Below are 144,179 nucleotides of genomic sequence, written 5' to 3'. Positions count from 1 at the left end.
GGACCCTGAGATCATGACCTGAGCCGAAGGCAGACGCTTAACGACTGAGCCACCCAGGCACCCTTGCATGTGTTTGTTTAATACACAGACTGAAGAGAGACTTAGTTAAAATAAGGACATGAACTTTGTCCCATGGAGTGACAAGCTGATATGACTGTGCCAAGCACCTGGGAAGGACAAGCACTGAAAGTACAAACGGTAAGTTCTTACTTCATTGAACAAATCATCACTCACCAGACACCTCTCAAAACTGTTATTTTCTAACTGAAATCTCTGAAATGAATCTATCTCTTACGATAGAAGTCTCCAAATTCTCCACTGCTGTTTATTATAATGATTATCTTGAAATGGAGTCAGCCCCAAGGTTCTTTTTTTTTTTTTAAAGATTTTATTTATTTATTTGACAGAGATAGACACAGCGAGAGAGGGAACACAAGCAGGGGGAGTGGGAGAGGGAGAAGCAGGCTCCCCACTGAGCGGGGAGCCCGATGCGGGGCTCGATCCCAGGACCCTGGGATCATGACCTGAGCCAAAGGCAGACGCTTAACGACTGAGCCACCCAGGCGCCCCAACCCCAAGGTTCTTAATAAGGGCTCCTAAAAATGAGTTTTAAAATGTGAACTGATTTACTTAACTCAGGCATTGTGATTCCCATTTTCCAAATAAGGATATTGATGCCCAGCACATTTAAATAATTGGTCCTTGGTCACCCCACCAGAGTGGCTGAGTCCAAACCAGGAGCCTGTTTCCTCTACACTCCAAGCAATCCCTGCCTTTCGGTTCAGAGCCATTCCAGAGACTGCAGTTGCAAAATTTGGATGATTACTTTGTGCTAGGCTCCAAGGGGGATAGAGGGCCAGAAGACAGGGGTTTTGTTCTTGAGCAGCTCATGATCTTAAAGCCTCAAGTGCTACTATTTAAACACTCGTTGAATTCTTAACTGCTCACATTATCTTGTTGTCTTCACCTATTCATGCCCCAGCAGAGGAGGTAACAGTGAAAAGATGGATTGTCTTTCGAAGGTGTTGATGAATGACTTGGTGTAATGTAACGTGAAGTGAAGAAACTGTCTATAACCCACACTAGATTAATAAGAAATGGCAGGTTGTTTTAAATAACTAATCCTTCTAGGTCACTTAAAATATCATTTGATCTACAAAGTTAAATGTACCACAGGTTTGGGGGGAAAAGGTACATTCAGTTTTCAAGATCCTTTTAACCCTCTGCATCCAATGGCCAAGTTTAAGGAAGAACAGTCCTGCCAAGGCTGTGAGAAACCCCTTGGGTCACTGCTTACCTTACTTTTTCAACAGGTGTTTTGCTTGGCATATGATCCCCCACTGTGGAAAACATCTGGTCCTACAGGTCCTTACATAACACTTCCCCTCAATGCAAATCCCATCCCCACCATTTTATGACTTGGCTCTTGCAGCCCAGAGTTTATTTAAATCTTTCAACTCCTTTGAGAGTCAGAGCCAGGGCTACAGCTGCCATGAAGACCTCCTATCCCAATCCAGCCTGGGTGGATTTCCTCACCCTCAGTACAGAATTTAGCTACCTGTACCTCTCACTCAAAAACAGAGGAAGAGCAGAGCATAATGGTTAAGACTTCACGCTCTTTACTTAGGCATCTGGATTCAAATTCACCACTTACTGGGGAAGTTCTTTATCTGAGCCTCAGTTTCTTCATCTGAAAATGGGCATAAAACTTCATAGGCTAAGTAAATTCTTATGAAAAGATGAATGGACAAACAAAATGTCATAGATACATACAATGGAATATTATTCAGCCTTTAAAAAGAACAAAATTGTGTCACATGCTACAACATGGATGAACCTTGAGACATTATGCTAAGTGAAAGAAACCAGACACAAAAAGACAAATGCTGTGGGATTCCACTTATATGAGGTAGTTAGAATAGTTCAATACATAGAGACAGAATGTAGAATAGTAGTTACCAGGAGCTGGAGGAAGGAGAGAAAGGGGAGTTATTGTTTATTGGATACAGAGTTTCAGTTTGGGATGTCTGAGAAAGTTCTAGAGATGGATAGTGGTGATGGCTGCACAGCAAGTAAATATACTTTATGCCACTGAACCGTACACTTAAAAATGATTAAAATGGCAAGTTTTAACAAAAAAAAAAAGTCAAAAAGGGGGGCGCCTGGGTGGCTCGCTTGATTAAGCTCCTGTCTTCAGCTCAGGTCATGATCCCAGGGTCCTGGGCTCCCTGCTCAGAGGGGAGTCTGCTTCTCCCCGTCCCTCTGCCCCTCTGCCCTTCCTCCCCCTGCTCGTGCTCTCTCACTCTCTCTCTCTCAAATAAATAAAATCTAAAAAAAAAGTCAAAAAGTATATTATACAACAATTTAAAATTTTTTAATTAAGAAATAGGGTCTGCTAGAGAAAGCCGGCTGGCTGGCTTGCAAGTACTCACCTTCACTTCACACGCAACAAAAGAGCAATTTAAAAATGGGTGATGTCCAGCAGAAAAAGACAATTATCATACAGTTTCACTCATATGTGGAATATAAGGAATAGCACAGAGGATCATCGGGGAAGAGAAAACTGAATGGGAAGAAATCAGAGAGGGAGATAACCCATGAAAGACTCTTGATTCTGGGAAACAAACTGAGGATTGCAGAAAGGGAGGTGGGAGGGGGGATGGGGCAACTGGGTGATGGGCATTAAGGAGGACACATGGTGTGATGAGCACGGGGTGTTATACGCAACTAATGAATCACTGAACACTATATCAAAAACTAATGATGTACTATATGTTGGCTAATTGAATTTAAATTAAAAAAATAAAAATAAATAAAAATAAAAATAAAAATGGGTGATGTTGAGAAGGTTTTGTTTAGAAGTGTGCCCAGTGCCATATCATGGAAAAGAAAGGCAAGCATAAGACTGGGCCAAATCTCCATAGTTTATTTGAGTGAAAGACAGATCAGGTCCCCCTAAAAATTATTTTTTAAATGAAAAACTTCTTCAGAAAAATTTAGAATATATCCATGGAGCATCTGGGTGGCTCAGTTGGTGAAGCATCGGATTCTTGGTTTTGGCTCAGCTTATGATCTCAGGTCCTGGGATCAAGCCCCATGTTAGGCTTCGTGCTCAGCAGGGAGTCTGGGGATTCTCTCTTTCTCTCCCCCTGCCCCTCCCCCACCTCTCTCTCTCTCAAATAAATAAATCTTAGAAGAAGAAGGGAGAAGAAGAAAGAAGAAGAAGAAGAAGAAGAAAGAAGAAGAGAAGAAGAAGAAGAAGAAGAAGAAGAAGAAGAAGAAGAAGAAGAAGAAGAAGAAGAAGAAGAAGAGGAAGAAGAAAAGAAGAAGAAGAAGAAGGGGAAGGGGAAGGAGAAGGAGGAGGAGAAGGAGGAGGAGAAGGAGGAGGAGAGGAGGAGGAGGAGGAAGAAGAAGAAGAAGGAGGAGGAGGAGGAGGAGGAGGAGGAGGAATCCTAAGGAGCAGGACTGAGGGTCTGGAGAAATAAAACAAGGAAAGGAAAAAAAGAAACAAATTCCATGATGCATTATTCATTTGGCAACCAGTATGGGTAACTGGTGCTCTATCCTGCCAGCATGTATTATTACTTTGACATGTTCACTTCGCCGAAGGAAGAAACAGTTTCAAGTTTCTTACCGTAGTGGCTCTTCACAGGTTGGGGAACCAATGTGAATGTACGGTCAGCTACTGCCTATATGTGTCCCAACTATGCGCTCAGATACCAGAGAAATAACCACAGGGTAGATCCAACAGATCTATCGTACCGATAGTGAGACACATTTGAACTAGAACTCCTTTTATCATATGGCCTCCGTATGACCCCATTTTAACTGGAGAATAAGGAAAAATACTTCAGGTCCCTTGATTTGGTATCAACAGAGAGCCATGGTCCCTATATTCAACTGTTCTTGAAAAGTCTGACAACTCCCCTTTTGCCAGTTCATCTTTACCCTGATAAACAGTCTTAGATCCCTTTGGGGAAGCATCACAGGAATGTTTACTATAAATACTTGTAGTAGCATTGCATTGTCCTTCTTCAAAGGGATCTATCTCTCCTTCAGTGAGTAGGCTTTGGGTCTCTGGAATGACATGTTTAGAAACTGGGTGAAGGAATCTTTTTCTCTGAAAGAAACGCTGGTGAAGGTTTCTGTTCACCAGCTCTCGATTTTTCTGTTTTATTATATAGGTCAAGTAACATTCTGGTTGGCTTTCCATCTGTCTCACCCCTAGGAACACCATGACTTATTAGCTGATTCCCGAGGGTCGAAGCATACTGAACACTACTACAGCCTTGCTGCCCAGTATGGCATATGCCCCCTTTATTCTAACAGTTAAGTGCTGCCATTGGTCTCTGCCATTCCAGAATCCTACCATTGCCTTGATATTAGGAATCTCAATCGCAACATCTTCTGTCAATCCCAGCCTGTACAAGACAGTTATCACAGAGCTTGTCAAATTAACTGGTGCTCCTTAGCAATGCTTCCCTCCCTGCTTTAGTGAAAGAAGTGTCCTTTGGGTCCTCCTGGGGAACACTGCCAAGTGCCAGTGTCTCTGATCACAAATAATAAATTAATTCTAATATTTTTACCTCCTTGAATCTTTGGACCCCTTCCTCAATACCATGCCAAGGCAGTTCCAGCATCTCCACCTAGTTATCCTAGGCTATCGTGGTGAGCAAGCTTCCAAGAGCCATCCCAGCAGCATGTTGGGCAGGATCCTGGTGTCCTTGCCAGAATACTGAGCTCTAAGTCATGGAGTGCTCCCAATAATAATAAGCTATAGTCCACCCAGTTTCCCATCCCCACCTCCCACCACCATCCCCAATCCAGTATCCTCAAGATCCCTACACATATGTGTCCCCCAGATTCTTGAAATATTCCTGTTAACTAGGTCCTGCCATTTTTTTTGGCACATAAGCCACTTCCTCCCAGAACAAGAATTGTATTTCTGCTCTGTGGCTATGTTGTAGTCTCACCGTAGCTGTCAGCCTGAGGAAGAAAAGTATAATCTTGAGAAAAACCTGTCTCAGGTATGACCTTTCAAATGTCTCCAGACAAGGGGAAGTTGCTCTCTTCTAGAAAGGTCAAGAGCTAGTGAATAGAGAGCTGGTACCAGTTGCCAATATGGAAACAGGCAGTCCACTTCATTTACTGTAGATCTGTGAGAAGCTGATTCTGCTCTAATGGACTGACATTGGGGGGGACACCCTACTCCTTCTAGTAAGGTTTGCGCCATGTGGGAAGTTACTAAAAGGATGTAAAATCCTGGGGTGCCTGGCTGGCTCAGTCAGTGGAGCGTGCGACTATTGATCTTGGGGTTGTGAGTTTGAGCCCCATGTTGGGTGTAAAGATTACTTAAAAAATAAAGTCTTAGGGGAAAAAAAGGATATAAAATCCTAACATAAGAACAAAGTAAATATATATAATCAAGCTTATTAAATACTCCACAAAGAAGAGGATATGAATTGATAGGACTAAGTATACCTTGGAGCAGAGTTAACACGGGTCACACTTTATTCAGATTTGGTGTAGCCTAGAGTCAGGACATGATACAGGGAGACAAGGAGGAGGCCTTGACTAAGCAGAAGAGCCTAGATGCATTTTTTAGATTTTGGTTAAAGAAAAACAAAACAAAACAAAACTTGGAAATGGATGTTCAGTGCTTTTCACTGAAATTATAGTCAAAGTTGCCTTGTCTCCACTGTAGCTCTACTAGAGGAGATTCCCCTGAATAAGCCCTCCAACCTGTGATCATTTCCAACCACGTGCAGACATTGTGATTGAAGATGTCTATGCATGTAAACAGGTGAGCAGCTGTGAATAAAATTTAGCGAATTTAGAATTCTGTGTCTATGGTGATTTTTTGAAATTTTCTTATTTGAAATCTAGCTTAAGGAAGAAAAACACCATTCGGGACTGAGGAATTTGCGGAATTTGCCCCAAAACATTCTTTTCAATAATTTAGTTGTGCTGCAAGCAGTTTAAGCAAAGCTATTTGGACTTACTGTTTTAGGAACAGTTATGCCCTCTACAGAGAAGAATCGGTAATTGTGATGCCATCTTAGCCATTTTCCTGATGAGAGGGAATCAATTACTTACTGCTTGACACTGGGGGAGAACTTACCCACGTCCTTAAATTCTTGGCTTGGAGTAGGAATGGGGTGAAATAACCTTTAAGTTAAGAACTTTGGAACAAAGAGGGGAGCTGATGCAGTATCTGGGACAAAGGTGGGCCTAAGATTCAAAGGCGAGACCTAAATGTTAATACATACTCAGGAAGCAGTCTTGCCCTATGGGAAAGGAGGGAGCTCCTAAGGGCACCAGCCTGATGCAACAGAAGTATCAAAAATGTTTACCCTGGTTTTTTTTTTTCATTTTTTAAATTTTATTATGTTAATCACCAAACCCTGGTTTTTAATACAAAGTAAATATTGTCTTTTCCAGAAACAAAGGCAGAGCTTGAGAACAGCATTTCCTCCACACTTTCTGCCCTATTCTTGACTGGAATAGCATTTTATTACTGCCCACAACTTATTTATTTTACATTTAAAAATAAAAAAAGGGGGGCTTGGCTGGTTCAGTTGGAGGAGCATGTGACTCTTGATCTCAGGTTTGCAAGTTCAAGCCCTGCATTGGGTGGAGAGATTACTTAAATAAATAAACTTAGAAATAAATAAATATTAAAAAGCTGTGGAGTTTTAAAATTCATTAAAATACAGCCAGTCGTACACTTTATTTCTTTTGTCCCTGACCACAGATGTATTTATCAACACTGATGCAATTTTAAGTGTTAATCTTTTTACTAAAAAATCATAAGCATCTTCTCTAAGTTATTACAGTCTTGTAAGTATACTTTACACAATTAAGTTTACTGGTGGTTTCCATTATAAAAGATGCTACTTTGTCACTCTAGGAAATTTACAATTCAGAAAAAAAATTAGAAGAAAAAAAGCACCTATAGTTTCACCACATATAAAATTCACCCACTATCTGTATTTTGGGATCATTATTATAATATTTAATCATTGAGTAATTTTTTATCTTTTTTTTCAGTGTTTACAATCAATTTTATTTTAATATAATCTAAACACATACCATTTAGAAAATACCAAGAAGAATTTATGTATAAGAGTCGATGCTGGGGCGTCTGGGCGGCTCAGATGGTTAAGCATCTGCCTTCGGCTCGGGTCATGGTCCCAGGGTCCTGGAATCAAGCCCCACGTCCGGCTCCTGGCTCAGCGGGGAGCCTGCTTCTCCCTCTGCCTCTCCCTCTGCTTGTGCTCTCTCTCTCTGTATCTCGAATGAATAAATAAAAATCTTAAAAAAAAAAAAAGAGTTGATGCTATTGCATTTGAGTAAGACTGGCAAGTTCTTGCTACTGGCATAATCCAGGAAACACCTGCGAGGAAACCATATATATAGGAATAGATGTTGTGGCATTTGGCCCCCAGTTTGATAGCTCTTTGAGACAACTGAAGTTTTCAATGTTTGGTACTAGATGTAAAGTTTCATTTGTTACCCTGCAACCGTTAAGACTTTTTATGCATCTTGTATCTAAATTCTTAAGCAGGCTGTCGTCTCATAAACTCAAGTCTTCTGGAAGAGTCTGCGGTGCTAAACTTGCAAAGAAAATATCAATCTCTATCTCGTCCAAACGCAGTTGGATGCCTCTTCAACAGCCTTTTATATGTACCCCTAATCTATACGATCCAAACGTTAAAAATTTTCCTCCAACAGTTTCAATTAGATTGTGGAAGATTTTTGCTTTCACTGATTTCTCGGATCCACTCTTTTACCAAGTTATTTAATTTTCCCCAAATTAAAATCCTGCGCTGCAGTTCCTCTTCCTCTTCCAAAGCCCCAAAGGGCTTCAGAGTCTCATTTGGCTTCTGTGTAAGGAGGCAGTCAGTTTCCTTGGGGGCTGCTAAGCTGATAGGAGAGGTAAGGTCACAGCGCTTCTGCGGCTGCTGTTTGCTGTCATCCCGGCACTGTAACTGGAAAGGGCAAGGTGTTCTCAGCGGACACGGCCCAGTCGCTTCCCCGTCCCGACCGCCCCCCCCGCATCCCGACCCTCCCAACGCCGTCCTGCGCATGATCCACTGAGGCGGCGTGGGGCGGGGCGCTACAGCCCTGAGTCCAACCCCCTTTCCCCGCACCGCCCCCGCCACTTTCGGCCTTTCTCCTCCTTCCGCTTCGTCCTAACGTGGCCCCGCGAGTAATTTTTTTTTTGTCTTGACAGAAATAAATGTTTCATTATAATAGGTGATTGTGTTGAGATTCCTGGAGGGAAGTAGGGGCTGAAGGAGGTGGTAGAATTGGTTTGTGATGGTGTGTAGTGCTGTTCTACAATCTTTCTCCTTCAAAGCGTAGGGTAGAATTCTAGTTCTCCACCCTCTTGAGGTCAACCATAGCTTTAACTGATGGGATAGGAGTGGGAATGGCATGTGTCTGTTGCAAGTGGGAGCCTTTAAAAGGCAGCGCACAGGTTGCTGTGCTTCTTTCCTCCTGCCTGACGTGCAAAGTACTAGAGGGTGGAAGTTGCTTAAGCCTGAGTCTTTGTGTAAGGAGGCTGCAGAACAGAAAGAGAGGGAACCTCGAAAAGGTGATTAAAGAAAGCTCAATGAAATTACTACTTACAATGGTGTGACAAGATATAGGGAAACTATAGAAGCTGGAGGAATACCACAGGTCTAGCGACAGCAGGAAACCTAAAGTCTCTATACGGGAGGGGCAAGAAGAGGGAGGGATGGCTGAAACCAGTGAGAGTGCAGTAGCAGGAGAGAGCCAGCGGGGAACTGTGGCCTTTGGCGTAGGAATGCATAACCTGTCACCTCACCTAGAGGCAAAGAGGCGATCGAGGGCATCAACCCAGCAGTCTTTCTCTGCCCTCCCATATTCCAGTCTCCTGCCAATCCTTCCCACTGGCCACACCCAGCTGGAAACCTGATTAATGCTGTGGATAAAAGTCAGGATCTTGGGGCACAGAGCAGAGTGTGAAAAGATGGCGAATGGATCTGAAAGAGCAAATAAAGGCTCTGTCCCCAGTCAACCCTCCCTCCTTCCCCCCATCAGTGTCCATTATGATTCTTTTTTCTCCCAGGTGGAAAATTCTTTTCCCACCAAACAGCTTACACCCAGAGTCCCATCAGCTAGTATAGCCTCCCCAGGTGTTATCAATTTAGTCTCACCTGAAACCTAAGATATTAGCCACCACCAGTGCTCTTCATATAAAACTGTGGATCTCTTAAAAAGAAGAAAGAGAGATAATCAATCAGCATAAAACGCTGCTGCCGCTGTCTAACGTGGACAATACCCAGCACAGTATGGTCCTCTGGCCCCTTAACATCTATGTGACTCATAACTTGTGTGCTTTATGAGGGCAATTGGCGCTCCCTGGAAGAAAATGGTTCGCAGGTGAAAATGGGGCCAAGAAAGAATTGGATACCAGGGTAGTAAGGGCAGAATGACAAACCAGGAGCTTCTGAGCTGAGTTGTCTTCATCATCAGGATCCGATTATAGAGGCCACAGTCTAGATCAGCATGCTGTAACCCATCTTTAGAGGGACATAGGATCCAGGCCCAGAGAAGGGACTTAGTAAAAAGTAAGTGAGGTGGTGGTTAACAGGCTAACAGGCTGGCCTTCAGGGTTGGATACTAATTCTATTTGGTAACAGCACAGAAGTTCAGGGGGCAAGCCTCTTCCATCAGGATTAGATAGACAGGAAGCAGCCAAGGCTCACTGTCAATCCATAAATATTGAGCATTATTTTGGGTCGAGTATCATCTTGAAAACTGGAGATATGATGTTTAAAAAGGGGGGGCTGGAAATCCTTGTCTTTATGGAGCTTGGGTAGAAGTGAGGAAGGCAGAAGTCAGATACATTCATTCAAACGGTTCATTAATTAATAATACAGTAAAATGTGCCATGGAGAACTCTGTGGCAATATCCAAGCACACATCAGGGCCCTACCCAGTCCGGAGACTCTGGAAAGACCTCTCAGGGAGATGAATGTATCAGAATGTATCTCGGGATCATTAGTGGGCAGGTGTGAGAGCAGCGGACCATTTCCGGACACCACCCCATCATGGTGAAAGGGCTCCCAATCACTAGCCCACCAGCCTTGACTCTGCCGAGCTGCAGGCCTGCACAGGACAGAGCCAGATGGAAAACTGGCCCTGGAAGAGTCCAGAAGAGACATAGCTGGATACACGTGGTGGCTCCAATTCCATTTCCTCCATGAGTCTAATATTTCTGTGTGTGTGTGTGTGTGTGTGTGTGTGTGAGAGAGAGAGAGAGAGAGAGAGGACACTTTTATGTCTCTGTCTCCGCTGTTACTTCCTTGTTTGCTCCAATGTTGGGTCTGGAAACCAACACCAGCAACCATTAACAGTGAATCTCAGTTACTTGAGTCGCCCGCTGTGAGACCTGGGACAAGTTCCTTACTGTCTCTTAGGTTCAGTTTCCCCGGTTATAAATGGAGGCTAATAACAACACCTCCCTCACAGGGCAAGTGTGGGAACAGAATGGGATATGCCACTGTAAATGGAAACTCTAGTTGTTATTCAGTTTTTCCTTTTTCTAGGAAAAAGACCTAACAGCAAAATCTAGATCCCAAACTTTGACACTCATCCTCCGCTAGGACACTCACTGCAGTTACTCTCAGGGCTGCTTTCCATAAACACCTTATCCAGCCTCTCGCTGTAGGATTCCATGACAGGTTTGGCCATGAAGTCAGGGCCCCTGGGGATATCAGGCAGCTCCTCCTCATCGTCCTTCTTCTCTCCATTCCTTCTCATTCCTTAAACCGTTCCTAACGTGAATATGTTTTTGTGGGGGCTCTCCCCATATTTATGGAACAATTTTACGTAAACTCTTCTTTATTTGAAAGTCACACAAATATAATGTCATGCATTTCTATATCTGAAAAAAAACCCTAACAACTGAAATGGCATTAAGTTGCTTTGTACTAATGTTTATGTTTTCTATGGGTCTATGGGCCTGGATGGGAATGAAACAGTTCCCCAGCCTGGGACTAGATGATCTCCTGAGGTTCTTTTAGAGATATGAAAAGCAAACTAATGACAAAATAATGAGTTTTAGGCTACATGATGCGCGGGGTATGTGCCCAGGCTTTGTTGGTAGGGTCGAGTTGTTCTTGGCCTGTATTTCAAGAAAAAAGAGTGTAATCATCTTTAATTCTTTAATTCTTTTTAGGATTTATTTATTTATGCTAGTTTCTTGCTTGATCTCTGGATGTAACAATAGAGCTCCTGATTAGGCACACATATTTTTAATTGCAACACTGAATGCAATTTATCCTAACATTTTTCTAAACTTTTGGGGGGAAGCAATTTAGATTTATGGATGTTTCAAAGATAGTACAAAGATAAATTACAAAGATAGCACAGAGATAAGTTACAAAGATAGTACAGAGAATCCTTGTACAGATATTTCTTGGAGATCCTGCTGGTTTGGTTCTAGATCCACCACAATAAAGCAAATATCACAGTAAAGCAAGTCAAATGAATGTTTTGGTTTTCCAGTGCATATAAAAGTTATGTTTACACTATACTGCAGTCTATTAAGTGTGCAATACCATTATGTCCAAAAAAAGAATGTACATACCTTAATTAAAAAATACTCTATTGCTAAAAAAATCCCAACCAGTCATCTGAGCCACCAGAGAGCTGTAATCTTTTTGCTGGTGGAGATGTTTGCCTCCATGTTGATGGCCGCTGACTGATGAGTGTGGTAGTTGCTGAATGGTAGGTTGGCTGTGGCAATTTCTTAAAATAAGACAGCAATGATGTTTACTGCACCATTTGACTCTTCCTTTCACAGATAATTTCTCTGTAGCGTGTGATGCTGTTTGATAGCATTTTACCCACAGTAGAACTTCTTTCACACTTGGAGTCGGTCTTCTCAAACCCTGCTGCTTTATCAACTAAGTGTATGTCATATTATAAATCCTCTGTTATCATTTCAACATCTTCACAGCATCTTTACCAGATTCCAGCTCAAGAAACCACTGTCTTTGCTCATCCATGAGAAGAAGCTCCTCAGCCGTGAAAGTTTGATCATGAGATTGCAGCTGTCCAGTCACATGTTCAGGCTCCCTGCTGCTTCTAGTCCTCTCGCTGTTTCCACCGCATCTGCAGTTCCTGCCTCCGCTGGAGTCCTGAGCCCTCCAAGTCACCCATGAGGGCTGCAATCAACTTCTTCCAGACTCCTGTTCATGTTGATATTGTCACCTCTTCCCATGAATACAAGTGTTCCTAACGGCATGTAGAATGGTAAATCCTTTCCAGAAGGTTTTCGATGGACTTTGCCCAGATCCATCAGAGGAATCACTATCTATGGCAGCTATTGCCTTATGAAATGTGTTTCTTACATAGTAAGACTTGAAAGTCGAAGTTACTCCTTGATCCATAGGCTATAGAATGAATGTTGTATTAGCAGACATTAATGACATTAATCTTGTTGTCCATCTCCATCAGACCTCTCGGGTGACAAGTGCATTGTAAATATTTTATTGAGCAGCAATATTTTAAAAGGAATATTTTTTTCTGAGCAGTAGTTCTCAACAGTGGGCTTAAAATATTGGGTAAACCATGTTGTAAACAGATGTGCCATCATTCAAGCTTTGTTGTTCCATTTCTAGAGCACAGGCAGAGTGAATTTAGCATAATTCTTAAGGGCCCTGGGTTTTCAGAATGGTCAGTGAGCGGTGGCTTCAACTTCAAGTCAGCAGCTGCATCAGCCCCTAACAAGAGAGTCACCTGTCCTTTGAAGCTTTGAAGCCGGGCTGTGGCATCTCCTCTCTAGTGATGAAAGTCCTACATGGCATCTTCTTCCAATAGTTTCATGTACATTGAAAATTTGTGTTTTAGTTTAGCCACCTTCACGAATTATCTGAGCTACATCTTCTGGACGCCTTGCTGCAGCTTGCACTTTTATTTTATGGAGATGGCTTCTTTCCTTAAACCTCACAAACCAATCTCTCTTAGCTTCAAACTTCTCTCCTGCAGCTTCCTCACCTCTCTCAGCCTTCACAGAATTGAAGAGTTAGGGCTTTCTCTGGATTAGGCTTTGGATTAAGGGAATATTGTGGCTGGTTTGATTTTCTACACAGACTACTGAAACTCTTTCCATATCAGTAATAAGGCTGTTTTGCTTTCTTAGCATTCACTGGAGTAACACTTGCAATTTCCTTCAAGAACTTTTCCTTGGCATCCACAACTTGGCTAACTGGTGCAAGAGGCCTAGCTTTCAGCCTATCTCAGCTTCTGACATGCCTTCCTCACTAAGCTTAGTCATTTCTGGCTTTTGATTTAAAGTGAGAGACGTGGGACTTTTCCCTTCACTTGAACACTTAGAGGCCATTGTAGGGTCTAAAAACTGGCCTAATTTCAATACCATTGTGTCTCAGGGAACAGGGAGGCCCGAGGGGAGGGAGAGAGATGGGGGACTGGCCCATCAGTGGAGTGGTCAGAATACACACATTTATCAGTTAGGTTTGCTATCTTATATGGGCGCAGTTTGTGGTGCCCCCAAAATGAGCACAAGAGAAACATCAAAGGTCATTGATCACAGATCGCCATGACAAATAGAATAATAATGAAAAGTTAGAAATATTGTGAGAATCACCAAAATGTGACACAGAGACACAGAGTGAACAAAACTGTTGGGAAAATGGTGCCAGTAGATTTGCTCGACACAGAGTTGCCACACGCCTTCAATCTGTAAAGAACGCAGTCTCTGTGAAGTGTAATTAAGCGAGATACACCTCAATAGCTTTCACGCAGCTTCCCTTAACGTTATTACACTGCATGTAAGTAGGTCCCTTTATCAAACCTAAGAAATTAACATTGGTACAGCACTATTAACTACACTGCAGACTTCATGGGAATTGCAGCCATTTCCCACGCGTGCTTTTTTCTGCTCCAGGCTTCTGTAGGGTGCCACATTGCATTTAGTCACCATATCTCTTTTGTTTCCACCAAACTGTGACAATTTCTCAGTCTTTCCTTGTTTTTCATGAACTTGACACTTTCAAGGAGCACTAGCTGGATATTTTGTATAATGTCCCTCAATTTGGTTTTGTCTGATGTTTTCTAATGAACAGACTGGGGTTACGGGTGTTTCAGAATGTCATAGAGATGAGATGCCTTTCTTACTGTATCATATCAGGGATAACATGATATCAACATGTACTAATCATCTTACTACTGGAGCTGTAACTTTGATCACTTGGTTAAGGTGATATCGGTCTGCCAGATTTCTCCACTGTAATATTACTAGGTTGTTTTTTTCCCCCTTTCCATACTCTATCCATTAGAAATCATTTACTAAATCCAGTTAACACTCGAGAGCTGGGAAAATAAATGACTCCTTTTAGAGGTAGGATTATCAAAACATTTGTGAATATATATTAGAACCACGAAAACATTTAATAAATATTTTGGGGGAGATACTTCGAGGCTATGCAACTATTCTGTTCCTCCTTAAAGTTTCATCCCAAAATCTTGCATACAGTAATTATTACTGTGGTGTTCAAATGGTAATTTTTCTCTTGCCCTCATTCCTTCTACATTTATTATTTGGAATTTTGGAATTTTTCTGTAAGGCAGGGCTTCCCTTCTCCCCCCATTCATTTATCCAATCATTTATTTATATCAGTATGGACTAATAGATACTTACTTTTTTCTTGGGTTATAGTTGAATACTATTGCGATTACTTTCGTTGTTCAAATTGTTCCAAGTTTGGCCAGTGATAGCTCTTTATATTTCTCTACCATCTATCTATTTCCATGGGTTCATACCGATATCTTTGACTCATCCAACTCCACAGGGTTCATTCTAGCCTTCCCATCTTTGCTTATTTGTGATTTTCTTTCTCTGACAGCAAGAAACATGACTTCCTTTATCTATAATTTATTTACCTATTTGTTCAACTCTAGTATCCTTTGTAAAACAGTATCAGAATTGCTAACCTGTCCTCTCATGTGAATTGTAGTTACCAAGTAGACCACAGTGTTTTTGTCAGTTCTTTTTGTCTTCAGTCTTACAGTTTCCAATAAAAATTCCTTAGGTCAGTACAGTTATGTCATACTTTCCCATACACTTAGATTCATTCATCATAGTTGGTCTTCATTCCATCTTGGGATTGCCCAACAGCCTGATTTACTTTTTCAAATTGCATACAGTAAAGTTTACTCTTTGTGTTGTATAGTTCAGTGGGTTTTACCAAATGCAGAGTCATGTGTTCATTACCACAGTACCATATAGAACAGTTTTGTCACCATAAAATTCCCTTGTGCAGCCCCTTGTACGGAACTCCTTCCCCCTGCCGTAACACTTTACAATAACGTTTTCAATAATAAGCATTTTTAAGCAATCAAGGATATTAGCAATCAACTTGTCCTAAACTTTTCTAGTTATAATTTTTGGTATTTAAAATGTTTATAAAAGTAATATATAACCATTTTTGTTTGCTGGTACAGAAAGGCATACTATGGAAAACAATTCTCCCTCGGTAGTTAGCATGTGGGAAGATGTACGAGCTTGTCTACTTCTGTGGTTCTTTTTATCTCTATCGGTATGTCTTTGGTGCAGTCTTGGACCTTTAAATCTGGAAGTGTCTCCCAGTAGTTAATAGTTCCCAGCCCCATTCTCAGAAGTAACCAGTATGAAACCCTTTATTTCACATATGAGAAAGTGGAGAATCAGAGATTAAGGTCACTCAGTTATTTATGACAAAACTTAAGGGGGAACTCAAGACTCAGGATTCCCAGCCCGTTGTTCTTTCCACATCCGGGTGTTTTTTCAAAGGCATGTGCTCAGATCCACCTGCCACCCAAATATGGGTGAGTGTGAACTGGATAACTTGTAAAACACCCATGACATAGTAAGTAAGCGGCTTTGACCTCCGCTGCTGCTGCAGTAGATAAAGGGGCACTTGTGTGTTGGGGGAAGGTCTTAATCCAGATGATTTTTATTTTCTAGGGTATGCCATGGAGGACTATTAAAACAAAAACAAAAACAAAAACAAAAACAAAACCCTTTCCGCTCTGGTCCACCGCAGGAATTTAAGAGGGATTCGTAGAGAAGCTCATGGACAGAAGGCATCCACAAAGATTTTCTTGTGGAAGTCCCTGTTTTGCAAAGATCTGAGCACTAGCAATTTGAAGTGCAAATTCTAGAACAATGAAAAAAAATCATTGATAAAATCTGTGCCCTTGAAATTGGACTTTGAGGAGCTGAAGTGAATGAGAAACTCTAGAGTATGTGTAGCCGTGAAAACAAGAAGCAATCCCCCCTCCACACACACACACACACACACACACACACACACACACACCAGACCAGCGTGGCACTCTGCAGCAAAAGGGGTCCAGCAGCAGAACTGGCCTGACCAAAGACGTACAGCTGCCACAGGAGGAACATGGGACGTGCACGGGACGTCACCCTACTGCTACCTGGCTGAAGGCTCCACCAGCAGCTAGAGCAGACGAGCTGCCCCAGCAGCCGCCCTAACATTACACTCCAACTCCAGTTCACGTGCTTGGAACATGGCACAGAGATTTAAACTTAGGTTCTTTCCATTGTGTAATTTAGTTTCTCTGAACGAACCCTTTTATTGCTTGAAGAAAGTGAACTCCTTCGGGCACTGTTAAAGATAAATGCCTGAACTGGGTGGGACCCACTAACATGGACTTGCAACCTGGTTGCTGCCCAGAGGGCGCAGACCAGGACAATGTGTCCAGTGCAGGATGGTGCCCAACCAGGCCCCAGTTCTGTGGAGAGATGCCACTCCTTGCATGTATGAAACAAAAACCCCAGGCAGCAAAATCCAGAACTCCTTCGAAGTGTAGAAATATTTGCATTTTTATGGATTACAGACTGGTTAGTTATGTTTGAAATTAACTGTATATCCCACAGAGCATTCTTAAATATTCTAACGGTTATTTGAGGGAAGGTTAAGATAAATTATTTCCCTTGCACATTTTCAAATAGGTCTTCTAGGTCTTCTTAAAATAAATTATTTCCCTTTCATATTTTTAGATACTCCAGGTCTTTCTCGGGACACAATAGTCTTAACACTGGAACAAATTCTGGTGATGTTTAAGTGGATGCAACCTCTCTTTCAACCTGAATTTACCTTTAGATATCTCCCTTAAAATAATTAGCTTGTTTGTTTGTTTATTCTTCATTCATTCATTTAATTGATGTTACAATTTATGTAACATAAAAAGCACAGGTCTTAAATGTTTGGGCATTGTAAATATCCATCAAATTACCATCCCAAACAAAATATAGAACATTTTCATCATCCAGAAAGTTCCCTCATGCTCTCTTCCAGTCAATTTTACCCCATTCCCAAATGCAACCACCTTCTGAAATCAATCATAAATTTATTTTGCCTGTTCTTGCACTTCATATTCATTGAATCAAGTAGTATGTTCTGTGCGTGCGTGAATGTTCTTTCACTCAAAGTTTCTGAGGTTCATCCATGTTGCTGTACTTACCAGCAGTGCTTCCTTTTTACTGTTGAATAGTGTCCCATCATGTGGCTACGCCACAGGCTGTTTACTCATTCTCTTGTTGATGGACACCTGAATTTTCCAGTTAAAGGCTGTTATGAAAAAAGTTGCTATAGATCTTCTTGAGTTAGTCTTTAATTTTTCTTTTTAAAAAATATCTTATTTTGAAGTAATTTCAAACTTACCAAAAGTTGCAAAACTTAAAATGACAGAAAAATACTCATATACCCTTTATCCAGATTTGTCTACTGTAAAAACTTACCTTTTGCTTTATCATTTGTGTATGTGCTCTCTATTTTGTGTGTGTGTGTTTTCTTGCACCATTTGAATGCCCTTTACCCCAAAGTGATGGCCCTTTACTCCTAAAAAGTTCAGCGTACGTTTCCTTAGGATATGGATATTCTCTAATATAATCACAGTACAGATCTTCCTTGGCTTATGACAGGGTTACATTCTGATAAACCCATCAGAAGTTGAAGATATTATAAATTGAAAATGCATTAAATACCCCTAACCTATTAAACACCATAGCTGAGCCTAGCCTACATTGAACATGCTCAGAACACTTACGTCAGCCTACAGTTGGGCAAAATCATCTAACACAAAGCCATTTTATAATAAAGTGTTGAATATCTTATGTAATTTATTGAGTACTGTACTGAAAGTGAAAAACAGAATGGGTGTATAGGTACAGAATGGTTGTCAGGGTATCAGTTGGATACCCTTGTGATCGCATGACTGCCTGGGAGCTGTGGGAGTTGCTGCCCAGTGTCCTAAGACAGGATTGTTTCACATATCGCTAGCCCAGGAGAAGATCAAAATGCAAAACTCAAAGTACAGTTTCTACTGAATGTGTTTCACTTTTACACCATCATAAAGTCGAAAAATCGTAAGTCACAAAACGCCATAAGTCAGGGACCCTTTATATAGTTATCAATTTCAGTGAATTTAACATCCATATAATACTCTAATCTACCAATCATATTCCAATTTTATCAGTTATTGGCCTAATTATTGACCCAACAATGTCCTTAAGAAAGTCCTATGCTGCTCTGCACCCTCAAAACAACAGATCCAGTTTAGGGTTAGCTATTGCTTTTAATTGTTACCTCTTTTTAGCCTCCTTTAATCTGGAATATTTCTAAAGCCCTTCTTTGTCTTTATGACACTAACATTTTTCACAAATACAGTACTCATTTCTTTTTAAAAACAATGTTCCTCATTTTGGGTTGTTCTGATATATCTTCATAAGTACATTCCCATTATGCATTCTAAACCAAATTCTGCACAGGAGATATTGTATCCTCAGGACAGCACATTTAGAGGCATGATATATTCGTCTGTCTGTCCCACAGTGGTGACATTAATTTGGATTGCCCAGTCAAGATGTTGTCCAATTTAGTCACTAAAATCACCACTTTTTTCATTGTTGTAACTAATAGGTGGTCTATGGGGAGATCATTTAGGATTATGAAAATATCTTGTCCCTTATCAAAATTTCCTCCTAGATTGAGTGTCCATTGGTGATTTTTGCCTGATTCAATCTTTACTATGGTTATTGCAGAATGATAATCTTCCAACTTGTGTACTCCTCCACATTTATCAGTTGGCCCCCAGCGTTCAACTATAATCCAGAGCCCTGTCCTCTTGTGATACTCCTTTCACATCCCTTCCACCATATTTCTTCCCACCCTTTGCATGTCACCAATTTCAGTTATTTGGTTTCTCTGTTAGTGTTTCTTTTTGTAAAGACAAGCATATGTATGTATGTATCCCATTTTCCCATCTTTTGTGCATAAAAATAGCATCCTATTTAAGCTCTTACACTTTCTTTTAACTTAATGGTAACTCCTGAAATAACTCCCTTTCAGTTTTTAGAGATCATCTCTGTTATTTTTTTTACAGTTTCATAGAATTCATTGTGTTTCTGTGTCAAAGATTTTTCAATCTATGTCCTATGCTTGAATATTTGATTAGTTTCCATTATTTTATAACTTCAAATCTTGCTTCAAGAAATAATACTGTGCATACACTTTTTTTTTAATTTCTGGAAGTGTATCTACTTCCTGTGCATCTAAATTCCTAGAAGTAAGATTGCTAGGTCAAGGTGTATATGCATGTATCATTTTGTATTTGTTTCTGTATTACCAAATTTCCCATACTTTTTTTCATTCCCACCCTGATATAGGAGGGTGTCTGTTTTCCCCATAGTCTTGCCACAGAGTAAAATTGTCAAGCTTTTCAATTTTTGCCAATATAACAGGTAAGAAATGTACTTTAGTAGAGTTTATTTTGCATTTCTCTTATGAGTGAAGTTGAACATCTTTTGATATGTTTAAAGGCCATTTTTAATATATTTTTGCAAATTGTCTGTTTTTGTCATTTGTCCATTTTTCTATAGGATTTTTCCCTCAAGTTTTATAAGTTCTTTATAAATTAGGGAATTAGCCCATTCTCTGCAAAGTAGGTTACAAATGTGTTCTTCTAGCTTGTCTTTTGTCTTTTGACTTTGTTTATACTGTTTTTTTGCCATATCAAAACTTAAAAATTTTTATTACTTATATTTTTCTTTTTTTCATTTATTGCATCTGGATTTTTAGTCATAGTTAGAAAGCCTTTTCTGATACCCAGGTTTTAGAGGAATTCACCTATATTTTCTTGTAGATACCCAATACATGTGTAGCAGGATAATTTCTTGACATGTCAGTTTTTATTTTCTTTCTCATTTCCCCTTTCCCTTCCACTCAGGGAGCAAGTTCTATGCTTCATTGACTCAACTGGGCTTAGCAAGAGGGCTGCACAACTTTTGATTGTCAAAGCTTAAACTGAGACTGGGGTTTGAGGAGAATAAAAACATGCTGCCAGAGACTGGAGAAGACAGGGGTTCGTTAGCTGCAGAGTGTACCAGGTCCAGCTGGATGCTAGGTCAGAAGATCTTAGCCTCATCCAAGAACTCCTGGGGTGGACAGAGCTGTGTAGACTGACCCAATGACACTTCAGTCACAGCTACTGCAATCAGAGGATGGATAAATGGAGGGGCCTCTATAATGCTTTTGTGATTTATTAGACTCCAGAATTTTGACACCCCCCAAAGGAAAAAAGACTAAGTTTATCTATTTGTTTTGTATTTAAATTTCATTTTAAATATATAATAGGTTCAAAATAGTTCTGGGGGTAACTGGAGATCCACACGCAAATTAGACAAATGAAATGAGAATGAAATTAGACAAATACTTCACACTGTCTGCAAAAATTGACTCAAAATGGATCAAGGATCCAAATGTAGGAGGTAAAACTAGACAACACTTAGGAGGAAACATAGGGGATAATTTTCATAACCTTGGATTTATTTGGCATTGGTTCTTAGATATGTCACCAAAAGTACAAGCAACAAAGGAAAAAATAGATAAATTTGACTTGATTAAAATTAAAAACTTTTGTGCATTAAGGGACATTATCAAGAAAGTGAAAAGACAACCTAAAGAATGGAAAATGCTATTTGCAAATCATATATCTGATAAGGATCTAGTAACCAGAATATATAAAGAACTCTTACAACTCAACAACAAAAAGACAAGCTAATTTTTAAAGGGATGAAGGTCTTGAAAAGACATTTCTCCAAAGAAGATGCACAAATGGCCAACAAGAACATGAAAAGCTACTAGTTAGGAAAATGCAAATCATTAACACAATTCACACTCACTAGGATTGCTATAATAAAAACAAACAAATAACAGGTGTGATGAGAATGGGGACAAATCAAAACCCTCATTCACTGCTGTTGGGAATATAAAATAATTCAGCTGATGTGAAAAGGAATTTGGTAGCTCTTCAAAAAATTTAACATATATAGGGCATCTGGCCTGCTCAGTCAGTAGAGCATGCGAATTGTAATCTCAGGGTCATGAGCTCAAACCCCTTGTTTGGTGAAGAGCTTACTTATAAAAAAAAATAACATAGAATTACCATATGTCCAAGTAATTCTATTCCTAGGTGTGTATCCCAAAGAATTGAAAACGGGTATTCAGTACAGGTATTCAGAAGTAATACTTCCACTTGCTTGCAAATACTTCTACATACCTGTTCATAGCAGCGCTATTCACAATGTCCAAATGTCCATTAGCTGATGAGCAGGTAAATAAATAAAATGTGGTCTTTTCATAACATAGACTATTATTTGGCCATAAAAAGATTGAAGTACTAATGAATGCTACAATGTGGATAAACCTTGAAAACAGTATGCTAGGTAAAAGAATCCAGACACAAAATGTCACATAGTGGATGATTCTATTTATGTGAAATATCTAGAATAGATAAATCCATAGCAATAGAAAACAGATTGGTAGTTGCCAGGGGCTGGGAGGCGGGGACAGTGGGGAACTACTGCTTAATGGGTATGGGTGTTCTTTTGGGATGATGAAAATTTTAGATCTAGGTAGAGGTGGTAGTTGCATAATCTTGTGAATGTTCTAAATGCCATTGAATTGTTGATTTTGGTTAATTTTGTTGTGTGAATTTCACCTCATTCGAATTTTTTCTTAAATGTGGTAGATGATGTATCTACATGGTTAAAAACTTAAAAGATAAAAATTTATTCAGTGCAAATATTTCTTTCTGCCTCCCACCCCCACTTAATTTCCCTTCCCACAGTCAGTCAATATCAGCATCTTCATGAATATCCTTCCAAAGATACTATATTGATCTATAAGCAAATAAGTATGTAATACCTCCTCTCTATTCCTTTTATGAATGGGAACATACTTAACATAGTGTTCTGCTCTTGGCTTTTTTTCCTACTTAATGTTATATTTTGAGATCATTCCATAGTATATACAGAATTACTTCATTCTTTTCATGGATGTATAATAAATATTCCATTACATTTATCTAATCAGTCCTCCACTGATGGGAATTAAAGAATGTTCCCAATTCTTTGCTTTCACAAAGATACCTTATATCTATGACATTTCACTTATGTGAGGGTACATCTAAAGAATTAATTCCCTGAAGTAAATTACTGAGTCATAGGATATATGCAGTTCTATTTTTAAGCTATTGATCAATTGTTCTATAATTTGTACTAATTTACATGCCTCTCAGAAATATTAATAAAAAATTACATAATGTGTTATCAAACTTTGGGATCTTTGCCATTCTGGTAGATGAGAGTTGTATTTTAGTGTAGTTTTCTTTTGTATCTATAATTATGCGTGATAAAAGCATCTTTTCATATTAATTTTAATCTTTTATTCCATGAATTATACTTCATATTATTTACCCGTTTTTCTATTCAGATTATGGCTTTTTTTTTTTTTTTACTGATTTGAAGGTACTTTTAGGAAAATAAACCACTAGTCTATGAAATGAAGTGCAACTTTTTCCTACAGTTTTCTTTCTGCCCTGTTTACAGTGTTTTGTTTTGTTTTTGTTTTGTCACGAATACATTATTATTTTTTAAAAATTTTTATTGTTATGTTAATCACCATACATAACATCATTAGTTTTTGATGTAGTGTTCCATGATTCATTGTTTGTGCATAACACCCAGTGCTCCATGCAGAACGTGCCCTCTTTAATACCCATCACCAGGCTAACCCATCCCCCCACCCCCCTCCCCTCTAGAACCCTGTTTGTTTTTCAGAGTCCATAGTCTCTCATGGTTCATCTCCCCCTCCGATTTCCTCCCCTTCATTCTTCAATTTTTTTCTTCTACATCTTCTGGATTTTAATACTTGTAAAGGTTTTCCCCATGCCAAGATTATAAGATAATTATTTCATGAAGAATTCTTTCCTCTTTTTTTCTAATAGTTTTATGGTTTCCTTATTTTTTTTTCTTTTTATTCATTCTTTGAGCAATTTGGATATCATTCTGTTTGCAGTATGAGGTGTGGATCCATGTCTTTTTTTTTCCAGATGATACAGAATTTAAGAAAAATAAGACTTGGTTTCTTCCCTTGTGATGGTTCCTTCCATTTAAATAAATAAACACTGTAAGAGGTATGACAGAAATCTGAACAGGGTGCACTGGGGGAACATTGAGGGAAGGAAAGGGAGTCTAGAAAAGGCTTCATAAAGAAATAGATCTCCAATACTTACTGATAATCTCAATTACCATTCCTATACCCTTCTGGACACTCTTTTGCATCTTGACTTCTCTGATCCTCATGCCTCCAGATTCCCATATTGCCTCTTTAATTATTCTCACTGTCCTGGATCCCTTTCCTTCCTCCATCCTTCAAATGTAGGTGTTTTACAGGATTATATCTCACTTCCCAACTGCCCATTCTTCTTTTTAATTCTTTTTTGGTTCCAAAGATTCATCTATTTTGTATATGAAGACCTCTAAATCCGTATTTTTTTCTGAATGTATATCTAAAATGCTTATTATACGTGGGGTTATTTATGATCATTTGATTAGTATCTGTTCTCCTACTAGGTTGTGCTGGGTGAGGACTGTTCTGTTTTTCTCACCAGTGGCCCCAGTTCCTGGCACATAGTAAGTCATTAATAAATATTTTCATATAAATAAATGTGATTTGCTTAGCATTATATTCTCTAGCTCTATTCATGTTGCAAATGGCAAGATCTCATTCTTTTTTTATAGCTGAGTAATATTCTATTGTATATCTATACTACATCTTCTTTATCCATTCATCTATCGATGGACACTTGGGCAGCTTTCATGATCTGGCTATTGTAAATAATGCAGCAATAAACATAGGGGTGCATGTATCCTGTCAAATTAATGTTTTTGGTGGGGTTTTCTGGGTAAATAGAAGTGCAATTACTGGATCATAGGGTAGTTCTATTTTTAACTTTTTGAGGTAACTCCATACTGTTTTCCACAGTGGCTGCACCAGTTTGCATTCCTACCAACAATGCAACCCACCAACAAGTGATTCTTTTTTAAGCAAAGATGAAAAAGATGAATTTTTCCTGGTGACTTGAGGTGTTTATCTTGTCAGAGAAATTAATGCTAGTTTCTCTTAAGAGACACCCTACTGTAGGGGCACCTGGGTGGCTCAGTAGGTTAAGTGTCTACCTTCAGCTCAGGTCATGATCCCAGGGTCCTGGGATTGAGCCCGGCATGGAGGCTGCATTGAGCCCTGCATGGGCTCCCTGCTTCTCCCACTCCCCCTGCTTGTGCTCTCTCTCTCTCTGTGTCAAATAAATAAATCTTAAAAAAACAAAAGTAACACCCTACTATACATTAATAGACTTATATATGAGACAGAAGCAGCACAAGGGAGGACGTGATTAACTTGGCAAGAGGTGGGGGGTGGGGAACATGATCAGAAAAGACAGTTTGGAGTAGGAGACCATCAAAATTTCAATTTTAAAGGATGACCTGAGTTGAGAGTGAGGATGTTAGGATAGGAAGGGATTGGTATTTCAGGCAGAAGGAATAGAATATTCTAGGGAAGACCACAGAGGGGAATAGCAGTGTGCATTTATCTCCTAGGGCAGAAGTGGAATACATCTATTCCAGGGGAGTAGTGTCAGGATTGGAATTCAGAGAGGTAGGCAAGGCTGATATCATAACTGGCTTTGTGTAAGATGCTAAGGATCTTGGAGTTTACCTTGGTGATGAGGATCTAGTGAGAAATTATTCATTTGCCTCTCATTGTCTTCCCTGAGAAGAATGCTCCATTTCTGTGCTCCTGCCCTCAGGTAAATAATATCATCCTCTCTGGCGCTCAGCCAGGAAATCGCAGAGTGAATTTAAATTTTCCTTCCCATTAAAGAACAATCTCACCATCCCCATCCAACTGGAATCCACAAAGTGCTTTCTTTCCTGTTTGCTCTGTGCTGCTTGACTCAGGTGTTTACAATCTCTCACCTAGATTATTTCAAGAGCATCCCGACTGGTCTCTCTGCTTGATATTTCTTCCTTCAATCCATCCTACACATTGCCACTGGCACAGTCTCTTTAAATAAAAGTTGAGGTCACTACTCTTCCTCCAAACCTGGACTCCTCCCTCTTACATGCAGAATAAAATCTCACCGGGCTAACTGGGTGTTTTAGATCTTCCAAAAATTGACCTCCATTAAATATTTCAAGCTTTTGTCTCATTTCACACCCCTTCATGAACCTCCATCCAACACCATACTTAATCATCTTGCTTTGTACCTTCTTTTTTTTTTTTTTTTTTTAAATTTTATTTATTTATTTGACAGAGAGAGACATAGTGAGAGCAGGAACACAAGCAGGGGGAGTGGGAGAGGGAGAAGCAGGCTTCCCGCGGAGCAGGGAGCCCGATGTGGGACTCGATCCCAGGACGCTGGGATCATGACCTGAGCCGAAGGCAGACGCTTAACGACTGAGCCACCCAGGCGCCCTTGCTTTGTACCTTCTTGTGTGTGTATATTTGCTCCTGTTGTATCATATTTTTCCTAAAGCCCCTTTCTTCCATCTATTTTTTGAGGCTTGACCCAAATCACATCAGTTGCATAACACATTACCCTCAAATTTAGTGGCTTAAGACAACGGTAAACATTTATTGCCTCCCACAAAGTTTTTATGAGTCAGGAATTTAGGAGAATCTTGGTGGAACGTTCTGGCTTGGGATCTTCATAAGTTTGCATTCATCCGTGGGGATGGACAATCTGCTTCCAAGGCTGGTAAGTAGATGTTGGCTCTTTCTGGGAATCCTCAATCCTTCTCGAGGACTGTTTGAGGGTACTTTGAGACAGCTGGATTCCCCAAAAGCAAGCAATCCAAGAGACCAAGGTGGAAGCCATAGTGCCTTTTATGATCTGGTCTCAGAAGTCACATACTGTCACCTTCATCACACTCTTTTGGTCACACAGACCAATCCTGACATGAGGGAGATTGCATAGGGTATGAGTACCAGAAAGTGAGGATCATTGGGGACAATGCTGGAGGCTGGCTAGCACAACATCTCTTCAAGAGGCTTTCTAGATTCCCCAACTCCATGGGCCCCTCTTCTCTCTGTCCTCTGTCCTGTGCATACCAAATTGCCTAATTATTGAATGAGATTTAAAAATAAGAGCTCTAGGATATCTTCCAATAAAAATAACATTTTCTTAATTATTAACTATTATTGTGAACCTGAAAATTTGTTTTGGTTAATTATCAAAGGGTATAGTGCTGAGGAACTTTGTTCTCTAAAATCTTAAGTTGTCAGAAACTCTTGTTTTGAACTCGTATTAGTGAGACAGAACATATCTTTCTTACCTGGGAAATGTAAACCATCCAAATAAATCACTTTAACTTGGAGAAGCAGCCTCAATTTACAGTGCAGAGGTTCAGATTGAGGGGTTTTTGGACACAATATTCTACATTAATGTTAAATTTATATTTCCAAGGGACTAGAACCCAGAGGATGCTTCTCAACTCAGATCTGATATTAACCCCTTACAGATCTGATTTGCTCTGAGCCTATTAAATACTGTTTCATTTAGATTCTACCTAAACTCCTCCCTTCTTCTAATACTATAATGACCCCCATTTCTTCCTTTTTTTTTGGAGACATGCCCATAATTCCTCTGCTGTGTGGTATCCTTTCTGTAGCAAGTTGATAAACTTAACTTTGTTGGGTTACAGTTTTGTCCTTAGTGGTCTTTACCTGATGGACTTTATGAACAGCTAAAATTATTTGAACTCACATTAACTAAGTTCATTTTTTTAGAATCACCCATGCTTTTTGAACATGGGTGCTTTTTATTTTTTTTATTTTTATTTTTTAATTTATTTAAATTCAATTAATTAACATATAGTGTATTATTAATTTCAGAGGTAAAGTTCAGTGATTTATCAGTCTTATATAACACCCAGTGCTCATTACATCACATGCCCTCCTTAATGTCCATCACTCAGTTACCCCATGCACCCCCACCCCTCCAGCAACCCTTAGTTTGTTTCCTATGAGTCTCTTATGGTTTGTCTCCCTCTCTGATTTTGTCATTTTATTTTTTCCTCTCTTCCCTTATGCCTCTGTTTTGCTTCTTAAATTCCACACATGAGTGAAATCATATGATACTTGTCTTTCTCTGATTGACTTATTTTGCTAAGCATAACACCCTCTAGTTCTATCCACGTCGTTGCAAATGGCAAGATATCATTTTTTTGATGGCTGAGTAATATTCCATTGTGTATATATACCACACCTTTATCCATCTTTATCTGTCGATGGACATCTGGGCTCTTTCCATAGTGTGGCTATTGTGGACATAGCTGCTATAAATAGTGGGGTGCAGGTGCCTTTTAGAATATCTTGCCTAATGGGTCATTCTTACTCTCCTCTGAACTGTAATCTATTTCCTAAATATATCTTTCCTCTAAACTTGCATGCTCTTGCTTCACTGTTACAAACTCCAAGATGATACACTTTCTCCTAACACTTTTACATTACTATGCAATTTATTGGTGAATTAGTAATTTTCTCTCTTGTCCTCCTACACAGCTCTTTCTCTGGTCTTTTAGGCTTTAGCTACAAAAGCATCTTCTGTCGAGCCCTAATAGAAAGTTCTAGACAGGGGCGCCTGGGTGGCTCAGTCGGTTATGCATCTGCTTTCAGCTCAGGTCATGGTCTCAGGGTCCTGGGATCCAGCCCGGCATTGGGCCCCCTGCTCAGTGGGGAGTCTGCTTCTCCTTCTGCCTCTGCCCCTCCCCCCTACTCATACTCTCTCTCTCTCTCTCATGTTCTCTCTCTCTCAAGTAAATAAATAAAATCTTAAAAAAGTTCTAGACAAAACTAAGCATTTTTGTGCTGTCATAGTACAAAAGGTGTTCATACCTCTAACGTGACACTTAACATATTTATAACTTTTTTTTTCGTATTTTTCCTCCTCTACCCACCTTTGGAGAGCAGAGATTGTGATCTGTTTTTATCTTTGTATCCTTGGTGCATACCAAATTGCCTAACTGTTGAAGGAGGTAATGAAAATATCTATGTGGTAAACGGAGAATTTAGTAGAAGCTCCACTTTAGCAAAATTTACACAGTTGAACACCTCGACACACACACACACAGCTTGTGATTCTTGTAATCTGTATTAGGCAACTCCCAGTTAATATTGAGTAAACACCTGGGAAACGACTGTTTGTGGGCTACTTTAACATGAATGTGTATTATGCAAGGTTTTATGTACTTACTTTCTGACTGATACTCTTTTCTCCAGTTTCTTCAAGTGAAGACAGGGATCACTAAATTACTGTGCATATGCCAGTCTAAAAGCTAGGGATAACGATTTCTGCAGCATAGGGCCAGCCAGAAGAATGCTCTCATCTGTAATGCCCTTCTGATTCTGGGAGTAAGGCCAGCATTCACACAATGCACGATTGTTATTTCTGAATGTCCCTTTGCAAAGAACAGTGTTTCTCAAACTTTCTGTTTGATCAGAGCCACATTAAAGAAACACACTCCATATCACTGCTCGGGACACATGGACACAAAACTGGAATAAAAATTTCTCAGAACTTGTTTACACGTGAGGCACTCTGAGTTTTCTATTGTCTTCTATTAACCGATTTCTCTCTCTCTCTCTCCCTCTCTCTCTCCCACACACACACACACACACACACACACACACACACAGTGGTGGTCTCAATCTACCAAACTCACTCCACAATCCCCTAGAGATTATAACCCATGGTTTAGAAAAACCCTGGCTTGGAAAAAGGTCTTCGATTTGTATAGTCATTCTTCACACATTTCCCTACACCTCTTCGGAGTTTCCGACAGGTATTTTCGTCTAAATAATCACTGCGCCTTCAGTTTTGTATAAATGCTCTATGATGGGGCCATTCCCCTTCTTCCTGCGCTCCTTTAAGAGGGTGGTAACGGCACTTCACGGTGCGGGGGAGGGGGTAGGCGGAGTAGCAGGTCCCACCAGGTCCCAGTGCAGGGTAGGCCTGCTCTTCCAGTTCTTGTGAGAGCTTGAGTGGGTGTGCACGCGCGAAGGTGTGAGTACGGGTGGGACAGGGGCAGCAAACGAACGAGCGCCAGAGAAAGGATCAGCGGCATCTCGGCGCGGGCAATCCGGTTGACCCTGAGGGGGTCCGCGCGTGCGCAGAGAGCATCCCAGGGCTGTTCCGGCCTTCGTGGCACCCGCGCGCGCTCCCGCCTAGCTGAAGTCCGTGGTGGGCAACCGCGCGCGGACGACGCGGCGGCGCGCGCCAGGGGGCGGTCCTGCGCTGTCTGCACCGCCCTCCCTCCGCTCCGCTCTTCTCCTCCCAGTCTCCCCCGCGCTTCCTGCACTGGGGGTTGTGGAAGCCGCCGCTGCCCCCCCTCCCGGCTCGCTCGTACTGGCGGTTCCATGGCGGCCTTCAGCAAGTACTTGACGGCGCGAAACTCCACGCTGGCCGGGGCCGCGCTTCTGTTGCTCTGCCTGCTCCACAAGAGGCGCCGCGCCCTCGGCGTGCACGGGTAAGAAGGCCCTTGGCCGCGCTGCCTTCCCGGGCCCGAGCGGGCGCGTCCCGCGCGCTCTCCCTTCTCGCCAGGCGCCCGAAGGACGGGTCCCTTGGCTCGGCTGGGTCAGGCGTAGAGAGGGTACCCGCTGCCGCCAGGCTCTACGGTCAAGGTGTCTGGTTTTCCCCGTGGCGCCGTCATCCCCATGTTCCCTGCTCCCAGCACTCTGCCCCCGGGAATGTCTCTTTCCCCCACACCCGCCAGGAAACCTGTGCCTTCTGCCCCCAGGCCTCGTCTTTAGTGCTCCCTGCGCCCTACTCTGACTCCAGGAGCGTGAATCTTTGCCCAGCGCACTAGCAATCCTGAGCCTCTGCCCCGAGGCTGTCGCCCCCAGCCCACCTCCTGTATCAACTTTCTGGGTATGTTCTAGTTTTGTCATCTCATCTCCGGAGAGACCGTGGGTTTGCTTTGTGGACGTGTATGTGTGATTTGAGGCTGAGGATTGGACTCGCCAGGATGGAGGCTGTTGCCTCAGTCGCTTGGATGGGGTTTGGCATGATTCCCTAGTAGTTGCTGTTCAAAGTCGTGAGGATTGTACATGTGAACGCTTCTGGGTCCATTTGGTAAGATTGCTTTCTAAAGTGGTGTTCCCTGGGAGGTGGTCAGTGAACTCCCTGACATTTCACCCGGAAAGGCTGAATTTGGAGATCAAGGTTCCCTCCCCTGGCTGTTCAGGTGGAAGGTTAAAGTGTGATTTAGCTGAGGATCAAGATCCTTCTTTCTCCTCGAGAGAATCTTAATGTTTAGCTTTAACTCTGGGCGATTATAAGATTAGAGGAAGGAAAAGAGAGAATTGAGTTACTGTTGTGGGATTAAGACATAATATTTTATTCTCTGGGAGACACTTGGCTTCAGCAAACGAATTAGGAAAGGTTACTTCCCTAGCATTCTTGCCAGTCACTGGATATTCCATATTAAATCTTGGCATACTGCTTCCATGTATTTTATTTAATTCATCTCTCTGGGCAGGTACTGTTGCCTCTTGTTTTTGTTTTGCTTGAAATATCTGATTAGTAGTAGACTTTGGAGTAAATCACTAACAAGCGGCCTTCCATCCGTGAAATGCTTACTAACCTTTTCCTGTCTTCTTTATCTTACTAAGGTCTGAAGTGGTGGTCTTTCTTTTCCTTTCTCAATTCGATTAACTAAGTTGAAAATGATTTGTATCTTTGTCCAGACAATACAGTACCAATTCACTTTTCTTCTATTCAGTTAGCTTTTAAAATGATTTCTTCTGGAAAATATAAACATTTTTTTTTCTGTTGTGTGCTTTCTGAGCTCCCAGTTGCAAATGGAAGTTATTTGTTATCTGGGAATATGTCAGAAAATGTTAAATGCTATAAAATAACTTTGAATTACTTTTTATTAGAGAAATGTTTCAGTGCATAGAACAGGTGTTTTAGTATGAGGTAGGGGATTTGAGGGCAGCTCTAACAGCTGTGGCTTACTTTGTTTTATCAGAGTATTACATGTGTAATATGGAATTTAGAAAAGTACATATTAAGTGTAGAGCTTGAAGAATTTTTACAGATAGAACTCACCCATGTAATCAGCACACAGATCTGCACCCATATAAGAACATTATCAGAAACTCTTCATGTCCCTTCCAGTCACAGTTTAGATAGCTAGTGATTTATAAGGCTGTAGATTATTGTAAGGAAAGTTTTAAATATCATCTCCTGAGAAATAGCATAACAGTGTAAAAGAAATTGTCTTACTAAATTTTAGGTGTTTTTTCATTTACATTTTATTGTAAAATGCTTTGGAAGTCTTTTTGAGAAATTTAGTACTTTTTGAGGGATTAAGTTATGCAACAACTAATTTACTGAACAAAAGATTGTTAACCTTGTGCATTGGCATGAATAAGGAAAATCTTTATTTTCCCCATTAAATATTTTGTGGGAGGAGAATGCAAATTAAGAGCAGATAAGCATGAGGTTTAAATTACTGAGATAAAATAATTGAATTATTTTAAAACCATCAAGAATGGTGTTGAGTCTGTTTTTGTAGATGTTGCATTTCCAGAAACTTTTGGATATCTTTCAAATGCTATCTTCGGCTGCACAGTTTGAAGATTAGGAGATTAGAAAATTCTAACTTTATATCTTACTGGCTTTTTGGGTATCGTTTTTACAGGGCTAATTTTCCTATCTGGTGCTTAATTAAGGAACCTATGGCTGCTTGGCCTTTTTTCATCTATGCTATGAACAATAGATTTTTCTTAGAAGGTATTCCTTAGAATCAACTAGGTAATAGAGCTAGTAAAACCACTTTAAAAGTTACAATGTCACATTATACCAAACATTAGGAGAATAAATAATTTAATTTTCTGAGTTATTTTTTAGTTTTGTTAATGCATTTTTTTCAAAGTAAGCAGAATAATATAATGAACCATCTATATGCTTTACTGAAGAAGTGCCATCAACATTTTGCTATTCATGTTTCATCTATAGCCCCTTGCTCCTACCCCTTATTTTTCCAGGTTTTTAGGTAAATTTATATATGTTAAACGGTATAAATCTTGGTTATACATTTTTTAAGTAAATGCAGTACAACAGTGTAACACACCCCTATCATAAATTAGAACATTTTCATCTTCTTAGAAAGTTGCCTTGTGTTCATTTCCCACTACGTATACTTTTTTCCCCTTAATTTTAAATCATGCATTTTAAAATCATACATTTTATTTTATTTGTTATTTATGGAGAGTAGTGGAATCTGTACTCATAGATAAAGGAGACCATCTATTCAGTTCAAAGGAAGTATCTGTTTCAAAATGTTGTATTACTGCCCTAGGTGCTATGGGATAGAGGGGGTGTGTGTGTGTATATTACACATACATTAAAAAAATATGACATCTTTTCATAGGGAGCTTACATTATTGTTAAGAAGAAATTTAAATGCAAATTAATTAAAATTTTAAGGTGGTGACAGAATGCAGTGTACAGACAGACATGCCTTAGAAGTTCTGAGAAAGGAAAGATTAATGTGTTTGGGAAGCGTTAAGGAGGGCTTTATGAAGAATATGAGCTAAGCCTAGAAAAGGGGTAGGAGTGGATAACTGCAGATAAATTGAATGTTAATAGCAGCCTTTATCAGATTTTTGTTGCATTTTATGGTAGGAGGAAGCTTTGTGGAACCCTTTCAATCCATCTTCCACTGCCACCAGAGCTCTTTTTAAGAAACAATTATGATCTTGTTATTCCTTCATTAAAGTCTTTTGGTTATTCTAAAACACAAAATCCTTAGCACGAGAAAATCGTGTTCATGATCTGGTCCTTTACTACTACTTCTCCTACTCATCCAGCCATATGGAGTAACAGTCTGAGTATGACAGGCTTTGCTCAGTCTTTGCAGTCTGATTACTGTCATCCCCAGCACTTCTCCCCACCTTTTGGTATTTATTTTCTTTCAAAACTCAGTCCAGTTAACACTTTCTCTTAGGTGTTTTCTGTCTTTTCCTGATTTCCAAACTGATGTTGTCCTTTGCTCTCATGATATGCTAAGCATTACTTCACTAGTTAGCACTCTGTATTGTACTAGTTTATTTTCTTGGCTTCTGCCTACATTAGAGTGAGTTTCTTGAGGGGTGTACTGCGTCATGTATAAATTACTAGTTTGCACATGTCACGGGATAGACACTAAGTGTTGTATGGGGTGGGCAAATTATGTAGGATAGTTGAAGAACTTTTTTTTGAAGAACTTTTTTTTTTAGTTGAAGAACTTTTAAGGTTAAGGGTAATTGTCTGACAGTTGGGGATGTAGGACCAGTACAAACATGAATAGAGGCATTAGGTGATAGTTGTATATCTGAGAGTATGTAACATGGGCAAGGTATTAGGATATTACAGGCCAATTTTAGAGGGCAAAAAGACCAGTCTGCACTGCCATAGTATTTTAGTCTTAAACCAAACACGAAAAACAAAAACAGAACAAAGCAGTTTCTTCCCCTTCCCATGAAGCTTGTCAAGTTCAGATTTCTTGTCCCTCACCTGGTCTCACCTTACCTGGCTAATCTTATATGCCTTTGCCTGCCAATGAGTATGCTCTGTTCCAAATAGACCAGTTTTGCACTGTTCTCTGAACAGGCCACATTCATCCCAGGCTTTGGAACGTTATTCATATTAACCAAACCTGGAATCTCTCTCCTTATATTTTCTGTTCTTCAGCTCTTATCCTTTAAGGGGTAGGTGAGAGTCATCTATTCCATGAAGTATCATGTAACAACTCTGGATGATCTAAATAATGATCCTTTTTAACTTCCTGAAGCATGAATTTAGGTACCTTATTTTTATTTTTTATTTTTTTGGATCAAACCATTTTATTGAGGGGCCTGGGCAAAAGGTCAACAGGCTGGCAAGATAGTGAGATTTGACATCCTTAGCCCGGCTGGGATCTCTCCAGCTTCACAGTTGTCAAAAGCTTACGTACCTTTCTTGTTTTATGTCTTAATTGCTTGATTGGGTGTGACCTAGCTGTCAGCTATCAGGGTGTAGCCAAGTCCCCCAGCTTATGGAGTGATCCTTTATCCTTTTCAAAGCCCACTCTGTAGATGGTGGGAACACAGTTTCCTCCCCCAAATATTTCTGAGGAGTTTCAGGAAGCTTGTAGTTTTCTTAGTTACACCTTATTTAAAATTTTGCCTCTGCTCTGTTTTATTTTATTTATTTATTTAAAAAATTTTAATATATATTTTGGTTTTTTTATTTTTTCAATTTATTTTTTTAAAAGATTTTATTTTCTAAGTAATCTCTACATCCAACGTGGGGCTTGGACTCACAACGTGGACATCAAGAGTCGCATGCTCTTCCAGCTGAGCCAGCCAGGGTCCCTAATATAAATATATATTTTAAATTGAAGTATAGTTGACGTACAGTGTTATATTAGTTGCAGGTGTACAACACAGTGCTTCTACAAGTTTATTAGTTCTGCTATACTCATCACAAGTCTAGCTACCATCTGTCACCATACAAATGTTATTACAATACCATTGACTATATTCCCTATGCTGTACCTTTTATCCCTGTGACTTATTCGTTCCGTAACTGGAAGCCTGTACTTTCCACTTCTCTTCACCCATGTTTCCCATCCCCTACTCCCACCCCTCTGGCAACCATCAGTTCTCTCTTTATGTATGAGTCTGTTCCTGCTTTTTGTTTATTTGTGTGGGGTTTTTTTTGGATTCCACATATAAGTGAAATCATATGGTTTGTCTTTCTCTGATTTATTTCACTTAGCGTACTGTTGTCTGGGTCCATCCATGTTGTTTTGAATGGCAAGATCTCTTTTTTATGGCTGAGTAATATTCCAGTGTGTGTGTGTGTGTGTGTGTGTGTGTGTGTGTGTGTGTGTGTGTAATATAAACACACCACATCTTTATCCATTCATCTATCAGTGGATGCTTAGGTTGTGTCTATATCTTGGCTATTATAAATAACGCTGTAATAAACATAGGCGTGCATATATCTTTTTGAATTAGCGTTTTTGTTTTCTTTGGGTAAACACCCAGTAATGGAATTACTGGATCGTATTGGTACTTCTATTTTTAATTTTTTGAGGAACCTCCATACTGTTTTCCACAGTGGCTGCACCAATTTACATTCCTATCAACAGTGCATGAGGGTTCCCTTTTCTCTACATCCTTGCCAACACTTATCATTTCTTGTCTTTTTGATAGTAGCCGTTCTGACGGTGTAAGATGATATCTCATGGTTTTTATTTGCATTTCCCTGATGATTAGTGATGTTGATCATCTATTCATGTGTCTGTTGGCCATCTGTATGTCTTCTTTGGAAAAATGTCTATTCAGGTCCTTTGCCCATTTTTAATTGGAGTATTTATGGGGTTTTTTGGTGTTGAGTTGTATAAGTTTTTTGTATATTTTGAATATTGGCCTCTTATTAGATATATCATTTGCAAATATCTTCTCCCATTCAGTAGGTTGCGTTTTTGTTTTGTTGATAGTTTTCCTTCCCTGTGCAAAAGCTTTTGCTCTATTTTAGATCCTACTTATATCTTGTCTCTTGAGCCTTTTTGGTATCTGCCTTGATTCCTATAAAGCATCAGCCACAAAGCAGGTAATTGTAGTAGAGTTTTATCGAAAATTTGGGGGTGATGGCAGCGATTATCTCTCAGCATGGTGAACAGTTTCAGATGGAGACATTCTTTTATTTGTAAGTTCCTTTGACATTTCCACTGTTGGCAGTTTGTTGACTATTTTTCCCTGAGCCTCAGCCCCGTGGCCTTTTGCTAGATCTTTTCTGTACCTCTTAAATGTTCTCATATCTCTAGCTTTTACTCCCTGCACTCTCTCCCCGCAACTTTACAGCTTTCCTGCATACTTGAAATTCAGCTTTCCTTCCTGAGATCTGCTCCTTTCAAATCAAGCTCTAGGAGGCGCTGGCTTCCCTTTGCTCAGTTTCACAGGCCCACTGAATGTTTTGCAAAGTACAAGCATGAGGCAGGTGAGAGGCTGGAGATTCAGGAGACCCTTGGGATGAACCACGAATGGATGTTATAGGCCTCATTTTGGATCCTCAGAATAAAAAGAGAATGCTTAAGCAAAAGCCTCAAAGAATTTGCCAGGAAAAGCGTCTGTGTACTGAAACCAACTGATGCAGGTCAGGTCCAGAAGCAGTGTTCTCAGAACTGTGTAGCTATCTATGGTCTGCTGTTTAATTAATTACACTTCTCTGTTTTTGGCACAATAGCGTCATTGGCCAGAGATTCTTTTTCAAGGTTTTTTGCACTTGCTCTTGCCTTGTCTTGTATGCTCTTTCCCCACATATCCACAATGCTAACTCCCTCCCCTTTTTCCATCTTTTTTCAGAATTTCTTCTCAGGGAGACCTTCCACTGCCATTCAGTTTAAAAAAGCATTCTCTACACACACACTGCTCACTTTCCCGGCTTTTCCTTACCACTATCAAATGCGGTATTTATTTATATACTTATCTTGCTTATTGTATGTCTCTGCTGCTAGGATGTAAGTTCCATGAGGGCAGGAATTTTTGTCTGTTTTGCTCATTGTTATAGCCCCAGTGGCTAGAACTGTGGCTGGCATATAGTCGGCTCTCAAAAAAAGTTTGTTGACTGACTCTGAGATGCTACAAGTTTATTAGTTATGCTATACTCATCACAAGTCTAGCTACCATCTGTCACCATACAAATGTTATTACAATACCATTGACTATATTCCCTATGCTGTACTATTTCCCTATTTCTTAGGGCTGTGGTTACTGTTATTTTAAATAACAAATTTTTCTTGCTACAAATGTAAATGTCTCCTTAAGTATATTATGAGCTGTTTAGGGGCTGGGCCCCTTTTATATGCATGGGTAAAACAAGTCTTAGAAATTTATGAAAATGGTATCATTACTGTTCTATAACCTTTTCACAGTTAACAATACAGTGGAAACATTAAAGATGATTTAAAAAATTAAGTTATCCATAATGTCATCACTATAACATATATTTTATTTTTGTTACCTCGTATTTCTCATTTACATGCAAGCATTCTTACATAATTATAATGTACATGTTTTGCTATTTTCATTTAATATGTAGACATCTTTCCTATGTTTCTACATGAACTTTGTAACTATACTCTTTTAAAAAAAGATTTTATTTATTTGCGAGAGAGAGAGAGAGAGAGAGAGAGAGAACGTGAGCAAGCAGGGGGGAGGAACAGAGGGAAAGGGAGAAGCAGACTCCCTGCTAAGCCAGCGCACGCACACAGGCACACACACGCACACGCACGCACTCAACGCACACAGTACTCTATCCGATCCCGGAACTCTTGAGCCACCCTGGTGCCTCCGTAACTATACTTTTAAAGAAATACGTAAATATTCCTTTGTGTGACTATATCATAATTTATTTTGGGCATCTAGATTGCTTCTGTAATTTTTCTAGATAATGCTAAATATTCTTGCAGGTGAACATTTCTGTCTCTGCTGAATTATTTCCTTGGAATAAGTTGCCAGAAATGGGATTATAGAATGAAAGTTTATGAACTTTCCTTAGTGTTTATGGAAAGGGTGTGAACATTCTGGAGCCACACAAATTACATCTATTACTTCTCAAGAGTTGTGCCACAGAATACTATGACGAGTGCAGATTTAATTCTCTAATCATCAATAAGGGGTGTTTGAATTTTTTTTTACTACTTCAAAGGTGTAAAATGACGTCACGACATTTTAACTTGCAAGAATGCGCATTTTTACATGTAGCAACTTGATCTTTATTATGGAGGCGGTTTGGCATACTATAAAACATGGTATAGTCTTTGGAGTTAGATATGGGTTCAAGTTTTTATGCAGCTATTTGCTAGATCTGTGACCTTGTACAAAGTTTACTCAGCCTCTGAGCCTCAGTATTCTCACCTGCAGAACAGGGATAATAGTATTTACTTAACTCAGTGGTTGTGAGGATTAAGTCAGAAATTGTCTTAATCAGTAGTCGCTGGAACAAAGCTCAATAGAAGATGTAGCTTTAGTTCCCTATGCTTGCTGAAAGGAAAACTAAAAGGACAGCCAAACATGCCACTATTAGATTCTCAAAAACCATTGAGCCTTCCTAAAAATTTCCTCAAATGTGCCCATGAAAATCTCCCTAAAGAAGCCTTTTTGTATTGATAGGATCATTTACTTTCAAAGTTGGAAGGTATTTACTTTTACATGACATGGTTTCAGGCCTCTGTGTTTTTTCATTTGCTGCTTCCTGAATATGATGTTCTTTATTTCTCCACCTCTTAAAGAAGAAGTCCAAAACTAAATTTATTATTTCTAAGTGTGGTCTGACTGACACAGAGTGGAATGGCCTGTTACTTGCTTTGTAGATCCTAAGATTTTGTTAAAATAGGTGAGGTTACATTTATTATTTTTGTGACAATCAATACTCTTCACTCGGATTTAGTTTACACAGTTGTTTTCCCTTCATTTGCCCTCCTCAACTTGTGTTTGATTTTTTTTTTTTTAATTAAACCTGGGTGCGCGTATTTATACTTATCTTTGGATGTATCACTTCCTCTAAATTTTTTTTTTTGGATCGTATACATTTAATTAGTATTCATTCTCTGTATTTTCCCAGTAAATTTAAGTTATTGGACAGGACCAAGTATAGAACGGTGTGTTTATACCTCTGTAACCTTTCTATTATTTCATACCCTTTGGGTGTTGTATTAGTTCTCATCTTCAACTTACCTAATACTTTTTCACACTTTTCCTTCTGGTAATGACCTGGCACTCTGACCCTAGGACTACGCATCAAATCCATATTGGGCCAGTTGGAGATGTTTCTGCTGGAGCTGGTGAGGAAGGGTCTTTCTTTCTTTCTTTCTTTCGATTACTTATTTATTTGATAGAGATAGAAAGTGCGTGCACAAGCAGGGGGAGCAGCAGAGGGAGAGGGAGAAGCAGGCCCCATGCTGAGCAGGGAGCCCAATTCGCTGCTCAATCCCAGGACCCTGGGACCATGACCTGAGCAGACGCTTAACCGACTGAGCCACCCAGGCACCCCGGGAAGGGTCTTTTCTGGTCATGGAGCAGTGAAGATGAGACCCTAGAGTGGCATCGGTTTCTTTTGCATGGAAAAGGTGGAGAACTGATTTGGTCCATCGTCAAATGCTTTGTAGCATAATAACTAAGTTTACATAATTTTCATGATCCCTTCAGAGAAGAGAATGAATTTGGTCCAACATGACTTTTTGGTGAACTTGTGCTTGTTCTTAGAATTTACCACTTCTTCCAAGTACTGGTGCCATATTGTCCATTTTCGTAAATAAGTTGTAATTTTTTCCTAGGATCAACATCAGTCTTATCCATGACCTGATGAGTATCATCACCTTCTAATCTGTTACAATAAAATACAAACTGGAATTATGAAGAATAAAGATACTCTCTTTGCAGTTTTCTTTACAATTATATTTGCCAGATTAAATTTTATAAAAATGGGTATTGTATTTCTCTATTGTTATTTCTTTTGGAATGATTTGTATGGAATGTCAGACTTGTTTAAGAATGGCATTTGTAGTTCTTTTTTTTTTTTTTTAAAGATTTTATATATTTATTTGAGAGGGAGAGTGAGCTAAAGAGAGCACTCACAAGTGGGGGGAGGAGCAGAGGGAGAGGAAGAAGCAGACTCCCCGCTGAGCAGGGAGTCAGACCTGGGGCTGGATCCCTGGACTCTGGGATCCTGACCTGAGCCAAAGGCAGATGCTTAACTGGCTGAGTCACCAGGTGCACAAGCATTTGTAGTTATTTCTACAAAAAAACTGCATCAGGCCCTTACTTAAGGACATGGCTCTCATCATGACATTCTTTTTATGAAAAAACCACTTGTTTTAGGTCTCTCTGTCAATGATACAGCCTTCTATGAATGTAAGGATAAAATACTTTGGATAGCTGATGGTTACGCCCTTCAGTGGGAGTTATTGTACATATTAAGAGGGTTTGAAGCTTTGAGTATGCTTAAAAAGTGTTTTTTTTTTTTTTTTAAAGATTTTATTTATTTATTTGAGAGAGAGAGAATGAGAGACAGAGAGCATGAAAGGGAAGAGGGTCAGAGGGAGAAGCAGACCCCCAGCTGAGCAGGGAGCCCGATGTGGGACTCGATCCCGGGACTCCAGGATCATGACCTGAGCCGAAGGCAGTTGCTTAACCAACTGAGCCACCCAGGCGCCCTTAAAAAGTGTTTTTTTAAAAACATGCCTTTGTAATCCTTTTGCTAAATTAGCAGACCTGAATGAATGCAATTAAATTAATGAGGTATAAAATTGAATATAAACTTATCAAAGCATATTCAGCTAATTTGGTATCTGTAGTTATCTGGGGAGGCTTCACGTTTTAGCCTGACTTTAAGAGGTTTGTAGTGTTTCGCTAAGGGATAGAAGGCATTTTAGGTGGGGAAAACAGCACGAGCAAAGGCATGGAGTTAATGGATTTGAGAAGGGACTCCAAGGACATGTAGCTGGAAGTATTACTGTGAACTATTTATTGAGCACTTACCGTATTTTAAGCATTGTTCTAAGTATTTTATGTTTATTCCTTACAGTCTTTTGGGATAGTTGTTTTATTATTTTCATTTTACTAGTGAGGAATCAGAAGGGTAAAAATGGTACCTGCTTATGAGAGTTTTAAGTTTGAATTAGCCATGTGGAAGGTAAAAGACAGAATAAAGCATTTTTATCGGATCTTTCAGATGGGCTTAGATTCAAAGAACAGTCACCAGTCATTCAGGGGTTAAAAAAAGTTTTATGTTAAACGCAAAGTTAATTGTTAAAATTTTGTGGTAGTATGTTGATATTAAAATGTTAGAGTCATGGTGAAATATTCTAAGATTTTTAATACCTTTTTACCACAAATGAAGGAAACTACATAAAAACATACATAACCTAATGACTTTTTAGTTTTTAAAATAAACACCCTTGTAACTACTACACAGGTCAAGAAATAAATTTTTGCCTGCCACCTCACAAGTCTTCCATGTGCCCCTTTCCAGTCAGAGCCCATCCCTCTCCCTTGCTATAACTGCTATCCTGACTGCTATAGTAATTGCATCTGTACATTTCTTTCTAATTTTATTGCCCAGATGTGCATTCCTAAGCACTATAATTTAGTTGTGTGTTTTCTTATTTGTTTCTCTTAATCTTCATGGCCTGCTCGCATTTGTTTTTCCCCTTTCTTTCTTACAGTTTGTTGAAACAATCAAGTATTTTAACCCATACAGATTCTGCCATCTAGGTTATGCTGATTGCATACTTTTTCTTCATTCTCTGTATTTCCTATAAATGAGTTGTTGGATCTAAAAGCTTGATCAAAGCTTTGATTTATTTTTTATTTTTTTGGACAAGAATACTTCTTAGGTGTTGATGTGGTATACTCTCCATGAAGACGTATGTAGTGTCTGGTTGTTTCTCTTTTTGTGATTTTTAGCAGCCACTGTTGCTTGATGCATAGATCAGTGAATTTTTGTTTCTTAGGGCTTACAAAATGGTGATATTTTAATTCTGTTATTCTTCATTTATAAGGTGGAATGCTTCCATAAAAAGAAACTTTCGGGGCTCCTGGGTGGCTCAGTCATTAAGCGTCTACCTTCGGCTCAGGTCATGATCTCGGGGTCCTGGGATCGAGCCCCGCATCGGGCTCCCTGCTCAGTGGGAAGCCTGCTTCTCCCTCTCCCACTTCCCCTACTTATGTTCCCTCTCTCGCTGTGTCTCTCTGTGTCAAATAAATAAATAAGTGAAAAAAGAAAAAAAAGAAACTTTTCTTCATCTACTATTTGGTTACCCAGTGGTACAGTTCAATTAGGAAAGGTAGGATAGATATTTGTTCTTACTTTACCAATTTTTAAAATAATCCATTAGTTCCTTGTTATTCTCTGAAGGTGACCAATGAGTTCCCTTAAGTGTCATTATGAACCTATTGATTTACTATAAGTAAATACCTATTTAATGCTCTCTCTTTTATAGATGCTTTGGAGGAACCTTATTTTATGAATGCAGTGGATCTTATAAACAAAATATAAAATGTGCCTTGGTTATCAACTCTCAACTATTCTATAAATTTTAGGATCAGCATGTTGGGATTTTGATGAGGCTTGCTTTTAATCTGTAGATTAATGTATGATTGCCTTCCTTTTTTAAATCAATCTTGCCATAAGTCTGTAAAAATGTGTGAGTTTTTTCAAAAATCCAGCTTTCAGTTTTACTTTACCTCTATTTACTGTTTGTTATTTCCTTCTTTTTTTGGTTGCCTCTGTATTCTTTTATTCTTTACACTTTCCTCGCTTAATTTTATTTTTCTAGTGTTCTGAGAGTGATATGAATTTCCAGCCTTTCTTTTCTAAAGTATGCATTTGAGGTTACAAAGTTCTCTCTAAGCACTGCTTTAGTTGCAGCACAGATTTTTTGGTATATAAACTATACCATTTTGTAAACGTATCATTTGATGTGTATATCATACATTTCAAAAATTTTTTTTCGTTGACCTATGACTTTTCACAAGTTTATCTCTTTATATATGTCAGGTATCTATTGTTGCATAACAAACTACCCTAAAATTTAGTAGCTTAAAGTAATTATTTCTCCCCTCAGTTCTGTGGGTGGCTGGGCAGTGCCTCTGCTGGTTTTGTTCTGGGTTTGCTTGAGGCTGCTTTCAGCTGGAGGACTGGCTACGCGGGGGAAGGTTTAAGATGGCTTCACTCATATCTGGCTGATGGTGCTAGCTGGTGGCTGGGGTGCCTTGGTTCTTATCTAGGTGACTTTTTATCATCTAGTAGACTATACGTTTCCTCATTTGTAGTCTCAGGTCAGCATTCCAAGAGGCAAAAGTAAAAGCAAAAAGGTTTCTGCCACATTCTTTTGGATAGAGCAAGTCACAAGCTTGGCCCAGATTGAAGGATGAGAAAATAGATTCCTCCTTTTTAGGAGAAACACAATGAATTTGTCTCATACTTAATTTACCACAATTTCCAAACATTTGGGAATTTTTCTTGTATTTTTTTTCTTCTTATTGTTGATTAAACAGCAAAATTGCTTTGTAGTTATTATTTCTTTTTTCATTATTTTATTTTTACTCCTTCTAGTAGTTTGGAAGTTATTCTTTATTTTACTTTACTTTTACTGGTTACCCTAGAAATTTTAACATGTATTAAAATTTTTAGGTCTAAACATTAATCAGTAATACTTCATCCCCCTCTTAAGCAGTAAAATGACTTTTAGAGCAGTGGCTCCACTTAGTTTCCTCCTGATTTATTTGCATTTGTTGTAGTGGGGTTTTTTTTGTTTGTTTGTTTTAAGTACTAAAAGACATTACTATTGTTTTATGTAATACTCATTTAGAGTTAACTGTATATTTACTACTTTGGTTGCTCTTCATTCATTTTTGCAACCTCTACCTTCCAACTGGAATCACCCTCCCTGCCACCACCAATATGACCTTTAGTACAAATCTGATAATGAACTTTCTCCATTTTGTCAGATAATGTCTTTATTTGCCTTCATTCATGAAAGTGTGATTTTCTTTCTGTCCATTGAATATTTGATTCTCCCATCTTCTGGTTTCCATTACTGATATTGAGAGGTCAGCTATCAGTTTGTACCTGTTGCCCCTTTGAAGGTAATGGGTCTTTTTTCTCTAGCTGCTTTTAAGGATTTATCTTTATCTTTAATTTTTCTGGAGCTCACTCTGACTTGGTGAAGTGTGGATATTTTTATCTGTCCTGCTTAAGGATTCACTAGGCCTTTTTGACTTTGTGGATTGGTGTCTCTTCCATTTTGGAATATTCTCAGCCATTATCTATGCCTTGTTCTCTTTCTTTATACTTCCTGGACACCAACTAAGATAGTCTCATTGTAACCACTGTCTCTTACTTTTTTTTTTTTTAACACTTTGGACAGATTTGTGTTTCACCCTTCTGGGGGCGGCATGCTAATCTCTGTATCATTCCAATTTTAGTACATTGCTGATGAAGTGAGCATTCTCTTACTTTTATTTCTTTGTTTTCCATCTTTTTGTTTACTTTTTGCTACACTCCGGATAGCAAATTCTGATTTAGCTCCTAGATTAGTAGTTGTCTCTTTGGCTGTGTGAAATCTACTAAAACTATTAAATATTTAATTTCACTTGTTGTATGTGTTATTTTTTAAAGTTACACTTGGCCCTGGGGCGCCTGGGTAGCTCAGTCAGTTAAATGTGGACTCTTTGATTTCGGCTCAGGTCATGATCTTAGGGTTGTGAGATAGAGCCCTGTGCTTGGCATGGAGCCTGCTTAAGATTGTCTCTCTCCCTCTCTGCCCCTACCCCTTCCACCTTCTGGCTAAAAAAAAATTCTGTTTGGTTCTCTTAGGTCTCTCTCTCTCTCTTTTAATATAATTTCCTTATTTTGGTAGATAACTTTGTTTTATTTTGTGTATTTGTTTCTTTAAATACGGTCTGCATTGTCTTATAGGATGCGTTTGGAAATTCCAACATCTGAAATCTTCTTGGGTCTCCTTCTGTTTTCTTTAATTTCTGCTGGTTCCTGTTTATGGAGTTTAGTTTGCTGTGTGCTTGGTTATTTTTGATTATGGTCAGGATATTTTATTTAAAATTAGTTCTAGGGATAATTTTGAGGCTTATAGTAAACATACTTTTAAGAGGAAAGTTTGCCTCTTACGGTGCCTGGGAGCAGTATTCAGGGAACAACTTAAACCGAGTTCCTTATGAGCACATTCTAAAATTTTTAGTACAGCATTTTAATAAACGGATGGAAAACTCACATTTCAGATGCCATGTTTTTGTTTCCCAAACGAGCTATATCATTGTATGTCCACATCATTGTCGTGTTAATGCCTTTCAAATCAACATCTCTACTCTTGTACTTCAAATCTAAACTTTTAAAAAATTGTCTTCTGTTTGATTCCATATAGTTATCTCACTGGGACTTGAAATTGAACAAGTTTACAATGAATCCAGTTATTATTTCCCTTAAATGTGTTTACTGCTATTCTTTTTGTAGTTAACGGAATCACTGTCCTCTAGTCACTCAGGGTGTATATTGTTTGTGAAACCTGAGGAAGATGATCTTTGCCTTTTATGGCATCAGTTTGGAGCTGATGGTTTCTAATACCTCCTCTTTCTTTACACAGTTCTTAAAGTTTTATGACTTTTTTGAAACATTATTGATATACAATAAACTGATATTTAAAGTACAAAACTTGGTAAGTTTTGACATGTAACACCTGTGAAACAATTACTACGATCAAGGTAACGAACATTTTATCACCCCAAAGTTCCCTTGTGGCCCCTTTCTAGTCAGTCCTCTCCCTGCCCTTAGCTTGCAGCAACCACTGATCGGCTTCCTATAGCTACAGATTGGTTTTGGTTGCTCTAGAATTTCATAAGTGGAATCATACACTATATATGTTTTTGTCTAGCTACTTACAGTCGACTTAATGCTTTCGAGATTCATCCATGTTGTGTGTATCAATTGTTTTTCAATTGTTGAATACATTTTATGGATATACCACAATTTTTTAATCCATTTGCTTGTGGGGGGACATTTGGATTGTTTCCAGGTTTTGACTATTAAAGCTGCTATGAACATTTGTGTAGAGTTTATTTATGGACATATACTTTCATGTCCCATGAGCAAATACTTAGTAGTGGAATGGCTGGATTGTATGGGAGTTGTATCTTTAACTTTTTCAGAAACTTACCAAACTGTTTTCCAAAGTGTTTGTGTCATTTTATATTCCCATTAGCAGTATGGAAGATTCCAGTTGTTCCACATCCTTGATAACTCTTGGTGTGATCAGTCTTTTTAATCTGAGCCATTCTACTGGTTGTATGCAGTGGTTTCTCACTGTGGTCTTAATTTTCATTTTCCTAAGAACTAAGGGAACAGTTGAGCATTTTTCATGTGTTTATTTTCCATCCATACGTTTTCTTTGGCACAGTGTCTATTTAAATCTTTAAATGAATTGTCTTATTCTACTGTAAGAGTTTGTTATGTATTCTGAATATAAGGTTTTTCATGGATGTATGTTTTACAGATATTTTCTTAATAGTATTTTGAAGAGCAAAATTTTGATGAAGTCCAATTTGTTGATTTATTTTTTTTTCTGGTGCAGCCTGTACTGTGTGTCCTATTTAACAAATCTTTGTTTAACTCAAGGTTACAAAGTTTTTTTCCTGTTTTCTTCTCTTTCATAGTTTTACCTCTTACATTTAGGTCTGTGTTCCACTTCAAATTAATTTTTTTTGGTATATGGTGTGCAGTAAGTGTTGTGGTTAATTTTTTTTACATATGGCTATCTAGTTGATCTGGTACCATTTGTTAAAAAGATTATTCTTTCCCCATTGAATTGCCTTAGCACCTTTGTTTTAAATCAATTGGCTATATATGTGTGGGTCTGTTTCTGGACTCTTCTGTTCCTTTGATCTATATTTGTACTCTAGTATCACACTCTCTTGTTTATTGTAGCTTTATGATAAGCCTTGAAATGAGGTACAATTCTTCTGACTTTGTTTTTTTCCAAAATTTATTGGTTATTCTAGGTCCTTTGCAATTATAAATGAATTTTTTTTTAAAGATTTTATCCATTTGTCAGAGAGGGGGGCGGGGAGCAGCAGGCAGAGGGAGCCCGATGCGGGGCTCAATACCAGGACCCTGGGATCATGACCCGAGCCGAAGGCAGACCTTAACTGACTTAGCCACCCAGGCATCCCTATAAATGAATTTTAAAATCACCTTGTTACTCCCTGCAAAAAAGCCTGATAGGATTTTGATTGGGATCGCATTGAATTTCTAAATCAATTTGGGGAGAATTGACATGTTAACAATATTGAGTCTTCTGATCCATGAACATGATACATCTCTCTATCTAGTCATCTATGATTTCTCTGCAGTGTATTGTAGTTTTCTTTCTTTCTTGACACAGCGAGAGAGGGAACACAAGCAGGGGGAATGGGAGAGGGAGAAGCAGGCTTCCCACAGAACATGGAGCCCAATGTGGGGCTCAATTCCAGGACCCTGGGATCATGGCCTGAGCTGAAGGCAGATGCTTTACGACTGAGCCACCCAGGTGCCCCATGCAGTGTATTGTAGTTTTCAGCATGTAGGTCTTGCACATCTTTTTCTTTCCAAATTTATTGTGGAATATTTAATATTTTGGGTGCTTTTGTAAATGATACGTTTAAAATTCCAATTTCCAGTTATTCTTTTCCTATATGTAGAAATACAATTGATATTTGTGTATAGATGATTTATTTTGGAACCTGGCTGAACTCACTTAGCTTTCTTATAGATTCCTTAGGATTTTCTACATAGATGTTTATAGAGTCTGCCATAAAGATAGTTTTACTTCTTCCTTTCAATTCTGTGAGTCTTTTATTTATTTTTCTTACCTTTTTGCACTGTGTTTTCCAATAGTAGTATTGCATAGAAGTGGTGAGAGTTGTGGTCTTTGCCATATTCTGGATCACAGAGACTCAGTCTTTCATTAATAAGTATGATGACAGCTGTAGGTTTTTTGTTTTTTTTTAAGATTATTTACTTGAGAGAGAGAGAGAGTGAGAGTGTGAGCACGAGTGGGGGGAGAGGCAGAGGCAGAGGGAGAGGGAGAAGCAGACTCCCCGCTGAGCAGGGAGCCAGACAGGGGCTCAATCCCAGGACCCTGAGATTATGACCTGAGCAGAAGGCAGATGCTTAACCGACTGAGCCACCCAGGCGCCCCATAGCCATAGGTTTCTGTTGATGTCCTTTATCAGATTGAAGAAGTTCCTTTTTATTCCTAGTTTGATAAGAGTTTTTATGATGAATAGGTGTTAGATTTTGTCAAAGGCCTTTTCTGTATATCTATTGATATGATCATATGGTTATTTTTTTAGACTGTTAATGTGGATGAATTATGGATTGATTTTCAGATATGACCCTGATCTTCCATTTCTTGGATAAATTCCTTCCCTCCTATATTTTTTTATAAATAGTTGGTTATTGGTCTTGTCTTTTTTTTATAATGTGTTTGCCAAACAAAAAGGAGAAGTCAGCACAAAGCACTTCTTGCAGTATACCAAAATGCAGAGGTTGTCTTGAGGGAATGCACTTGTAGTTGTTTGAATTTGAGCCAAACTAGCCACTTTTTTTTTTTTTTTTTTTGTGGAACATCATTTTTACTTGAAAGAATGACTAAATAACTGTAGTTATTTGGCCTTGAATATTGCAGACATTCTCTTGTAGTGCCTTCAAGAAAAAACAGCAGTGTTTATTGCTAATGTTACAATTTAAGCTTTCAAGTGAAAATTAGAATTTGGAAAACTTGTCTCTGCCACCATGAGCTTGATAGCTTCCCAATGGTTAAGACTTTTGTAATGAGATAGGTGGCAGTATTAACAAATGTAATTCTAAAAAATATTTCATAGTAAAATATATTACATTTGGAAAGTCTACTACACAACTTAGTGAATCATTATTTTCCTTTTTTTTTTTTAAGATTTTATTTATTTGTCAGAGAGAGAGCGCACAAGCAGGGGGAATGGCAGGCAGTGGGAGAAGCAGGCTCCCTGCTGAGAACTCTGTCCCTGCAGAACTCAATCCCAGGACCCTGGGATCATGACCTGAGCCCAATGCAGACACTTAACTGACTGAGCCACCCAGGCATCCTGAATCATTATTTTCCAGCAGACTAATGCATATTACAAAATTTTGCGTGGAAAAAAGATGCGTTGAAAGTGTAATATAGACCAATGGATTTTATTGTATAGGGTACAAAGTTCATCAATAGCGTTCAGACTGCACTGTAACATTATAGTTTCAAGATAGAATATCCACAATTATGAACCTACTCCTGTTTATTTCTATCACAATAGATAGAAAGAATGCAGACTCTCATATGAGAACCCAGTTTTCTTCTATTAATAGTCAGACGTTAATGAGATTTTCCAAAATATGAAACAGTGCTACTTTCCTTACTAAATTTTTTGTTTGGGGAAATATAGCTATTTTTATAAAAATTTTATTTAACATGTAATATGTGTATTATCTTTAAATGAATTTTGTTATACCCTGAAGTGTAACAAGGCAACTGATGATTAATGATTGTTTAGATATTACAGATAACATCTTGCCATTAATGTGCAAATCAGTAATACAGTTTGAACATGTTGAATACCTTTATTTTAATGTATTTAGCGATAAATTGATCTTTTTGGTAGCCAAAAGAAATACACAAGAGTAGAAGATGTGTCTGTTTGTTGTCTAGCCATTTTTAGTTTCATAGGATAAAAATCAAGAAAAGGAAAATACTGAATGTTTGTTAGAATTGAATCTGCCTACTAGTAGATCATGTTTTTGAAAATAAATTAATTTCTCTCCGGTCTTTAGCATGACATTTCCAGTGAAAAAATGCAACCCAATAATTAGGATTCTAGCATACTGTTCTAATTTATCCTAAATAATCTACATATATTTATATAGCTAGTGTCTTCAATATTGAGAACATCCATGAAAACATTAAAGAATTCCTTAAAAAGAGGAATTCAGAAAGCCTTATAAAAGGGGCTCATAATTAACTGCACATGCCTGAACATATGTAAAAGCATTTTCTGAAACAGTTTTACAATCTCATAAAAACTTTAAAACAGAGAAACAACCCTGTAATACATCTAAAAATAGAAAAAAATAATAGACCCAAGCACTCTTAGAATAAGAGCATCTACTGAATTGTAATTAAGTTTGGCTTTCTAGCCTTGTTCAGTGACCTGGTTGGTATCTTATTACTGAAAGTGTTCATTCTATAGATTGTTGGAGCTCAACTAAGTGTTGAACATAGAGGGTTGAATAATATATGCCCCCAAGAGTAGACATGAAGGTGTGCTACCCTGATTCCGCTTCAAAGAAGGGCCTACTGTCCAGCCGAGAGGAGTTGGATCACCAAGTAACCCCTTCTGGCCACACCTTAGGGTCTGCCTTAGTCGCAGAGCCACCTCCCCTGAGCTCATGACCTCCCTGGAGCAGCATGGATATGTAGACTGAGCAAGATGAAGGTAAAAAGACCTAGCTATTTCAACCCCTCACAGAGCACTCTGATGGACAGTACTTGCTAAGGGCTTCCTGCCTGATTGATTGAAATTTTACTGGGCCTGCATCACCGTTTCAGCTTTCCTTACCTTCCTTTCATAGGTCTTGATCCCCAGTAAACATTTTGATACAAGCACCACCTCATGTCTACTTTGGAGAGACCAACGTGCAGTAGCTCCTGATCTCATGAAACTGATTTACTGGGAGGAAATACCGATCAAACAGGAGATTTAAAATGTGATCAATGTTGTATAGAATTATAGGGTGCTGTGGTAGTGTGTTATAAAAAGAACCTAAGCCTGGTTGTTATATTGTTTAGGGAGGTAACCTGGATTAGTGGTAAGACCTGGGTACAATTGCCAAATTAATCACTTTGAGTAGCATGAACAATACCACTTACCAAGCCAATTTTTTATTTGTAATGTGGAATGACGCATGGTCTTTCCTCCTTTAGGCAACTAACCTGGGATTGCTCACATGGCTAGGAGAAGATACCCAGCAGCAAGAGAGAGGGCCCAATGCACAAACATTTTTCAAGCCCTTGCTTGCATCAGTTTGCTAATATCCCATTGACTGAAGCAGTTCACATGGCCAAGCTTTAACTCAAAGATAGAGAAATAGACTCCACCTCTCCATGGGGAAATTTGTAAAATGAGTGTGTGTATTAAAAATTACTAATTTAATGCTTGATATAGTAGTTAATATTTTTTTGAGCACTTACTGTAAATTATACTGAGTAAGGGGCAACCAGACTATTATACTTAATATATTCTATCTCCGTATGATATGAAAAAGAAGGAACTTATTTGGAGAATTTGGTATATTCTGTTGATATCTTAAAATAATTTTTATGATGGGAATAGTTTGCAAATAAAGCTCTCTTTTCTTTTCTCTACAGTAAGAAAAATGGAAAACCACCATTACAGAACAATGAGGTAAAATTTTAATTACTCGACTCTTTGGGATTTCATGTATTTATTTTATTTATTCTGTTATATAATTTTGAAGATTTATTTATTTGAGAGAGAGAGAGAGAAAGAGCCCACGCGCGAGCAAGGGGAGGGGCAGAGGGAGAGAATCTTCAAGCAGACTCCCCTACTGAGTGCGGAGCCCCACTAGGGGCTCGATCCCGGACCCATGGAATCATGACCTGAGCTGAAACCAAGAGTCAGAGGCTCAATCGACTGAGCCACCCAGGCACCCCTTGTTACATAATTTTTTTTTTTTTTTAAAGATTTTATTTATTTGACAGAGAGAGACACAGCGAGAGAGGGAACACAAGCAGGGGGAGTGGGAGAGGGAGAAGCAGGCTTTCCGCCAAGCAAGGAGCCCGATGCGGGGCTCGATCCCAGGACCCTAGGATCATGACCTGAGCCGAAGGCAGACGCTTAACGACTGAGCCACCCAGGCGCCCCTTGTTACATAATTTTGAATTAGGATAAAATCATATAATTTTACAATTAGAAGGGAATTTAACTATTATCTTTACTCCACTGTGTATTAAAGCAATTCTTTTTGAAATAGGATTCATTGATAGGTGACTTCTAGTATTTACTTGAATCTGTTCATTTGATGAGAAGTACCACCTAGCAGGCAACCATTACTGTATTAGTTCTAGCCCATGACAGGATTAATCTTCCCCTCTGCCCTCTTAGTGATTGATTCTATTTTGTCTTTTGTAGCCACACAGGACAGGCCTGCTTTATTTTCTCTAATTGACTCTCATATTGTTTGAAGATAGTTGTATCTTCTGAGTCTTTTTTTCCATGCTAAGCAACCCCTCATTCCTTCAAGTGTTTCTTAACCTGTCATGGTTTCCAGTCCTTTTTCAATTCTGTATACATTCTTCTGGACCTATACTGGTTAGTTTCTCTAGATATTATTCTTAGACTAGAACATAGTTGTCCAGATATGCTCTGACTAGCATGGAATACAGCAGCACTATTACATATCTTGTTATGAAAGCCATATTGCTGAAATTCAGCCTAAAATCGCTTTTATTTCTTTAGCCCTAACTGCTGTTTACATTGAGTTGAGTTATGGTAAATTATAACCTTCAGGTATCTTTCTTATGAACAACTCTGTTGACAGATTGCCTACATCTGTATTCATCAGTTGATTTCTTTCTTTCTTTTTCAGTAACTGCTTTATTGAGCTATAATTCAAAGACCATAAAATTTTTCCATTTAAAGATACAATTCAGTGGTTTTAGTATATTCACAGAGTTGTGTGGCTAACTAATTTTAGAAAATTTTCATCTCCCCAAAAAGAAATTCCATACCCATTAACAATCACTCCTCATTACCCTCTTTTCCTAGCCCCTAGTAACCAGTAATCTGCTTTCTGTTTCTATGATTTGCCTATTTCAGATATATTATATAAAAAGAGTCATGTACTATGTGGTCTTTTGTGACTGTCTTCTTTCACTTAGCATGACGTTTTCAAGGTTCATTTGTGTTGTTGCATGTATCAGTACTTCATTCCTTTTTATTGCCAAATAATATTCCTTTGTGTAGATTTGCCACATTTATCCATTTATCAGTTGAGGGAAATTTAGGTTGTTTTCACTTTTAGGCTATTATGAATAAGGCTGCTATGAACATTCATGTGCAAGTTTTTGTGTGAACCTGTGTTTTCATTTCTTTTGGGTATACCTAGGAATGGAATTGCTGGGTCATATGGTAACTTAGTTGATTTCTTTTGAATAAACATTAATTTATTTCTATATGTGGCAGCTTATTGGATCTGTACTATTAGTCTATACTGTAGTATGTCTGTACTGTTAGTGTAATTTTGAATGTAATTCTAACATCTAGTATGTTAGGTAGAAGGCATTATCCATAATTTAAATTGGCCTTCTCTTTTTTTCCTCACAATTGCTGATAGTATTGACTGTGTAAAGGAGCAAGGAAATTACTCTGGCATCTCTTAATCTTTGTTTGTTTGCTTATTTTTGGTATGGTTTATTTGGCTATGATTATATCCAACTATAGCAAAATCTGGTTCATATTTCTTTATTAAGGGCCACAGTAATTTTATAAGAAACATCAAATTCCTTAATTTATTAATTCATTTATTAAGTCAGCCTCTTAACAAGTATTGATTGAGCCCTTCATATATGCCTAGTTATTGGTCTTGGCTCTGGGTGTATAGCAGATATAAATATAAGTCCCTACCCCTGTGGAGCTTACAATATACATGTCAGTTAATATACTAGCATAATATCCCTAAAAAAGAAGAAAATGGGAAGAGTTAGACATAACTTATTCCTAGGAAACTCCTGCCAGCTTCTAGTGATTAGTGTCTCTTAACTCATTCCAAATCCTCCATATAATGTCTATTCTCTGAGTATCCTGGAGATTGTTACCAAAATTTCTGTTCTTTGGTTTCTGTGATCTTTCTCTCTGGCTTTAAAAAATGGGACAAGGTATGCTTTTCTTATTGTCTGTCATATCTCCATCTTCATAATCTCTCATGTCTAAATTATATCTGAGTAATCAAGCCTTAATTATCTCAGTTATATCTACTATCTATATATTAGCAAATCTTCAAGTTCTAGGACATCATTAAAACTTGTTAGTATAGCTAAATTCATTCACTGATTTTTTTATTCTTTTTTTTGTGCAACTTTTTTTAGCATATACTTATTTGCTCATTGTATAGTGTGAGCAAGATAACTTTAGGTTAGATTAAATTTTGGACAAAAAAGCATATAATACCATATGCACACTTACACCACATTTGCAAAATTTATAGGAAGTGAACACACGTTCACATATACACATATATGCTAAAATGAAATCTGGTAGGATATGTGCCAGATATTAACAGTTGGTATCTCTAAATGGTAGGTATAGGCTCCTTATTTTTTGCTTATCAGAATTTTCTAATTTTTCTGTAGTGAATGTATTATTTATGAGGGGAGGCATTTAAAAAGGGTTTTTTTTTTTTTTAAAGATTTTATTTGACAGAGAGAGCATGCACAAGTGGGAGTGGGATGGGGCAGAGGGAGAGGGAGAAGCAGACTCCCCGCTGAGCAAGGAGCCCGATGCGGGGCTCTATCCCAGGACCCTGAGATCATGACCTGAGCCGAAGGCAGACACTTAACCGGCAGAGCCACCCAGCTGCCCCAAAAGGGATTTTTTTTCATTGAAATTTTTTATAATGTTTGATGAGATGGTACACTTTTCACAAGACATGAGATTTAGGAAGGAGAGGAAGATTTAATAGAGTTAGCAGTATAAAGAAATAGTTGACTTGATTTAAAAAATACTTAATTTTGTAATGATGTATGGTGATTAACATAACATAATAAAATAAAATTAAAAAATACTTAATTTTGATGGCAGTATACATGATATAAATTTCAAAATATATAAAGGTAAACACTGCTGGGTTTCTGGGGTACTATAAACTCAGATGGGGAATTTAGCATTCCCATGCATATTTTATACTGATGGGGTTATGTGTATGTATGTATATCTTCATAAACAATATAGGTAGAATTATTTTGCATATTAAATTTTAGAAGTGGAATCATGATATGTATCATTCTACTTTTCTTTCAGCATATTTTTTAGATCCTATGTTAATGTCTATGTTGATAGCTGTAGATCTAGTTAATTTAACTGTTCTATAGGATTTTGTTGTATAAATAGGAGCTGCTTCCTTTTTTATAATTGTGTAGAATTTTCATTGCATAAATTTTATGTAGTTTATATAATCTCATTATTGATGCACATTTAGATTTTTGATTTTTATGATAATATAAACTGTGTAAATGCATATGTGTTTAAGCATATGTGCAGGAGGAATACCAGTAGGATAAGTTCCTAAAAGTAAATTTGCTGAGTTATTTTACAGTCTGTACGTTTTACATTTTGATAGGTGCTATTATAGATGCTACATAATAGTTGTGTTGATTTACACTTTCGCCAACAATACACAGGAATGCTTATCCTCTTGTCAGCGCCATATGGCCTTTTAGTTTTGTTGTTTCAAACATCTATTTCAGTCCATTCTCGTTCATCTCAACCTTTCTAAGTTGATTGACACATCAATAGGAACTTCTCTTTGCCCTTTGACCTTGTTGCTCCCTCAATGTTAGGTACATTATTTTCTGGTTGCATTATTTCTTTAACTATTTAAATGGTCTTTATCTGATGGTTTGCTTTTTCTATAGTTTACATTTTAAATTTGTATCCTCAAAGTGTCTTTTGTATTTTTTTAAGAAATACTGGAAAGTTCACAGGTGGGGGAAAGTCAGTAGTGAAATTAAAATGAATTCGTTGGAGAGACTAGTAGTGTTTATGAAATGTACTGTCTCTGTAGGTCCTCTCCTTTAGATTGGTTTCAGATATGAATTTTATTATGTGTCAAGAATGGTAGAGCATTGTGGTATTTCTTCAGCCTTTCTGAGCCAGCCCTCTAGTCCAGGTGTTTTCTTTCCAGAACATGCTGTGATGACTTTAGGAAATATATATGCAATTCCTTCATGGCTTGCAGACGGCCTATGATTTAGTAGTGATGACAATAGGAGCAGAAATAAAAGAGGAGGAAGAATTATATACCAGGTAGCAGTTAGTATTTTAAATTCCTTTGATGTGACTTTCTTATAACTTTTTTTTTAAACCTTCCTCATTGTTTTCCCTAGATCATTTCTTGAAAGCAGCTAGAAGGTAGAAATAGGTAATCCTCTGTTTAAGTCAGAAGATGGCCATTTTATTTATAATTTGTCTATTCAGGGGTGTTCATTACATGTGCAATGGGGTGAGGTAGGGAGGCAGTGATAGGAAAAACTTGAGAGTAGAAGTTTAACTTTCTTTTTTTTTAAAGGTAGTTGGTATCTATTGCCTTGTCTTTATTTTCTTCCTGTATTTTCTCAGTTTGGGGAAGTAAAAGGGGAGATTTTGGTTGAAGTTATAGGGTTTGGCTTGAGACTAGGCTAGCTGAAGTAAATAGACTGTGAGTAACGCTATTGGTCTGTTTTAGTTTCTGGTGTGTTCCCATCATTCAGAATAGTGCCTGGGATTGAGTGAATATTTATTGAATGAATGAAGGAGCACATGCATGTGTGAATGAAGTAGACTGGGCCTCTAATTCAGTAGGATGAGGTTTGCAAGCTTCATAAGGTTTCAAAGACCTGAACTTTGTTCCAAGAGTTACAGGGTAGGCTGAACCTTATCCATCTTAGTCTTCCTGATCCAACTCTACAAACCACAGTGCCTTCAGACTTCCTTTCTTGGTCCATAATTATGTAATGGACTCAGTGCCTATTAGGATTACATATATAAAAAGCACTTTGCAGGGTGTCTAACATATAGATGGTAGCTTCTTATTATTCTATTATTCTAATTTAGTAGGGTGAGGTTTGCAACCTTCATAAGGTTTGAAAGACCTGAACTCTGTTCTAACAGTTACAGGATAGGCTGATTCTTATCTATGTTAGTCTTCCTGATCTAACTCTACAAACACAGTGCCTTCAGACTTCCTTTTCTTGATCTATGATTCTGTAACGCACTCAGTGCCTGTTAGGATTATATAAATATAAAGCACTTAGCACAGTGTTTGACATATAGATGGTAGCTTATTATTAATTCTAATTCAGTAGACAAACTATTCATTTCAGGTTCCTCAACTTACATAAAACATATTTACACTAAAGTTTATCTAATTATAGAATTTACTATGTCATGGGTATTTATCAAGAGCATAGTAGTTAACAAAGAAGTGAATTGTGATTGTGGGAGTTGGGGAAGGGTCTGGGTAGGGGGATCAGATCCTTCTCATGTGTGTTGCCTGTTGCAAGAAGTTTCTCCTGTATGTTCTTCTGAACAGTTCAGGTGTAATAAAGTAAATAGCCTCTACCATACCCAATTCATCTCACTTTTTCTTGTTCCTTCAGAATGAAGAAATGTCTGAGGGTGATAAGATCAATTACTGCTCTAAAGTTTCTTCAGTGGTTTCCCACTATGCTGACTAAATAAACTCTAAATCCTTACTATGGTTTCAAGGGTCTGTCTTTTACAAGCCCTGTCAACCTCTTCAGCTTCTCTCATTTTTATTCTCTTTGTTTGAGCAATTCTGTCTTGCTCTTCAGTGTGTGCACCGGTTTTATTCTCAACACTTGGTTTTTGTGCTTGACGTTCCCTGTGTTTGACTACCCTCCTTCCCTGAGGTTATCATGTGGCTTCACTTTATTTATGTCTCAGCTTAAATATCACCTCCCCAAAGAACTCTTGCTTGTCATCCTATCTGAATTAGTCTTTTTCTCATGGCCCTGCCTAGTGTATCTGTAACAAGTTATTGGTTTATTTTTATCTGTATTTCTCCTGCTAGTATGTGAGCTGTAGAAGTAAAGACCTTGTCCGTCTTTGAGTTTATGAGGAAGAGAGTGAATTGGCAGGTTGCATATTGGAAATGCTAAATGCTAAATCTAGGAATCTAAATGTTTCCAGTAATTAATATCAGGAAAATTCCTGTTCAGAATTTTAAAAACATTCTGCTGTTAATCAGGAAGTGGATAATAAACAGTAAGTACTTGCCCATTTCTTAGCTATCTCTTTGATCTCATCTTCTGCTACTATCCCTTGCTTATAGTTTATCCAGCCAGATTGGCCATTTCGTTGCTCCTCAGGCAACTAAATGAGCTTTCACCTTGGCATTTTGCACTTGCTGTTTCTTCTGCTTGCAGTAGTCTCCCAGATATTCACATGGCCCCAGAACTTCTCATTCGTTATTTAGTTTTTGATAACATCTTATTTTCTTGAAAACATGTGCGAAGAGCAGTGCGAGTTTGCACTCTCTAAACACAGTATCCATTTTGATAGTTGTTATTATTGACTTAGATGAAATGTGATTTTTTAATATTACTTGTTATAAATATCTTAATTTTTTTTGTTTTAATGTAGAAAGAGGGGAAAAAAGAGCGAGCTGTGGTGGACAAGGTGTTTTTTTTAAGACTCACACGGATTCTGAAAATCATGGTCCCTAGAACATTTTGTAAGGAGGTAAGTCTTAAGAAATTATAATGTTAAGTGTTTAACTTTTAAGGTTACATGAGATCAGAACAATAAAATTATAAAGCTTTTGTTATACTACAGATCAAATGTTTTTTTGTGTAGGTAATGAAGACTAAATTTTTTTTTTTTTAATTATCTATTATCATTGCAAGTACCCTTGTTATTTGGTGCCAGATTTTAAAATAGTTTCCTCTTGTTTATGAAATAGTATTTCATTATATTTTATGTGAAATACTAGAGTACTTCAGTGCAGCTACCCTAAATGGTGTTGTTTTATTATAGCTAAATTCTGTTAATAAAATCAAGATTAAATTTAGAAAGACAGACCTTTTTATTACATTGGGATGTTCATAAGTCACGTTGATATGGAATACGTTTGAAGGTTGTTCTTTCATGTGTGATTAAATATGTTTTGAGATACCCAAAATGATGTATGAATTCCTCCAGTATTTTCAGGAAGTGAACTGGTTTTAGGAATAAAGTTTTATTATCCTTTCCTTTGCCCTTTTATCAAGATTACCTTTATCATTATCTGAGGAGTATTTTTAATGATTAAAAAAATAAGATAATGCTGTGTTCTCCATCTTTAATCACCTTTTGTAGAACCAGAAGTATCATCACCTTTGTCTCTTTCTCCTCCCTATACTTCATCCTTTCAGCCACTGGTATTGGGTCATTTTTCATTCTAAACATTCTTAATGTGAATATTGTAGTGTTCATTAGTCTTAGTTCAAAGAAGCTCCCCTTTTTTATCTTCTCTGCGAAATTTATTTTCTTGAAATATAATGTTTTCCATTGTTCAAATTTTAAAGACCATTAGACTTATAATCTATTAATAGCCACAAAATGATAAGATATTCCCAAAGCACTGTAATCCCCAAAGAGAACACACAGTTCCCCATTACACTGGATTTGCTCTCTTTCTCCCTCACTTCTGCATCATGGCTTGTGGTTCCACCCTTATTGACTTCTAAAACATAATTTAATAACATTTTTTTCCCTAATAAGATAGAGATAAAATGTGTTCCTTGAAGAAAAATTAGAAAATGTGGATATATATTTTTTTCTTCTTGATACCTCTTAGCCTCTCACTCAGAACTTCTATCAGTATTTTGATGTCTGTCACATATTTTAATAAAAATGAAATCACACTGAGACTTTTTAAATCTTCTCCCTTCCTTATTTTTAAATGTTTTTTCCTTGAGTTTCTCTTAAATTAGTCTCCCTTTCCATTCCTACAGTCCTCGCTATATTTTTCTTAACTGGATTATCATAATCTCTTAATTGGTCCTTTTGCCTTTTATTGTTTTCTTTTTTTTTTTTTTTTTATTTATTTATTCATGAGAGTCAGAGAGAGAGAGAGAGAGAGAGGCAGAGGCAGAGGGAGAAGCAGGCTCCCCGCCTAGCAGGGAGCCCGATGCGGGACTTGATCCCAGGACCCTGGGATCATGACCTGAGCCGAAGGCAGACGCTTAACCATCTGAGCCACCCAGGCGCCCGCCTTTTATTGTTTTCTTAATAGTCTTTTTTCTAAAACCCTAATAAAAGCATTTGTTTTCTTTTTTCTTGTAGGGTAAATCACAACCTGACTTTGACCTTTCTTTCACTATCATCTTCTTAGAAGAGTCTTTGCTATTTTGTAGTCAGGCTCTGTGCTCTTATGATTTCATGACCTCATGTCTGTGACATCCTGCCCCCTTCCCCCAACAAAAACAGATACTTATAAAAAATAGCTTAATGCTTGTTATTTTCTTGGTGAAGGTTTCTCTTTCTACAGCCCTCCTGATTGAAGAATTATTTAAAATACAAGCTTCTCTGGAAAGATTTGTGTATTCCCCTCTTAATCAGTTAACAGTTCAGTGCTCATTTGACTTTTTAGCAGGGGTTTGCTGAGTGTAAAATGAATGTGAGACATTGGATAGATCTCTGGGAGTTGGTAAGGGAGATACCAGGGCCTCACTTGGCCAACCTCCCAGCTTTCTCTAGGCCTAGCCATGCTGCAGACTCATGTTACACATGATCTTTGAGAATTATAAAAATCCAAATTTAACCCCAGTTCACTGGGGGTTTCACTTAGAAATAAACTCTCATAGAAATCACAGAAGATTGGGGGCGCCTGGGTGGCTCAGTTGGTTAAGCGACTGCCTTCGGCTCAGGTCATGATCCTGGAGTCCCTGGATCGAGTCCCGCATCGGGCTCCCTGCTCGGCAGGGAGTCTGCTTCGTCCTCTGACCCTATCCCCTCTCATGTGTTCTCTCTCTCTCATTCTCTCTCTCTCAAATAAATAAATAAAATCTTAAAAAAAAAAAAAAAAAAAAAAAAAAGAAATCACAGAAGATTGGAAGTAGGGATAGAGAGACTAACTGATTTAGGAAATAGAGAAATGATAATACTGCATATGAATATGTGGAGTTCATACATATCATGAGGTGAGGGACTACCTAAATCAGTGCAAATCTTTGGTTTCTGACATATTCCACAAACCTACTAATCATGGAGATAGTCGTGATTCTAAGGACATCCTTTGTAGAAAAAGGCGTTTCAGGATTGTCAGTAATCAAAGTTTGCCAGATTTTGCTAAAGTGAGACAAGTAAAGTTGGTACTTATTTCAAGGAAAAATTAAGCTGAGAACAGAAAATGAAGGAAAAAATAAACGATCTTTGTCTAGTGTGTTACCTTTATATGTCAGATGATTAATTTAGGATTGAGACTGTATTTAAGGTCTGAATTAAAAGTTAGCATTACAGTTAAAGTGACATCTACATATAGTGTTTATTACAATTAAAAGATTCTTTTGTTGCCAATTGCATACCTAACTTTCAGATGGTGGCTGGGGTAGGAAGATGGAATCTTTGCTTTCTGGCAGATTTTGGGGTAGCAGCTATCACTGCTCAGTTACAAAAGCTTTCTTTGATATTGTCTTTTCTTGTGGCTTCATTATTCTCTGTTTATGACTCCCTGCCTCGTCTACACCTAAAGTGCTGTATTTCCTAGTACCTTCACCTTTTTTTAAAACAGTATTTGTTTTGCAAAAATTACATAATAGTTGCAGTTGCCACTCAGCACCATAACTTTGACTTTAAATATATTATCCAACAAATGTCCCTGCTGCCACATCCCTCTTCCCTGACTTTAGCTTCTACAGTACTGTCATTCTTCCAATTTAGAAGAGTAAGTAGGGTCAGCTTTGAATGTGTGTGTGTGGTAGAGTTTGGAGGATAAGTTCTCATGTCACCGAGAGAGAATGGACTCCTGACTCAGCCTCTCATCTGTTTTCCTCGCTAATCCATCTTCCACAACAGCATTGCTTAAGTAAAATTCTCAAAATGACACTTTTTAACACTTTGTTTAATCCTGCTAAATTCTGCTGGATATGCAATACTGTTATTCATATGGTTTCAGTCTATTTCCTATTTCTCATTAAATCCTTTATCTTTTTTTTTTTTCTACTCATAATCTTCCTTCTCTCCTTTGTTTTCCTTGGTCTGTTTAATGTATTTCTAACATCATAACCCTCTTTCGTCACTGAGGCTTTCCTATCCTGCCACTTGTTACATGAAGTGATGCAAATATACTTATCTACTATGCTGTCTTCTTTTTTATGTGTAAATCTTGTCTTAATCACTAAATTGAGGGCAGGGCAGTATTAGAGATTTTTCCAACAAATTGAGCCAAATTTATTCCATTAGGCCAATTTTAGCCTTCGGTATTTGCTTAACTGTACATTAATAGTTACTGTCATTTTTCTTTATTAGACTTCTGTACTAAAAATATAAGACCATCACAGTACACTGTGACTCAGGGAATCTAAGTGATACTGCTAGCTTCTGTTAATTGTATGAAGGCAAGTCATTTGACCTGCCTGGGATTCACTTTTGAATTCTGGATGAGAAGGTTAAATTAAATGATGTATTAGGCTTTTTTCATTTATATTATATTTTTAAATTCTCTTAAAATTATATTTAAAAATTGCCTATAGGTAAAATGTCAGCCACTGTATTGAAGCTAGAATAAAGATTTGAACTTAAAAAAATCCTTACCAAGGTAATGTTTCTTTGAACTTTTAAAAATGCATTTATTTAGTTGACTATACCTGGTTTATTTTAGACAGGTTACTTGGCACTTATTGCTGTTATGCTGGTGTCTCGAACGTATTGTGATGTTTGGATGATTCAAAATGGGACACTCATTGAAAGGTACTTTTCTATTCACCTTCCTCCTATATGTACAAAATACTAATTTGTCTCATATTTAACATTATCTTAAGCAAGAAATAGATTCTCAATTAGGTGTAAGTACTTAAGTCAAATTATATATTTGTTCATTTACTTAACAGATGTTTATTGAGTATCTCCCATGTGCCAGGCACCATGCTACTCTGTGATAGGGATACACTGGTGAACAGGAGAGACTCTGTACCAAGCCCTGCAGAGCTGACAGTTTATAGAGAATTAGGGACAAGGAAACAAAATGCAGTATAATAAATGCTGTAGCAGGGGGTTAAAAAAGTCACCAAATTGGATGTCTGAAATTAATGAGATAATTTGGAGGAAAATATCAAAGCATTTCAGAGAATCATATTGAGAATGTTTATTAGAAGTAAAAAAACAGTTTGTAGACATTTCCTTCAATTTCTGAAGTTACTGCTTTATGTTTTTTTCATTATAGTCTTTGTACATATTATATTATCACTGTAACTGATAATTTTGAATTTAAAAACTTACAGTAACAGTTGGGATATTAACATTTATCTGTTAAAGATTTTATTCCTCATGATACCAATTTGAATGTCAGAGTAAAACATTTTTCTTGGAATTCTGTTTCCTGGTATGCAGTATTTTATCAGAAAATTTCTTGAAATACTTAATCTAATAACTTTTTGAATCTTGATTTGCTTCTCAGGATTTGTAGGATGAGGAAGGACGCTTTATGCACATGTTTTCGACTCTCTAGGAGAATAAAGAAAATGATTTGCATAGGATTAAAACCCTAACTATGTGCCTCAGAACATGTATAATTGTGTAGGCTCTTGTATTCAACACAGGTCTTCCTGAAACCTGTACTCAGTGCCCTGCCTTGTTCTTCTAATCAAAGTAATACATGAACACAGCTAAATGTCAAAGAGTCTTACTGGACTTAATCACAAACACATCAGTTCTGTGCCCCATTCTTCCACTTGTAACTTCCATTCCCGGAGCCAGTTGTTTTCTTTTTACTGTTCATCTCTACCTCTGCATTTCAGTGTAACTTGTGTTACTGTCCTAGATTTTTCAGTTTTAGAGAGTATGCATTTGTTTCCTACTTTGAAAGATGAGAATTAGCTCTTTTATACTCCTACCCATGCCCAGCCTCTTGTGTTTTACTTTTTGTCACATTTTTTGTTAAGTCAGAATTTATTGTTTACATGATTTTGCCTGTTTACCACTGAGCCACATTCTGTACTTTGGTAGTTTCTTTGATATACAACTTTTTGTTTTTCCTGGCACTTAAAAATTACAAGTTTTTGTTTGTGCCTTAGTTCTTTGCCTACTTCTTACTAATTCAGCTCAAGCTTATTGACAACACTGTAAAATCTCAGTATTGTAATATGGTCATACACACCAGGTGAGCTTTTGATTTTTGTCTATTACCACGCCACCCTATACCTCTTGATAGTTTCTTGTCTTTCTGTCCTAATCTGTATTGATTGCACTTTAAGCCCATTAAAGAGCAATCCAGTTTGATTTTGCTTTAATTATGATCTTGGGAATTTCTTTTATCTTTCTCTTTTGTGTTAAATAACCTGTTTTCTGAATCCTTTGTCTTCCTTTTCCTTAGTTTACTTTCTCATTTTGGCACGTACAGTGTTTTTCTGAGAAAGGGCACAATGGAAGTAAATTTTTGAGACCTGAACTCTTATACTTGATTGATAGTTTAGCTATATTTATACATTCCAACTTGGAAATCATTTTTTGTTAGAATTTTGAAAGCATCACCCTGTTGTCTTCTGTAGAGCTCAGCAGTTCTCAGCCTTGGTTGCAGGATGATTAGAATCATCTGGGGAATTTTGAGAACGATTAATACCTGGGCCCACCCCTAGAGATTCTGATTCAATTAGTCATTAGTTTTTGAAACATCCCAGTGATTCTAGTGTGCACCCATGGTTAAACACTGCTAGTCTAGCTGCCGTATTGGGTGTGGAGGCCCATTCCTGTGCCGCTTGCCCTTCCTTCACAGTGGATCTGTTTTTAACCCCCGTGGAAGCTTTTATGATCATTTTTTTTTATTGTTGATGTATTGCTAGTGTTTAGGAATTTTACTGAATGTCGCTGTGAATTGTTTTTTTCCATTGTGCTGGGCACTAGGTGGGCTCTTTTCAATTGAGAAACTCATTCTGCATTCTGAGAAATTTTCTTGTGCTTTTAAAAAATTCTTCCTCTCCATTTTTTTCTGTATTTTTTCTGGAATTCTTATTACTTGAGTGTTGGAACCCTAGGCTGATCACCTGATTATCTTATAATTTCTCTACTGTTTCATCTCTGACATTTTCTAGGAAATTTCTTTTTACTTTATTATCCAGTGATTTGTATTTGTCATCATTTTATTTCCAAGAGTTATCTGTTTGTATGGATGTCCAGTTTTAGAGCAATCATTTTTGCAAGTATGTGAACTTTTTTTTTTTTTGTAGCTTCCTGCATTGTTTATTTTTTCTTGGGCCTTTGTTCTCATTTTTCTTGTTCATGTTAGAGGCTTTCCTCAAGTTTGTCACTCTTGCCTGTCTATTCATCTTTAAAAGTGAAGGGCTGAAAAACTTGCTAGAAGCCAAGTGGAGGGCTTACGGATTGGCCTCCCTGAATGGTGTTCAGAGAGAGTGTCTCGTCATTTTTGTATGTGCCCTAGTGAGGCATCCTCTTACAAATTTTAAGAAGTTTGCCATAAACATAATTGAAGTGTTTATTCGTTGCTGCTAGCATATCAGCTTTGGAAGATCAACTTTATTGCTAAGTTCTGCTTATATGAGCTATGTGCATAAGTAATTTGAATCCTTTGTATAATGTAGAGAAGGCATATATGCCCTTTTACATGATTATAAAATTTTATATTTTTTCCTTTGATGACTTTATTATCTAAGTACCATATCTGTTAATAAAAATACAGGCTCCCCAAATATAGCATTGTTAATAGCAAAAATATGCAGGTTATATCCACCGTAAGCATCATATTAGCTATCTGTGTAGAAAGTCGCATATTACATATAAAGAACCTTGCACAGCCTTGGTATAGTATAGAAGAGTACTTTATTTTTTAAAGTTTTTTCCCTTTTATTCACATTTTGTGACTTCATGTTTTTGTAATCCGAAGAATAATATTTGCTCTTCTAAACTAGGGATTTCCAACTTTAATTGAATAGATGCTCATTTTAATTTTCTCGTAGTCTTAATGTCCTGGAGAAAATGCATTGCCAAGAGTAGGTGGTACATTAACTGGTGATGATGGACAAGAGGAAGGTTATTAGCTAGCATAAGCCAGCTTGTAATTCTACTAGACAGAGTAATCAATTTGTTGGGTACTCAGTTTTAACATTTAGATACGAGATAAAGAAAAAAATGAAAAAGACTAAGAGTTTCTAAAAAACATTATTTTGATACTATTTAAACTTACAGAAAAGTTGCAGAAACTGTACAAAGAACTTCCATATACTCTTAAAAAATTTTTTTTTTAAGATTTTATTTATTTATTAGAGAACAAAATTGGGGGAGTGGCAGAGGGAGAAGCAGGCTCCCCACTGAGCGGGGAGCCTGATGTGGGGCTCGATCCCAGGACCCTGGGATCATGACTTGAGCCGAAGGCAGACACTTAACCGACTGAGCCACCCAGGTGCCCCACTTCCATATACTTTTAACCCATATTCATCAATTGTGAAACAGTCATTTTAAAATAAATTGTTAACTTTCTCTTTGATAAATATTTTTGAGCTTCTTTGTATGAGATCTTTGATATTTGGTTAAATTTAACATTTTTAAACATATGAATTCACAATATGGAGCATTTTTATTTGAAAAATAACACATAACTCTAACGTGCTACTAAAGCTACATTATAAATTGATTTTTCTGTTTTCCCCTTGTTGCTTCTCCCAAAGAGGTTTAGATTCATCTGTTTCTGCTACAAAAAAGTCTGAAAGAAAGTCATTCTGGTCCTTAATGTACATTTTAATATCCTTTACATCTTTTAGGCTTATTTGTTAGCAGTCGCTAAAGACTGTGGAGTATGGGCAAATTTTAATAGGACAGACTCCTTCTTTAAGGTAGAACCTGGAAATTCCATGATATGGAGGAGAATCCCTCCTACCTTGTTGCTGCTATAATGTAATTATAGAGATTTATTTTATTTTCACCCATTTGACTACAGGCATTTTAAAATCACCAAATTATCTTTTATAAAGATCCTTACATGTTTTAGAAGTAATAGGATATAAACTGTAAAATTACTCTTTATTATTATTTTTCTTTTGCAGCGGAATAATAAGCAGAAATAAGGCTTTATTCGAGAAACCATTTTTTAAATTTATAGCTGCTGCCCCAGTGGTAAACCATTGCTGAGTGATAGCATGTGCTTTACCAAGTTTTCTAATCGTGTGTGTTTCACAGCGTGGGCAGCACTAAAGCACTTTGGTTTTATGTGAAGTTTGGTTCAAACAATTTTAGTCTAAACCTCTAAACTTTTTGCACTGTCTTAATTGCTCTTATTTTTTTAATATTCTTATTTCTAGAAACAACATTTTTATGTGGTTCTATTGTAGCTTTTTTCTAGTTCAACTTAGGTAAAAAAAAATTATTTAGCACTTCTTTTTTTTTTTTTTATTTTATTTATTTATTTATTTATTTTTTTAAAGATTTTATTTATTTATTTGAGAGAGAGAGAATGAGAGACAGAGAGCATGAGAGGGAGGAGGGTCAGAGGGAGAAGCAGACTCCCTGCTGAGCAGGGAGCCCGATGCGGGACTCGATCCCAGGACTCCAGGATCATGACCTGAGCCGAAGGCAGTCGCTTAACCAACTGAGCCACCCAGGTGCCCTATTTAGCACTTCTATCAAAATTGGACTGTTAATTTTCCTATCCGTCTAAAGTAGCATTTCCCAAAGTATGTTCTATGGAATGCCAGCAATGGCAGAGGAAATGATCCGTGCTACAGAGCCCTCTCAGAGAGTTTTAATGCACAAGTTTTATGTTACGTTAAGAGCTTTGAGAAGGTCTTTGATAAAGACATGTGTTAGCTTTGTTTAACCCAGGTTTTCTCAAATTTACTTGACCATGCATCTTCTTTGCTCTAAAAGACCAGTTAACATTACTTGGCATTATTCACCTACTCCCTCATAAAAATCAGATTATTTCTATATCCGATACCATATCATTTTTTTGGCATGTGGAGCCAGGTGTAAATCATTTAGTGCAGTGTTTTTCAAAATATATTTTACTTACATTTGTGAATGTTAATAAACATTCTTTGAAAAAAGATATGTGATCAGATAAGTTCTATCTTTCTCGTAGATCATAGATATATGGTACTCAGAGATCCTTTACTTAGATGATATAATGGTTTTCAAAAAGTAGTGGAATTCTTACTTAAATAAGTTCTTAATGGATATTTTTAGAACAGATAAATATGTAAAATAAGAACATAAAAGAGGACTTGGTCTAGTTGAAGTGTAATAACAGATCTGAAGCCTCTGGAGAACCATTCTGAGGCTCTAAGGAACCCCACTAGTCTACCAGAGAGGACTTAGAATTTAGTCCTCGCATCAGCAGATAAGGCTCCATGGGCCAAATCCCACTGCCATCTGTTTGGGAAAATTTTATTAGGATGCAGCCAGTCTCATTCTTGGCTGTTTTTCCTCTGCAACAGCAGAACGGAATAATTGGAACAGAGACCTTCTGGCCCACAAAAGCTTAAAATATTTACTCTTGACCTTTTACGGTGAGAGTTTGCTGATCTCTCAGGCTATCTCTGCCATTAGTTCATCCAAATGAGCATCAGGATATTAAAATATTTAAAAACAAACACTAGTTTATTTCATCCATTCTAACCCATTGCTGGCTCTCTAAAGTTGTTAAAACCCCTTTTGTGGCAGCCGCAGTTTTTTTAATTTACCATTTCTACGAAGGAAAGAACTAAGGAAATCATTGTTATTTAATTTTGCTATTTATAGAGTTGATTTTCAAGAAGCCTCTTTCAAATGATCAAATTTCAAAAGTTGGAAACATGTTTCTGCAAGAAAATGTTTTTCAGCCTCTTTTTTCTTATTGATTCTTCTGAGTCAATAAAAACTTCCAAGAGTAATTGTAGAGCTTTACAGGTTTTCTTAGTGTTAAATATTGCTTCTTTTGCAACTAATGCATTGCATGTGGTGGTTTGCAGTGGTATCATTGGTCGTAGCAGGAAAGATTTCAGGAGATACTTATTCAACTTCATCGCTGCCATGCCTCTCGTAAGTGGAATTCTTTAAAAATCTTTACATAGGGAAAAATTTGGATCTTACTAAAAAAATCTTCAGAGATTCTTTACTTCTTAAGTTGACTTTAAAGATTTATGATACTAAGTTCCTACTTCAAGTTTAGTTTTGTAACTTTTGGCAGAATTTTTCAATGTAAAACCTTTATACTAGATAGTAAGACAGGAGTTACTAGGTTGGGTTCAGTTTCATTGTATACATATGTGGATGTGTCCCTATGTGTTGTTTCGTTCTAACCTTTAGGCCAGGGTTTCTCTGATGTTTAGTAGCATCCTACTTGATGGCAGTAGTGCCCCTCCCCCAGTTTTAACAACCCAAGATGTCTCCAGGACATTGCCAAATGTCGCGAGGAGGCTGAGGTGCGGGTAGGTGTGGTGGCAAAATCACCCTGATTGAGAACCATTGCTTTAGGCCATAAACTATTACAGTAACTTGAAGCACTAACGTAGTTGAAGTGAAATTGGAATTTATTATCTGAATTTATTAAAAATAAAGGGCAGTGTTTGGTTAAATCATAAGTGATATTCTTAGCTTGGTTCTTTGTTTTACTGCCACTATAAGAATTTTAGTACTCTAAATATGGAAGTAAAAAAAAAAGCTTGATTATAAAATCCAGCTAATTAGAAAATATGTCCGAGATTTAATAAAGCTTGAGGATACATGCACATGGCTTTTAGACCTTTAGAAAAATTGAAATAAGTGTAGATGTCATTAAAAGATCGAGATTCAGCAGACAACCATTCTTTTCTTGAGAAAATGTTTATGTAAATGTGAGTTTGGAACTATGGAAGAATTAATTTCAATATAATGATGGAAAAGAGAAGTAAAGATGACTTTAGAAATAATCTGGAAATGGTATTAGTTGGTATGAAATTTATAATATTTTTTTAAACAAATGCACCTAGAATTTCATTGTCTAGGGTCGTAGTGCTTGTAGTAGGAAACAGAAGATACAAACATAAATGTCAGGACTCTTTTGCATTGGATCCAAAGGGGACAGATTTGGCTTTTTGTTTGTTTACAAAAGAAGTATCAAGATGCTTCTCCTAATTAATGATATGAACATATTGTAAAATTGAGTTTCAAGTAGAGTTTTAATATATCAGCATAATATAGCCAATTGCATTTGGTTTAGCATGTTCTCTTTTATCTTTGTACACTGAGTAAAACAGAACTGAATTACATCAATTTGGACTATCAGTTATAAAAATCATAGGATTTGGGAACAGAGCCAATGCTAGAGAAATAAATTACAATTTTACAAGTAGAAATGTAGTAAAACCAGTAATATGTGTTTGTTTGTTTCAGATCTCTGTAATTAATAACTTCTTGAAGTTTGGGTTAAATGAGCTCAAACTGTGCTTCCGAGTAAGACTAACTAAATACCTCTATGAGGAGTATCTCCAGTAAGTGATAACCTATTTTTATATTAAAAATACTTGAATTGAATAGAAATGCTTATGATATCAGATAGAAGTTTTTCTTTTGTATTGGATATATTTTTCAAGGAAGTTCTCTTAGACCCAGAAGCATGTAGGCAAAGACCTCAGCAATTTAGACTCTAATCCTGGCTCTTCCTTTAATTTGCAAGTCATCCTTCTCTGGACTTGCTTTCTTGTCTCTAAAGTAAGGACAGTCTTTAAGGCCTCTCCCAGCTCCAAACTTTTCCGTTTCTATGAATTTGCAGTATGTGCTAGAATGTGATTTTTTTGTTTTTAAAATCATTAGTTCTAATGTCATTTTCTTACATCTGTTTTAGAGCTTTCACATATTATAAAATGGGAAATCTGGACAACAGGATAGCCAATCCAGACCAGCTGCTTACACAAGATGTAGAAAAGTTTTGTAACAGTGTAGTTGATCTGTATTCAAATCTTAGTAAGGTAAGTTTCTTTATTTTCTTTTTAAAAATTATTTGTTACTTTGTTGAGTTTTGAATCTTAGCAAATTTATATAGAATTGATTTGATGGACATAACAGCATATAACTAAGTGCTTTCGTAAGAAAATTAGAGTTGTTATAATAGTTTTAACTACAGTTATTTAATTTTCTCTATTATTTTTGTGAGGTGTTTTGGCCAAGAATGAAGAATTTAGTGTCTTATAAAGATTTTGAGTGAATTTTGCAGGCTGATTTCAGTAAAAACAGAAATCTGAATTTTTGTCACTTGACATGTGGACTTGTGGCAATTGTTAGAAATTGACCGTCAGTTTATGTTTCCAGTTCCATATCTGTAACACTAGGCTGGGACTTCTTCCTGTCCATTTCTGTGCTTCAGTATCTCTAATTCTAATAGATCATTTGAGTAATGGCCAAAAAGTCTTCACAAGATGCTAGTTGGATTTCAGTTTTCTAATTTCTATTTCCCCCCACCCCCACCCCAGAATATTGTCAGAGCTCTTGGGACTGAGGATAGGCCTTACCCAGGTTTCTTCCTGCCAGTTTCCTGAGTTCTTCCTCATCTTGCTATCTTATATCTCACCACCCTTCACAGCTTTTGCTGTAGTCTTCTCATTAAGTCCTCTTCTTTGCCATTACCTCCTGCCTTGTCTGGGACATGTACGGGGCACCGGCAAGATCATCTACCCAGCATTTCCTCGCCTCTTCATCTTAGATGCCGTTTCCTACTCTAATCCACATGGCTGCTCTTGGTCTGGGGTGGGAGCTTGTCTTAGGGTGGACCAATTATAGTATCTTTGTCCCTGGCCACAATTGATCCAGATGCCCAGTCTACCCACTGCTAGACACAAGAACTCTCTACAAGGGGCTGGGTCACATTGTAAAGAATAGGAATGCTCCTGCTTTTACCATGTGGATGGAGGGAGGACAGGCAATTCTTAGAGAAGTGCCGTGTATCCATAAGAGTTTCCCCCTCATGACAGGCCCATTATTAGGGTTCCTTTTCACTTCATGGCAAACTTTTTATTCAGCTTTCCAGAAGCCTTTGCTAACTGATTCCATACTCTAGGAACTCCGACAACTCTGAATTATTGATTAACTCAGCCTTCTTTTCTGCTCCCATTGCCACATTTTGAAGTTTGTTGTCTGTGTGTGTAGGGGCGGGGGAGTGTATATACAAATTTTTGTGTAATTCTTTAGACATTGTTATGTATTCTTTACATCTTGGCACTTGAGCAACTCTACAGCTCAGGTCTTGTCACATTGGCAATAGGGAAAATATAAAATAATTGTAGTGGGCTTGTATATTTACTGTTTTTAACATACTGTTTGATCTGTGACTTAAATGATGAGTCATTTTTGTCAACTTTTAAATGTACTTACATTTTAAAAGTATGTCTAGCTTCTTGATAATTTTTAAGGCAAAAAGAACAGGTTAATCTTCATAGAAGCCAGCAGAAAGGGGTGGCTATAGACTTAAAGTGAATGAATATAATGGGGGTTTTTTGAAAAACACTTCAAAATATGTACAAACTTTTGGTATGTCATTTGAGTTGTCTCTGTGTGTAAGGAGCAGTGTATTAATGTCTTGTTTTAGTTCTAGAAGCTTGAGTTTTGTATCAGAAAATTAGAGGCTCATTCGATTATTTTAACATATGGATGTTGTGATAAAGTAATAGAATTAAACAATATTACGGGCAGGAAGAACCATTCGTTTTATAGGTGTAGATATATAGAAACCAGAAAAGCTGGTACTAGGTTTGAGGTTACATCTCAGGTCCTTTTTATTCACTGTCTTTACACTGCATTGAGAAATTACTATGTTACTAATGGTTAATTGTCATAGTAGAACTACCTGAGTTGTTGGAAAATGGTAAATGTTTTTCCCCTTGTTGGTCAGTAGACATTGGTCATGCTGTCTCTATTTTAAGTTTCTTGAGAATAAGAACCATTTTCTTTATGTATTTGTTGATCTATATACTGTTTATAGTACATTATATATGATGGGAACTCTCCATGTTGACAATTACGTGTTAAATGTTGAGTAGCATTTTATATTTTATTGTGTTTTATTAGTTATCAATCTACACAATCTACCCCTTTTTAATTCTTTATCTTCTAATATTTACAGCCATTTTTAGACATAGTTTTGTATATCTTCAAGTTAACAAGTGCAATAGGAGCGCAGGTGAGTTTAATCTATCTTTTAAATTGCTGTAGTACTGTGTTGTAAATAGCTGGATTGTTTGTAGGAATTTTTATGTATCTCAAAGAATGTGTTTTTACAACATGTACCTAATAAAGTCTAGTTATAAGATAATACTGTATTAGAGACTTCAAAAAGTACTCTAATTTGGTGTTTGAATTTTCCTTAAGTCAGATATTTGGAAAATTTTTGTGGCATTAATAACCAGAAGTGCTTAAACATTGACATCCAAGTACTTATTGTTGTAAAGTAATGTCTAAAAAGAGATTTGGATGCAGCCATTTTAATATGAAACTTGAATTTTAAAATATCAGCAATGCCTTTAGATATAATGGTTTTTTAATATAATATGTCATTTTATAATTATATAAGTGGTTGACTCTCATGAGCCTTATTACCCTCTCTTATTTGTGTTGGTAAGAATGACCCTTAAATTTTGTCTCAGTATTCTCATTGAAATATAACTTTAGTCATGTAATATGTGATGTTACTCTTACATATTTATTACACAACCATGTAATACTATGACTGTACTGTGTATATATGTACATGTGTATGCATACACATCTTGTAGTTGATTAATATATAATTTATATAGTAGTTTTTGCTACTTTCCAGAACACTGGGGAAAGTAGGTTTTTATTTGAATTTTCTTATCTACCGTCCTAACCTTCTGCTACCCTTGTTTTTACTATAAGCAAGTGAATAGGCCTAATCCCTCTTATCTTTGTGCTGCGATATTTTTATGGTACTTGCTACATTTTTATAATACCTAAATATCTCTCCATGTATTCCTGTTATCTGATTCTGCATTTCTCAAAGGTAGAAACTGTTTTAGTTCTCTCCTTTGCCCATTCTTGCATTGACTATTGAAATGATTGAATCAATCATATTTAATTAAAAAATATTGAATACAAATTATAGCCCACACATGTTGTGCTAGGTAGTGGGGATAAAAAGATGAGTAAGACACAGTTCCAGCTGAAGAAGGTTTACAATCTAGTGAAAGAATAGATATTCAGACAATTATAATGCAGAATGATAAGTCAAGTAACAGAAGTTTGAATAAAATATTTAGTGTCCGGAAGAATTGGAGGTGTTATTTGAGTTGCTCTGAGGAGGATGAGTAGGTGTCCATTAGATATGTCAGGCTTGCCAGGCATAATACCAACTTCATTGAATGGCATGTTCAGGAAATAGTTTTTTCAGTATGGCAGGACATAGGATATAGATGGGAGTGAGGGAAGTGCCTGTGATGAGCTTGGAGAGGTCAGCTTAAAGCTTCTCTCTTGGGTTGGTCAATAGGTGATGAGGTTACTCACCACGTTAGAAGGCATGGCAGCTGCAAGGAAGATGTAGGAGAGGGGAAAGGCGGGTAGAGCTTGTTGGGGGGACTTCAGCTTGAAGCCCTACAGAGTAGTGAGGTAAGGATAGATGGTACTTACTTGGAAATACTATCTTGGATTCTTAAGAGTGATGGGAGTAGAGATAAAAATTTGGGAGGAAAGATCTAAGGAAGAAACCTCAGGGAATATTAACATTCCAAGAGAAGGCAAAAAAAGAAGTCTGAGAGTGTCTGTGGAGTCTTAAGGGAATATCAGGTAGAGTTCCATCAGAAGAGTTTTAGATGCCATAGGAAGAGTGAGGACTGCAATTAGGAGTTTTTATTTTTATTTATTTTATTTTATTTTTAAAAAGATTTTATTTATTTATTTGACAGAGAGCACGAGAGAGAGGGAGCGAGCACAAGCAGGGGGAATGGCAGGCAGAGGGAGAGGGAGAAGCAGGTTCCCAGCCAAGCAGGAAGTCTGACTCGGAGCTTGATCCCACGAACCTGGGGATCATGACCTGAGCCAAAGGCAGATGCTCAACCGACTGGGCCACCCAGGTGCCCGCAATTAGGAGTTTTTAGGTCAGCAAATTCAGGAGAGTTGGGGATGAGATATAGTGTTGGAGGAGGAACAGAATAGATGAGTAGTTAAAAGTGTGAAGGCCCAGTGTGTATTTTCCCAAAAAAGAAATAATTAAGGGGGAAAAATTAGCCAAGTCACTGGAGTTATTTATAGAAATTGTGCATGTTGCATCCAGTGAATTTATTATGATATCCTTGAACTTTGTATATTCTCTTCCAATAATAATAGGGCCCAACAAGTATGATGGCCTACTTGATTGTTTCTGGGCTACTCCTAACTCGACTTAGAAGACCCATTGGTAAAATGACAATAACTGAGCAAAAGTATGAGGGAGAGTATAGATTCGTTAATTCCCGGCTCATCACAAACAGGTAAGAAGAAATGTATTAAATTTGGCTGTACTAAAAATTTGTTTTTATGGATATTGATGTCATATAAGTTAACTCCAAAAAGTCTGGAAGGCACTGTTACCAAAATTGTGTGTGTGTGTGTGTGTGTGTGTGTATTTACCTCTTTTGAATAATACATTATGAAAAATACCAGTTTTATAAAGTAGTAATCTTCAGCATTTCTCTTTTTCTTAACTGTGTAGTATCCCTGGTTCACCTCTTCATCTCTTTGATTGACTAATTTTCTGTTAATTTCACTTTAAACACACTCAAAATACAATTCAAATTCAAGTTTACTTATAATACTTTTTCAAAGAAAATTCTGTCGGGGCGCCTGGATGGCTCAGTCGTTGAGCGTCTGCCTTCGGCTCAGGTCATGATCCCAGGATCCTGGGATCGAGCCCCGCATCAGGCTCCCTGCTCGACGGGAAGCCTGCTTCTCCCTCTCCCACTCCCCCTGTTTGTGTTGCCTCTCTCTCTGTGTCTCTGTCAGATAAAATAAAAAAAGAAAATTCTGTCTCTGTTTATCCACAAATACTTTTATTTTGAGACTGTGTATGCTCAGTAATTCAGTCTCACTGCATGTGTGTCTACCTGTTTTCCAGATAGTTTCCAAAATGGGAAGAAAAAGTAGTAGGCTTTGGAGCCAGCCTGACTAGTTTCAAAATCTGCCTCCTCCACTTATCAATTATATATTATATGACTTCTGGCAAGTTATAGCTTTACTTTTCTTGTTTATAATAGAGAATATAGGACTATTGTGAGGATTAAATATGGAATACATACAAAGCTTCCAGCATAGGTTTTGATATGTAGTAGGTACTCAGTAAATTTTCTCATGTATTGATCTGTAAACTTTAAGTCATTTTGAGGGTCCTAATCTTTATTTAGTACCCTAAAGCATTTACAAAATTACTTAGAAGATTACTCTTTTAACAGTTCCTTCTTCCTTTATTTCCTTATATTGCTAAAATGGTACCAGTTTTAAATAGGGTTTTGTGCTGTAGGGAGGTGGAGGAGTAGACGGTTGAGTGGAGAGGTGATTTGCCAAGTGAATGAAAGATGGTATCAGCTAGAATGCTTTCTTTTGCAAGAAACAGGAAACCCTGACTCGGGTAGCTTAACAATAAAGACATTTACTACTTGACATAAGAACTCTTAAGATAGCCCCATTCCAGGCACAACATGATCAGGGCTCTGGCTCTTTGATGTTCTCTTGGCTCAGCCTTCCTTTGTATGTTGCCCCTTTCCTCAGCCTAATTTTTCTTATGATCACAAGATGGCAAAAGCAATTTCAGATCTCACTAGTCTTCCTCCCCTGTAAAAAGCCCAGAAATAAAAACAGGCCATCTCTTCAAGAGAGCAGGCAACTTTCCCAGAAGCCCCACCCCTGACTTTGTTTCACCTCTCATTGGCCAGAATGATCACTTGCCCATGCCTTAAGCAATCACAGGCAAGTGATTGGCTTAGACCAAATGGAACTCATTCCTCGTAGATGGGGTTGAGGCCATTCCTAAACCATTTGGGTGCATAGGAAGGGATAGATGGGTAACTAAGAAAATTGGAGTTCTCTTACGTAGGAAGAAGGATGTGGAAGAGAATCAGTGATGAATAGGCAGCTAGAGTATTCTGGGTTGTTTTTGCCCTTTCAGGTTTTAGATTGGGGCTAAAATGAGTCAGAATTAGAATGCTCATCTCATCTTCCTCCATAGGCTTAAACATGCAGAGGAGGTAGAAGGAAGTGAGAAAAGTAATTATAGGTATAGAATTGTTTCTTAAACTGGAATTGTGATACTTTGGGGCTCTGTGTTGTTGTGTCAAGGAAATGGTGAAACACAGGTCGAACATGATTCATCTTTATACAAAGTTAATTTTGTTTGAAGGGGTTGAGGCAAGAGCTACCTTGTTTTTATAATGGAAAAAAATGCAGGTACATTTTGGAGTAGAATATAAAATTCACATACATTTTTAAGGGGAAAAAAGAGGCTTTAAAGAAATACTGGGTGTTTATCGAAGGCTTTTTAACTGTACCCTCTAGACTCCTATGTAAATCTTTACTTTGCTGTTAGAGTTACTTTTCTGGGAATTTTATATCGTATTGAATAGGGAGTGGAAAGACTAGACTCTAGAATCAGATGTGAGTTACAATTTCAGCTGCTTGACTAGCTAGCTGTATGACTTTGACAGACTTGTCTTAATACACTGAACCTTTCTTCATCTGTAAGAATGCCCCCTTTCTTCTAGTCAAGATTCTTGTGGCCCTTATGGACCCATTCAGGCCAGCTCAAGAAAAGGGGAGTTGTTGTGAGGATATGGTGGGATTCCCAGCATAAGAACGACTGTACAGCCGGGGCTCCTGAAGCTGGCACTGTGAACTCGTTCAGACTTGGTTTGCTTTTGAGTCTTTCAAAGGCTGTATGGCATGGCATCACTCCGTAGCTTCTCTTAGCTGTGGTGTTCTCCTCTCCCTCCTGGGGTCTGTACTCCCATTTGTCATCTATAATGGCTGTCCCAGCCCTGCCTTCCTAATGTCATAGCAACTTCCTTCTTATTTCTTATTAAAGAAATTCAATTAATTAAATTTCTGAGAACTAGCCCAGCACATCTTTTCCAGCCAGGCTCTATATATGGCATACACAACATGTGGCTGCTGTGCAGTCTGTGATCCTGTTAGGTGTGTATTTCTGTGCCCTCTGATCAGCTGAGCTAGGAGCAGGGTCTCAAGTACAGGACTGTGGCCACACGCACCCATTAAGCTTATAGTTTTAAGTGTCCATTTAAATAAAATATTCAGTCATAAAATAACTGTATTTCAATGATTTTTCAGGCACTGATAATATTAAAATTACTTACTAAATTATTTTCTTTAATAGTGAAGAAATTGCCTTTTACAATGGGAATAAGAGAGAAAAGCAGACAATCCACTCGGTCTTCCGAAAACTGGTAAGATAGCATGCTTGAGGCTCATGTATTTATGGAAAGATTTGATTTTTTGGCCTATGCTGATCTGTATCTATATCTATCTATATAGGTATATATTTTTAATCTTTAAGATACTTATTTTTAAGTAACTATGAAGTATTTTTATACTGTATTTTCATAAAAAATAAAAGAATAAAAACTATCCTATCAATATATTAAGCTTCCCAGTTACAAATATAGGTTGATTTATTAAAATAATTGTCAGTGTATTTTTAGAGATTGCTTAGATGTTTTATTTAGTGATAAATTCTTTTGTTTCTGTAGGATTCTTGAAGATACTATGATGGTTATTATTTAAAGTAGGGGTCAGCAAACTATTTCTATAAAAGACAAGATAGTACATATGTAGTTCAGGCTTTTTCAGACCTTATGGTCTGTATTGACAAAAGTAGCCATATACTCTGTGTAAATAAGTGGGTGTAGCTATGTTCCAATAATACTTTTTTATAAAAATAAATGGCAGCCTGGGATTTGGACTGTGGGCCATAGTTTCTTGACCCTTGATTTAGAGTTAAAAACATTGTTTCTTGCCTGATGAATCACAGACCTGTACCCCTGAAACAAATAATACCTTATATGTTAATAAAAAAAAAAACAACAAAAATTGTTTCTTGTAAAAACTATACATATATCAGTTTTTATTTTCTTGCCAATTGGAAAATTTGAATTCAAGTAATTTTATTACTTCATTTAAAAGATATTGAGTGCCATCTAGATGCCTGTGCTTGTTCCAGGTGCTAGTAATAATAGTGGTGGACATGGTGTACAAAATCCTGCCTCTAAGGAGCTTACATTTTAGTGGAAGCTTGTGAAATTAATTTAAAATTAATCCTGCCTCTAAGGAGCTTACATTTTAGTGGAAGCTTGTGAAATTAAATTTAAAATTAAATATATATTGAGGTGATTTAAAAAGCTTAAAGAAATAGTCATTTTAAATGATTTCAGGGGTGCCTGGGTGGCTCAATTGAGCGTCTAACTCTTGGTTTTGGCTCAGGTCACGATCTCATGAGTTGTGGGATTGAGCAGCACATCTGGGCTCCGTGTTCAAGAGGGAGTCTGCTTGAAGATTCTCTCCCTCTGCTCCTCCCCCCACTCACATATGCTCATGTTCTCTCTGTCTCTCCCTCTTCCTCCCTAAAATAAATAAGTAAATCTTAAAAAAAAAATAATTTTAGAAATTGGATTTTTGTCTTATTTAGATTTAACATGACTGAACTTTGATTGTGCTCACTGATAAAATGCATTTAAGGTTTTTCCAGGGAACTGCTGTTCATCAAGCTTGCTGATGAACATGGCTTGCTTATTCTTATCCATTAGATTTTAGGTCCAAAGTTAACAACTTATTGTGGCCTTGCTTTCTCTGGTTAGTCTGTCTGAAATGGCCTCCACCAGTTACTTCCCAATTTAATGATCTGTTTCCTTAAAAAATGTATTGCAATTTATATTTATCTTATTTGTTTCCTAGTTTGTCTCTTTCATTAAAATGTAAATTTCATGAGCTCAGGGACCTTGTCTGTTTTATTCATTGTTGTGTCTCCAGCATTGAGCACAGCATGTAACACATGGCATTCATTGAATAAATGTTGCAGTCATTGTGCTTTTGCAAAAGATAGTAAGAGGAAGCCACCCTGTACTCAGGAAACTCACATTTTAGTGGAGGAGACAAAAAAACAACAACTGAATATTTTATATGATTCTGGGTAGTAATGAATTCTATGACCAAAAATAAAATGGGATGAAATGGTACAGTATGATGGGGAGGTTGCATAGCTATTTTAGGTAGGATGGCAAGAAGGTCTTTCTTAGGGGCGCCTGGGTGGCTCAGTCGTTAAGCGTCTGCCTTCGGCTCAGGTCATGATCCCAGGGTCCTGGGATCAAGCCCCGCATCAGGCTCCCTGCTCAGTGGGGAGCCTGCTTCTCCCTCTCCCACTCCCCCTGCCTGTGTTCCCTCTCTAGCTGTCTCTCTCTCTCTCTGTAAAATAAATAAAAAAATAAAATCTTTAAAAAAAAAAAAAAAAAAAAAAAAGAAGGTCTTTCTTGAGGAGGTGACGTTTTATCGGAAACCCACATGGAATGAGGGAGTTAGTCACAAAATAGAACTGTCTAGGACAGCAGCAATATTCCTGGCAGAGGGAACAACAAGAGGAAAACCTTAAGGCAGTTTGAGAAACCAATATTTCTGGAGCTCAGTGAGAAGGAATAACATAGAAGCAGATGAAGTTTAGGATAAAGCCCAGTACCAGATCATGCAGGGCCTTGAATAATCTGATAGATGGAAAAGTTGAGAACATTGAAAAGGCAGAATATAAAACATTTTTAGACTTGTAATTTTGAGGTAGTGCGTGCTTGATTAAAGCTGCAAACTAGGGCTGAACAGCATTGATGACATTAGCACTTGGTTCAGATCGAGTGTAGTAAGATTCTTGGGGAAAGCAGAGACCAGATGTCTCCAACTAAAGCAAAGCACTGAGTGCCAATCTAGACAGCTAGTGTTTTACCTAAATTAGCTCATCCTTCTGTTTTATTGTTGTTGTTTTGATTATTGATCAGTTTTAGTATTTATGTATCTGATAGTATTGTGAATACAGTATTATATACAAATGATACCACATTAACATTTATATGTAATTTCCATTCTGTTTGCATAAAAATGGTTTCATAAAGTATTTGGCATCTGCTCTGTGATAAGTATTGTGCATGAAATGTAATGTACAGTATAATCAGAAACCATAGGCAATATTTGTGGAATCAATAAATTATATAATTTTTTAATTTTCAGTAAGTATTTGTGGAATAAATAAATCATGCAGTTTTTTATTTTCAGGGTAGATTCATATTTTTACATACACATAAAATATAAATTTTTTTGTATTTGCTTTCTGCCAGGTGGAACATCTCCATAATTTCATTTTGTTTCGGTTTTCTATGGGCTTCATTGATAGCATAGTTGCCAAATGTAAGTATGCTTTAAAAGAGATAGTGGAATGAAATTTGCAGAGAAAGCGAAGTATTGTTAATGTTTAAATCTTAACGTTTTGTTTCAGATCTTGCCACTGTTGTTGGTTACCTAGTTGTAAGTCGTCCTTTCCTAGATTTGTCTCATCCTCGACATCTCAAGAGTACACATTCAGAACTTCTAGAGGTAAAGTATTAGTAATCAGAGTCATAATAAATTGAAATTTAAATATAAAAACAAATAAAAGCTAGTTTTTAGTCTTAGAAATGTAAGTGAAAACTAGTATTTATTTCTCTTTAAGGATTACTACCAAAGTGGAAGAATGCTTTTGCGAATGTCTCAAGCTCTGGGTCGGATAGTTTTGGCTGGCCGTGAAATGACTAGATTGGCTGGGTAAGTAAGATTAGTAATACTGAGCAATTGCAGAAAATAAGTTTTAAAAATATGTTATACTTAATGATTGTGCCCAGTTGAGGTTAAGGTAAGGGGCAACTGAAGCCCCATTTCCTATTCCTGCAAGTTGATTTTGATAGGAAAATTAAGGAAGGTTTTTCTCTGAGAGGGAGCTTTTCATGTTTCCTTAAGAGAGCTGTTTTGAGTCTTCAACCAGGTTAGTGGTTCTCAAGCTGTCCGCTCCATGGACACTAGTATTCGGTAAGTTAGAAAATGTTAAGTCAGGGCAGTCTTTTCTTAATTCATGGAAAATTAGGTTAATGAATAGAATTTTTGTATTTGAACTTTTTTGTCCTCCACTGTAAGATAAAGATGAAGTTGATTTTAATGGGGAAAGAAGTGAAAAGTCACCTTGTGGTATCTGTAGATGCAATTGCAAATATGGTCATTCTGTCTAGTAAAATTGTTCTTAGACTGTAACGTGGAATTAAGTATTTCAGTATTTTAAGCTCTAGTACAAAGGGCTTGATGTGGCATAAAAAAACACCATAATGTAAAAAGTACATCTGAAGAAATTGGATCGCTTCTGATCCTTCCCAGACCTGTGACTCTTCCGCATATTTCTTCTTTATTCCTCCTCTTCCATGGCAGTTTAGGTCTTCATGGCAAGATGGAGGAGATTGTCAACTACTATGAGGAGTCTCTTTCTCTTGAGAATGCGAACATTCTTCCTACTTGTTAATAACTTTTCTTAGGCCTTTACGGTTCGTGGTAGATGGGGTGCTTCTGTTCCTTCAGGAGGTTTCTGCTTGATTTTCACAGAAAAGTTCTCTTTTGTTTCTTTGATGTAGATTGCTTTCTCTTTGACCATCATGTTATTTTTATTTCCTCGATGTCTTGGCATTAGTTTTGATTTCTCTCTATTGCCACAGTGATTTCTTTCTAATAGTAAGAACACGTCATCTTTTCTCCCATTTCGGAGTAGGAAAGAGAAGAATCCTCCATGTTTGCAGGGAGGTAGCAGACATTTGGCATATACGTAATAAATGCCTTCCTCACACATGAAGGCTAACTTTATACTTGGCTGTCTCTCACTCCAGGAGGAACTTGGTCCACACTTCCTATGTCTGAGGAATGTACTAATACTAGTCCTTGTGTAGTATCTACTAGAAACCTTAAAATTCTAGTGGCAAACAACCTTCTTGACTCACCTGTTAATGAAGTAATTATCTGTTGAGGTGAAGATCCTATGAAACCTCTTCCTTTATCCTCATGTTCCTGCTCTCCTACTGAAACATGATAATAAAGCATGCATACACTATCACTCATACTTTATGATGATGAGACTTCTTTAGATTATTTCATTTAAATTAAATTGTAATTTTAGAAATTTCAGTTAAGTTTGAATAAAAGTTTTAAACTTACACAGGGTGCTATATGTCAGTTACATCTCAAATAAATAACAAAAATAATAGTAAAAGATATGATGGCCTTTGGAGTTTTCATTATGACTTTTTTTTTTAATTTCAGTTTTACTGCTCGGATTACAGAATTAATGCAAGTACTGAAGGATTTAAATCAAGGCAAATATGAGCGCACAATGGTCTCGCAACAGGAAAGGGGTAAATATGAATGCACTAGGTCACATAGTTTAAGTTTTGGCTGACGTAATGTGATGCTCTGATACTTATTTTCCACTTAAGGTATTGAAGAAGGAGCACAAGTTATTCCCTTGATACCTGGTGCTGGAGAAATCATCAATGCTGATAACATTATAAAGTATGTATAGGAAAAGTTCTTTAGCACCATAAACATTTGTTAAACTGTATAGTAGCGTTCTCGTTCAGCTATGTTTGCTTAGTGTTTAATATAAAATTGTAATTTTTTATCAATTTCCTCTGTAGATTTGATCATGTTCCTTTAGCAACGCCAAATGGAGATATCTTGATCCGAGACCTTAATTTTGAAGTAAGTTATTAAATGATTATATATAAGCTTAGATCAGATTTAAAATGTGAAATGAAAAACTTGTCTGAATATGTAAAATAACTGTAAGGCTTAACTTAGTCTCTGAATCCACAAAATTCTTTTAAAAAATAATAAGTCTTTGAAACACTTAGAAATCTATCTTTCTTAATTGTTAGGACTTTCAAGTTTCAGATATTTACTATCAAAAAATCTTTTGCAAATAAAGTCTGTCACAAAAAAGCCATAGAAGATATAGTTGATTGTAATCTCTGGTGGGAAATGAAAATTTAAACATGCAATGTAGTTTTAGTCTATGTTGAAAAAGATTAGGGTTAGGTATTGTTTTGACTGTGCAGGAGGATCTGTCCCTATACAAACCAAATATAGACTCTGTTCTCACTGAAAACTGTAGGAGAGCAGCACAGTAGCACTGTGGTAACATCTCATGCCAAGTGAGGAGTGATGCTGATTCAGTATAGTCTTGTAATCAAATGGGAATATGGCAGACCCAATTAAAAAAAAAAAAGCAAAAGAGGAGTATTTCTGTATGATTTGTAAGACACTCCCAGGCCTAAGGGTTACTGTTAGGATATATGTCTATTATGACTTTATAAATAGTTCCGATCAGAAAATCTTGATAATTGGTAACAGATTCCTACCACATAGGCTGTCTCCCCAAGTCTAGAACCCACTAGATACCACTTTAGAACAACACTGTCCAGAACTGTTTGCAGTGATGGAAATGTTCTCTGTTTGCTTTGTCCAATATAGTAGCCACACTTGAAATTTAATTTTAATAAATTAGATCTTAAATAGCTACACGTGACTGACTAGTGGCTACCGTATGGGATGGCACAGCTCTAGAATTCCTCCTCTCTCCATGTCTATACTACGTATGTGACCTTCTATAATTTGTGTTGTATGCAAAGATTCTTTTCAATTGCTTTCACTTTAAGAATGTTGTCTTATAATTTATAAAATAAGTATAATTATTGATTTGTTTTTAAATTTTTATAATCTTAGGCAAGCCTTCAATTTTGTTATTCTTAGTAATGTATATTTTTTAAGTACATGTCCACTTTCTTTTTAAGGCACTATAAAAATAAAAAATGTTAGTTAAGCAAAGTACTTTGAACTTATTTGACAATGAGTATTATATATTGCCATATTTATCTTCAAGCCAGGAAATACAAGAATACGTAGAGAAAATGTAAATATAGTTGGTAAATACTGAGTGACTCCAAGTATTCCAGAAGTGTTGTCTCATTTAACTCTAGGTACTCTAGTTAGTTTGGTGTGCAACCTTGGCACAGTAGGTAGCCACCCCACCAGACGATTTCAAGATAAAGCAGAGCTCAGAACCCCATCTGTGTTAGATTTTCAGTAGCTCCCTTATTGCCATTACCCCAGGGGAAAAAGGGCCTGGGATTTCTCTTGGCCTCTTGGCCCTTTCTCCCACTTTCCCTCACTCTGTCTTTATGCAGAAATAGGTTCCACTAGCAATACAGATGTATACATAGATTAAGCATAGTGAGAAGGGGTTCTTCGGGATCTGTATGTACACATACATGGAAGAGATAGAGGAGGAAAAAAGATGGCGGAGGAGGAGGGGACCCTGTTTCAACTGGTCCCCTGAATTGAGCTGGATATCTACCAGACCATTCTGAACACCCACGAAATCAGGCTGAGATGTAAGAAGATATATCTGGATCTCTACAAACAGAATATCTCCGGCGGTTGGTCTCGAGGTATGAAGCAGGGAGCAGTGATTCTGCGGGCAGATATCAGAAGATAAACAGAAGGGGCAGGGAGCCCCTGTGAACTTACACCACGAAGGCGAAAGTCTCCTGCTTTGGGGACCGGGCACAGACTCACAGATGGACTGGTAGCGGCAGGGAAAGGACTTTAGGGCAGCTCCCCAGACTGAAACCTGGAGCTATGGGTTTGTGCGTGTGAACTGGGGGTGGCTGGTGGTTTTAGAAGCACGAAGGGCAGAGACGTGCCCGGCCCTGGGAGTGGCAGCTGGGAGCGCTGCTGAGGGGTGCACAACCCACGAGGCTGCGGTTTATAGCAGCACAGACAGAAATGGAGATAGTGTGGCCTGGAGAGCTCACTGAAGAACAGACTGCGATCTCTGTGTTCTGACACAGAGATTTGGATGCAGTCACTTCTGCTCTGACTCTTGGAAGAGATGCAGAAAGCTGCCAGAGAACAGAAGCCCCCCAAAACAGTTTTCACTGAGCACCCCCCCAGGGGGCAGGGGGCAGGCAAACCCTGCCCAAACAGGGTTGCCTGAGTAACAGCATGGCAGGCCCCTCCCCCAGAAGACAGGCTGGAAGAACAAGAGGCCGACAACCCTAAGGTCCCTATAAAACAGGTGCATCTTGCTTGGGTTGTGGTCAATACTTTGGACTCTACATTCCCTCAACCACCCCTCAACAGAATGACTAAGAGGAGGAACCCCCAACAAAAGAAAGACTCAAGAGACTGTGGCTCCTGCCACAGAACTAATGGATATGGATATAACCAAGATGTTAGAAATAAACTTCAGAGTAACAATTATGAAGGTGGTATCTAGGCTTGAGAAAAATATTAACAACAATATAGAATATCTGAGGGCAGAAATGAGTTCTAATCAGGCCAAACTTAAAAATGCTATGAATGAAATGCAGTCTAAACTGGATACTTTGACTGCCAGGGTAAATGAGGCATAAGAACGAATTAATGAGCTAGAGGAAAAGATGATAGAAAAGAAGGAAACTGAGGCAGCATGGGAAGAACAAATGAAAACCCAAGGGATCAAACTGAGAGAGATTAGTGACTCAATGAAGTGTTCTGATATCAGAATTATTGGGATTCCTGAGGGGGTGGAGGGAGAGAGAGGTCTAGAAGTTATATTTGAGTAAATCGTAGCTGAGAACTTCCCTAATCTGGGGAAGGAAACAAGCTTTCATGTCCAAGAGGCAGAGAGGACCCCTCCCAAGATCAATGAGAACAGACCGACACCATGACACATAATAGTACAATTCGCAAATCTTAGATCCAAAGAAACAATCTTGAAAGCAGCAAGGGGGAAGAGATTTCTTACGTACGGAGGGAGGAACATCAGAATAACATCAGACCTGTCCACAGAGACCTGGCAAGCCAGAAAGGGATGGCAAGACATATTTTGGGTACTAAATGAGAAGAACATGCAGCCAAGGATACTTTATCCAGCAAGGCTGTCATTCAGAATGGATGGAGAGACAAGGAACTTCCAAGACTAGCAGAAACTGAAAGAATATGTGACTACCAAGCCGGCCCTGCAAGAAATATTAAGGGGGGTTCTATAAAAGGAGAAAGACCCCAAGAGTGATATAAAACAGAAATTTACAAGGACAATCTATAAAAACAAGGTCTTCACAGGCAACATGATGACAATAAATTCATATCTTTACATAATCACTGTCAACGTGAATGGCCTAAATGCTCCCATGAACCGGCACAGGGTGCAGATTGGATAAAAAGACATGACCCATCCCTATGCTGGCTACAAGGGACTCATTTTGAACCTAAAGATACATCCAGACTGAAAGTGAAGGGATGGAGAACCATTTTTCATGCCAACGGACCTCAAAAGAAAGGGGGGTAGCAATTCTCATATCAGACAAATTAGATTTTAAGCTAAAGACTGTAGTTAGAGATACAGAAGGACACTATATTATTCGTAAAGGGTCTATCCAATAAGAGGATCTAATAATTGTAAATATCTATGCCCCCAACATGGGAGCAGCCAACTACATAAGCCAACTGTTAACCAAAATAAAGAGACATATTGATAATAATACGTTAATAGTAGGAGACCTCAACACTCCACTCTCAGCAATAGACAGATCATCTAAGCAGAAAAATAAACAAAGAAACAAGAGCTTTGAATGACACACTGGACCAGATGGACCTCTACACCCTAAAACAACAGAATACTCATTCTTCTTGAACGCACATGGAACTTTCTCCAGAATAGACCACATACTGGGTCACAAATCAAGTCTCAACTGATACCAAAAGATTGAGATTATTCCCTGTATATTCTCAGACCACATGCTTTGAAAGAAAAAATTTGGAAGAAATTCAAACACTTGGAAGCTAAAGACCATCCTGCTTAAGAATGTTTGGGTCAACCAGGAAATCAAAGAAGAACTTAAACAAATGAGAACGAAAACACATTGGTCCAAAACCTATGGGATACTGCAAAGGCGGTCCTAAGGGGGAAATACATAGCCATCCAAGCCTCACTCAAAAAAATAGAAAAATCACAAATACACAAACTAACTTTACACCTTAAAGAACTGGAGAAAGAACAATAAGTAAAGCCTAAGCCACACATTAGAAGAGAAATAATTACGATTAGAGCAGAGATCAATGAATTAGAAACCAGAAGTACAGTAGAGCAGATCAACGAAACTAGAAGCTGGTTCTTTGAAAGAATTAATAAGATCGATAAACCACTGGCCAGACTTACCCAAAAGAAAAGAGAAAGGACCCAAATTAATAAAATTATGAATGAAAGGGGAGAGATCACGACTAACACCAAGGAAATAGAAACAATTATTGGAAATTATTATCAACAATTATATGCCAATAAATTAAGCAACCTGGAAGAAATGGATGCCTTCCTGGAAAGCTGTAAACTCCGAAGACTGAAACAGGAAGAAATAGACAACCTGAATAGACCAATAACCAGTAATGAGATTGAAGCAGTGATCAAAAACCTCCCCAAAAACAAGAGTCCAGGGCCTGATGGATTCCCTGGGGAATTCTACCAAACATTCAAAGAAGAAATAATACCTATTCTCCTGAAGCTGTTTCAAAAAAATAGAAGGAAAACTTCCAAACTCATTCTATGAGGCCAGCATTATCTTGATCCCAAAGCCAGGGAAAGACCCTATCAAAAAGAATTATAGACCAATATCCCTGATGAATATGGGTGCCAAAATTCTCAACAAGATTCTAGCTAATAGGATCACCAACAGTACATTAAAAGGATTATCCATCACGACCAGGTGGGATTTATCCCTGGGATGCAAGGGTGGTTCAACATTCACAAATCAATCAATGTGATAGAACACATTAATAAGAAGAGACAAGAACCATATGGCTCTCTCAATTGATGCAGAAAAAGTATTTGACAAAATACAGCATCCTTTCCTGATTAAAACTCTTCAGAGTGCAGGGATAGAGGGAACATTCCTTAATTTCATAAAAACCATCTATGAAAAGCCCACAGCAAATATCATTCTCAATGGGGAAAAGCGGAGAACCTTTCCCTTAAGATCGGGAACACAACCAGGATGCCCACTCTTCGCTGCTACCGTTCAACATAGTGCTGTCATCTGCAATCAGACAACAAAAAGAAATAAAAGATATTCAAATTGGCAAAGAAGAAGTCAAACTCTCTTTCTCTTTCGCAGGTGACATGGTACTTTATATGGAAAACCCAAAAGAATCCACCCCCAAATTACTAGAACTCATACAGCAATTCAGTAATGTGGCAGGATATAAAATCAATGCACAGAAATCAGTTGCTTTCCTATACGCTAACAATGTAACTGTAGAAAGAGAAATTAGGGAATTGATTCCATTTATGATAGCACCGAAAACCATAAGATACCTTGGAATAAACCTAACCAAAGAAGTAAAGGATCTCTACCCTAGAAATTACAGAACACTTATGAAAGAAATTGAAGAAGACATAAAAAGATGGAAAAACATTCCAGGCTCATGGATTGGAAGAATAAACATTGTTAAAATGTCTATGCTGCCCAGAGCAATCTATACTTTAAACACCATCCCGATCAAAATACCAATGGCATTTTTCAAAGTGCTGGAACAAACAGTCCTAAAATTTGTATGGAACCAGAAAAGACCCTGAATCGCCAAGGAAATGTTGAAAAAGAAAAACAAAGCTGGGGGCATCACATTGCCAGATTTCAAGCTATATTGCAAAGCTGTACTAAGACAGCATGGTACTGGCACAAAAACAGATCAATGGAACAGAATAGAGAGCCCAGATATGGACCCTCAACTCTATGGTCAACTAATCTTCGACAAAGCAGGGAAAAATATGCAATGGAAAAAAGACAGTCTCTTCAATAAACGGTGCTAGGAAAATTGGACAGCTATATACAGAAGAATGCAACGCGACCATTTTCTTACACCATACACAAAGATAAACTCAAAATGGATGAAAGACCTCAATGTGAGACAGGAATCCATCAAAATCCTAAAGGAGAGCATAGGCAGTAACCTCTTCGACATCGGCCACAGCAACTTCTTTCAAGACACGTCTCCAAAGGCAAGGGAAACAAAAAAAAGGAAAATGAACTTTTGGGACTTCATCAAGATCAAAAGCTTCTGCACAGCAAAGGAAACAGTCAACAAAACAAAGAGGCAACCCATGGAATGGGAGAAGATATTTGCAAATGACACTACAGACAAAGGGCTGGTATCCAAGATCTATAAAGAACTTCTCAAAATCAACACCCAAAAAACAAATGGTCAAGTCAAATGGGCAGAAGATATGAACAGACACTTCTCCAAAGAAGACATACGAATGGGTAACAGACACATGAAAAAATGTTCATCATCATTAGCCATCGGGGAAATTCAAATCAAAACCACATTGAGATACCACCTTACACCAGTTAGAATGGCAAAAATTAACAAGGCAAGAAACAACAAATGTTGGAGAGGTTGTGGAGAAAGGGGAACCCTCTTACACTGTTGGTGGGAATGCAAGTTGGTACAGCCACTTTGGAAAACAGTGTGGAGGTTCCTCAAAAAGTTAAAAATAGAGCTACCCTAACCCAGCAATTGCACTACTGGGTATTTACCCCAAAGATACAGATGTAGTGAAAGAAGGGCCACATGCACCCCAATGTTCACAGCAGCAATGTCCGCAATAGCCAAACTGTGGAAAGAGCTGAGATGCCCTTCAACAGATTAATGGATAAAGAAGATGTGGTCCATATACACAATGGAATATTACTCAGCCATCAGAAAGGATGAATACCTGCCATTTGCATCAACATGGATGGAACTGGAGGAGATTATGCTAAGTGAAATAAGGCAAGCAGAGAAAGAAAGTCAATTATCATATGGTTTCACTTATTCGTGGAACATAAGGAATAGCATGGAGGACATTAATAGAAGGAAGGGAAATATGAAGGGGGGAAATCAGAGGGGAAGACAAACCATGAGAGACTATGGACTCCAGGGAAACAAACTGAGGGTTTCAGAGAGGGGTGTGGGGGGAGGGGTTAGCCCGGTGATGGGTATTAAGGAAGACTGCATGGAGCACTGGTTGTTATACACAAACAATGAATCATGGAACGCTACATCAAAAACTAATGATGTACTGTATGGTGACTAACATTACATAATAATTTTTAAAAAACCATAGAAGAGGTAAGATGATTATCATCTGTGATATTACTTTGTCACATGGTTACCACACTGAAGTGTCCAGAAGCTCTTCCTTTTAAAGCCCTTATGTTTGGATTTAATATACTTCTAGCCATCAGTCCCTATAACTTTACTTTTATAGTCTCAAACCCTTCACTTTCTTGCTCTTAGTTTGGTTTCAATAGGAAAGTCCTATTTGAGTCCCTAGTTATGCCCCTGCTTGTTCAAGTTTTTTTACTTTGTGACCATGTTCTATACCACCTGTTGCTATCCTGTTGATTCTTATTTTGTCTTCTCTTCCAATGGAAGCTGTTTCTTTGGGTCTTCTGTAATGAATTCCTCTTCTCTCTCACTCTGACTTAAGGTATTTTAAGTTAGACTTGGCCTTTTCCCATTTATTCTGTCTTTCCATCATTTTTCTTAGTATAGCCTTTATTTAACACACATCCTTCAGTTCTTTGTAACCTTCTACCCATTTAGCTTATTTGAAAATAAGGATTTCTTTCACCTAGACGGAGGCATAATAAAACAGACTTGGCCACCAAAAAATAAATGTTTAATGCTTTATGATTATTTTTTTGTCTTTTGTTTTACATAATAACAAAATAATATAAGCTTCTTCAGAATAGGACATTTTATACCTCATTCTTTTATAAACTCCCCCAGAACAGACATTTATTTATCTAGATGTAGACTGAGGAGACCCTAAAAGATTAATGACTTGTAGGTTATAACGTGGGTGTTAAAATAGTACTTTGTAAGTTATTTAAAATTTTTACCCTTTTAGTAAGGCATGTTTCTGATATTTGAAGATGCCTATGAATCTTCATAAGCAGCATACTTTTGTATAATCTCTCTTTTACTTAAATCATATTTATGTGTAGAACTGTTTTTGATGACATTATTAAGGTAAATTCTAAAGTTGGATTTATCAGAAAGTCTTATATGGGGGGGCGTATTTTAATTGGTAAAAATATAGTGGTACATCCTATGTGGAATTTAAGAAAACAGATGAGCATTAGGGGAAAGGGGAAAAAAAAAAAAGAGGGAAGCAAACTGTAAAACAGACTCTTAACTATAGAGAACAAACTGAGGGTTGCTGGAGGGGAGGTGAGTCGGGGATGGGCTAAATGGGTGATGTGTGTTAAGGAGGGCACTTGTGATGAGCGCTGGGTGCCATATGTAAGTGATGATGGATTCTACTCCTGAAACTAATATTAAACTATATGTTAACTAAATTTTAAATAAAACTTGAAACATTAAAAGAAAAAATAGCCGTATAAAGCAACTGTTGTCACATTAAACCAGTCCAGGAACCTCAGTGATACAGTGTTATTAAGAACTTAATTTTCAGCGAAAGTTACCCTTATCTTTTAGTCTTAATTTAACCTGGGGGGGAAATAAAAACATTTTGAAAAATCTTTACTATGGAAAAACTATTGCTGGCTTGTCATGGCTGATGTCATATTGGAAATTTGTCCAACATTGCCAAAAGCCATGGGGGTAAAGTTAATGCTGAATCTAAGATGTTTGAGCATAAAAGAGAATGCCTTTAGATATCTTTTAAGTCTAGTTATTATGTTTACAGATCATTATATATTTGGTTTTTGGGTTTCCTGGCATATTGCAACAAATAGTATAGAGAAATACTGGCTACTGATGAAAATCACAATGAACAGTTAGGAATAGAAGACAGTATATATGGCTGACATTCCTCAAAGCATAGTAGTAGGGGACCGTTTAATTAACAGCCCTGAACTTTAGGAGCTCCTAAGGATATCACTATTATAGTAAAGTAAAATTATTATATATAATCAGAAGTATTCACTATACTCCATTTCACAGGAAAAGATAGTAAGTAGGTAATTGCTTAGGAAGAAGTCTGTCAGGAATATTCACTATCTTCAATTTCACAGGAAATTGAATTATTAGGAATATTCACGATGTTCAATTTCATAGGAAAAGGTAATAGGTAATTGCTTAGGAAGTTCATCAAAAAGATTCTTTAAAATAATTTCTCAGAAAAAGGGACAGTTCATTTTTCTGGAAAAATCATTCCATATAGTTTATTCTCTTTTTTTTTTTTTTAAAGATTTTTTATTTATTTTTTTTTTTTAAAGATTTTTTATTTTATTTATTTATTTGAGAGAGTGAGAGAGAGAGAGAGCACAAGATGGGGCAGTGGGAGAGGGAGAAGCAGACTCCCTGCTGAGCAGGGAGCCCGATGCGGGACTCGATCCCGGGACTCCAGGATCATGACCTGAGCCGAAGGCAGTCGCTTAACCAACTGAGCCACCCAGGCGCCCCATATAGTTTATTCTCTAACAGACATGCATACGATGTGGTATTTTATTACAGATCAGTTATGTGGTAGGCTAGTAATTCTCAACCTTTTTTAGAAGCTCATTCTTTTTTTAAAAAAATAAGATTTATTTGAGAATGAGAGAGACAGGGAGACAGAAAGAGAGTTGGGGTAGGGGCAGTGGGAGAGGGAGAAAGAGAATCCTAAGGCGGATTCCCCAGTGAGTGTGAAGCCCAACAGTAGGCTGGATGTCTTGACCCTGAGATCATGACCTGAGCTGAAGAGTCAGCCACCCAACTGACCTAGCCACCCAGGTGCCCAGAAACTCATTCTTTTTTTATTGTGGTAAAATATATATAACATAAAATTTACCCCTTTCAGCCATTAAAATTTTTTTATTGACAAAATGTACATAACATAAAATGTACTCTTAACCATTCTTATGTAAATAGTTCAGTGGCACTAACTTCATTTACAGTGTTGTGCAGCCGTCACCACTAACCATCCCCAGGACTCTTTCATCATAAGAGATAGAAACTCTATACCCATTAAATAATAACTCCTCATTCCCCCTCCCCCCACCCCTCCTCCCAGCCCCTGGTAACTACTATTCTCCTTTATGGATATGACTGTTCTAGGAACTTCATAGAAGTGGAGTCCTACAAGAGTTATCCTTTTGTGTCTAGCTTATGTCCTTAGCTTGATGATGTCTTCAGGGTTCATCCGTGTTGTAGCAGGTGTCAGAATTTCATTCATTTTCAAGGCTGCATACTCTTCCACTGTATGGATAGACCACATTTTGTTCATCCGTTCATCCTCTTCAGTTGTTTCCACCTTTGGCTATTAGGAATAATGCTGATGGCGGCTCCGTGTTTCATCAAAGTCAAAGGTAGTCCTTGCAGTGGCTCCCAGTGCCCTGTTGAATTTGCCTGCACTGCCCTCCCCCAGTCTCTTACCTCTCTGTGTTTTTTTCCTACTACTCTTTCCTCCCTGTCTGTTTTTCTCAGCCTCTTTTCTGTTTTTTTTTGACCAGGATAGGTACATTCCTGTCTCAGTGCCTTTGAACCAGCTTTTTGTGGGTGGGGTTGGGCTGGAGCAGTCTTCCTCCAGATAAACTCCTAATTCACTCCATTCAGAGTTGCCCAGTTACCATTTTCAGTGAGACCTGGCCTGACCACCTTAAAAATGTAACCTCTCCTACCCACTCCCAAATTTCCTTCCCTTGATAGATTTTTTTCTCCATAGCATTTATTTTCTAATATGCTATTTAATTTACTCATTTATTGTGTGTATTCTTTATGATATGTCTCTCCTACTAGAATGTGAAGTGGTAAGGGCAGGTTTTGTTTTTTTTTTTTTTTTTTGTATTTGTTAGTGTAGCCCCATACCTAGAGTAGAGCCTGACACTGAGCATTCAATAAATATTCACTGAATTAAATAATAGGAATGTAGGGCCTCAACAGTTAAAATTTGTCAATGGCAGGTTCCACAACCAGAGTAACTCACATCTCTGTTGTCTTCTTTCCTGCTGTGATACACTGCTGTGTGATGTTGTGAGCTGGAATTGTAACCCAGGTTTCTGATTCTTCACAGGGTTGATTAAATACTTACATGAGACTGTAAGCTCAGAACTTAACCACTCTCGATCACATTTTCTCATTTAACTTTACATCCCTGCAGAGCGATTTGGTGGCACTTGTAAATATTTATAATATATATATACTTCTAAGAACCTGATCATAGAAACATGTCTCACCAATACATAAATTTGCTCACTGGTTCTGGTTCATTGCAGTATTATCTAAAAGAGCAAAGCAAAATACAAATGACATAAATATTTAACAAAAAGGAAGTTTTTAAATAAATTATGGTGCATTCTTAGAATGGTATACACTGTAGGTATTAAAAAAATAGGATGGGAGGAATCTGAATATACTGACTTGGAATAATATTTGTGATATATTGTTAAATAGTAACATGTAGAACATATATCGTATGATTCCATTTTTTTTTTAAAAAAAGACCATATACACACATACTTGTTTTCAAGAATCCTCAAAATTTGTAAGCTGTAGTTCTGTATTCTGATTAAGTTGATTTCACTCAGTGATTATTAAATGAAAAAAAGTGTGTAAAATTTGAAAGTAAACAAAAGTGAAAGGTCTCTTCAACCATACCCTCTACTTCTTCTACCTGTTACCACATTTACAGACAAAATAGAAAGCTTATCATTAGCAAAGAATGATTTGACTCTAAGGAAATGTTCACTGAGTATATATTCACTATTAATTCACAGACTGGTTTTCTTTCAGGTTCGATCTGGGGCCAATGTTTTAATTTGTGGTCCAAATGGCTGTGGGAAGAGTTCACTTTTCCGTGTTCTTGGTGAAGTAAGTACAAATTGGCCTCAAGATTTTGCAGTCCTGTTTTGCCATACAATCTACCACATTGTGAAATTTACAACTGCTCCTCTCCCCACTCCTTTTCCTTTTACAGTTATGGCCTCTTTTTGGAGGATGTCTAACTAAACCTGAGAGAGGGAAGTTATTTTATGTTCCTCAGGTAAGACCTTGTTTGAGTTATTTTGTAATCTTTGATGTAAAGATCTTTTAATTTATTTTTTAAAAAAGTCACTTATAATGATTTTTGCTCTGTCACTATCAGAGACCTTATATGACTCTTGGAACACTTCGAGACCAAGTGATATATCCAGATGGAAGAGAAGATCAGAAAAGGAAGGGGATATCTGATCTAGTAAGGAAACGTTTATGTCCTAGACCTACTGGAAATACTCCATTTCAGATTCTTTATCTTAATCAGATTAGTTAAGTATTTTAACTGCCAGGTAGTTTATCCTACCCTGTAAAACCTTCTAAAACCTTGTCATTAATTATAATTTTCCAAATTGAGGTAAGATGTTAACTAGTCTGCTTAAATATGGCTTAGTGAGTATTTAACCTTGTCTCTTTACCCTGTTTTTTTTTTTCCTCATTGCCCTCATCCTATAATTATGTACAGTAGCGTTATTCTCTTTAAGCTACTAGATATGTTCTGTCAGAGTTAGTATAAATAGGAAGTGAGGGTTCAGGGCTATCTTTGTGTCACACTCTTTTGTGAAGTGATATTGGCAATAGAATTACAGTGATTCTAGTTTAAAAAATAAAGCAAGATAGAGAATGTTGGCTTACGTTAAGTTTGATTTCATCTTTAATCATTGTGCTGAAAGGTACTAAAGGAATATTTAGATAATGTCCAGTTGGGTCATATCCTTGAACGTGAAGGAGGCTGGGACAGTGTTCAGGATTGGATGGATGTCCTCAGTGGTGGAGAGAAGCAAAGAATGGCGGTATGTATACTCTGAACACATTGCACGACAGTGTAACTGGTTGCATAAGGTCACTCTTAGAGTCCAGTATTTTGATTAATCAAGGTACATAATTTTAATCTTTTTATTTAGCAGTTGTTATAGTACAGGGTAGTTTAAATGATAATAAAAGTGCTTCAAAATATATAACTTGCATGTGCATTTAGAATTCTGAAAAATTCCTAAGTTTTCCAGTTATATACTACTAATCCATTGGGGATTAATTAAAGAAACTTTCTAGCATATTGATCCTGGGTTATATGGTAGTCCAAGATGTCTTAATATCTTTTCCCTACTGACCCCTCACTGAAGCTGTTCTCTCTGAAGTATCTGAAGGTGTTAGAGATGATCTACTCTGTTCCCACTTTTTTTTTCTGCTCCTGCCCTCCCCTCTGTTGTTATATCTATCCTGGTTTCAGGGCTCAGTGTCTACTACCCAGAATTATTTAGAATTTTTACACTTTCCTAATAGAGGCATTTGCAAGGAGCTGTTTTAATTTTATGATTGTCTAAACTTATTCCTGATCAAACATGACTACAAAACACTGCATATTAAGAGTGATACCTTGAATACTCTGTTAAGAGAGTTAACTTTTAAAGAGTCATTTTCTAACTATGCATACCATAGTTTGAGCATCTGCAATTTTTTTTTCCCAGAGTGTTAACCTTGTAGAAATTAGAGAAAACTGTAGCCAAAGAAAAACAGCAAAAGAAATGGCTTATTGCTGAATTGTTTACTCATTATCTTTAAATTATATTCTCCCTTTTTTGTTGCCTCTTATTCCCTGACAGTGCATGTTATTTTTCCCAAAACATACCCATTCTGCATGAACTTAATATCAACCTGATACTGTGATTTTTCTGGCTAGTGCTATAACATGAGATTAATCTGTAGAGGAATGAATCATAAACAAAAGAAAAGAGATGTCAGCCATACTCAAAATGGAAATTGGGTGGTAGGAGTGAGAATATGAAGTGATTGAGGTTTCTGGAATTAATTGGAAGATGACTATAGAAATAACTGCAAGTCAAGAGAACAAATTTACGTTCCTGTTACTATGACTTCAAAGAAAATGGAAGGATAGGTCAAGATTCACAAATGCACACAGTGTAAATCCAGAGAAAGAAAAATAAATGTGTTTAACTAAGGAATCCTGTGGGGGGGTTATAAAGGTACAGAGGGGATAGTTTTTATTTGAAGATAAGAAATTCAAGGCCTAGAGGAATGAAATGGTATCTTGGGGAGAGGGAAGGAGTGGAGGGAAGAGCCCTGTGAAACCAGATGAACCATGATAGAGTTGGTTGGGAAATGGGGAAACTCGCCCATGGCACTATTGCACGACCAAGCTGTTGGCAGTTGTGTTCTGGATAGACCAATATTTGGAGAATTGGTTGTGAAATTTAAAAGAGAGCATATTCTTTTGCTACCTTCAAAAGGTTTGTGGGGAGGCGGGGAAAGCTAATAAAACAGATGTCGAGGTTGGTGAAATTGGGCAAAGTTTTTGTATGGTCATTTTACCGCTCTTACAGTTTTTGGGTAGGCTTGAAAGTTTGCAAAGTAAAAAATTGAGGTAAGTGAGGACATAATTTTTATAAATTATAAAAGTTAATAATTTATAAATTATAAAAATTAGCATTTTTTAGGAAGAACAGACTTGAAAGGTCTAACCACCCAAAACAGTGAATATAAGAGTGGAGGTTGGTTGGTGTAAACAGAACTTTTGGGTAGGGAAAGTCAGATTTGAATGGGAGGGAATGGAATAATACTACTGAATAAAAGGGAGGTCTGGTGAACACATTTCTAAAATTCCTTGAGAAAAGTCAGTAAATGTAGGGAAATAAGATTATTATTCCATAATTTTGGTGAAAAAACTTAATCATGGTATAATTTCCACAGAGTTCACTACTAGCTGGGAATCTACTCTTGTAAGGCACTGAGATAGGTGCCTGCCCTTAATAATCTAGTTAGGAGATCTAAATATTCTCAACTAACTGTAACACAAGGCAGTCTTCAGTTAGAGCTATCAAAGTACACTGGGATAATGATGAGGGAAGGATTGGTTTTGAATGGCAGACTCTATGTAATTGTCCCAACAGCCCTGAGAATTAAGGTACAAAGGAAAGACTTGTAGGGCTTAAGTAGCCTCCTAATGCCACGTGGCTACTGAGTAGCAGAATGGAGATTCAAGTGCAGGCGGGTCTGACATGAGACTTGTTGCTCCTGACCAGTACATTATATAGCCTCTGATGCGCAGGTGGACTGTATCCAGTTCTCTTCCCTCAGTGCCCCTCAGAGTCTCAAGTAATATTTTCCTTACCTCCTTTGCACTCCTTTGGGCCCAGCCATTACCAGCCAGGGTTGCTCTACCCAGTATCATAACTTGCAGTATCTTATTTCTCTGACTGATAGTTCTCTTTCCCACTCCACTATGCTTGTTCTTCCTATAGCAGTGGGGCTTTTTTTAAAATTATGAATTATGAAAAAGTATGTATGATAGAAAAGTTGGAATATTTATAAAAGTATAAAGGGCCAAAACCCCCTTACTAGAGGTACCTCTGTCGTAAAATTGTGTTTTTTAAAACCAATTTTTTAATTAATTATTTTTCTTTTACCTAATTGGCAACTGTCTCCCTTCTTCAGACTCACTGATATCTTGAATATTGACCCTTCCCTTTTCTTATGATTGATCAGTCCCCTTCTGACTCTGCTTCCTTTCCTGTCCAGTACAGACTTAATAATCCAGGACCTGGCACATAGGAGGTACTCAGGAGGTATTTCTTAAAGGAATGAACAAATGATCCTTTCCCCTTAACTTCCTTTCCCACTTTTTGTTTCCTCATATTACCTCAGCTTCAGCCCAAGAACAGTTCTTTGCGTTGGCATTTCTGTACATAGGCTTCTGAGCGCAGCTGAAAGATCAGAATGATGTGGTTTGGTGCCACACACTTGCATGGTTTTCAATCTTACAGGGGCTCACAGTGTTCTTTGGTGATCATTTTACTTACTTTTGCCCCTCTCTCTCATTTTTCATGATAATCATTTAAAAACTACCAGTCTCAGGCTTTCTACCCCATTTCCTACTCCCAGCAGAACAACTCACCTCCTGCTTGAAGAAAAAAGAGAAGCTGTTACCATGTCAGTCACTGACAGCTCATTTTTATTGAGCACTTGATAGGTGGTAGGCTAAGCCCTTTACGTTGAATTCTTCTAAGTCCTTTGAGGCAGGAACTGTTGCGTGCCCCCTTGTACAGAGGAAATTGAACTATAGCACAGTGAAGTAGGCTGCCAAGCAAAGATAGCTAGTAAAGCTTACCTCGGCGGGGGTGGGGGTGGGGGGGTGGGGGGGGTGCTTGTCAGGCTCAGGTGGTAGTACCACTGCAGTGTTAAGTACTATTCACTTTACAGTCCCTCTCATATTGTGGTATCAAGTACTAACAGCATAGTGGGAGGGAGACACATGAGACGATTGCCATGTAATATGCCAAGTGTGATGATGAAGGTATGCAGAGTTCCATGGGAACACAGGGGGAGGGGCATTTGTGGAATGCCTTCAGATAATCGTCCTCTTAGTTAAGTTCACGCTGAACTGTTCTGACCTCTCTCCTTCTGTCTGTGGAGGATATGTCATCCATCCTCTTGAGAAAGGCTAAATGTCTCCATGTTTCTGGACCCTCTCTCCTCTGACTTTATCATATTCTTTCCTTCATTTATGCATGTGTGCAGATACACATACTCTATATTTAATCTCTTCTGGTCCTTTCAGAAAGACATAAAAAATATGAGGGTGGGAGTTTGAAAGGGAGGAGAAGAAGGGAGGACTTGTGGCCTTCTAGCTTGAGCAACTGTTTGATAGTGTTATTTTCTGAAATGTTTAAGGTGCAGTGGGGTGGATGGATGGATTTTAAGGGGAAAATTCGATAACTGAGTAGAAATATCAAATAGGAATTTTTATTTAGCAGTCTAGAAATTTGAAGAGAAGGATGTGCAAGAGATATGTATTGAGAGTTCACAAATGTAAATAATATTTGGAATCATGAGATTCAATCAGATCACTCAGGGAGAGACAATATAGGATAAAGAGGAATTGGCCCTGAGGAACCCCAACATTAATAGTCAAGAGAAGAAGAAAATGCTGGAAAAAAAAAACTGAGGAAGCAGTCTAAGAAGTGAGAAGAAATGTTAAGACTGTGGTTTCACTGTCACTTTCTCAAGAAGGAGGAAGTGGTCATCTGAATTGCATGTAGCAGAAAAGATAAATTGGGTAAGGATAGAAAAGTGTCCATTGGTCTTGGCACATGGCGATCATTGCTAGGTGTAGATGACCAATTGGAATATCAGTTAGACAAAGGATCAGAGTAAATAATTCCCAGAAAATAAAATACATATGGAAAATAAATGAGAAAATGTTCAGCATTCTTGCTAGTTGAAGAAATGGAAGCTATAATAATCTTGGTGTTAATTTTTACTTATAAAACTAGCAGAGCCTTTAAAAAATGAGCACATCCAGTATTAACCTCAGGGATATAAAACAGGTGCACTCAAAAATTATTGGTGGAAATATTAATTGGCAGCTTAATATTAATTGACATTACTTAAGCAACAGAATGTTTAGAAATAAACACATTTTTGCACTTAAGCCATCTGGAGTTTGAATTCTAAGATTTGGTTAAAATATGTACCCTCTAATCTTGTTTAGAGAACTTTCTCTAATAGTTTAAAACTCAACTTCATTTCATATCAGTCTTAAATGTTTTGGATTAACTCTTAACAGTCAATTTCCCGTGTGTTACATTTTCCCCTTTGTTCAGGAAGATAGTAAAAACAGGTCGGTTTTTTTTTGTTTTTTTTTTAATTGTTTCTGTTTTGGGGAAGTAGGTTTTTTGAGTTAAAATAATTTTCATACTTGGTTTTACAAGACTCAGTGCATATTTAATTTAAGGTAAATCTGTTTTAGCTTATCAATTTCTGCATGTGGTTATACAAAATATTTCTTTTTATGCTTTAGATGGCAAGATTATTTTATCATAAACCCCAGTTTGCCATTTTGGATGAATGCACAAGTGCAGTTAGTGTGGATGTGGAAGGCTACATTTATAGTCATTGTCGAAAGGTAAGCATTTCAGGTTCTCAGTTTGAGGGTCCCTGTCATTCTTCTTGGTTTACTCTGTGTCCAACCAAATATCTATCCAAAGAGAAGATTTCAAGTTATTAAGTAACAAAATTACTATCAAAGGATGTTCTATCTGCTTTAATAAAGATTTCAAATGATAATAGATATGAGTTAAAAAAAAGAATTGTAAATGAATTCTGCGTATAATTCTCTTTAGCTGTATCTTAGATTTGAAACAAATACTATTTTTAAATTTACTTCCCTTTTACCTCATTCCCTATACTCAGAGTTAATAAACTGATATTTTCTTAATGTGTTCGGATTAAGAATGAAACCTAAATATCATTTGTTTTTTTTAATTAGGAAAACTTGATAGTAGTCATTTGGTAGTTTCAGTTTTTTTTTTTTTCCCTCTGGCCTGGGCAACATTTTACCCGTTTCCTTTGGTAGCCTTTTCTGAAGCTATGCTTATTGATACCATTCTTTAACTAGTTAGTAGTTCTGTGGTGATTGTCACACCATCTATACTCTTGTTGGATTTTGAGAATAAGAGCAGTATATCCTAACTGTTTTACAGTGTTATGTAAGTAGAGGAAGTGCAAGAGTCTTTCAACAAGTTGTAAGTGTTATTTGGGGGTTTACAGTAAATATAAAAAGGTCATGTTGCATATTTACAGTATGAATTCATACTATTCAAAGTGTGGTCATTGATCAGCATCTTCTGGGAGCTTGTTAGAATGTAGACTCTCTGGCCCTACCAAATTAGAGTCCACATTTTAACCAAATTCCCAGAAGATTCAAATGCACATTAAAGTTTGAGAAGCATAGGTATAATGACGGAAGAATAAATTTGCTACATTAATCTTTGTAGGAAGATTTTTCTGTACTGATTTTCTTTCTTTAATGGTTTGTTTTCTATTTTTGAATCAGTTTTGGTCATTTATAATCTTTTTATGTATCTGTTCATATGAACTTTCAGATTTATAGGTATTGGAGGTGTGGTCTCTATTTGATAAGTGATTTAGAGGCTCTTTGCTGGTAATTTTGACCGTGTGATGTCCCCTTATATTTAGTTATAGGCTATATGTCCCCACATAAGATGCAATTTTCCTATAAAGTATAGATTCCATTTAAAAGAAGAAAATTCTTATGGGTCCCCAGTTGATAGTTAAAATTATATTACTGTAATAGGAGTTGAATATGTATAAGCATGAAATGAGATATGAACTCCTTGAACTTAGAGCTCAATTACAGCCATAAAACAAATATAAATTTACAAATTAAGTATAGACAAAACAGTTTCAAGTTGGTAACATTAAAGAGACCTCTGATACTGTTTTGCTGAAACTAAGCCACCAGTTTGGGATTTAATTATGGAAAGATATAGTCTGAGGTCCAGATCTTATATTTTGAATTTTGCTTATGTATCTTACTTACGTAATTCTATCAGAAAGAATGCTTTCATTAAGTTGAGATCTGATCCAGTTACTGTAGAATCATAAAAAATAATATCTGAAGTGACCTTTCAAAAATAAAATAAGTGTTGTACCATTGAAATGTTTTACTCTGATAACTTATTTTGTCATGCAGTTTGTAACCAATTTGAGAATCTTTCCCCATGGCATCCAGAGTTATGGCACATTAAAAGTTTTAAGTGCTATCTCTTTATTTATTTATTTGTTTGTTTGAGAGAGAGAGAGAGAGTGGGGGACGGAGGAGCAGAGGGAGAGAAAGAATCTTAAGCAGGCTCCACACCAGCACAGAGCCTGACGTGGGGCTCCAACTCATAACCCTGAGGTCATAACTTGAGCGGAAATCAAGGGTCGGACACTTTACTGACTGAGCTACCCAGGCACCCCAAGTGCTATCACTTTAAATAATCACTTGGTACCAGCAGAAGTACAAACACAGACTTGGGCACTTAAATCTCATGGTAGAAATGATCCAGATTATACTTAGGCTAATTTTTAAAAAATTACCAAAATGAAAATAAAATTAGAACTCATGATGGAATTATCTGGATACTCTGGCATTTATCTCTGTCAGCCTTGAGAGATCCATTTTAAGAAACCTCGATGTAGAGCAGGGTTTCTCAGTCTCATCTCTGTTGACATTTTGGGTTGGATAATCCTTAGTTGTGAGGAGCTGTCCTTTGCTTTTCTGGGATTTTTTTTTTTTTTTATTACGTTATGTTAGTCAACATACATTACATCATTAGTTTTTGATGTAGCGTTCCATGATTCATTGTTTGCGTATAACACCCAGTGCTCCATGCAGTACGTGCCCTCCTTAACACCCATCACTGGGCTAACCCATCCCCCCAGCCCCCTCCCCTCTAGAACCCTCAGTTTGTTTCTCAGAGTCCATAGTCTCTCATGGTTCGTCTCCCCCTCCGATTTCCCTGCCTTCATTTTTTCCCTTCCTGCTATTTTCTTTTTTTTTTTTTTTTGAACATATAATGTATTATTGTTTCAGAGGTACAGGTCTGTGATTCATCAGTCTTACACAATTCACATCGCTCACCATAGCACATACCCTCCCCAATGCCTGTCACCCAGCCACCCCATGCCTCCCACCCCCCATTGCTCCAGCAATGTCCACAATAGCCAAACTATGGGAAGATGTGGCTTTATAGGATATTTGACAGCATCTCTGACCTCTATTCATTAGATGCTAGTAGCACTCTCACTTGTGACAATCAAAAATGTCTCCAGACATTGCCAAGTGTCCCCTAAGGGATAAAACTCCTCCCCTCCCCCCCAGGTGAGAACCACTGATCCAGAGCATCTGCAGTTATATTGATTAGTGGGGTTTTAAAAAAATATTTATTAGAAATCTCTAAATCTTTATTTACAGTTTAAAAACCAGTAAGGTTTTGGGGCACCTGGGTGGCTGAGTTGGTTAGGCGTCTGCCTTCAGCTCAGGTCATGATCCTGGAGTCTCAGGATTGAGCCCCACGTTGGGCTCCCCGCTCAGTGGGGAGTCTGCTTTTCCCTCTGCCCCTCCTCCTTCTCATGCTATCTCTCGCTCAAATATAATAAATAAAATCTTAAAAAAAAAAAAACCAATAAGGTTTCAAAACCCAAAAGATTTTTCATTATTTTGTAGCATGCTTAATGGGGTAGCCAAACCTTGCCTAAACTAAGATATTTAAACTCTTAACTTGTCTCAGTGTCAGTGTTCTTATATGTTGCCACAGAAACATTAATATATTTTCTGCCCCAGAATGCTGATGATAACACTGCTTTTCCAAAATCTGAATTCCCAGACACATTCCAAAACAGGGGTTCCAGTAAAGGATTATGACCCTTTATTTGAAAAACAGATTGACCGTAGACAGTATTATATTGATTTAATTTTCCTGATTTTGACCTCTTGCTATTTTTACTATTCTTGTACTCTTTTCATATAGTTTTCACAATAAAATAGAAACTGTGTCAGGATGTATACTTTCTGCCCCAAACAAAATAGTACATTTAATGCTAGTACCTGTTAGTTTTTTTTTTCTTAAAGAATTTATTGATACTGGGGCCCCTGGGTGGCTCAGTCGTTAAGCGTCTATCTTCGGCTCAGGTCATGATCTCAGGGTCCTGGGATCGAGCCCCGCATCAGGCTCCCTGCTCAGCGGGAAGCCTGCTTCTCCCACTCCCCCTGCTTGTGTTCCCTCTTGCTGTGTCTCTCTCTGTCAAATAAATAAAATCTTAAAAAAAAAAAAAGAATTTATTGATACTTGTGTGTTTTTATTATGTGGTTGATGGTCTGTACTTCGCATTACCTTGAACATTGGCATCAGTTGTAATTTTTTCCCTTTTACATTGATTTTTAATTATAGCTTCTGAAGACAGTCATTTTAATAGCTTGAAATATATAGATGAGTTTGATTTGTGATTCTGTGTTATTGATATAAACCTAAATCATTTTCTTTGTATTAGGTCGGCATCACCCTCTTCACTGTGTCACATAGAAAGTCTCTTTGGAAACACCATGAGGTTTGTATTATATTGAATGGTATAGTGGAATTTTATCTTATTTAAATATGTGAATTCAGGTGATTATGGTTTTAGATCTTGGTGTATGTTCTCTTATAAACATATACCTTGAAGGACAAAAGGTGATTCTAGATTTTCCTTAAATATTATTGTAGTTGTCAGTTTTGAAAGCTGTAATACATATTAAGCCCTAGTTGATTTGAGAGATATTAGAGAGCCAGTTAGTGGTTCTCCGTTTTTATAAATGACTATTGTATAATAACTAAAATTTACACAACCTTATCACAGCTATGGCTAAGTAAAGTTTTTCTCACCACCCAGTATTGACAGAAGGGGAAGAGTCTTAGGAAGGATTAGATGGCAGAAAGTTTAAAGACATTTTTAGTGAGATCATGGCTGTAAGGGGAAACTGAATTATGTCAGCTGTGTTTATCATTGCACTGTAATAGAATAGAATCATTAAGTAGTCACTGTAATTGATGTAGAGATTACAGTGGGGTTTGCACTGGTACAGATCCCTTATGTATCCTGGTGTTTTAGCAGTGCCGTTCATTCTCAGTGTGGCAGTTCTTTTCAGCTCTTCCTGTAAAATGATCAGCCCCCCCAAACTAAACCTTGTTAATTCTTCCCTCCCCTCCCCTTCCTTTCCCCTCTTTCTCTCTTTCCTTCCTTCTCTTCCTTCCTTACTTTTTTCCTTCCTAAATGATAAAGACATTTTAGGTAAAAGGAAGGGTTTGAGAAAAATTAAATGGTATGGGGTATCTTGTTCCATAAAATACATACCTGATGGAGCAACTTTTTCGCCAAGTACTGGGCTAAATGTCCTTGGGGGACACAGAGTACTGTCATTACCCTCAAGAACCTTATGGTTAAGATGAGAGTGTACAAATGATAAAATGAAGAGCATGGGATTTGAAGTCAGAAAACCTGGGTTCAAGCACCACTGTTTCTGGCATCAGTTGCTTCCTTCATATAATAAAGTTACTGATCCTTGCCTTCCTGTCTCCTAGATTACCGTGAGCATTGAAGAGGTAGCCTGTATGAAAGTATTTAGTAAAAATAATGGAATTCTATATAGCTGTGTGACTTTTAAAGATACTTTTTATTATCTTATGATATATTACAATTTGTCCATTTTTCAGAATGAAATGAGAAGTTGAATAACTAATAATCAAAGCAGTTTTAAAAGTATCCAAGCCTTTGTGTTTTCTCAGGAGCTCGTAAACGTCACAGCCACAGGGCTGTGGGAGTGCTTGGATTTGACCTCCCCTCTTCTTCTGGTCAGGGAGACAAGCACAGAATGTCAAGCAGTGATTATGTGAAGGAGGGATGACACAGACCGCAATGTCAGAGGCCAGAATAGCTAAGAAATAATAAGATAGAAGATGGAAAAACATGTCTTTTCCGTAAATAAAAAGCTGCTAAATAAAACAAGCCTTTGTAACTGCTGTCCTAAGTGTCTTCATAGGATGGGATATACAGGCATTTATACATAGAGCTCTTTTCCTCCTCTGCTAAGACCAGGAACAAATCAAAAGCCTTAAGTTAGAGGTTCCGAACTGATCCAGGAGCCCAGATAAAGGAAGTATTCAAGACTGCGCTATTGAATATGCTTACGCTTAGCACGGTTCAGCCTGCGGTACGTCAGGTCCTTGGTTGCAGAGTTACAGAAGCATTCTGATTTGTAGGGTGCTTAAACATTTGATTCCTTCAAAATAATGCGGAATTTTGGTATTTTAGTTCTCATAAAGGAAAGTACTTTGTCCACTCCAAGCAGAATTATGTTGTTGCTATATTAAAAAGAGTGGATTTCTTCATTTAGTCTTACCTTTCTGGGTATAAAACTTCCTGAAGGTATTAGTGGCTTAAAATAATTTCCAATCATTTTCTTGTATAATAAGCTCTACATAAAATCCTGACAAAAAGGAAATTCTCTTAGTCACTGATTTCCCCCCCCGCTTCTTTCCTGTAGTACTACCTGCATATGGATGGCAGAGGCAATTATGAATTCAAACAGATAACAGAAGATACGGTTGAGTTTGGCTCTTAGAATCCGGAGAGCTGTACTGCTTCAATGAAATCATTACAGAACACACTTAGAAGTATACAGTACATTGTAAAATAAAGTTGAGCTTGTTTTTTTTTTAAACAGAACAACAAATTAATTAGATATGAAATAATTGAGAACAGGTTGTTAAACCGTTTATTATATAGGATCTTGCTAATTGTGTATATGTTGGTTTAATTATTAATATGTACTAAGAATGTCCTTATTCTTGTGGTTAAAAACCTGCCTAAATTAAATTGGGCTTAAATCAGTGTAACCTGATTCATCCTGGGATGTAAACCATTTGAAGTCAGCTAATTTGACTTTTATGGCTCTATCTTTTCCTTCAATGAAGAACCCTATTTAAAACTGGGGTCATCATTTATCCTGTTCTAACAAGATAGTCTTGAGTTTCATTTTCTTGTGCTCCATGATAGTGGAAAACAAATCATAGTATATTATCAAAATGTACACCACCAATGCGTCATAGCATTTATTACACAGTGGCAGAGTTCAGTAGCTGCCACTGTTAGACTCATTCCTTGTATAGATCTTGGGGTACGTTTGACTCTGGAAAGCCATTTGAATTTTCTTTGGCTAAATAATAAATGTGCCCCTCTCAGTCTGCAGTATTGAGTTGTTTTGAGGGTTCTTTATGGGTATATAACAGAAGTTTATGTGCAGTCTTGCTTACAAGGGGGCGGTTACTATGCTTCACACCTAATCTTCCCAATGTTTGGGATATTTAAACATAAAGTCCTTATATGTCAAGCTCAAGGTCTTTAATAAGAGTTTTGGATTTTTTAAAAGAATTGAATGGATCTGTGTACGTTAGAAGCCCATTCATTAGAAGTATGGTGGTTACATGGTGTTAAACTCCAAATGAGCCATAGGAATGCACTACATGAAGTCATGCACTGAGTATGCAATGTCATCACTGTCTTTGACTGTGATTTTATGTTTAAAAAAATATGTTATAATTACGCACATGGGTGAATTATGTTTCCTAGGCACTGGTTTATCTCTGTGAATCTTGAATAACTTTTTTATATTTGGGTTATTATGTTGAACTATCCTAAGATAAATTGATTTCACCTCACCAAACCACCATTAATGACTTACATGTATTATTTGCACAGGGAAAACTGAAACTGAATTTTATCAATAAGCTAGATATGAAATCAGTTTTATCAGACTAGGGTTCAGAAATGGGCATTTTATACTCTTGTTTCTGTATACCTGATTTTTGGGTTTTTTTGCAGAATTAACTATAAGAATCACCGGCTACCAAAGTAAAACTTGATGTACTGATTCCATAATACGTAACGTTCAGTTTTTACCACTCTCTTTGGCAAACTTGTCTACTTACTTATTTTTTGTTCAGATTAAAAAGAATCAGATATCCTGTACAACCTTTGCTTGTTCTTTTTATTCTGGTATGTAAAAACTGGGTAGTTCATACATAGTTCATACAGTCTTGACTTGAAAAACACAAAAATAAATTGATATTCAGACATTCCTTTTAGCACAGTGTCTCTTTTATAAAAAGTTATGTCAAATGTGATTTTTAACAGAATAATTTTCTCTTTTAGAAAAGTCACATAGATTTGGAGGGGGAGATGAACCATGAGAGACTATGGCCTCTGAGAAACAAACTGAGGGTTCTAGAGGGGAGGGGGGAGGATTGGTTAGCCCGGTGATGGGTATTAAGGAGGGCACGTTCTGCATGGAGCACTGGGTGTTATACGCAAACAATGAATCGTGGAACACTACATCAAAAACTAATGATGTAATGTATGGTGATCAACATAACATAATTAAAAAAAAAAGAAAAGTCACATAAAACCTTCAGTATACCAGGGCACCTGGCTGACTCAGTTGGTGGAGCACGTGACCCTTGATCTTAGGGTCACGAGTTCGAGCCCCACATTGGGTATAGAGATTACTAAAAAAAAGTTAAACCCCACAAACTTCAATGTACCTCACAAATGCTACCAAATAGCCAGGAGACCTTAAAAGATAACTATCAGTCCTGGGAAAGAGTTTCAGTTATGGGGGCAGTTGGAGATTTTCGGATTTCTAGATTATCCTGAACCTACTAATTCCTTCCATAATGGATTCTTATCATCAAAAAACCATTTGGGGTTCTTTTTTTCTTTGTTTTTTTCTTCCTTTTAAAATTTAACAAACATTAAAGTGCTTCACTGTTTGAGGCATAGAGGAATATCCTTTTCCTGGAGAATCACCATATATACTAACATAATGATGGTTCTACAAAGACCTACAATGAAGAAATCCATCATTTCTAAAACACAATTGGCCATGAAACATCTTTTTCCTCACAGTTCCTCTTAGCATCTTCTAGGTTGCACTGGGAAATGGCAGCTTAATCTGAAAAATAAGCTAGAGAATAAACTTCATCCATGGGCAACATACTGCATCCCAAGCGTACCACTCTGTGTTCTAATACCAAGCTTCTATTTTTCCTACAACAGAAAATAGGGGTGTAAACAGCTATGGATGTTTGCTGTGCATCAATAGAATAAAATGTATCGGGGCGCCTGGGTGGCTCAGTCGTTAAGTGTCTGCCTTCGACTCAGGTCATGATCCCAGGGTCCTGGGATCGAGCCCCACATCGGGCTCCCTGCTTGGCAAGGAGCCTGCTTCTCCCTCTCCCTCTGCTGCTCCCCCTGCTTGTGTTCTCTCTCTCGCTGTCAAATAAATAAATAAAATCTTAAAAAAAAAAAAAGAATAAAATGTATCTAGGGCTTGCCTCTGCAGGGGAGGCAGAATTTTACCTCTACCCTATTTGGGTTTTTGGCTGGGCCTGAGAATTAAATTGACATAAGATGGGTAAACAGGAAAAAAACATACAAGTTTATTTAATCAAGTTTTAGGTGATACGGAAGCCCTCATAAGGAGATGGCCCAAAGAAGTGGCAAAACCTGAAGGGTTTTTATACCAGGTTGAACAAAGAGAGGCAATCGTGGAGAAGTAAATAAACTATGTCAAACGAAGCCAAACGAAGATAAGAAATAAGTAAGGTTTGTGTAGAATTCTCTCAGTCTCGACATCCCGTCCTTGATGATGAGAATGGTACTTTCCTTCTGGTTTAGGGAGGACATCTTCCGTATGTATTAGCTTGTTTTCAGGAAGAAAAGGGGGAGAGTCAGAGTGCCCTTCCTGCACCTGTGTTTTTAAGTGTTTATAGCTCAAAAACAGTCAACGCCAAAGTGGCATATTCTGGGGTTGCGTATTTTGCCACCTGTCACCTTGTTCCCCTCGTATTAGCATTTGACTTAAAACTAATGATACTGTAGTGTCTATCATTTCCTTATGTACTTTTTAAACTTTTAAACTTGGTGTTTAAAAGTATAATTTGCCTAAAGGCAGAGTGAATATCAGATGGACTTTAGCGTTGTTAGTTGTAGGAAACTGTTTACATTTTTACCTGTATCAGTCATTTTTCCTTTGTGAATAATTGAAATGTTCTGATCTATAAACATATCATATGCATGTCACTTAAAAAACCTATTATCAAAAATTACTGAAAACCAGTTCCCTCTTCATCCCTAGGGGTAAACATTTTAAATTGTCTTGTGATTGCTTTTTTTTTTTTCTTATTTTTAAAATAATATGCTATACAGCTATTTCTTGATATATTAATTTTAGACATTTCCTATTGCCCATTTTGTCACTGGCCTGACCCCCTGAACTCAGGACTGACCTCCCGAACTCAAGAAACTGATAGAAGCTTCTACCTCGAGTTTTACCTTTTAAAGCTAAACTGCTGGAACAGAAAAAGAAACATTTGAGGAAGACACTGAGCAGATGAATCAGAAACTGCCTCAGCCTCATTATATTGTTAAAATCCTCTCAATATTCATCCCAAGCCCTATTCAAAGGAGCCTGCCTTCTCCTGTTCAGGGAGTCACTGCTTTGGAAATTATTCCCTGTGAGCTCCTTTGTACAAATAGGTTGACCTTGTGAGGCAGCTCCATCTGGTGCATTCTCTGTCTATAGCTCCCCAAGGAGCCGTCCAACTTTGGTCCAGTAACAAATTTGGTGACCCAGAGGGGACTCTTGTCCTTCAGAGCTTCCACCCTCTAGTCCCCTCCTTTCCAGTGGGCAGAGCAGTGGGCAACAGCAGCTAGCCCAGGCTGTTGGGGTCAGGTGGGGGTTCCTTGGGAGGACTCTCCCTTCCTGGTGCCTGTGTTACCCTACAACCTTAGAAACAAGGCTGCACCCAAAAGTCACAGGCGCAGGCGGTTTTCCAGGGGTTACAGCTCTAGCTGGATGGAGGAGGTACAGCACAAAGAGGAGGGCGGTGCTTATACAAAGTTCCCACAATGGTTCCTGCTGCAGTCCGATACGCTAATAAGAGAAAGGAGAAAGTGCCTCATCCTGACTGGGGGAAAAGGCCTTGTCCCGAACTCTCCCTACTGGCAGGCAACTCAGGTAGCTCATTGGTGCTTTTTACAAAAGGAGTCTTCTGTTGGAAGCGGACTTACATACGGAGCCCCATCCGGGCCACAGTCTCGTGCTCAGAGAAGCAGTTTAACAGGAGCAGCCCCAGGTGCATAATGTTTTTCAGTTGGGGCCTGTTCCCATAGTCCCTCACTGTCGCACCTTGTTGCTTTGTTGGCATCGCTGCCCCATTGGGACACCCAGCAGCTGCGCTGAGCCTTTTGTTCAGAGGATCCTTCCATGGAGGTGGGTGGTGCTGAGCTCACAGCATGACCAGAAGAGCTACTCTTTGAGTTGTCTCACAAAGTCTGGGCAATTTGGAAAAAAAAAAAAAAAGCTTGTTTAATGAAGCCAAACTTGTTCAAGTCAAGCTGGGGGATTGAATGCTCCTTTAAGTCCAGCCTAAACATCCCAGGGTGAAGGATTACAGCACTAGGCCATTTAGGGACTCGGAAGCTTCAGCCTAGCAAAGCAGGAACAATCCATCGAGGGCTTAAGAGTGGAGCCTGGGTACCTGTTTGTTTGGTCTATCTGTCAGGGACACCTGACGTTGTGTTGTTTAAAAACCCATCAGCCTTCCCAGAAAGGCTGTGGGATTGTCTAAAAAGGCATACAAATTCGGACCCCGAGGCCCAAGGTAGTCAAGTGGTCCTTAATACCTATTTCATATCTCAAAGTGCTCCAGATATCTGCAGAAAACTTCAAAAATTGGCAATAGGTCCCAACACTAACTCCGCTCGGTTGACAGAGACAGCTTTTAGGGTGTTCAATAACAGATGTGACAGGGGATGAAAAAGAAGACAAGAAAATGACAGTAGCTCCAGTCGGCATGAGGTAACCCAGGGGAAGAAAGGAAGTCCCCATGGGTAAATGTCCCCAGACCCAATCCTGGGACCAAGAGACAAGAGACAAAGTTGGGTTACAATCGGTGTGCATACTGTAAGCAAGAGGGGCATTGGAATCAGTTTGCCCAAACTGCCCGGGAAAGGGAAGAGGGATGAGCAAAACCAGATCACTCCAGTTGCCCCTCATAGAAAACCAGATCCTCATCTCCTATGAGGAGCCCCTGTGGCCTTAGCAGTAGGAGAAGAGCCAGTTGATCTTCCCTTGAGACTGGAGCCCCCTTTTCTCTGTGGAACACCCAGAACGGTGGCCTTTCCAATAAAAATGTAACATAAGGGAGTCTCAGGAAAAGAAGAAACCAAAAGATTTCTGGAGCCTTTGACCTGTGAAATGGGCGAAGATCACTAAAGCACTCCTGTTCAAAACCTGGCCCTCAGCTTCCATCAGGTTACTTGTTGTCAAGGATAAGTACAAATCATAACAATAAGGTTTTGTTTGTGCCTGTCTAGGTGGTATTTTTGACCTCTGGATGGTATTGCTAAAAGTAATTTATAAAAGAACTCTATTTGGTTTAAAGGCAAGTCCTTGTAAAAATTGGGCATTCTGAACCTCAAAGATAAAAACTAACCCAAATGCTTTTCAAGTTCACATGACCTGCAATAATCTCTTGTAAATTAAAGTCCGAATTTGTTGAATATCTGCATGTCTTTTGGAGTTATCAACATCAAATACAATACAGATAATCAGCTTTTATTTTACCTGAATTCACCGTGCATCTGTTGCAATTTGTCAATAAAAATGAATTTAAGTGACGGTTGATTTTATCTGGGAAATTGTTAAGAACAAGTTGGTTGAATAAATTAAAAAGTCCTGTAGGTAAATTTATAAATAGCTTCCAAAATCTGTGGTAACCTAAAACTTTAAGATTTTGCTGGATTAGATGATAAACTGGGTTGAATTCATTAGATATCTAAGTAGGATAAAATATGGAAAAATTGATTACTAAACATAGACTTTGGTCCTGTTACAGAGAAACTAATGATAAATTGGGTCTGTTAGTAAACATGTTTTATGCTTTATCAAAAATAGTACTATGAAAAGGACACATTTCTAGGAATAATGATGTATTCAGAAATTTGCTGATCTAAAGAATTCTGGTGTAACAGTTCACAATTGCTTTACTGCTTAGTTTTTCTAGAAATTAAGGTCTCTAGGGGCTCCTAGGTGGCTCAGTTAAGCGTCTGCCTTCAGTTTAGCTCCTGATCTCAGGGTCCTGGGATCAAGCCCAGTGTCTGGCTCCCTGCTCAGTGGGGAGTCTGCTTCCCCCCCTCCCTCTGCCCCTCCACCCTCTCATGCCTGCTCTCTCTCTCTCAAATAAATCAATAAAATCTTAAAAAAAAAAAAGAAAGAGTAATTAAGGTCTCTAAGCATTAAGAATTCTAACAAATGTAATTAGGACTCCTGGGAATAATATGTGAAGCAACTCTGCAAGGAAAGTAAGATATGTGTTTTTGGTAAGAAAGGTATGAGGAATAGAAATGCATTTTTGTTGAGGGAAAAGAAAGTAACTTTGTCCTAAAATGAGACCGGTTGTATAGGAGATGGAAAACTTAGGACAAAATCTGAATGTAAAAAGAGAGTTGTAGAAAGTCTGTGAAAAAGAAATCTCTGGAAAGGGATTTTATGTGTGATCAAGACTGAGATAGGAGTGAATGAGTTTTAAGAGTACACTGGTATGGGGCGTCTGGCTGGCTCAGTCATAGGAGCATGTGACTCTCGATCTTGGGGTCATGAGTTCGAGCCCCACCTTGGGTGTAGAGATTACTAAAAAAATAAAATAAAATAAAGTACACTGGTATAGGTTGGAATTTGGTTTACTCTTGATAAGAAATTGTAAACAAAGTTTTTTCTTTTTTTTTTTTCTTTTTTTTAAAGATTTTATTTATTTTTTTGACAGAGAGAGAGAGCCAGCTAGAGAGGGAACACAAGCAGGGGGAGTGGGAGAGGCAGAAGCAGACTTCCTGCAGAGCAGGGAGCCCGATGCGGGGCTCGATCCCAGGACCCTGGGATCATGACCTGAGCCAAAGGCAGACGCTTAACGACTGAGCCACCCAGGCGCCCCAACAAAGTTTTTTCTTTATCTACCTAGGAAAAATAGTTTCTATGCTTTGTCTTTATTGGGTCTTTGATTACTTAAGAAAATCAAATCTTCTTAATATTAAAAGAGCTAAGTTTGGTTAACAACTATATAACCCCTGTAGAATCTCTTATTGCCAACTTGGTTAAAAGTTTTGTAATGATCTGCGATCCCAATTAAGTGTGTACTTTAAAACCTTCTGATATTTTTGACAAACTTCCCCCAAAATGAAGACTTTTTGACTAATTAGGCTTGTTTATTTGGTATGGGAAGTATTATCAACTAAGTGATGATAAATCTTCTTAGGTTATATTGTGTGGGTAAATGCTCTATGGCTGTTCTGGAAATTATATAAAATCCCTAAAGTTCTAGTATGTCCCAGTATGAGGTCATCACTTGTAATTCTGATTATTGAGGTGTTGTATGTCACAAAAATACTATAGCCAGCAAGGGATACATAAGGTATCAAAAGAAAAGGCCCCGATATCTAAGGAAGCTGTAAAATACTTGGCGTTTATTATGTCTGAGAGGCAATGAGGTCTTCCTCAAGAAAGGAAAATAGCAATGTGTCAGCTCACCCCACCAAGGACCCACAAACAGTCGTGTGGATTTTTGGGAATGGCCGATTTTTGTCGCATCTGGATTCCTAACTTTGCCAATTGCAAAACCCCTTTACGATAAGCTTCAAGGACCTGAGACAGACCCTTTTGAATGGGATTAAAGCATGTGACCCAGCTTATTGTAGATCTTGAAAGTGAACCCCTGTTCGATGCAGAAGTATGGATAAACAGGTTTCCATTTTAGGTGGCGGGGGCAGGCTGGCCTCACTGAAAAGATAATACCTGAGTAAAAGTTGTAAAGGAAGTGAGGGAGGCTGGCCATATGGACATTTGGGGGAAGAACATTTTAAGCCGAAGGAAGTGGTAAATGTGAAAACCATGAGGTGGGCCATGCCTGGCCTGTTAGAGTGTGACAGGCAGCCTCCCAGATAGCCCGCAAGGATGCTCACCCCAGGTAGCCACACCCGTGTGTCATGTGCCCACACGCTGAGTGAGTGCTGGCCCGGGTGACGAAGGAACGCAACAGAAGTGACCGTGTGCAACGTCGGAGGCCAAGGCGTCAAAGGCACTGTGGCTTCCCCTCGCTGCTTGCATGGCTCACTCTGAGGGAAACCAGCTGCTGTGCTGGGAAGGACCCCCAGGCGGTTGGAAGAAAGGTCCCAGGCCCTAGCCAGTGCGGACTCGCCAGCCTGTAAGTTGGCCATCTTGGACGTGGGTCCCCCAGCTCCAGGGTAGCCTTCAGAGACACCTCAGCTCCAGAGGATATCTTGCCTGCAGGCCTCTTGAATGACCCTGAGTGAGAAGTGCTTATTATCCCTTTCCGAAGTCTTGGCCAACGGAAAGCATGGCTTTTGTTGTTTCAAGCTGCCAGATTTGGGGATGCTTAGTGATGCGGCACTGGAGTACGAACGCCTTAGGAAATGTGAAAGAGGCACAAATAGTAAGGGAGTGAGTGTGGGGCGAGGAGCAGGGGATACGTTCAGAGACGTAGTGAGGGCCAAGATTATGTGGGACTTTGTAGGTTCATGTCTGATGGGAAGTCAGTAGAGACATGAACGAAGGGATGACTTGATGTGGCTTAGGTTTTACGGGCTCTCAGGCCGCCGTGCTGAGGCGCAGACCGCAGAGGGGCGAAGCAGAGGAAGCAGGTGAGGCGGTCCTCGCAATCAAAAATCAGGCAGCAGGTGGTGAGGGCGTGGCCCGGGGCAGGGTAGTGGCAGTGAGCAGGGTGAGAAGTGGTAGAATTCTGGATGTATTCTGAAGGTAGAACGGATGAGATTTGCTGAAAACAATTTCAAAGATTGGACGGAACATAAAAAGCAACCTTTTACAAGCATCCTAGAGCCAACAGACAGTGAGGAATTACCTAGCCAAGGGCAGGGAAAGACAGCGCTCAGAAGGAAAAGCTGGAGACGCTCGGCCTAGAGGTCAGTGCAGGCCCCGGAGCAGGCAGCTGAGAGGTAGAGGGGACCTTTGAACGGGGCTAATAAGGGTCAGTCGGGTGCTGCCAAGAGTGGGGCCCACTGCATCCTCGGAACAGCTACCCTAAAGACAGAACGGGCTCAGAACCCTGAAAAAGACCCAAGAAACACAGGAAAATGGGTTAAAACTACTACCGGTAGCTCTCACTAGGATACGAGCTGCCCCGAAGGGTTAAACTAAAACTTAGCTCCTTCCAGATGACAAATGGGAGGCCGTCTCCTCCAGGCTCTACTCCCCACTGCCAGACGCAGAGGTTTCTCGGGTATGAAGCTTACAGTGAACCTTCAACAGGTGGTGGAGTGCGTTTGCCTCCCCTCCCTACTGAAATCAGCCTTCACCCACACGAACCCGGGGGTGGGGGTTCCTCAAAACTGGGAAAAATGGGTCACCACAGGGCCCCACCTCATACGATGAGCCACACAATCTCCAAAATTAGAGGGAGCCGTGCCCTGGATCCGCCGCCGCAGGGTGGAAAAGGCACCCCCTCCAGAAGCTCGGCGCCAGGCGCTCCCACACAGAGGACGACAGATACGCCTGTGAGGCCCCGACAGACCCGACACTTCTGCTCGTCTCGTCCCCGAGGTAGGTGAAGCCCCCAGGGATCGAGGTACTCAGGTTTGTACTCTGATCGTCTCAATCTGGACAGTCCTAGCTCTGCGGCTCTGGTTTCTTCAGTCTTCCTGTCTGCTGTCGGGCCCCTGAGTGGGTTAAATCCTTTCCTCTGTGACCGTTCAATCATGACTGACACAGATCATTGTTAGCACCTGGTAGAATGGAGCTTCTGGCTGTCTTTGCTTTGTTCCTCAGGTTCTAGAGACGGGATAGGATGGTTTAAGCCTCAGGATCTTCAAAGGAACACTTCCCTGATATTAGTCTTTGTCACAGTTGTTCTGGGAATATCTAAAACTATCAAACTATCGACACACTGGAGCATGCTTGGGAATTAAATTCCCTGGTGAATATAAGTAAGCAATAATAGACTGGCTCTGGACTACCTGTTAGTGGGAGGCGGGTCCGTGCAGTAATCAGTACTTGGTGTTGTGCCTGGATTAATACTTCAGCTGTAGTAGAAGTAAATATTAAGAAAATCTTTGATCGGACAGCTTGGCTGCCTACCCTCAAAGAGGAGGAGGATCCCCCGATGAGGACTGGGAGGCTGTCGCTGCCCAGCATCACGCGGCCCCTCCCCTCTCTGGGGCCACTCATAATCCTGCGAGTCTGCATACTCACCTGTTTGGTCCAGTTTGTGGCCGAGCGTAGAGAGGCTGTAAAACCTCAGAGGGTAGGAACATGAGGGTACGAACAGCGAGGGGTAAAATCTGGTGACACTCAGATCTCAGATGATCTGGGGAAACAGTCTGCTCCTCTCTGAGTCCCTGTGACGACACACCATGTCCCACAGGAAGTAGCTACAGAAGGTGGCCCTTCGCCCTGGGCCCCTCCAGAACGAGGAGCAGAATAAAACTAGACGAGGGACTTTTGTCACCAGCCTAACCTCCTGAACTCAGGGAACTCCTAGGAGCGTCTGCCTGGCAACCTCACCTTTTAGAAACTAACCAACTGCTGGAACAGAAAAAGAAATATTTGAGGAAAACACCTGAGCAGATGAATCAAAGTGCCAGAAAGTCTCAGCCTCATGATAATGTTAAGATGGCCCTCTGAAAAATTCATCCCAAGTCCTAATAAAAAGGAGCCTGCAGTCCCTTGTTCAGGGAGTCATGGCTTTGGGAATTACTCCCTGGGGTCTCCTGTTTTGTACAAACAAGGTGACCTTGTGCGGCAACTCTATGTCGTAGAGTCTGTCTGTTGCTCACTAAGGAGTGGACCCGCTTTGGTCCTGTGACGATATTCCTGCCACATCCTCCACATATAGTTAAATTATTTAAAATGAATTTGAAACACTTTATTGAAGTATAATACATATGCAGAAAAGTCCGTAAATCTTAAGCTCGATGAGGTTTTAGAAAGTGTGCATGCTCATTTCCACCCTCCAAATCAAGAAATAGACCACCCTCACGTCATCTTCTAATTGTTAGCCCCTAAAAGCCACTGTTCTTACTTCTATCACATAAATTACTTCGTTTGTTTCTGAACTTCATATACATTAGATACGCTTTTGTGTATGGCTTCTTTCCCTCAACCTTGTGAGACTCATCCATTGTAGGTGTGGCAAGAGTTCCCTCATTTTTATTGCTGTATAGTATTTCATTATACGAATAGACCATACTTAATTCTTCTTACCATTGATGGGCATTGGGTTTTCTGTTTGGAGCTATTACAAATAGTCCTTATAAACATTCTTGTGCACATCTTTGGGTGCACATATGTATGCATTTTTGGAATGGAATGGACTGTGTTCAGCTTTGTTATGTATTGCAGACTGTTCTCCAAAGTATTTGTACCTTTTTTACACTCCCAGCATTAAGTGTATCAGAATTCCAGTTTTCCCAGTCCTTGCCAATATTTGATATTGCTAGTGGTTTTTTCTTTTTATTTATATGTTTTTAGCCATCAACAGCAAATCATTGTGGCTTCATTCTGCATTTCCCTGAGGCTGAGGTTTTGCATGTTTATCACCCATTTGGACATCCTCTTTTCTGAAGTGGTCATTTAAATCTCTGGGCCCCCTTTTATAAACTGTCCTAGTGATATTACAGATTTTTATGTATTCTGGGTATGAGTCCTTTATTAGATAAATGTTCTAATATCAGACAACATAGACTTTAGGACAATGAGCACTTCTAAAAATTAAGAGGCACATTTCATATTGAGAAAAGGGTTGAACCAACAATAACAAAAAACCAAACAAAACCCCACATCAATACTTAAACACAATTAACCAACTTGACCTAACCTATGTACCTGGCAGCTGAAGAATTCTTCCAATCCCTGAATATGACAGATCTGTCCATTTATTTAAGACTTCTTTAATGTCTGTCAGTAATACTTGATAGCTTTCTGTGTAGAGGTCTTACACTCTTTCATGAGCTTTATGGCTAGGCATTTGACGTTCGTTCTGTCCTGGTATAAATTGTATCCACTTAACATTTCATTTTCTAATTGTTCCTACTGAATAGACATGCAGTTAATTTTTGTATATTGATCTTAGTGACAGATTGTATTTTCCGGGGATGGTCCTATGAATATATATCCCATCCCACGTGCTCTTGACAGTGTGGTATCAGCATCCTCCACGGAGAGGTGAGGTCTATATTCTCTCCCCTTGGACCTGGAAACCTTTGTAATTTGTTGTGATAAGTTGGGGGATTTGAGGGTTGCTCAAGGGGGAGACGGGATCAGGAGAGGCAGTAACACACAGACTTCATTTGGGTGATACTAGGACAGGATTGCCTGTGAGGGAAAGTTCCTCCCAGTAACAGGGTCAAAACATAAAAACTGACAGAACGAAGGAAAAATCAGTTCCAGAGATGGTGGTGTGGGACCATCACCCATGAGGGGAATAGGACGAGGGGACTCCCGGGGGAGAGGGACCCCTGTGTGTAGGTCATGGTGTTCAGCAGTCACTGCTCTGAGGGACAGCAGAACTTTGGGTCCCTTATGGCGATAGGCTTGTCTTATGTATGCTTGGGATGTTTGAGGCAGTTTCATGGGGTATGTACAGTAAGCAGGCTCTAATTGGCTAAAAATATGGGGGTGGGGTTGGACTATATTTAAAACAAATGGATGTGTGAGGATTTGAGTTTGGCACTGGTGGGCTTTGGGCTAATGGTCCTAGTCTGCTGTGAAGAAGTAAACAACACGGGCCATTATGGGCTAAGTTAGAGGGGTCATCTTGGGCCCGTTTATAGGATACGTCTGCAACCAACAGAATGCAGCGGAAGTTCAAGTTAAATCCTTTTCAATCAACAATTTGTGGTTGCTTTCTGATGAATGTATAATATAGTTCATTGCAGAGTCTAGTAGAGAATGGGGTTCCTTTTTTACTGTCTTTTCTCTCTAGTCCCTGATAGTCTTGTTTTTAAACCTTGCTTTATCTGTCATAATTATCGTAACAGATAATCCTTAATTATTTCGAGTTGTGCCACCATATCAATGTTTTATTACTTTCCAGAGATGTTCTTCCCGGGGTCTCTGTATTCCTCCTTCCCTCTAGTTCTGGAGGCCGGCTGCGCTCTCAGCCTGACACTGAGCTCTCTTGCACTGAATCCCAGGTCCTCCTCTGTTTTGGATTTATTCCTTTCTTTAGTGGAACATGTCCTACAGAGGCATCCTGGACAGGGTGCACAGGAGAAAAATGCTTTGAAGTCTTGTATGTCTGAAAATATCCTTATTCTGTTATACTGGTGGGAAGTCCAGCTGGAATGCCGAATTCAAGCTTGAGATTATTTTCCCTTAAAAATTTTGTATAGTCATTGGCCTCTTGTATTTGTTTTCTTAATGTCCAGTTTGCTGTTGAGACTTTTTCTCCTATCCTTCTCACCCCTGTCTCTCTCAAGATTCTCCTCTGACATATCTGGCAAGTCCTAGAGATCTCTAGAAAGGCAAATTAATCTTCTTCCTCCCCGTTCCTCTGTACCTGTAGATAGAATATGGCTCCCTTGTCCATGTACAGACATCTTCTATGCCTTTGTCCATTATTTACTGAAATCATTACACCATAATTTCCTCTTGCCTTTTCTCATTGTCCCTATGGATTTAAATCTTTTAAGTTCATTTAGTATCGTGTTAGTGGGGTCTCGAGAAGGTGAGGAGAGACACATGTTTCATCTCTAACTGGAAAACAATGAGGACTTTTTTATGTCCCTACATATATACTTTTTTCCCCAAAAGCTTGCTTATTTTAGCAATAAAGAGAATAATATATTTAAGAAAACTCAAAGTGAATAATTGGGCCATGATTCTAGGATGTTCTTTACAACACCATATTCCACGGGGATCATGTGGAGCAGATTCATGATGTTCAGTTTCATAGAACTTTCTGTTGCTGCAGGTAAAGGTCCATTTGCTTTCCATTCTTGGAATGGAAGAGCAAGCAAACTCCATGATCTGGTCATTCTGGTTCTCTGAAAATGGTTTTTAAAAAAATAACAGTCATCCTAAATAAAAAATACCTATAGCCAATACTTTAAAAGGTGTCTTTTCTTAAAAAGATACATTTTTAAAGATAAATTAACTCTATTTAGCCATTTCACCAAAAGCCACTAAAGCCACTTTGACTTTGGTATCTTTGAGGCAATACAAACACCAAACATTGTCAAACACACTTTATTTTTGGCAGCGTCTGATACCGAAGATATGGTTTTAAGCATTCCCTCTTCCTGGAGGACTCCTCCTATTTACCCCTCTTCCTTTCCCCTTTGCCTGATTAGCTCTGTGTCCTTTAGCTGCAACTTTATTTATTTTATTTTTTAAGATTTTATTTATTTATTTGTCAGAGAGAGAGAGCAAGAGAGCACAAGCAGGGGGAGTGGCAGAGGGAGAGGGAGAAGCAGGCTCCCCGCTGAGCAAGGAGCCCGACACGGGGCTCGATCCCAGGACCCTGGGATCATGACCTGAGCTGAAGGCAGATGCTTAATTGACCGAGCCACCCAGGCGGCCCTAGCTTCAATTTTAAATAGCCCTTCCATGTCTAAGTTAGATGGCCCTACATGAGTCCCCCAAACACTCTATACTTTCCGTATCATATTATTATCTATTGTTCTGTTGTCATTACTTGTTTGACGCTTTACCCTACAAACACAAGAGCTCTATAAATGCTGGGATGGTGCCTGGTGTATTTCAATCAAATCCACAATGCCTGGCACTTGGTAGGTGTTTAGTATTAGAATAAATTAATGAATAAGTGAGTGAATTCAAATGCCCAATCATGGTTTTTCTTTGAAGGCAATTATGATCCAGAAAAGGAGCCAAGACAGGTAAAGAACTATTTTGTACAACATTAAGGGTCCTACAAAGGAGTGTAAAAGTGTAGTGAGGTGGTGGGGAGAGTGCTGGGAATCCAGGAGAGGAAAGCACCTGGCTGAGACCCAGGGAATATTATGAGCTGCCCTGAAGGATAGGTAGGTAGGAGCAAGGCACATGAATCAGTGCGATGGAGGCAGGAAAGCTTTGGGCCTTTAGATAGCTGCAGATGAAGCAGAGGTCCTCAAAGTCTTGTCTTTGGAAAATGACAAAGTACATCTTTGGAAAATGTAATATTTGGAATATGATCGTGGCTCTGCTTTTACTTTTGGCTTGGATTGATAACTTGTTGATATGTAAGTTCAGTAAATGGCATCTTCTCATCAAGGCTGTGCAATTTTATCCATCGGTGAGGTGTCTGTCTTCCTTTTCGCCCCGCACCCCGTACCTGGCTTTGTGAAATCGGGAATAGTGGGCTGAATGGTTGGGAAATCACATAGGACAGAGCTTCTCAGACTTCGGTGAGTGCACACATCACCTGGAAAATGCAGATTCTGATTCTGTAGGTCTGGAGTGGGGCTTGAGAATTTCCATCTCTCACTAGCTCTAAAATGATGCCGAAACTGCTGAACCCCGAGTACACTTGAAGTAGCAGAAGCTGGGGTGGAGCTCTAGCTCTGGACTAAAGAGACCACCACAGGTAGAGTTGCAGAAGGTTGGAGAAAGTAGTCTGGTTTAGTGATTCTGGCCGCCCCTCCCGCCAGGTGCCTTCATTCTTAATCATTTACAGGTGTTTGGTTTTAGGACTCCTTTCTTTTGTAACTCCTTCTAGAAGCACTCGGGTCAAGTTGTCAGTCCACCTCAGGAACTGAAGATGGCGCCACAATCTTAGTTATAAACCACACTTCCATCTCCTGCTGTTGTGTGAGGGAAAAGCACGTTCCTGCCCCTCTGAATGTTACATTTCTAATTCTCTGGCTTGATATATGCTCAGGGAACAAAAGTTACCTTGCAGATGGAGCATAATTTTTTGGTGGTTTTTGAAAATCACGTTGGAGAGAGAATGTTATCTCAAGAACCTTTTCCTTAAAGCTTTTTTCTTGGAACCCTATTTAAAAGTTTATTAAATTTTACATGTTCAAGATCACTTGCAATTTCTCACTTTCAAAATTCCTGGATTTTTTTTTTTTTTAGTATTTTTATTTCCCCACAGGAAGAGTGTTATTTTTAATTGCTCATTATTGATGCTCTAATAATGTGTAATCACATAATTGAGGCTAAAAGGAGCTGACGAGCTTTAGGCCAATTAGTGCACTTGATGAAAGAGAAAGCAGGCTTCCCAATTTCATTTAAGTTCTCTTGAGAGAGTTTCTGTTCCTTGCAATGGGAAAAATACTGACAGACTCATGTGCCCAAGGCAGGGCACAGTCTGCAGATGAAAGACCTTATCTGTGCTTTATGTATTACTTTATGTATTACTTTGATTTTTGGTCTCACAGCAGGCTGCATTCTGACCTCTTCAAGGGCTAGGAATGCCCCCTGTGGGTCTATAGCTACTCTTATTGTAGTAAAAAATAGATTAAGCCAGTGGTTCTAAAAATTTATTGGGCATTAACATTACTCGGAGGGCTTCTCAGCACAGACGGCTGACCCCTATCTCACACCACTCACAGAAATTAATTCAGAATGGATTAAAAACTTAAATGTAAGACCTGAAAATATGAACCTCCCAGAAGAAAACATAGGAACAAAGCTCCTTAGGAATGAATTTTTGGAACTCATACCTAAAGCACAAGCAACAAAATAAAAAAATAAACAAGTGGGACTACATCAAAATATGAAGTTTCTCCACAACAAAGAAAACCATCAACAAGATGAAAAGATCACCTACAGAATGGGAAAAAAGTATTTGCAAACCATGTATCTGATGAGGGGTTAATATCCAGAATATATAGAGAACCCATACAATGCAAGAGCAAAAACAAACAAACAAAAAAAACCCCTAAAACTAAAAAATGGACAAAGAACCTGAATAGACATTTTTTCCAAAGAAGACATACAGATGGCCACCAAGTACATGAAAAGATGCTCAACATAGCTAGTCATCAGGGAAATGCAAATTCAAACCACGATGAGATACCACCTCACACCTGTTAGAATGGCCATCATCAAAAAGACAAGAGATAACAAATGCTGGGGTGCATGTGGAGAATGGGGAGCCCTCATGCACTGTTGGTGGAGATGTAAATTGGTGCAGCCACTGTGGAAATAAGTATGGAGGATTCTCAAAAGATTAAAAAAACAGAAATACCATATGATCCAGCAATTCCTCTTCTGGGAATGTATCTAAAGGAAATAAAAACACTAACTTGAAAAAATTGTCTGCACCCCCCCACGTTCATAGCAGCATTATTTACAATAGCCAAGACATGGAAACAAAAGTGTCCATTGACGGATGGATAAAGAAGTTGTGGCACAATGAAATATTATTCAGCCATAAAAAAAAAAAAAGAAAATTCTACCATTTGCGACAACATGGATGCACCTTGAAGGCATTATGTTCATTGGAATAAGTCAGAGAAACACTAATACTGTATGATCTCACGTATATGTGAAATCTAACACCACCACCACCTCCAGTATCACAGAAAAAGAGGTCCGACTTGCGCTCCTTGAGGGTTGTTGGCGGGGGAGGGGGAATTGGCAGAAGGTGGTCAAAAGGCACAAACTCCCAGGGAGAAGAGAGAGCAGCACTAGGTCCGGGTGGGATGCACGACAGGCTGACTAGCTAGCATTGTTGCATGATGCACAGGAACCTGCTAGGAGGGTCGGTCCTAAGAGCTCTCAGCACAAGGAGAAATTCTTTTTCTTTTTTTAAAAGATTTTATTTATTTATTTGAGAGAGAGAGAGCAGAAGCAGGGGGAGCGGCAGGAAGGGGAGAGGGAGAAGCAGGCTCTCCACTGAGCGGGGAGCCTGATGTAGGGCTCGATCCCAGGACCCTGGGATCATGACCTGAGCCGAAGGCAGATGCTTAACGACTGAGCCACCCAGGCGCCCCACTTCCATATACTTTTAACCCATATCATCAATTGTGAAACAGTCATTTTAAGTAAATTGTTAACTTTCTCCTTGATAAATATTTTTGAGCTTCTGTGTATGAGATCTTTGATATTTGGTTAAATTTAGCATTTTTAAACATTGTGAATTCATAATATGGAACAGTTTTTTTTTTTTTTAAGATTTTATTTATTTGACAGAGGGACACAGCAAGAGAGGGAACACAAGCAGGGGGAGTGGGAGAGGGAGAAGCAGGCTTCCCGCGGAGCAGAGAGCCCGACACGGGGCTCAATCCCAGGATGCTGGGATCATGACCTGAGCCGAAGGCAGACGCTTAACGACTGAGCCACCCAGGCGCCCCTGGAACAGTTTTATTTGAAAAATAACACATAGCTCTAATGTGCTACTAAAGCTACATTATAAATTGGTTTTTCTGTTTTTCCCTTGTTGCTTCTTCCAAAGAGGTTTAGATTCATCTGTTTCTGCCACAAAAAAGTCTGAAAGAGACTCATTCTGGTCCTTAATGTACATTTTAATATCCTTTACATCTTTTAGGCTTGTTAGCAGTCGCTAAAGACTGTGGAGTATGGGCAAATTTTAATAGGACAGACTCCTTCTTTAAGGTAGAACCTGGAAATTCCATGATATGGAGGAGAATCCCTCCTACCTTGTTGCTGCTATAATGTAATTATAGAGATTTATTTTATTTTCACCCATTTGACTACAGGCATTTTAAAATCACCAAATTATCTTTTATAAAGATCCTTACATGTTTTAGAAGTAATAGGATATAAACTGTAATATTACTCTTTATTATTATTTTTCTTTTGCAGCGGAATAATAAGCAGAAATAAGGCTTTATTCAAGAAACCATTTTTTAAATTTATAGCTGCTGCCCCAGTGGTAAACCATTGCTGAGTGATAGCATGTGCTTTACCAAGTTTTCTAATCGTGTGTGTTTCACAGCGTGGGCAGCACTAAAGCACTTTGGTTTTATGTGAAGTTTGGTTCAAACAATTTTAGTCTAAACCTCTAAACTTTTTGCACTGTCTTAATTGCTCTTATTTTTTTAATATTCTTATTTCTAGAAACAACATTTTTATGTGGTTCTATTGTAGCTTTTTTCTAGTTCAACTTAGGTAAAAAAAAAATTATTTAGCACTTCTATCAAAATTGGAATATTAATTTTCCTATCAGTCTAAAGTAGCATTTCCCAAAGTATGTTCTATGGAATGCCAGCGATGGCAGAGGAAATGATCCGTGCTACAGAGCCCTCTCAGAGAGTTTTAATGCACAAGTTTTATGTTACGTTAAGAGCTTTGAAAAGGTCTTTGATAAAGACATGTGTTAGCTTTATTTAAACCAGGTTTTCTCAAATTTACTTGACCATGCATCTTCTTTGCTCTAAAAGACCAGTTAACATTACTTGGCATTATTCACCTACTCCCTCATAAAAATCGGATTATTTCTATATCCGATACCGTATCATTTTTTTGGCATGTGGAGCTAGGTTTAAATCATTTAGTGCAGTGTTTTTCAAAATATATTTTACTTACATTTGTGAATGTTAATAAACATTCTTTGAAAAAGAGTATGTGATCAGATAAGTTCTTTCTTGTAGATCATAGATATATGGTACTCAGAGATCCTTTACTTAGATGATATAATGGTTTTCAAAAAGTAGTAGAATTCTTACTTTGAATAAGTTCTTAATGGATATTTTTAGAACAGATAAATATGTAAAATAAATTAAGAACATAAAAGAGGAGTTGGTGTATTTGAAGTGTATTAACAGATCTGAAGCCTCTGGAGAACCATTCTGAGGCTCTTAGGAACCCCACTAGTCTACCAGAGAGGACTTAGAATTTAGTCCTCGCGTCAGCAGGTAAGGCTCCACGGGCCAAATCCCACTGCCATCTGTTTGGGAAAATTTTATTAGGATGCAGCCAGTCTCATTCTTGGCTGTTTTTCCTCTGCAACAGCAGAACGGAATAATTGGAACAGAGACCTTCTGGCCCACAAAAGCTTAAAATATTTACTCTTGACCTTTTACAGTGAGAGTTTGCTGATCTCTCAGGCTATCTCTGCCATTAGTTCATCCAAATGAGCATCAGGATATTAAAATATTTAGAAACAAACACTATTTCATCCATTCTAACCCATTGCTGGCTCTCTAAAGTTGTTAAAACCCCTTTTGTGGCAGCCGCAGTTTTTTTAATTTACCATTTCTACGAAGGAAAGAACTAAGGAAATCATTGTTATTTAATTTTGCTATTTATAGAGTTGATTTTCAAGAAGCCTCTTTCAAATGATCAAATTTCAAAAGTTGGAAACATGTTTCTGCAAGAAAATGTTTTTCAGCCTCTTTTTTCTTATTGATTCTTCTGAGTCAATAAAAACTTCCAAGAGTAATTGTAGAGCTTTACAGGTTTTCTTAGTGTTAAATATTGCTTCTTTCGCAACTAATGCATTGCATGTGGTGGTTTGCAGTGGTATCATTGGTCGTAGCAGGAAAGATTTCAGGAGATACTTATTCAACTTCATCGCTGCCATGCCTCTCGTAAGTGGAATTCTTTAAAAATCTTTACATAGGGAAAAATTTGGATCTTACTAAAAAAATCTTCAGAGATTCTTTACTTCTTAAGTTGACTTTAAAGATTTATGATACTAAGTTCCTACTTCAAGTTTAGTTTTGTAACTTTTGGCAGAATTTTTCAATGTAAAACCTTTATACTAGATAGTAAGACAGGAGTTATTAGGTTGGGTTCAGTTTCATTGTATACATATGTGGATGTGTCCCTGTGTGTTGTTTCGTTCTAACCTTTAGGCCAGGGTTTCTCTGATGTTTAGTAGCATCCTACTTGATGGCAGTAGTGCCCCTCCCCCAGTTTTAACAACCCAAGATGTCTCCAGGACATTGCCAAATGTCGCGAGGAGGCTGAGGTGCGGGTAGGTGTGGTGGCAAAATCACCCTGATTGAGAACCATTGCTTTAGGCCATAAACTATTACAGTAACTTGAAGCACTAACGTAGTTGAAGTGAAATTGGAATTTATTATCTGAATTTATTAAAAATAAAGGGCAGTGTTTGGTTAAATCATAAGTGATATTCTTAGCTTGGTTCTTTGTTTTACTGCCACTATAAGAATTTTAGTACTCTAAATATGGAAGTAAAAAAAAAAACTTGGTTATAAAATCCAGCTAATTAGAAAATATGTCAGAGATTTAATAAAGCTTGAGGATACATGCACATGGCTTTTAGACCTTTAGAAAAATTGAGATAAGTGTAGATGTCATTAAAAGATTGAGATTCAGCGGACAACCATTGTTTTCTTGAGAAAATGTTTATGTAAATGTGAGTTTGGAACTATGGAAGAATTAATTTCAATATAATGATGGAAAAGAGAGGTAAAGATGACTCTAGAAATAATCTGGAAATGGTATTAGTTGGTATGAAATTTATAATTTTTTTTTTAACAAATGCAACTAGAATTTCATTGTCTAGGGTCATAGTGCTTGTAGTAGGAAAAAGAAGATACAAACATAAATGTCAGGACTCTTTTACATTGGATCCAAAGGGGACAGATTTGGCTTTTTGTTTGTTTACAAAAGATGTATCAAGATGCTTCTCATAATTAATGATATTAACATATTCTAAAATTGAGTTTCAAGTAGAGTTTTAATATATCAGCATAATATAGCCAATTGCATTTGGTTTAGCATGTTCTCTTTTATCTTTGTACACTGAGTAAAACAGAACTGAATTATATCAATTTGGACTATCAGTTATAAAAATCATAGGATTTGGGAACAGAGCCAATGCTAGAGAAATAAATTATAATTTTGTAAGTAGAAATGTAGTAAAACCAGTAATATGTGTTTGTTTGTTTCAGATCTCTGTAATTAATAACTTCTTGAAGTTTGGGTTAAATGAGCTCAAACTGTGCTTCTGAGTAAGACTAAATACCTCAATGAGGAGTATCTCCAGTAAGTGATAACTTATTTTTATATTAAAAATACTTACATTGAGGGGCACCTGGGTGGCTCAGTTGTTAAGCGTCTGCCTTCGGCTCAGGTCATGATCCCAGGGTCCTGGGATTGAGCCCCACATTGGGCTCCCTGCTCCTCGGGAAGCCTGCTTCTTCCTCTCCCACTCCCCCTGCTTGTGTTCCCTCTCTCGCTGTCTCTCTCTCTCTGTCAAATAAATAAATAAAATATTTAAAAAAAATACTTGAATTGAATAGAAATGCTTATGATATCAGATAGAAGTTTTTCTTTTGTATTGGATATATTTTTCAAGGAAGTTCTCTTAGACCCAGAAGCATGTAGGCAAAGACCTCAGCAATTTAGACTCTAATCCTGGCTCTTCCTTTAATTAGCAAGTCATGCTTCTCTGCACTTGCTTCCTTATCTCTAAAGTAAGGACAGTCTTTAAGGCCTCTCCCAGCTCCAAACTTTTCCGTTTCTATGAATTTGCAGTATGTGCTAGAATGTGATTTTTTTGTTTTTAAAATCATTAGTTCTAATGTCATTTTCTTACACCTGTTTTAGAGCTTTCACATATTATAAAATGGGAAATCTGGACAACAGGATAGCCAATCCAGACCAGCTGCTTACACAAGATGTAGAAAAGTTTTGTAACAGTGTAGTTGATCTGTATTCAAATCTTAGTAAGGTAAGTTTCTTTATTTTCTTTTTAAAAATTATTTGTTACTTTGTTGAGTTTTGAATCTTAGCAAATTTATATAGAATTGATTTGATGGACATAACAGCATATAACTAAGTGCTTTCGTAAGAAAATTAGAGTTGTTATAATAGTTTTAACTACAGTTATTTAATTTTCTCTATTATTTTTGTGAGGTGTTTTGGCCAAGAATGAAGAATTTAGTGTCTTATAAAGATTTTGAGTGAATTTTGCAGGCTGATTTCAGTAAAAACAGAAATCTGAATTTTTGTCACTTGAGGTGTGGACTTGTGGCAATTGTTAGAAATTGACCGTCAGTTTATGCTTCCAGTTCCATATCTGTAACATTAGGCTGGGACTTCTTCCTGTCCATTTCTGTGCTTCAGTATCTCTAATTCTAATAGATCATTTGAGTAATGGCCAAAAAATCTTCACAAGATGCTAGTTGATTTCAGTTTTCTAATTTCTATTTCCCCCCACCCCCACCCCAGAATATTGTCAGAGCTCTTGGGACTGAGGATAGGCCTTACCCAGGTTTCTTCCTGCCAGTTTCCTCAGTTCTTCCTCGTCTTGCTATCGTATATCTCACCACCCTTTTACAGCTTTTGCTGTAGTCTTCTCATTAAGTCCTCTTCTTTGCCATTACCTCCTGCCTTGTCTGGGACATGTACGGGGCCGCGGCAAGATCATCTACCCAGCATTTCCTCGCCTCTTCATCTTAGATGCCCTATTTCCTGCTCTAATCCACATGGCTGCTCTTGGTCTGGGGTGGGAGCTTGTCTTAGGGTGGACCAATTATAGTATCTTTGTCCCTGGCCACAATTGATCAGATGCCCAGTCTGTGAAGTCTTAGACACAAGAACTCTCTACAAGGGGCTGGGTCACATTGTAAGAATGGGAATGCTCCTGCTTCAACCATGTGGGTGGATGTATGCTTTCAGCCTTGACCCTTCTCCCCACTCAGTCAGTCCTCAGTTCCGTGATCACTGTTCAGGGGGGAGATGGTAGCTGAAAACGGAGAAGCCTGGAGTTTCTCTGGTTCAGGCCAGCCTGGACAGACGGGACTAGGGCACAACAGCCCGCAGATGGATGGAGGGCATGGCAGCAAGTAGGAGGGAGGGTCCCAGCACCTCTCGTCCAACCACCCTCTGCCTAGCAGATTTCCCAAGCTGGAGGGAGAGGCTAGCTGGTGGGGACGTGGAGGGACCTGGAGGCAGGGACCTGGAGGTAGGGACCATGGCAGTGGTGGTGGCCGACTGGACACAGGGAAAAGGCGGATGTTCTAGGGAATCTCCAAATCACTCCGGATGGTTTCTACCAGCTGTTTACACCACGGCAGTGGCCGGGCTCCGGAGCAAGGGCTGGGGGGGCGAGGAGAGGCGGGGACAGGTGCCCAGTGCCTGAGCTCAGCGCTGCCAGGACAGCCCCCAGGGAGTCGGGGAGAAGGCGGAGCACGGGGGAGACCGCGGAAGGAGAGACCCGTGTCAGCTCCCACCTGCCTCTTCCTTGAAGCCTTTGTGGATCCCCACAGAAGAACGTGGCCGTTCTCTCTTTGGACTCCCAGCCAGACCTGGTAGAAAAGCCTAGGGAAAATGGTTGGCTCTGCATCCGGTGCAGGGCCTGGGGCCCCTGGGCAGCGGGGGGGAGAAGTCGGGAAGAAAAGCCAGTTAGAGAGTAGGGGAGGGTGAGGACCGCGGGGAAGCTGCGGCACCTGGCGTCCGGCTTGCACCCCCTCCAGCCACGCCCGCCTTCACACCGGCAGCGGCTTCAGCGCCTGTTCACACCTCGTGCGCATTTCCCCTTGATTAATTCCAATATGGTATCATTCCAAGCCCCGCCCCCCTGCAGAGTCCTCTTGGAGGGTTGAGAAAGTACCTCTAAAAACATAATTTATATTTTTAAAAGGATAACTATGATTGCTGTGAGGAAAATGGAATGTAGGGACCCAACGTGGAAATAGGGTGGCCACCAGCTAGGAGGCTGTTGAAATAATCCAGTAGGAGAAGAGAATGGCTGGAGTTAGTGGGACAGCTGAGGAGGAGTTAACTTTTGGAACTGGGGTATTTAAAAAAATAATTATTTATTCCAGAGAGTGAGTGAGAGCTATCCTCAGCTGGGGATGAGGGGGTGAGGAGCAGAGGGAGAGGGACAAGCAGACTCCCCACTAAGCACAGAGCCCCCAGGCAGGGCTCCATCCCAAGACCCTGAGATCATGACCTGAGCTGGATGCTTAGCCCACTGAGCCACCCACGCGTCCCTGGAACTGGGGTATTTTAAAGGTAGAGCTGACCCCTTGGCCAATTCATTGAATGGGAGAAGAAAGAGAAGTCAGTGATGACACCAAGGGTTTTGGCCTGAGCCAGTGGTGGTGCCATTTCTTGAAATGGGAAAGACTGGGGGAGAAACAGGTTTTGGGGTTTGGGGAAATTACAGATTCTCTTTGGCCATATTAAGATTGAGATGCCAATTAGACATCCAGGTAGAGATGCTGTGTAAGTAGTTGGGTCTGCAGGGCAACTCTGGAGTGTCGGAAAGACGCTGGGGGCTAAGATACACATTGGGAGTCATCTGCATACAGATGATATGGGCATATAGCATGATAGAGCGAGATGATAGAACAAGATGGTAGAGCCATGGGCTTGGCTATATTTCCCAGAGAGTGATTATTGATAGACAATAGGTTGGAGCACTAAGGTGATCCAATATTTACAAGTTGAGAATGGTGTCCAAGGAGCAGGAAGTGAGGAGGAAATCCAGATAACTTCTATGAGGTCAAAAGATTATTTTTTTTTAAGATAGGAAACAATACAGTATGTTTGTGTTCTGATAGGAATAATTGAATAGAAAAGGAGAGCTTAATAGCACCGGCAAGCAGGGATTATTTCAGGGCAAAATCATTTAGTAGCTGAAAAGGCATGAACACGGACATTTACAGTATAAATGTTTTCTACCATAAGCTCACATTGGGGGCCCTTCTTCCTCTCTGTTTATATTCCATGCTCAGTGCTTCCACAGAATCAGTTTGGGTGCTTTTGACTTCAAGTCAAAAAAGTCAAGAAAACCTGAGCCAAAGCTTACTTATACAATTAAGTGGCTTATATACTGTGAAAAGTCCTTGGGTAGGGAGAACTTCAGGCAAGGTTTGATTCAGTAGCTCAGCGATTTAGTATATGTGCTGCTGAAGCGAGCACAGTAGCTCAGCAATTTAGTTTCTTTTCCTCACCCCGCACTGCTCTGCAGTGTATTATCTCCAGTTGAGGCTGGCTCCCTTTGTGGTCTCGAGATAATGGCTAGCAGCTCCCGGGGCCAAGGTTTCTTCATTATATTCCTCAAGAAAGAGCGTCTCCACATTCCCAGGAAAAGTCCTGAGAGTCACCTTTCCTAGACGAGGTTAGGTCCTGTGCCTAAACCAATGTCTACAGGGACAAGGAAGGAATGTACTGAATGGCAACCAGAATCACCTAGATCCCCTGGGGGAAAAGCAGAGGCTATGGGAAGGGGAACAGGTGTTGCTATAAGCCTCTGAATGAAAGTCCCATGGCAACAGTAACGAAGGTCAGGCAACTGTTGGAGAAGAAATAACACCTGCTAAATACACATGTCCTAGAAGGGGTAAGAATTGCATTTGGGAATGAGTTTATTTCCTATTTCACGGTCAGGGATAATTGTTCCATTGTTTATTTAAGAGACAGGTGCTTTGATTATAAGCCATTAGCTGTAACTGAGGTAAATAAAATGTCTTTGGATTTCACAAGTGTTAATTTCTTATATGGAAGTCAAACTTCATCAATAATTTAAGATCGTAAAGATCTATTTTCAAAGCCGGAAAGTTTGTTTACTAACAATTAGCTTTATGATAGGTCAAGGGCCAGGAGAAGTAATGAAGTATAATTTGGCCCGCTGGAGGGCAGCAGCTTCTGGATACCAGCCAACAATTAGTAGGAGGCTTTTCTGCTCCCAGTGCTACGGACAGTGTTGATTCTAGCAGCAGCTGGTCCGTCTCAGCAATAAGGACAGGAGGAGAAACCCGAGGGGTGGTTAAAGTGCAGTCGTGAAGCCTCCCGATCGTTGCAGTGTGGCCTCATTCGGATCTGGAATGAATTCCTTCCCCGTGAACAGCCAGACGCCTCGTGACTACCCAGACCGGCTGTCGCTCGGCCAGTGCTTTCTTCGGTGCGTCCATTCAAATTCCTTTAGATATGAGGCCCCGGAATCACATAATGCCGTAATTAGTCCTGGCAGGGAAAGAACAGCCTGATAGAAACACGCACTCACATGCCCTCTCTGGGACTTGTTCTCCCCCGCCCCCCCCCCCACCGGCCGCCGTTCCCCCATGTCGTGCACCAAGCCCATTGTCCCGGGGAGCCCCGCCGGAGCAGGAATTCGAGGTCATGGCCGCAGCACACTCAGGGCAGGGCACGCCCCCACGCCGCGCGGTCTCGGGTGCCTCGGCGCTCCAGGCACGCCCCCGTTCTCCGGCACAACGAAACCTGCCTCTCCGGGACTGATACCGATTGTTTGCGGCAAGCAAGCCAACAAAACGAACCCAGTACACCGTCGGTCTGTTTTCCTTTAGTTCTCCGAAGTTTCCACCACTTTTCTCCTTTCAGGCTACCATTTTTCGGGGGACAGCGAAGGTTTGTTTTTCCCATCCTTCCAGAGAATGTGATGCTATATCAAACATGTCATGTTTATAGAGTTTTATTGATAATGCTTGGAGTTCTTTGGAGCAGAGGAACAGAGGGGCTTGAAATGGATGAACAGCGGGACAGTGAACTGCCTCTTCCCTTATTTCACTGCTTGCTCCGGGTGTCTGTGGGGGGCCCCTCCGGGTGGGTGTGCCATCTGGGTGCGCTTCCTAGCCGGCGGGGCCCGGCCTTTCGCAGTGCGGAGCAAACATGGCTGTGGCCCGGCTGGCTGCCGGGAGCCTCACCTCCATCTCTAGTTAGAATCCTCTTCCAATACTCCTGTGAGATCGACTGCTGCCGTGTTTTCTTTGTGTTTGAATGGTGGACTCCCTATTTCTATACCGTCGAGGGAGGTAATGCAGTCGGCTGGACTCAGCCATGACTAGGAGCCTACTGTCACTGCCGCCTTCAGGGGGCCATGAACACGAGCCAGACCCAGTCCTACCCACAAAGAGCTCTTAATGTAGCTTGCTTTTAATGAACCCCAGAGACTCCACTTCTCTCTCTGCCTATCTTATATTCCCCTTTCATCCAATTTTCTTTCAAGATAATAGTCCAAAGAATTTTTCCTTTCTCCTCTCCAGCCTTCATCTGCAGCTCAAACTAATGTCCATGGGAAGAAGTCACCCTCTCTAAATCTGCAGTCGGCTGTATAATTTTCTCCCTTCCTGGGACACCATGAAACCCTGCCATTGCCGTGTGACTGGTGGTGCCCTGCCCCAGTAGGCAGAGTACTGTCAGGTGTGGTCAGGTACCTGCCTGGGGCAGTGACAGGTGAGCAGAAGTTCTAAGAGGTGGCTCAAAGCTCCAAGACATGGCTTCTTTTTTTTAAGATTTTATTTATTTATTTGACAGAGAGAGACACAGTGAGAGCAGGAACACAAGCAGGGGGAGTGGGAGAGGGAGAAGCAGGCTTCCTGCCCAGCAGGGAGCCCGATGCGGGGCTCGATCCCAGGACCCTGAGATCATAACCTGAGCCGAAGGCAGACGCTCAACGACTGAGCCACCCAGGCGCCCCTCCAAGACATGGCTTCTGTTACTACTAGGTTTTTGCTTTTCCCTCTGCCCTGACCCAAATAGAGTCTTCCCCTTGGGTTCGGGTCCTAGAATGAGAACATAATTAGGAAGAGCGGCAGTCAACTCGCAGCCACCAAACTAATGTAAGTGAGAATTCAAGATAATGTTGTGAGCCACTGAGAATTTTTGGGTCATTTGTTCCTGCAGCAGAGCCAACTAATACAAAGACCAAATCATAAATAATAAAATGGAAGATATAATAAATACAATAGTCACAGTTCCCAGTCACCTTTATTTATATAAAAGTATATTAAATAAATTATCTCAATATATACAAACAGAACATTACTTCTATAAATAGAATATCCCCATGTATAAAACCTTTTAGAAAATTATATAAATATATACAATATTGACCATAAAAGCTTGCAGTACCTTCAATCATCACCTCTACGTGGTCTGTATAAGTAGTCTTATAAAAATATAGTCAGCTGTCAAGTGCTTAATCCATAGCATTTGAGTCAGTTAAAGTGCTAAACTGTAAGGCGCTTTAGGAATGTGCCCCAAAACAGAAGTCTTCTGCATGTAACACATTCATATAAAAGTTTGCCAATTGTTTTGAAACTCCAAAAGAACTCAAAAAAGAACCTAAACACCATATATCACAAAAGAATGTTCTATGTTAGAAAAGTCCACCCAATTTCCATTTTACTCTCCCACATGATTTGAAGTCAGCTTCTCAAAAGTTTTCTAAAAATCTACCCAAGGATTTTTTTTAAAGGCTTTTGTTCATTTGTTTTTGATTAGACGTTCTGGTTTCATTTGGGGTGTAGAATATACATTCTAACACATGATATGTGCAAAAGGTGCCATAGTGTTAAAATAGAAATTTTAAAAACTTGGAATCGGTTGTACCGTTGGTTATATTCCAAAGTGTCTAATGCTGTCGTGGAAACCAGAATGCTAATTGTGCGAGCAGGTCAGCTCAAGAGCTTTCTTTGAGCCCAAGAGTCTCCATGCTCCAAATACTCCTCTGTGTTTCCATATATATATTCTGTTGTCTTAAAAGTTCTTGGTCACAGTGCAACATGCACTCGGTCGCGGGCGGCTGCTCCCGGGGCACGAGCTTTAGGCAGCGCTGAGCGGGGAGCTCTCCTTCCCGCTGGGCCGCGCGCGCGCCTTCCTGCACTTGTATAGGGTCACAGACAGGATGATGGTGAGGATGACGGCCACAAGCACCACAATTACAATGATGAGGAGCATTTCTGAAAAACAAAAGGTACCGGTCAACCTCAACTTCGAGAGCTTGAATCCCATTTATCAGGGGGCGGAACGGAGGCCATAACCCCAAATGACGCCAAATGACGCTCTTGCGTCATTTGAAATTTCTTTCCTCCGCTCTTTCCACCGCAACACATTTTGATTAGGAAAGAACAGGTCAAACCCTCGATGTTTTAGGGCAGTTGACGGTGGTGAACATCATTTAATGGGCTGTTTAATAAACTGGATAATGTCCACAGCCTGGAAACGGTACACATAAGTGGGAGTAGGGGCTAAAAATAATGCCGGTCTTGGTGGCCAGGATTATAATTGTAGAAGACGAACAATCAGTGCAAAGAGTGAGACACAGAGTAATGGCAGGGTTCAGGTGAAGGACAGATGATAACTGGCTGGAGCAGCAGGAAGGCTTCCTAGTGGATGTGGCATTTGAAATGGCTCTCAAAGGTCACATTTCAGTAGAGGGAGACGAGGCAGGGAAGCAGTGATCTGGGCGTGTATGAACACAGAGAGGCAGTGGAACTCCAGCTGGCTTGAGGAAGATGGATGTGAGGACTGGGGGTCTGATGGCGCAGAGGGGTGCAGGACCCAAGGGAGGGAGAACCCTTTTCTTCCCTGCTTCCGTCATGGTCAATCAATAGGAGAGAATTTACTTAAAAGTGTTTCTAAATTTTCAAATCTTGCCTTAGCAAGGAGCTATCCTGTGACCCTTTTGTTCCCTGAATGTCCTCAGGGTCCTTTCCGTATAAAGCCTGGAGGGAGACTCAGGCTTTCGGCTTCATTGGATGAGTCAGAAGCCCCCGCAATACTTCCAGTTAAGAATCACTCCTCACAGGGGGTCTGGGCCCCGGGTGTGCACATACCTGCACGAGGGACTATGTGATAGACTCAGTCTCTTCCCTTCACGGGTTAGACTTCCAGTCCTCTGTGACAACGAGACGACCTACAGCAGGTGCTCACAAATGTCTAGTGGGTACTGCTACCGCTGGTCCAGACACGCCCCCATAACTCCCAGCATCCGAATTTAAGTATGAAAAAATCTCCAGAGAGATCTGTGATTTGATGCTAAATCCTAAACATGCACCGTGTGTCCAGTGCTCAGCAGAGAGCTTGGCACATGGTAGGGGCTCAAGAAAACACAAGCTAGTACAAGGGAACAACACAGAAGCATTTCCAAATGCCTAAAATTGTTAAGAGTACCCCCAAACAACACAACACAACACAAACAAACAACAACAACAAGAAGCCTGTTTCCCCCTGAACAAAAGTCCATCTTGGTTCTGAGGGTGGAGCCACTCCTCTGGAAGGTATCCGTGCCTCCCAGGTGAATGCTGGGCAGAGCCACTCATCTCTGAACATACCTTTCTTGTGGTGCGTGCACTCAATGGAACTTTCTGGACTCTTCTGGTTAGACTTCCGTGATTGAATCACTGCTTGAACACTGAAACAGTAGCTTTCTCCCTCATCCACATCAATCAAAAACTCATTAGTGTTTGTCTTGGCTGTTTTCTGTTAAGAGATGAAGAGTTCTGAGTTCATCTGGGCTCAGAGTGAATTCTTTCCCTGTTCCTAAGTCACTGTGGAAGTAAAAGCCTGCAAGGACACACCTGACGTAGAAAGGATTAGAAGTGACTTAGCTGCTCTGTTCCCTCTGGTAACTGCTAAGGATGCTCCTTCCAAGACCAAAAATGACCAGTTTAGGCCCATCTAACCCAATTTAGCTCCTCTAGAAGATATTTGCCATAAAAGAAAAAAGGAATGAAGCATTCATCATTGAATGGAAAACGGATTTTGTCTCTGGGATCCTCCAGAGAGGAAGAAATGGGAGAGCTGGTGGGAGCCTTAGAGATGACCCGGTCGAGTCCTTGGCCGAGGAGCCTGCGGATCCGAGGGGCCCCGCCCGGAGTCACAGGTAGAACCGGGACAGCAGGTCCCCCTCCCCCTCTGCCACGCTGCTCTCTCAACCACCCCATTCTGGCATGTTTGAACTGAGGGAAGAAGTGGGCTGTAAAGTCAAGGAGCCACAACTTAAAACAAGTCATTAAAAACAAACGAAGGAATCCTCACCTTTCCTGTACTTGATGCTTTCCAGTAATAAAGTGTGTAACTTAAGTTCTTGCCAAAAACGTCCTGGAGGCTTAGGAAGGTGCCGTTCCTCCTGACTAAGGTGGGTGCGTCTTGTATGGTCACGTTCAGTTTTGTCCCAACTTGTTTGAAACTCTGGATTGTTGGCAGTCCAAGCTTTGCTAAAACATAGAGAATGAGCTCCGTTGGAATCAAAGAATCCTATACCAAGTGGAATTCCATTTAGTTATCCCAGTTAAGGACAGCCCGGTCATCCCTCATGTAAGAGCTGCACAGAATGGGCTCCCCGGCAGCCGGGCGCTAAGCGGCTCCAGAGTGGAACCCCCAGACTTCCCAGGGCAGTGTCGTCTTGGGGCAAATATAATGGAACCACAGATGTCATTTTAAATTTCCTTGTCATCACATCAGAAAATGTAAAAAGGAACAGCTGAAGTTACTTTTAATAATACATTTTGTTTAGCCCCCAATAGCTCAAATATTCTCATTTAACTTGTAATCAATATAAAAATTTTTGGAGATACTTTTCAAAAGCCAGGATGTCTTTTAGACTTATGGCGTTAGCTATATTTCAACGGCTCCGTAGCCATCTGTGGCTAGTGGCTGTTATATTAAACGGTACAGTTGTGTAAGGTTCCATATTTTCGATACAATAAATTAGGGGTTGTGGGGAAGACCAGGCTATGTCCTTGGTACCTCAGGGAACCAGTGTTAACCACTGCGTCTCTGCAATGGCCCAGCTCTCTGCCCTGCTTAGGCTGTGTGGCTGCAGAATAAATCCCCGTAATTCAACACAAATTTCACATAAGTGGGTGTGCGTGCATGTGTGTGTGAGCACAGGCAAAATTAATATGTAAAATATTTTTTTCTTTCTTCTTTAAAGATTTTATTTATTTATTTGACACACACACACACACACACACACAGAGCACATGCACAAGCAGGGAGAGTGGCAGAGGGAAGCAGGCTTCCCGCGGAGCAGGGAGCCTGATGCAGGGCTCGATCCCAGAACTCCGGGATCATGACCTGAGCCGAAGGCAGACGCTTAATGACTGAGCCACCCAGGCGCCCCTATAAAATATTTTCTATCTTACACCAAGAAGGGATTTGAAGTGGCTTACAAAAAACTCAAGAACTATAAAAGGAAATCATGATGATCTGACTAAAGGGGCATGAGTAACACGGGCCCTGCAGGGTCCCTGAGGGGTGGTCGTGGCTGAGCACCTGTGAGAGACACACACGTGAGGGCCACACAGGAGTCTGAAGACAGGCTCTGGCAAATGGGGGCTCGGGGAAGGCAGAGAGACTCACTTGGGGGTTAGGCTGCTTCCTATTTCCATCCTCAATGTAGACAGCGGAGGGGAAAGGTGGTGGACTGCCCCTCAGCCTCTCACCATCCCTGCCAGCAGACAGCATTCTCCCTCACTGGGCGCTCAGAGCATCAATACAAAAGCACTGGATAAAAAACATAACCCTTTCATTCTAACCTTTCGTTCTAATTCTTCTTGAAAGGGCAGCTGATTTCACTCTCTTCAATGTGCTACATTCGTTTATTAAAAATACCTAGCTCAGAACTATAGTCCTGACCAAGGGAAAAAAATTTTTTTATATCTCCTACTTGGCTGGAATCCTCTGCATTCCCTTTTTAGGTGCTAGGGTCAGCTTACTGGGGCAAAAGCTGGGGAGGGAAGCATTCCTCATTTTCCAAGCTGGCATGAAGGAGGCAGGCTGGGAGCGGGCCAGGCGAGAGCCAGCACATCTCGGGACTCCGATCATGGTCGGGTTATTTAAAAAGGTCAGTAAGCCTGATTGTGGACTCAGAGGGAAACTGGACCTACCCCACGGATTTGTGACTATTTGTGAAAACCCTAGCCTGGGACTTCTGGTCTCACTATGGAAGAAAATATTCAGGGGATTTATGTGCATCTGTCATATATAATCTCCTAAATAAATCTGGGGGAAATGCTGAAGCTCCAGCTTTGGTGGAGTGCACCCCCCTCCCCGCCAGCCCCTCCATCCAGCCAGTTGCTGCGAGGGCCTGGGGACAGACCAGTGGAGAAAGTCTCGTGATGGCACTGTTAGCAACTGCGGAGTTTACATTCTGTGAACCTCCAACCACACCAGGAATGAGCCCAGAGGGCCGTGGCCCTTACAAGGTTCTGAGAAAGAGGATCTGTGTATGGATGCACAGTCTTTATGTAATAGCCCCAAGAGTCACAAGCTCACAAAAATATTCAGGCCAAGACTGAAAGGTTATTACAGAGTACTTACTCTCCATGTAAGGTGTGAACTCTGGGGAGTTTGTAAATGGAGGCTCCCCAGAGTAATCGGTGGCATCAGCTGGGTAGGACAAGACCCGCGCCTCATAGGTCTGATTCACGTCATTCACAATCTCATCGGTGAGGTCACACTCTGTATCTGTGGTGTAGAAGCATTTGCTCTTCCAATTTCCAAGTCTAGGGCTAAAGGAAGGAAGAGGAAGGAAGAGGGATGAAACATTAGGATCTCATCGGTGGCAGCTTGCTTTCTGGCCATGGTACTGTGTTCCACCAACAGCCCCCGCACGTGGTGGGAGCAGGCGGCGGCTCAGCAAAGTCCTCGTGGCAACCTGGGGCTGGCTCTGTAATGACGCACTTGTCACAGATAAGGCTACGGAGGCGAGGTGAGAAGGGTGACCAGCTCCAAGTCCCACAGCAGTTTGCCTGCGGGGTCTGTGCTCTCAACCATTTGTTAAATCTTTTTTTTTAAAGATTTCCTTTATTTAAGAGAGAGAGAGAGAGAGAGCACGAGGTGGGGAGGGAAGGGGAGAGGGAGAAGCAGAGGGAGAAGCAGACTCCCCGCTGAGCAGGGAGCCCAACCGGGGACCCCAAGACCGTGACCTAAGCCGAAGGCAAATGCTCAACTGACTGAGCCACCCAGTCTTCCTTAAAATGCAGACAATTTGTTACGGTCACATGGGAGAGAGAATTGCTTTTTCCCATCAAGACCCAATTATTTGTTATAGTCTACTTATTGTATCATTCTATAACACACTTATTTTTTTTTTAAGATTTTATTTCTTTTAGGGACACCTGGGTGGCTCAGTTGGTTAAGCGTCTGCCTTCGGCTCAGGTCATGATCCCAGGGTCCTGGGATTGAGCCCCGCATGGGGCTCTCTGCGCGGCGGGAAGCCTGCTTCTCCCTCTCACACTCCCTCTGCTTGTGTTCCCTCTCTCGCTGTCTCTCTCTCTGTCAAATAAATAAATAAAAATCTTCAAAAAAAAAAAGATTTTATTTCTTTTAGAGGGAGAGAGCATGAGTAGGGGGAAGGGCAAAGGGAGAGGGAGCGAATCTCAAGTAGACTCCACATGGAGCATAGAGCTTGATGCGGGGCTCGATCTCATGATCCTGAGATCATGACGTGTGCTGAAATCAAGAGTCAGACACTCCACTGACTGAGCCACCCAGGAGTCCCTATGACACACTTATTTTATCACATTTTATATTCTATGTGGAATATAGCCAATGTAGCAATAATAGAATCTATATAACCATATATTCTATATATTACATTTGATTGTGACCATTACTGGTGTGGTTATTTATCACTGAATCCACCATGCCAGGTACTCTACAGGCCCCTTAACACATGTTACTTCATTTGATATAATCCTTCCAAGAAGGTATTGGATCTTTTTTACATATAAGGACACAAACTCAGAGCCACTAAGTACCTTGTACAAGGTCACATAGCTAATGAGGTGAGAGCTGAGTCTGTCCGTCCCATTCTATGACATGCCTCCCTCACTTCCACAAGATGTGAATACAGCGCACCAAAGATTATCACATTACAATACAGGTAGGACCTGTCTGACAGTCTGAGAGACCAAGAGGCTGAGACAGATCTTTCTTTTGCAAGACATCACTGAAGAGGAAATAGTTTAAGGAACTGCTAAACATGAAATTCTTCTAAAGAACCGAAACATTTGTAGATGAATGTCCCTGCCACTGGATCCACACACTTCTGTCCCACA

At 39.0% G+C, this 144,179-nt stretch overlaps 2 protein-coding genes and 1 pseudogene across 2 annotated transcripts in view; 1 reads left to right on the top strand and 2 right to left on the bottom strand.

The window, feature by feature from the left end:
- Positions 1 to 7,065: 7,065 nt before the first annotated feature.
- LOC118554853 (poly(A) polymerase alpha-like) lies at positions 7,066 to 8,061 on the bottom strand (annotated as a pseudogene).
- Positions 8,062 to 29,495: 21,434 nt separating this feature from the next.
- ABCD3 (ATP binding cassette subfamily D member 3) lies at positions 29,496 to 109,529 on the top strand. Its single transcript, XM_036122698.2, has 23 exons — positions 29,496 to 29,932; positions 51,431 to 51,467; positions 58,443 to 58,541; positions 62,662 to 62,750; positions 68,954 to 69,023; positions 70,356 to 70,453; positions 70,807 to 70,930; positions 73,078 to 73,134; positions 75,294 to 75,436; positions 78,328 to 78,397; positions 81,323 to 81,392; positions 81,481 to 81,578; positions 81,694 to 81,785; positions 83,316 to 83,407; positions 83,489 to 83,564; positions 83,690 to 83,753; positions 95,811 to 95,888; positions 95,995 to 96,060; positions 96,163 to 96,252; positions 96,725 to 96,844; positions 101,869 to 101,973; positions 105,906 to 105,962; positions 107,935 to 109,529. Exons 1-23 carry the CDS (start codon positions 29,823 to 29,825, stop codon positions 108,010 to 108,012), a joined length of 1,983 nt encoding a protein of 660 aa, XP_035978591.1. The 5' UTR covers positions 29,496 to 29,822; the 3' UTR covers positions 108,013 to 109,529.
- Positions 109,530 to 137,078: 27,549 nt separating this feature from the next.
- F3 (coagulation factor III, tissue factor) overlaps positions 137,079 to 144,179 on the bottom strand; it is an 11,601-nt gene continuing 4,500 nt past the window's right edge. Inside the window, exons 3-6 of the mRNA XM_036122697.2 lie at positions 142,438 to 142,628; positions 140,152 to 140,330; positions 139,446 to 139,593; positions 137,079 to 138,071 (exon numbers count right to left, since the gene is read on the bottom strand). Of these exons, the coding sequence (XP_035978590.1) occupies positions 137,935 to 138,071; positions 139,446 to 139,593; positions 140,152 to 140,330; positions 142,438 to 142,628 (655 nt within the window). The 3' untranslated portion in view covers positions 137,079 to 137,934. The remainder of the gene's footprint in view (positions 138,072 to 139,445; positions 139,594 to 140,151; positions 140,331 to 142,437; positions 142,629 to 144,179) is intronic.

The sequence above is a fragment of the Halichoerus grypus genome, chromosome 5 (assembly GCF_964656455.1).
Source record: "Halichoerus grypus chromosome 5, mHalGry1.hap1.1, whole genome shotgun sequence".
Classification (NCBI taxonomy): Eukaryota; Metazoa; Chordata; class Mammalia; order Carnivora; family Phocidae; genus Halichoerus; species Halichoerus grypus.
The sequence above is the reverse complement of the archived record's forward strand: the minus strand, read 5'-3'. Positions and strand labels throughout refer to the sequence as shown.

Coding starts and splice junctions, on each gene's coding strand:
- ABCD3 (XM_036122698.2), top strand. CDS start 29,823: ATGGCGGCCTTCAGCAAGTACTTGACGGCGCGAAACTCCACGCTGGCC. Junction 29,933..51,430: donor CGCGCCCTCGGCGTGCACGG/GTAAGAAGGCCC, acceptor TTTTCTCTACAG/TAAGAAAAATGGAAAACCAC. Junction 51,468..58,442: donor CACCATTACAGAACAATGAG/GTAAAATTTTAA, acceptor GTTTTAATGTAG/AAAGAGGGGAAAAAAGAGCG.